The sequence below is a fragment of the Mustela erminea genome, chromosome 12 (genome assembly GCF_009829155.1).
Source record: "Mustela erminea isolate mMusErm1 chromosome 12, mMusErm1.Pri, whole genome shotgun sequence".
Classification (NCBI taxonomy): Eukaryota; Metazoa; Chordata; class Mammalia; order Carnivora; family Mustelidae; genus Mustela; species Mustela erminea.
The window spans coordinates 34,769,263-34,913,441 of record NC_045625.1 but is presented as its reverse complement, the minus strand read 5'-3'; the positions used below and the strand labels follow the sequence as shown (position 1 = coordinate 34,913,441).

General features: G+C 40.2%; 1 protein-coding gene and 1 pseudogene across 1 annotated transcript; both read left to right on the top strand.

Annotated features, from left to right (window-relative positions):
- Nucleotides 1-31,359: 31,359 nt before the first annotated feature.
- MELK (maternal embryonic leucine zipper kinase) lies at nucleotides 31,360-121,350 on the top strand. Its single transcript, XM_032308332.1, is given in 19 exon segments — nucleotides 31,360-31,505; nucleotides 40,059-40,154; nucleotides 41,859-41,944; nucleotides 45,272-45,388; nucleotides 48,020-48,163; nucleotides 50,015-50,083; nucleotides 51,830-51,922; nucleotides 58,549-58,647; nucleotides 77,775-77,843; nucleotides 79,801-79,818; nucleotides 79,821-79,901; nucleotides 88,298-88,384; nucleotides 96,465-96,596; nucleotides 101,577-101,699; nucleotides 106,279-106,510; nucleotides 110,246-110,342; nucleotides 111,338-111,506; nucleotides 118,769-118,872; nucleotides 120,824-121,350. Coding segments are annotated over 18 exon segments (1,956 nt in total). The 5' UTR covers nucleotides 31,360-31,505; nucleotides 40,059-40,096; the 3' UTR covers nucleotides 121,002-121,350.
- Nucleotides 49,006-49,824, top strand: LOC116570838 (annotated as a pseudogene).
- Nucleotides 121,351-144,179: the final 22,829 nt, after the last annotated feature.

Below are 144,179 nucleotides of genomic sequence, written 5' to 3'. Positions count from 1 at the left end.
GCTCAACCAACTTAGCTGCCAGGCACCCCAGGATTTTTAATTTTGAAGTAATCTCTACATCCACATGGGGCTCAAACTCACAAACCTGAGATCAAGAGTTACACACTCTACCAACTGAGCCAGTTGGGCACACACCTAGTTTTGTCTCTCTTTGAGCCTCATATAATTGGAATACACCATATGCATTCTGTGTCATATTTCTTTCACTTGACTTTGAGATTCATCTGTGTTCTTGTGTGCATGAATCATTTGTTCCTTTTTCTTGTTGAGTAGCATTCCATTGTATGAACGTATCACAGTTCATTTACTCATTTCCCTGTTGATGGACATTGGAGTTATTTGCAGTTTTTAACTATGATGACTAAAGCTACTAAGAACATTCTTGAACATTCCTAGTGGACATTTTTTTTTTATTTCCTAGGAGTGGAACTGCTGGGTCATTGAACAAGTGAATATTTAACTTTATAAGAAACTGTTAAATGGTTTATCTAAGAAGTTGTGCCATTTCATGCTCCCACCAGCAGTGTATGAGAGTTCCAGTTGCTCTAGCCTTGCCAATATTTGGTATTGTTAGTCTTTTGGAGTTGTCAGTGGGTGTGAAATTGTATCTCATTATGTTTTTAATATGCATTTCCCTGATGACTAAAGATACCGAGAATCTTTCATGTGCTTATTCATATCTTTTCTTTTGTGAAGTGTCTGTTCAAGTCTTTTGCTATATTTTTTCAAGATTTTATTTATTTGACAGAGAGAGAGACAGCAAAAGAGGGAACACAAGCAGGGGGAGTGGGAGAGGGAGAAGCAGCTTTCCCAGTGGAGCAGGGAGCCAGATGTGGGTCTCGATCCCAAGACCCTGGGATCGTGACCTGAGCTGAAGGCAGCTGCTTAACAACAGAGCCACCCAGGTGTCCCTATTTCTTTTTTTTCTTTTGTCTTTTTTTTTTTTTTTAAGATTTTATTTTTTTATTTATTTAACAGACAGAGATCACAAGTAGGCAGAGAGGCAGGCAGAGAGAGAGGAGGAAGCAGGATCCCTGCTGAGCAGAGAGCCTGATGCGGGGCTCGATCCTAGGAGCCTGGGATCATGACCTGAGCTGAAGGCAGAGGCCTTAACCCACTGAGCCACCCAGGCGCCCCCAGGTGTCCCTATTTCTTAAAATTGATTTGAACCTGCAAAATTCTTTGTTGCCAAGGTTACAGACACAGGATCCAGAAGCCAACCTGGAATTCACCTGGCCCTGGCACACAGGTTCAAGGCCAGGTGTCTATACTCAAAGCATCTGAATGTACTCTGGAGTTAAGCTACATAGGATTATGCAAGTGTTGCAAATTGTGTCATTTGGCTTTGGATATGAGACGGTGCACCTGGACAAAGAGCAGAAATTCTGAATATTATACTACAGTGGTGGTTCTCAATCATGGATACAAATTATAATCACCTAGGGAATTCTCATTCCTCAGAGATTCTGATTTAACTGGCAGAGGTGCAGTCTGGGCATTGGGAGTTTTAAAAGCTTTCCAGATGATTCTAACATGCAGCCAGAGTTGAGAATCACTTGTCTAAAATGAAAGACATTCATTCGTTACTGGCATCTGCTATCCTGTTTTTGCTAAACCATCAAGCTAATTTATGAAACATTTTAAACTCCTTTTTCAAATAGCTAAATTGTTTGGAGAAGCTAGAGATTTTAATTCATTTATCAGTATAAAGCATCAAACTGCAGAATACGGATCTTGATCAATTACTCTTCTTTACTGGCTTCGTGATTTTCTCAAACCCTCATCTCAACTATAATAATCATGTTTGAAATAAATGAGGACTTCACCTTCACAATTTGAGATACATTCACTCAGCAGTTAAAATATGTAAGAATTCTCTTTATTTCTTGTCTTAAGCTGATGTGGAGACATCCCATGTATTTGTAACTAATTACCAAGTTCCATCCCCCAAAAAGCCAGACTTCAAATTTGGAAAAGGTTATGCAGAAGTGATAATCTAGGGTACAGGTCAGCAAATTCTGGCCCATAGTCCAAATCCTTCCCACGGCTAAATCCAGTCTACTGATTGTTTTGTAAACAATGTGTAAACTGTGAACATCTTTAAATGATGGAACAAGTTAAAATGAGAATAAAGATTATATGAAATTACAATGAAAAATTATATGAAAATTCAATTTCAGTTTCCATAAGGTTTTACTGGAACAATCACTCTTTCATATGCATAATCATTTACTTACATATTGTTTATATCTGCTTTTGTACTCTAGTGTCAGAATTAAGTAGTTGCAACAGAAACTAAGACCCACAAGCCTAAAACATCTACTATCTGGGCTTTCACAGAAAAGATTAGCTGACTACAGGGCTAGAATAGTAGTACATAATAGAACTTACGATTTGTTTGGGCAATCTGAAGGTAGAGGGTTGACCTCCTTCCAGGTGAGAGCCCCAGAGAGGGGCTGCATGGTAAGTCTAGGTGCCAGGTTCTCAGCCTGGTTCTCAGACCTACAGCATCAGCGTCACCTGGGAGCTTGCCTGAAATGTACATTCTCCAGCCTCACTCCAGACACCCTGAATCAGAAGCTTTGGGAGTGGGGCCCAGCACTTGGCATTTGAGCAATTCCCCCAGGTGGTGCTAAAGCAGGGAGAAGCCAGGCAGGCAGGGCTTCAGACCGCAGCCTGAAGTCCTGTGACTCTGCCTAGCATTGCCGAATGATCCCACACACCTAACAGGGGCACTGAAGTAGCTGGAAGAGAGCTGAGCTCAAAGTCACATGATTGGGATCAAAGGAAGATGTGATAGCAAAGCTTGGAACTAGGCCTGAAGACCAGCTGGGGAGAAGCACGCTTCAGTGATGCTAACACTTAGAAGCCACACAGATGAAAGAGGCAGGATCCCCAAATGAGTGAGATTGTTTTTCGCCATACTACAGAAATAACAGAAGTGAAGGTACAGGAAAAAATAAAGTTTAACTTCTTTTTTCCCCTCAAGCTTAACTGAGGCATAATAGACAACTATAAATTGTAACATTTAAGGTGTACAATGGGATGATCTGATACATGTATATGAACGGTCCCCCAATAATGGGTCCATGATTAAAGGAGCGAGACTGATACAAAGCGAAGGTCAAGCAAAGCTTTATTTCGAGCCAAGCATCAAGAACCAAACTGACCGGCCAGGGCCGTCTCTTCCAAAGAGGCGACCTCTCTCTGCCTTACAGACTAGCTTTTAAGGGCAAAGGCCATGTGGTTGGGCCTGGCCACCATAGGTGGCCAATGAGATTGTAACGCACAGAGAAAGCTGCACAGTCATGCCAGGTCACACATAAGTGACCAATTGAATTACATAATTCACCCTATGGATGTCTGAACTAACCTATCACCTTGGTCAGAATTGGCGCCCAAAAGGTGGGACTCACGCTCCTTGGTAGCTAGGGAGACAGTATGAGCACTCCACTGATTGGATGCCTCCACCTGGCCTGACCCACCCTTGTATTTGGGCTTTGTTACCTGGGGCTAGTTTCCCAGACTTGCTGTTAAGTAAGTTCCCTGAGGGGGGCAGGGTCAGTTTAAGTTTTACTACATAAACAACAAAATCACTGTTTAACCAGATGGAGCCGCTCTGGCTAAATAGGCCCTTAGAGTATACATTGTGAAATGATTACTATAATAAGTTAATGACTATATCCATCACCTCACATAGGAGGTGAGGATATTGTTTTGGCTGTACCAATTTACATTCCCACTAAAAGTAAACAAGTTTTCTCTTTTGTTCACATCCTCACCACATATTGTTTTATTATTATTATTTTTTGGTGAGAACAGTTAAGATTTACTCTCAAAATTTCAAGTGTACACTATAGTATTAGTAAATGTAGTCTGCATGCTGTACCTTAGATCCCCAGAATTTATTCATCTTACAATCCAGTCTATACCTTTTGACCAACACCTCCCTATTTCCCCTCCCCCTAGCCCCTGGCAGCCACCAATATACTCTCTGCTTCTGTGAATTGTATTTCCTAGATTCACATGGGAATGAGGTCATACAGTACTGGTCTTTCTGTTTCTGGTTTATTTCATAAATAAATTGAGCATAAAGTGTGCCAAATTTATCCGTATGTTGAAAATGGAAGGGTTTCCTTTTTCAATGCGTGAATAATATTCCCTTATGCATTTTCTAAACATTTATATATGTACATATATCTCACATTTTCTTTAGCTATGCATCAGTTGACACACACTTAGGTTGTTGCTGTATCTTGCTTATTGTGATTATATAACGCCACAATGAACCTGGGAGTGCAGATACTTCTTCAAGATTCTGATTTGAATTATTTGAATATACACCTACAAGGTAGGATTGTTGGATCATATGGTAGTTCTATTTTTAGGGTTTTTTAAAATATTTTATTTATTTATTTGACAGAGAGAGAGAGAAATCACAAGTAGGCAGAGAGGCAGGCAGAGAGAGGGGGGAAGCAGGCTCCCCACTGAGCAGAGAGCCGGATGCGGGGCTCTATCGCAGGACCTGGGGACCATGACCTGAGCTGAAGACAGAGGCTTAACCCACCAAGTCACCCAGGCACCTCCTATTTTTAGTTTTTAAAGGAATTTCCATATTTTTCTATAATGGCTGTACCAATTTACATTCCCACTAAAAGTAAACAAGTTTTCTCTTTTGTTCACATCCTCACCAGCACTTGTTATTTCGTGACTTTTTGATAATAGCTATCCTAACAGACGTGAAGTGATATGTAATTGTAGTAGGAAATTTGCATTTCCCTGATAATTAGTGATATTGAAACCTTTTTATATACCTGCTAGCCATGTGGATGTCTTCTTTGGAATAAAGTTTCACTTCTTGAAATACGAATATGTGAACTGAGATTTGTGCTTGCTGTATCATTAATAAATGTTGGTTGTTTGTTTTAGGGGAAATGTGGGGATATAGGAACTACTCTAGCAGAAAGTTTGAGATCCTATGCAGCCAGCTGGTGGTTAACTGTTGTGAAAGTATAAAAAGTATAAATGCCTGTTTTATAATGTATAATCATTCCTGGCCCCGTGAAGGCGACCTGGCCTTGGCCACCTCCCAGTAGACTCCCATCATTATACTTTCTGTCCACTCTTGTAGATGTTTCAATTTTTCCAAAATAATAAGTCTTGCTTTTTTTTTAAATTTTATTTATTTATTTGACAGACAGATCACAAGTAGGCAGAGAGGCAGGCAGAGAGAGAGAGGAGGAGGAAGCAGGCTCCCCACTGAGCAGAGAGCCCGATGTGGGGCTCGATCCCAGGACCCTGGGATCATGACCTGAGCCGAAGGCAGAGGCCCCAACCCACTGAGCCACCCAGGTGCCCCAAGTCTTGCTTTTTTAAAAAGGTTTCTTGAAAGAGTAATAATATTTATTTGAAAGAAGTCATGGTTATTTGTCCAATAAAATACTTACAGTCTTTACAAAAACATTTCAGTATTTTGTGGGTGAATAAAATACTAAAACTATTTTTGATGACTGAGATTTTGCTTGCATGATATTTTGTAGTGTGTTGTTATAGAGGGGCTGCTTTCCTCATTGTATTCTTCCTTCTTAGTACAGACAGGTCCCCATATTCATGTCTGTGCATTCATTGGGCCATGAAAATGCCTTTCTAGGGATTCTATCTGTTCATCACCACTGTATGATGGAGAAGGAGAATGGGAGGGAAGGAAGACCTTCCTGGTAGGTACCAGCAAACCACCATTGCAAGCAAGGTAAGGACGACCCAGAATCCTATAAGCAGGATTCTCTCTGTGGTTTCCCAGTTCACACAGTCCTAGCATTATCCACCTTGCACATCCACATAGTTCTCCAAGAATACTTCTTTGTGGGCATCTCTTAGTGATGGATGCCACTTCTCTTTCCAAGCTACTTCTCGGAGCAGTGAAAACTTAGGGGCTCCCCTTCAGGCTATTGGGGTCCTAAATGGTACCTGTGATTTGCAGGGGACTCGGGATTATATTAGGTTTTAGTAAACTTGTTGCAGCTGTGGCTTGATTCCAGTCTCCAGGAAGGCTTGCTGTGAGATGCGTTCTGCACATGGGTGGTCTGGTACGAAGGACAGCCATGGGAGGGGTCAAAAGAATTTCATAAACTAAATAAATGGGCTTGACAGGTCTTTCTTCAGAATTCCTTTTTTTAGATTCATTTCTCCAGCTGGAATGGATATGTTGATAAGGAGTCCAATCTTGGCCCGGAGGCCTGCTGACCAGGGTCTTCTAAATTGCAGTTTGCATGTATATCGTGATCACTGGAAATGGCTCAGCTATATAAGGCGGTCTTGCGGCAAGGTTTACTCAGTCTTTGCTTTACAGTCTACTTGCCAGAATTTTGGGAGTGATGCAGAATATGTGGTTGAAATTTGATGTGTAAGTTTTTATATTCATGTTGGAAAGTTAGTCCTGTAAAATAAGAATCTTGCTCTGAATTGCTAGGTCATGGGTTCTCAACTAGATTACATATTGAGATTGCCGAGGGACCCCAGGCCTGGGTCCATCCCTCACAGATTCTAATTGAATTGACCTGGTGTTTGACCCAGCCATCAGGAATTTTAAAAGTTCCCCAAGTCATTTAAAATTTTTTTTTAATTTTAGATTTTATTTGTTTGTTTGACAGAGAGAGAAAGCATGAGCAGAGGGAAGCAGCAGAGAGAGAGAGGGAGAAGCAGCTTGCTGCTGAGCAGGGAGCCTGATGCTGGGTTCGATCCCAGGACCCCGAGATCATGACCCAGGCCGAAGGCAGATGCTTAACTGAGTAAGCCACCCAGGCATCTCTCCCTAGGTGATTTCAATGTACAAACAAATTCATGAACCACTGATAACCTTTCTCATGCTTCAATCATTTTAGTGCTGAAGTTTCAGGATCCTATGAATGAGATAAATCCAAGGACTGAGATAATTTTCTTTTGAATAAAGTCAGATTTAAAAGCGAGAGCTGCATTGTTTTCCCAGCAGAAGGTCACGAGAGCTCAGAGCGGGCAGTAAAAGTCAGCACAGCCTAACAGGCCCTGTTATAAGGAGAAACTTCTTTTATTGACATATAAAAGACTAAAACCCAGACCAAATTATATAAAAATAAACCGCAAATGCCTAGGCCACATTTTAATTCCCAGAATTATGGTGTAACGGTGGAGAGAGGATGGGTTTTGGAGTTAGAGGTCCAGGTTTGGAGTCTGGTTTTTCCACTTAAGAGCTCTGGGATCTTAGATGAGTCATTTGACCTCTTTGAACTTTGATTGATTCATCTGAAAACTGTAAAAATGGTTACTGTAGTGGCTTTTTTGGGCAAAGATTAAATATGTTGATATGTGCCATACTTTTAATTATAATACATGGCACTTATGATATAATTATGATTGATAAAAAATTAGAAATATTTGCCATCTGAGCAGCAGCCAACTCACCCCAACTGATATTTAAAGAGCATCTTTGATGTAATATTCCTATACATATCAATTTTATTTTCATAATTTCTTTGTTTTTGTAGCAGAAATTGCAAGCATGCACAAAAGCAGAAAGAATCGTGTAATTTGGTGCTTCTCAAGCTTTAGTGTTTCTGTGATTCACCTGGGGAGCTTGTTAAACTGCAGATTCTAACTCAGTAGATCTGCAGTGGGGCCTGAGACTCAGCATTTCTAGAAAAGGTTCCCTGGGACACTCAGGTCTGCAGACCACAAATGCCATACATATGTGTGGCTACGAAGTACCTTGACTGGGTGGCTTAAACAACAGAGATAGATTTCTCACAGTTCTGGAGGCTGGGAAGACTGAGATCTGGGTGCCAGGATGGTCAAGTTCTGGTGAGAGCCCTCTTACTGGCTTGCAGACTCTTCTTTTTTGCTGTATCCTCTCATGGGAGAGAGAGGAAACTCTGGTGTCTCTTTCGTGTTTTAAGGGCACAAATCCAAAGTGGGAGCTCTACCCTCATGATTTCCTCTAAACCTAACTACCTCCCAAAGGTTCCACCTCCTAATACTATGGCCTTAGGAGTTCGGGTTTCAATATAAGAATTTCAGGGAGGCACAAACATACAGTTCGTAACACAAGATATAATGTACTTCTAAGCACTATTATTCAACTTCAATAGTAATTAATTCATGGCCAATTTTGTCTTTGTCTCCTCTTCATCTACCCCTACTCCAGTTATTTTGAAGTAAATCTCAGGTTCCTATCACTCACTACACCTATATTTTAGTATTACTTCTTTAAGAAGAGATGCAGTCGTACCCCGGAGATGTTGAGATTTATTTCCCCACCACTGCAATCAAGTAAATCTTGCAATAAAGTGAGTCGAATGAACCCTTTGGTTTCCCAGTGCATATAAAAGTCATTTTTATACGATACTGCAGTGTATTAAGCTTGCTTCTTCCTCTGCCTGCCACTCCCCCTGCTTGTGTGCTTTCTCTATCTGACAAGTAAATAAAAAAAGAATCTTAAAAAGTTGCTGTAGCTGAGTTCGAAGAGGTTGTAGGGTGTGTTTTCCTCAAGAATTTTGATGGATGGGGCTCCTGGGGGGCTCAGTGGGTTAAAGCCTCTGCCTTCAGTTCAGGTCATGATCTAGGGTCCTGGGATCAAGCCCCGCATCGGGCTCTCTGCTCAGCAGGGAGCCTGCTTCCCTTCCTCTCTCTCTCTCTCTGTCTGCCTCTCTGCCTACTTGTGATTTCTGTCTGTCAAATAAATAAATAAAATCTTAAAAAAAAAAAAAGAATTTTGATGGATTCCTGTCTCACATTTAGGTCTTTCATTCATTTTGTCTATTTTTGTGTATGGTGTAAGAAAATGGTCCAGTTTCATTATTCTGCCATGTGGCTGTCCAATTTTCCCAACATCCATTTGTTGAAGAGACTGTCTTTTTTCCATTGGTCATTCTTTCCTGCTTCATCAATGATTCGTTGACCATAGAGTTAGAGGGTCCATTTCTGGGCTCTCTATTCTGTTCCATTGATCTGAGTGTCTGTTTTTGTGCCAGTACCATACTGTATTGATGATGACAGCTTTGTAATAGGGCTTGAAGTCTGGAATTGTGATGCCGCCAGCTTTGGTTTTCTTTTTCAGTATTCCCCTGGTTATTCAGGGGCTTTTCTGGCTCCATATAAATTTTAGGATTATTTGAGCTGGGGAAAAAGCTGATGATATTTTGATAGGGATTGCATTAAATATTAGATTACTCTAGGTAGCATAGACATTTTCCCAATTTTTGTTCTTCCAATCCATGAGCATGGTATATTTTTCCATCTTTTTGTGTCTTCCTCAGTTTCTTTCATGAGTATTCTATAGTTTTCTGAATACAGATTGTTTGTCCTTTTGGTTAAGTTTATTCCTAGGCATCTTAGGGTTTTGGGTGTAATTGTAAATGGGATCAACTCCTTAATTTCTTTCTTCTGTCTCGTTGTTGATGTATAGAAATGCAACTGATTTCTGTGCATTGATTTTATATTCTGCCACTTTACTGAATTCCTGTGTGAGTTCTAGCAGTTTTGAGGTGGAGTCTTTTGGGTTTTTCAATAAAGTATCATATCATCTGCAAAGAGTGAAACTTTGACTACTTCTTCGCCGATTCAGATGCCTTTTATTTCTTTTTGTTGTCCGATTGCTGAGGCTAAGACTTCTAGTACTATGTTGAACAGCAGTGGTGGTAGTGGACATCCCTGCTGTGTTGCTGATCTTAGGGGAAAGCTCTCAGTTTTTCCTCATTGAGAATGATATTCACTGTGGGTTTTTCATAGATGGCTTTTATGGTTTTGAGGTATGTTCCCTCTATCCCTAGACTGTGAAGAGTTTTGATCAGGAAAGGATGTTGTACTTTGTCAGATGTTTCTGCATCGATTGAGAGGATCACATGGTTGTTGTCCTTTGTTTTATTAATGTTGTGTGTCACATTGATTGATTTGCAAATGTTGAACCAACCTTGCATCCCAGGAATAGATCTTTTTTTTAATTTATTTGACAGAGAGAGTAGGCAGAGAGGCAGACAGAGAGAGAGGAGGAAGCAGGCTTCCCGATGAGCAGAGAACCGGATGCGGGGCTCGATCCCAGGACCCTGGATCATGACCTGAGCTGAAGACAGAGGCTTTAACCCACTGAGCCACCCAGGCACCCCAAGAATAAATCTTTTTAATGTACTGTTGGATCCTACTGGCTAGGACTTCGGTGAAAATTTTTGCATCCATGTTCATCAGGGATATTGGTCTGTCATTCCCTTTTTTGGTGGGGTCTTTGCCTGATTTGGGGATCAAGGTAATGCTGGCCTTATAAAATGAGTTTGGAAGTTTTCCTTCCATTTTTATTTTTTGGGACAGTTTCAGAAGAACAGATATTAACCCTTCTTTAAATGCTTGGTAGAATTCCCCTGTGAAGCCATCTGGCCCTAACTAATTACTAATAAGAAATATATAAGAAATAAGAAATAAGAAATTAATAAGAAAATAACAAACATCTTGTTTGTTGGGAGATTTTTTATGACTACTTCAATTTCCTTGCTGGTTATGCGTCTGTTCAAGTTTTGTATTTTTTCCTGGTTCAGTTTTGATAGTTTGTAGTCTCTAGGAATGTCTCCATTTCTTAGAGCATTTCGTTGCTCATAATATGTTCTTATAACTGTTTGTATTTCTTTGGTGTTGGTAGTGATCACTCCTCTTTCACTCATGATTTATTTATTTATTTTTTAAAAGGTTTTGCTTATTTATTTGACAAAGATCACAAGTAGGCAGAGAGGTAGGCAGAGAGAGAGAGAGAGGAAGGGAAGCAAGCTCCCTGCTGAGCAGAGAGCCCGATTCAGGGCTTGATCCCAGGACCCTGAGACCATGACCTGAGCCGAAGGCAGAGGCTTAACCCACTGAGCCACCCAGACGCCCCATTCACTCATGATTTTTTTTTTTTTTAATTTGAGCCCCTTCACTTTTCTTTTTGCTAAGTCTGGCCAGGGATTTATCAATCTTATTAATTATTTCAAAAAACCAACTCCTGGTTTCATTGATCTGTTCTACTGTTCTTTTGATTTTTATTTCATAGATTTCTGCTCTGTTCTTTATTATTTTTCTTCTCTTGCTGGGTTTAGGCTTTATTTGCTCTTCTTTCTCCAGCTCCTTTAGGTCTAGGGTTATATTAGGTGCAGCGTTAGGTTGTGCATTTGAGACCTTCCTTATTTTTTTTTTTTTAAGATTTTATTTACTTATTTGACAGAGAGAGAGATCACAAGTAGGCAGAGAGGCAGGCAGAGAGAGAGGGGAAACAGGCTTCCCACTGAGCAGAGAACCCGATATAGGGCTCGATTCTAGGACCCTGAGACCATGAACTTAGCCGAAGGCAGAGACTTAACCCACTGAGCACCCAGGCTCCCTAACCTTTCTTATTTCTTGAGAAAGGCCTGTATTGATACTTACTGCCCTCTTAGGACTGCCTATGTTGCATCCCAAAGATTTTGAAGAGTTGTGCTTTCATTTTCATGAATTTTTAAATTCTTCTTTAATTTCCTGGTTGACCCATTCATTCTTTAGTAGGATGCTCTTTAGCCTCCATGTATTTGAGTTCTTTCCAACTTTCCTCTTGTGATTGAGTTCAAGTTTCAAAGCATTGTGGTCTGAAGATATGCAGAGAATGATCCCAATCTTTTGGTACCAGATGAAACCTGATTTGTGACCCAGGATGTGATCTATTCTGGAGAATGTTCCATGTGCACTTGAGAAGAATGTGTATTCTGTTGCTTTGGAATGGAATGTTCTGTATATATCATGAAGTCCATCTGGTCAAGTGTGTCATTTAAATTCCTTCTTTCCTTTTTGATCTTTTGCTTAGATGATCTCTCCATTCAATGAGGGGGTTGTTAAAGTCTCCTACTGTTATTGTATTATTGTATTATTGTTTGACCTTTTTATTAATTGGTTTATATAATTGGCTGCTCCCATGTTAGGGGCATAGATATTTACTATGATCTTCTTGGATAGATAGATCTTCTTGGATAGACCCTTTAAGTATGATATAGTGTCCTTTCTCATCTCTTATTTCAGTCTTTGGTTTAAAATCTAATTTGTCTGATATAAAGATTGCCACACCAGCTTTCTTTTGATGTTCATTAGCATGGTAAATGGATTTCCACCCCCTCACCTTAAATCTGAAGATGTTTTTGGGCCTAAAATGAGTTTCTTGCAGACAGCATATTGATGGATCTTGCTTTTTTATCCAATCCAATACCCTGTGTCTTTTGATTGGGGCATTTAGCCCATTTACATTCATAGTAACTATTGAAAGATATGAATTTAGTTCCTTTATATTGTCTATAAGGTGACTGTTACTGACTGCACTCCTTTCTGGTCTATGTTGCTTTTAGACTCTATGCTTAGAGGACCCCTTTCAATATTTCCTTAGGGCTGGTTTGGTGTTTGCAAATTCTTTTAGTTTGTGTTTGTCTTGTAAGCTTTTTATCTCTCCTATTTTCAGTGCCAGCCTACTTGAATAAAATAGTCTTGGCTGCATATTTTTTTCATTTAGTGCTCTGAATGTATCATGCCAATCTTTTCTGGCCTGTCAGATCTCTGTGGATAGGTCTGCTGCCAATCCAATGTTTCTACCAGTGTAGGTTACAGATCTCTTGTCCCAAGCTGCTTTCAGGATTTTCTCTTTTTCTCTGAGTTTTGTAAGTTTTATTATTAGATGTCAGGGTCTTGACCTATTCTTATTGATTTTGAGGCAGGTTCTCTGTGCCTCCTGGATTTTGGTGCCTAGTTCCTTCCCCAAATGAGGAAATTTCTCTGCTATAATTTGTTCTAATATATCTTCTGCCCCCCTCTCCCTTTCTTCTTCTTCTGGGATTCCAATTACCCAGAAGAAGAAGATCTTCTTTTTATCTATCATTTATCTCTTGAATTCTCCCTTCTGTGATTCTGTAGTTGTTTATATCTCTTTTTCTCAGCTTCTTTATTCTCCATCATTTGGTCTTTTATATCACTAATCCTCTCCCTGCCTCATTTTTGATTTAGGCAGTTAGAACCTCCATTTTTGCTTGCACCTCATTAATAGCCTTTTTGATTTCGACTTGGTTAGATTTTTTTTCTCCAGGAAGGGATACTCTAGTATCTTCTATGCCTTTTTCAAGCCCAGTTAGTATCTTTAAAATTGTTATTCTGAACTCTAGTTCTGACATTTTCCTAATACCCATATCGATTAGGTCCCTGGTAGTCAGTACTGCCTCTTGTTCTTTTTTTTTTTTTTTTCAAGATTTTATTTTATTTTATTTTTTTCAAAGATTTTTTTACTTATTTGACAGACAGATCTCAAGTAGGCAGAGAGGCAGCAGGCAGAGAGAGAGAGGATGAGGAAGCAGGCTCCCCACTGAGTGGAGAGCCCGGCGTGAGGCTCGATCCCAGGACTCTGGGATCATGACCTGAGCCGAAGGCAGAGGCTTTAACCACTGAGCCACCCAGGTGCCCCTCTTGTTCTTTTTTTTGAGGTGAGTTTTTCCATTTTGTAACTTTGTCCAGAGAAGAATAGATGAATGAGAGATCAAAATGCTAAAAGGGTAACAACGACACCAGAAAAATATACACTAAACAAATCAGAAAAGACCCAAAACCAGGGAGAAAGGGGGGGAAAAAAAAGAATATGATCAGGTTGGTGAATAGAACAGAGCCATACACTAGATTTTGGGTGTTTTTGGTCTGCTAGAAGAAACTGCCTCCCCAAATTGTAAAGAAAGAAAAACTTATACAATGAAGGGATGGAACATGAATGTAAAAATGAAAATCAAAAAAGATTTTAAGGGCACCTGGGTGGCTCAGTGGATTAAGCCTCACCCTTCAGCTCAGGTCATGATCTCAGGGTCTGGAATAGATCCTTGCATCCGGCTCTCTGCTCAGTGGAGAGACTGCTTCTCCCCTTCCTCCCGCCTGCCTCTCTGCCTACTTGTAATCTGTCTGTCAAATAAATAAATAAAATCTTTAAAAAGATTTTAAAAAACAAACTGATAAGAAGTTGTTTGAAAAAAGAAAAGAAGAAAAAGAGAGAGAGAGAAAGAATGGGATCAGGTAGATAAATAGAACTGAGCCATACACTAGATTTAGGATATGTTTTGGTCTGTTAGAAGAAACAGCATCCCCAAAATTTAAAGAATGAAAAACTTATATACATATAAAAAATAAGGTTAAATAACTGAAGACATAGAATATGACTGCTCAAAATAAAAATTAAAAAAGATTTTTAAAAAGGAAGTGATACAACAAAGTTAGTGGAAAAGGAAAGAAGAAAAAGTCAAAAAGAGAAAAAAGGAAAGAAAAATTAAAAAATTAAAGTTGAAGGGCTAAAGAATCATGGGGGAAAAGCCATGATTCCTATGTGCTGTATTCCCCTAGCACTGGAGTTTTGCAGTTCTCATTGATCAGTAAACTTGATCTTGTCTGGCTGTTCTTGCTGATCTTCTTGAGCAGGGGCCTGTTGCCCTGATTTTCAAATGTCTTTGCCTGAGGCAGAATTGCGCCACCCTTGCCAGGGGCCAGACTAAGTCATGTGCTCCAATTAGGTTTCTGTACCTTTTGTTCCCTGAATGCTTTCATAGAGTTTTGGAGGAAGGGAATGAAAATGGAGGCCTCCCAATCTCCGGCCCTGGAGGAGCTGAGAGCTCGGGCCCCACTTCTCAGTGAGCCCTCAGAGAAAAGCAGTCAATCACTCTTGTCTCCCTAGTCTTCGGCTGCACTCCATGCTGGCCTAGCCTGTGACCGAGCTCTATCGCTCTATTGTAACCGGTTTCTATCTCCAGCGCACAGCCCCATTTGGAGTCTCCAAACACAGTAGTTTCCTGCTATGTGCTCCTGCGCTGTTCCCCTCAGAGGAGGAAGGAGGGGGTCTCTCCAGATCTGCCACTTGTGGGGTCCCTGCTCAAAGAGCAGTGGTTCAACTGTGCTGGGGATCCCAGTTTAAGGGAACCCTAAGCTGAAAGCCTATTTCTCGGCTCTGTCTCTGCAGCTGGCTTCCCCGCTCCAACACCTGGAAGCTCTGCCACAATCGTGCATCCCCAGCCTCTCTGAGAACCCAGGGTCCTGGGACCACTCTGTCCCAGCAAGCATTCTACCCCCTGCTTAACCACCAGAGCAACATCCCTCACTGGAGCCAATGTCTAAAACTTCTAATTTCAAGCTTCTCTGCTCTATCACTTGCTGTTAAGTGGCTGATTGAGGCTCCCTCCCCTCCCCGCAGTCTGTTTGCTCATATATCACCTCAGATTCCCTCTTCCGCATGTCCTACCTTCCAGAAAGTGGTTACTTTTCGTTCATAGAGGTGCTGCTATTCTTTTCTTCAATCTTCTGTTGAGTTTGTAGATGTTCAGAGTGGTTTGATAGCTATCTAGCTGAACTACTGGGACCAGATGAAATTTAGGTTCACTACTCCTCTGCCATCTTGGGCCTGCCTCTGGCAGTGATTATTAAATAGCATCGATCTCCAGATAGCATCCACATTTCCCCCATTGCCCCCTCAACGCTTTTTTATTGTGACATGTTAATTTGTCTCTTCAGTCTTGTTTAGTCCGAGGAGTCCTCTTCCAGCTTTTTTTTTTTTTTTTTTTTTTTAAGAAGCTAAGGTTTTTGTCTGGTAGAGATTTTCCATACTCTCACTCACTGCTCATAACCTCATGAAGTTGTTTAATGTCTCTTCCTGTATTTTCTTTCTTTCTTTAAAATATTTTATTTATTTATTTGACAGAGAGAGAGAGAGCACAAGTAGGCAGAGTGGCAGGCAGAGGGACATGGAGAAGCAGGCTCTCTGCTGAGCGGGAAGCCTGATGTGGGGCTCAGTCCCAGGAGCCCAGGATCATGACCTGAGCCAAAGGCAGACACTTAAAGGACTGAGCCACCCAGGTGCCCCTCTTCCTCAATTTTCTGTATATTGGTAGTTAGATCCAGAACCTTATTCAAATTCAGGTTTGATTTTTTGGCAAGGCTTCTTCATGGGTGATGCTGTGCATTTCCTCAGGATGTACCTAGCGTCTGCGTCTTTCTACCCATGGTCTTTTAAACGAAATTGTCCCTCCAAACAATGGAATCCATGATTGGGGTATGCTGCCACCGAGTGGTAACAGCACACATAGCCATAGGTTCAAGCAGTAAAAGAAGAGAAGCGTTTTTCCTGTAAGGTGCCAGAAGGCTGGACTTGTTCTTGTCATTGAAACGTTATTAAATTACCACAGTTCTTAAATATGATACTTAAAAGCCTTTTTTAAAATAAATGAATGCTGTGTCTTTATAGTGCTTTTATAGCAACTAACAATAGCTACAATTTATTGAGTCCAGGAACCTTATATCCGTGATCTCATTTAATTCTCACAATACCTGAGAATATTAAATCATTGTGTCCATGGTAAAATAGTGGTGAGGCTGAGATTTGAGGTCTAGGTTTGTTTTCCTAACCATTTCTGCACCTTCCTGCCTTCCCTTTTGATCTGTTTCGGAGTTGCCTGTGCTTGCTGTCCCCTCACCCCTGGGTTACGCCTGTGCTGATTCTTATTTGTTTGTCCTGTTCCCTTCCACACACCAAACCATTGTCCATCCATCTCTGTTCTGGGAAACTGGCTTCTGTGGCTGTCTGACCCAATGCCTTCCAATGGTTTCCAACTGAGTTCAGCCCAATTTATTCTTTGTGTTTCTACCCTACTTTGCAGTGTTTCTCAATGGCTACTTCCCTCATAGCTACAACTTCTGCTCCAGGTGGCCCTCTTCAAAAGCTTCTCACCTAGCTACAGCTAATAAAATTTTCTCTTCTCTCCCTCAGGCCTCAGGGTGTTAACACTTCCCTCTATTCTGTTCCCTGGGGGGTCTCAGCTTCCCTGTGAGTATCCTTCCTCCACCTACCCCAGTCACTAGTACCTTCATTAAGACATCGCAAAAAAAAGTCCCAGCTGAGGGGAACCCTGGGTGGCCCAGTTGATTTAAGCCTCTGACTCTTATTCTCAGCTCAGGTCTTGATCTCAGGGTCGTGAGTTCAAACTCGGCACTGGGCTCCACACTGGGCATGGAGCCTACTTAAAAAAACAAAACCCAAAGAAATAGCAAAAGCAAAGCACTCCCTTATCCTCTCCCTCCTCCCCGGGCTGAGGGCACTGGCTGTTTCATGGGGATTCTCTAATGCTCTTCATTCACTTGCTCCCTCTCATTTTCTCCTCAGTCTACTTCAGTGAGACAAGCACCCTGGCATTTCACTGAAAAGTTACCAGTTTCCACTTTTCCTAGGCAAGGGGTTAACTCTCAGTTCTCACCCTCATCTACTAGTAGCTTTAAAGAAATTTTTTTATTTGAATATAGTTGACACACAATGTTACATTAGTATTGGGTGTAAACATATAGCATAGTGATTGGACAGCCTCATACACATGGTGCTGCAACCCCCACAGGTGTGGCTACCATCTCTCCCCCTGCGAGGATAATACAACATCACCGACTATATTCCCGGTGCTATGCCTTTTATTCTGTAACTTCCTCATTCCATAAGTGGCAGCCTGTACCTCCCACTCCCCTTTCTCCTCTTTGCCCATCCCCCACCGCTCTCCATCAGGTTGTTTTCTGTAGTTAAAGGTCTGATTGTGCAAGAGCCGTTTCTGATGTCCTGGTTGAAGCACTTCCTTCCTAGGCTTTGTTTCAGAATAGTTGACCTTTGTACATTCTCAGCCACTCCTTCTCCTCCTGACCTCTGTTTTGGTGGCATGTTCTAGCATTCACTCTGCAAACCTCTTCTCTTTCTTGACTCTCTTCCTATTCATCTCATCTAGTCCTGGAGCTTAAATGCCACCTCTGCACAGATGACTCCCCAAGTCTCTAGCCCTTACCTACCCCAGAGCTCCAGAATCACACATCTAATCGCCTACCTGCTACCGCAAAATTCCTGATTCTAGACCTCATCCTACCACTCTGATATACTACCTACCACTTAATTGATGGCATCACCATTCACCCACGTGCTCAACTCAAAACCCTAGAGTCATTCTTGACTCCTCTCCTCACTCCCCAAGATACACTCCATCAGCAAGTCCTGTGGGATCTGCCTTCAGAATATATCCAGGATCCCAATAGCTTTTCGCCATTCATCACTGCCACCCATACCCAAGCCACTGTCCTCTACCAGGACAGCAATAGCTTTCTTGACATGTCTTACTACTTAAACTCTTCTCCCTTCCAGTCAGTTCTCCACACAGCTTCAACCAGGACATCAGAAACAACCACTTTCTCAAGGTCCTGGGATCGAGTCCCGCATTGGGTTCTCTGCTCAGCGGGGAGCCTGCTTACTCCTCTCTCTGCCTGCCTCTCTGCCTACTTGTGATCTTTCTCTGTCAAATAAATAAATTCTTTAAAAAAAAATTTTTTTAATAAATAAAAAAATAAAAGACCAGAAGGCAGCTGTGTGGAGAACTCTCTCTCTTTTTTTTTTTTAAGATTTTATTTATTTATTTACCAGAGGGAGAGAGATCACAAGTAGGCAGAGAGACAGGCAGACAGAGAGGGGGAAAGCAGGATCCCTGCTGAGCAGAGAGCCTGACGCACGGCCCGATCCTAGGACCCTGAGACCACGACCCGAGCCGAAGGCAGAGGCCTTAACCCACTGAGCCACCCAGGTGCCCTACAATGCCCTTCTCAAGGGAATGCTGATATCTTGGCCCTGGAGTTGGGGGGTTTAAAGAATTTCCAGTGAGCCTTCTTACGGTGGACACGGCTTGCTCTTAGCTTAAGTCCTCCTGTTTGTCCTTTAGTTCAGTTCTCACAGAGTCCTCTGCCGGCCCTGCCATGGGGTGGCAGAGCTAAGGAAGCTTTGCTACAAGAAGCTCAGGATGGGGGCACCTGGGTGGCTCAGTGGGTTAAAGCGTCTGCCTTCGGCTCAGGGTCCTGGGATCGGGCCCCACGTTGGGCTCTCTGCTCAGCTGGGAGCCTCCTTCTCCCTCTCCCTCTGCATGCCTCTCTGCCTACTTGTGCTCTCTCTCTCTGTCAAATAAATAAACTTTAAAAGAAAGAAAGAAAGAAAGAAACAAACAAACAAACAAACTCAGGGCAAGGAGGGGTCTCCAGCAGGTGTCACAGGTGCCCAACAGAGGCAGAGCAGCCAGGCTCAAAGGTGCCTGATCAGCAATCCACCTGTTTCCAGCATTCTGGCCGAAAACTTTCTGATCTTGAACTTGCTGCCTCACCTTAACTTGGAAACTCCCCTCAAAGTGAACAGGTTGGGCTTTCCATCTCCCAACCCAGCTTCAGGAGTTATGGGAATCCTGGCCAGCATGCATAGCTTCCAAACTGGGAGTGAAAGCTATTTCAAGATGTATTTGTACACAAGGAGGGTGATCTGTGGGCTCCGTTACCATAGACGACATCTTCTAATAGTCGTGGCTCTCGGGCATACACAGTATTGATGAAGTTCTAGAACCTAGGTGAGGTTCGGTGGGGTGAGGTTTGGAGCTGACAGCTAAGAAAGAATTCTTAAGACGTCTCTGGTGCAAAAAGGTGGTTTATTAAAGCAGGGGGACAGGACCCGTGGGCAGACGGAGATGCTGCCCCACCATCCTGAGGAGTGGCTGATCATATTCGCAGGAGTTGGGTAGGTGAGGACAAAGGGGGTGATGTTAGTCTCTAAGGAATTTTGGAAGCAAGATCTCCAGGACCTCAAGGGGCTAGCTATTGCTGGGAAAAAAGTTATTTATTACTAGTAAAAAAATCTTCTCGTGAGACCCTTTGGATGTATATCAGTGGGTCATACGCTTGGGAATGATTGCTGACACTATTTTGGAGGTTCAAGTGCCCTTGTTAGTGAGATTTAGATTTAGAAGAAATTTAACTTTATTTACATTTCCTTCTGCCTCAGCCTCCTTCGGTTTTATGGTGGGGAGGGCAACATTAGGGCTTGGGGAACTGAGTTATTTGCCTCTGGAAATTGGGCTATTGTTAGGACATTTGTAAACCAAGGGAGACTCTTGTTTTGCAGGATTGTGATCTCTGCAAGTTAACTATTTGTTTTTTTGTGTGTTTTTTAAAAATTATTTATTTATTTATTTGACAGACAGAGATCACAAGTAAGCAGAGAGGCAGGCAGAGAGAAAGGAGGAAGCAGGTTCCCTGCTGGGCAGAGAGCCTGATGTGGGGTTCGATCCCAGGACCCTGGGATCATGACCTGAGCTGAAGGCAGAGGCCTTAACCCACTGAGCCACCCAGGCGCCCCAGTTAACCATTTGTTTTTCTTTTAGGGCAGCCAGGGGTGCCTGAGGAATGTCACACATATTACCAAGGGCAGCGGATGGAGAGGGGGTGCAAGGTGGCAGCTTTTGCTTTGTCCTCAGCCAGACTTCTGCTCCCTCATGAATATGGCAGCAGGATTGAAGCCGGGACACGGATGCAAGATAAATTTTTTCTCTGGCAGGTATGAATGCTCATTTGCTCACGTGTCATTAAATGTCATTAAAAATGTATCGAGCTGTTGTGTGCTCTGGAATACCATTTTTTGAGATGTTTAACTGTATTCCTTTCACCATGTGCTTTATCACCCTCCTCTCAATTTATTCCCCTACCCCTCTTCCATTCAAGGGGCTGCCTTTTTGGTCATCTATGTCCCTAGGAAAGGGATGTGATAGAGAGGAAAGAAAAATCAAAGAAGTCTGTCTTGCTTTGGTGTCCAAAAATATAAGTCCTTCCATAAATAGAGAAGACTCCAAGAATAGACAAAATCTGTCTGAGAGCAGGGCTTCCCAAACCCCACCCTCAAACACAGAAGAGGTTTCCCTGCAGCTGGGAAAAAGAAGAGACCAAGGTGGTGGGGATAGAGACCTTGGTGGTAGGTATATGGAGGGACAAGGCCTGCCTTCTGGACAGAGACTCATGAGGCAGAGTTGAAGCTTGGGGAGTCTTTCACTCCGGTGAAGGAGTCTGATTCTCACACTCTCAGATGGCAGAGAAGGGAAGAGAGCTTCCACGCCAGAAGGGTCTTTTTGGCTGTCAGGAATGAGAGAAACAGTGATGGTCACTGGCATGGGCAGATGACTGAAGGTGAGGTCCTCACCTCCATCATCTTAATGAGGTGGAAGAGAAATTGTGGGGTGGACTCCAAAAGCCCGAGATTAGGTTTCTGCTCCTTTGGCAGAAGGTGAATTCAAACTCAAAATTAAGTTAAGCCTTCCCACACAGACACACACACACACACACACACACACACACACACACAGATACACAGACACAGATATGCAGACACACAAGCATGTTCCACTTCAAGAAGAAAGTTTATTGGGTTCCTACTGTGTGCTAGGCTGGCAGAAGCCTCCCAGACATGGTCGCTGGCCTCCAGTACTACTGAGTCTTCCAGCAACTTGGGAAGAGCTGGCTGTAAGCCTTGGTGTTCAGGGGACTACTGAAGTGTGTGGATAAGGCTGCGTGACCACAGAGGCAAAGTGTGCATTTTCCTGGGAGTTATAGCTCAGGCTTTGCACACTCAGAAGACCTCAATTTCAGGGTGCTCACCGTAGTCACTAAACTCTCAGAAGACTACTAGGGAAAACCAGAGCCTGTGGATTCATTCCCACGAGAACAAAAGACCTTCAGGAACTGCTATTCTCCGCTCCCAGAAGGTTGCTTAGAGGATGCAAGCCTCCAGTGAGGCCAGGTGCCTAGATGTTGTTGTGACATGGTTCCCTCCTGCTACCTTTGAAAGGGCTCAGACCTGGGGAATTCTCTGTTCTGCCTTGCTCAGTCTCTCCCTGGTGACAAGCCCTCCATTTATAGGGACTGAATTCAGTGTCCACTTCTTTTCTTTCTTGTTTGCTTGCTTTTTTCTTTTTTCTTTTATTTTTATTTTTATTTTTTAAAGATTTTATTTATTTATTTGACAGAGAGAGGTCACAAGTAGGCAGAGAGGCAGGCAGAGAGAGAGAGGAGGAAGCAGGCTCCCCGCTGAGCAGAGAGTCCGATGTGGGACTCGATCCCAGGGCCCTGAGATCATGACCTGAGCCGAAGGCAGCAGCTTAACCCACTGAGCCACCCAGGCGCCCCTCTTTTTTCTTTTTTTTTTAAGTAATCTTTACACCTGAGATGCTGGGGTGGCTCAGTCAGTTACATGCCTGCTGTCAGCTCAGGTTATGATCACAGAGTCCTGGGACTGTGTCCCGCATCTGGCTCCTTACTCAGTGAGGACCCCGCTTCTCCCTTTGTCTGCCGCTTCCCCTGCTTGTGTTCTCTCTCTCTTTTTCTTTCTCCGTCAAATAAATAAATTTAAAAAAATCTTTAAAAGAAAACTAATCTCTACACCCAACATGGGGCTCAAACCCATGATCACAAGTCACATGGCCCATGGACTGAGCCAGCCAGCCTCCCCTACAGTGTCCATTTCTTAAAAGGAGACCCTTTTTTCTCATTGTTCCATGTAGGTCCCTTTCTTTGCCCACTTCCGTCATCTACTGTTTAGTTTTCTGGGTTATCTTTCCTGCTCTCCCAGTAAAGATTTGCAGAACCATCTTTATTTCTGTCACAACATGCGCATTAGCTCCTGGGGTGGGCAAGATTCCTACATTTTTGTGCATTCTCACTAATTTCATCAAGGAAACACCTCCTATGCATGTCCCCAGGCCTTTGGAAGAGGATTATATAGTTCAGAAATCACAGCATACAGCTTGTTTCATCCAGAAAATCATTTTGTAAATAATTACGTAATTACGTAATAATTACGTAAATAATTACGTAAATAATCGCATGTGTTGCAAAAGTTTAAAAATGCATGTATTACTTTAAAAGCAATTCAGCTTTGAAAAGGTAATAGACAAGTTTGGTATAAAATTCAAAAGGCACTGTCAAATGACAAAACTAAGACAATTTAGTTAACAAGCTTCATGTTCTTTGTGCAAAGGAAAACAATCCACGGATTGGGGGAGTACAGAACCTCACCAGCCGTGAGGATCTGGGCCAAGAGCGGATTTTATAGAGCATTAAAAGCAGCAACACAGAAACAGGGCCATGACTGGCTAGGAGGCTAGGGATTTCGTTGTAAGGCTAACAGGACCCATTTTCCTGGGGAAGGTGAGCTAGCTAAAGCTGAGCTGGAGGACTGGGGTTGCTGTATGTTAGGTTTCCACGATGTGTTTCCTCTAAGTGCAGGCCCATTTAAGCTTAGGTTTGTGATATGGGCCTCACCACGGGGGTGGCCTCCATGCTGTGGGTCCTGACACACAGTACAGATGCACGGATGAAGTGTATCAGTACAGAGCCAAAGTGGTGAAAAAGAAGTCTTCTTTCCTCTAGCCAGTCAGTTTTCCCCAGAGGTAATCTCAGCTCCCAGTTTATTATGTCTATGAATAAGTTGTAAATATTTCCCAGTTTGTGCTTTGCCTTTCTTTATTTGTGTTTTTTTTGTCATGTTGATGTTTTAACATTTTTATGTAGTCTATTATTTTTAGATCTAAAAATTAGTTTAAAAATGCACACAAATGTTCATAACAGCTTTATTTGTAATAGCTTCAGACCAGAATCATCCCAGATGTCTTTCAACATGTGAATGTGTATATACATACATATAAATGTATATACATACAAACACCGTGGAATGCTACTCAGCAATAAAAAGGAACACACTATTGATACATGCAATGGATGTATGTATCCATTGGATGAATTTGTTTTGCAAAATGTTACCATTGGGGATATGGCATAATAAGAAATATAAATTTGCTGTCTGCCTTCCTCTCTCCCCCTTTCCTGGCACACAGCTCCTAAAACCCTTGGAACTCTGAGGTGGTAAGTGTATTTTTATATGTTAATGAGATGACTATTGGCTGGAGTCTCTTGGAAAGCCCCTAAGGATGGAGGGTGTTTTTTTGTTTTGTTTTTTAAAGATTTTGTTTATTTATTTGGCAGAGAGAGAGAGGACGAGAGAGAAAGATCACAAGTAGGCAGAGGGTGGGGGGAGGGGGAAGTGGGCTCTCTACTGAGCAGGGAGCCCGATATGGGGCTCCATCCCAGGAGCCTGGAATCATGACCTGAGCCGAAGGCAGAGGCTTAACCCACTGAGCCATCCAGGTGCCCCGAGGGGTTGGTTTTTGCCAGAGGAACCAACATTGTGATTATAGAGTTGGAACTTTTAGCCCCATCCCCCAACCTCCAGGGAGAGCAGAGAGGCTGGAAGTTGAGTTAATGATCAGTGGCCAGTGATTTAATCAATCATACCCACATAGTGAAGCCCCCATAGAAAACCATAAGGCAAGCATTCAGAGAGCTTCCAGGTCGCTGAACACATCGAAGTGCTAGGAGGGTGACTCGCCTGGAGAGGGCACGGAAGCTCTGAGCCCCTTCCCACATGTCTTGTCCCATGCGCCTCTTCCGTTTGGCTGTTCATAAATTGTATCCATTTAGAAAAAAGCAGTAATGTAGTAAGTAAACTGTTTTCCTGAGTTTCATGATCTGCTCTAGCAAGTTATCAAACCTGACGAGGGGTCATGGGAACTCCCGATTTATAGATAGTTGGTTTGGACTCCAGATGGGCAATTGAAGTGGGTGTAGTTTTGTGGGACTGAACCCTTAACCTGTGTTGTCTAATGCTAACCCCAGGTAGATGGTGTCAGAATTGGATTGAGTTGTGAACATTAAGCTGGTGTCAGAGTACTACTTTAGTGTGAGTAGTAACACAGAAAAAAAGGGTTTTTCCCCTTATTTAGAGGGAAACTGAGCAAAGCATAGTGGGGATCTCCTCTCTCTTATTATTACTGCATGTGAATCTATAATTATCTCAATAAAGATTTCAAATAAAAATATATGCAATATAGCATAGAAAGTAAAAATAATGCCTCCTCTCCATACCCTAATTCCATTTTCTAGAGGGAATGTTAACACTACAACATATATCCTTCCAGACATTGTCCTATACTTACTCATTTTTCTAAACCAAAATGGGGCTGTACTATTTATCTATATAAGTAGCTTATTTTTTTTTACCTAAAAGGCAGACATCCTTCCATGGCATTTAGGGTTGCTAGATATAGCAATTAAAAATAGAAGATGCCCAGTAAAATTTGAATTTTGGATAAATACTAGATAATTTTTAGTATGAATATGTCCTGGGGCACCTGGGTGGCTTGGTGGGTTAAAGCCTTCTGCCTTTGGCCCGGGTCATGATCCCAGGGTCCTGGGATTGAGCCCCTATCAGGTTCTCTGATCAGCCGGGAGCCTGCTCCCCTTCCTCTCTCTCTGCCTGCCTCTCTGCCTACTTGTGATCTCTGTCTGTCATATGAATAAATAAAAATCTTTAAAAAAAATTTAAATATGTCTCTATATGTTGTTTCTTTACCTGGCAATGCTAAGGGCAGTATATTTACCTAATTCTTTTGAAAAATTGGTTGCATAGTACTCCAACATGTACTATTTAGCCTTTGTCTATTGGTGAGGGTGCTGTCTTTGATCAGAGCATTTCATTATTTTTCGTATTAATTCGTAAAGTCTCTTAAATTTATATGTACCTTAGACTTTAATTGTTCAAATGTCTCTCATGTTCAACTCAGCAAACATTAACTAAACTACAGCAGAAAAAGCTTGGGCTTTGAATCCCTGGCTCTGCTTCTTAACAAATAACTAAACTTCTTGAGCCTCAGTTTCCTCATGTGTAAAATGGGAATAGGAATATCTACTCTGCATGATTAGAAATAATGTATCTATAACCCCTAGTACCAAGTCTAGCAGAGAACAGAAACTTAAGAGATAAACTACTATTTATTTATAGCAATGTTAAGATCCTGTGATAGGTGCTAAGGATAAAAAGAGTTAAGAAACGTGGGAACCTGGGTGGCCCACTCAGTTAAGTGTCTGACTCTTGGTTTTGGCTTGCAACCTGATCTCAGGGGTGTGAGCCCATGATGGGCTCCCCAGTTAGTGTGAGTCTGCTTGAGATTCTTTTTTTTTTTTTATAAGCTTTTCTTTATTTATTTGACAGAGAGAGAGACCACAAGTAGGCAGAGAGAGAGAGAGAGAGAGAGAGAGATCACAAGTAGGCAGAGAGGCAAGCAGGTGTGGGGGGGGAGCAGGCTCCCTGCTGAGGAGAGAGCCCGATACAGAGCTCGATCCCAGGACCCTGAGATCAGGACCTGAGTTGAAGGCAGAGGCTTAACCCACTGAACCACCCAGGCACCCCTCTGCTTGAGATTCTGTCTCTCTCTGTCCCTATCTCCCAAAATAAAGAAATAAATCTTTTTTTTTTTTTTTAAAGATTTTATTTATTCATTTGACACAGAGAGATCACCAGTAGGCAGAGAGGCAGGGAGAGAGAGAGAGAGGAGGAAGCAGGCTCCCCGCGGAGCAGAGAACCCAATGCGGGACTCGATCCCAGGACCCTGAGATCATGACCTGAGCCGAAGGCAGCGGCTTAACCCACTGAGCCACCCAGGCGCCCTAAAGAAATAAATCTTAAAAAAAGAAATGTATTCCTGACATTTTTATTTACTTTTTATTTTGATGCAATTTCAAAGTTATTGGAAAGTTGCAAGACTAAAACAGAACAAGGAACTCTCACATACCTTTTACTCGGATTCACTAATTCCACATTTTGTCCTATCATCATTGCCACTTTCTTCATCATCATCATCATCATCATCATCATCATTCTCTCTCCCTCTTTGTTTTCCCCAGAACAAGGACATTGTCTTACATAACTACAGGTTCAATGATCAAAATTAGGAAATATAACAAATTTCCAAAGTAGATTTTGAATTCAGATTTCTCAAGTATTTTTTAAAAAAGATTTATTTGTTTATTTTGAGAGGGAGAGTAGGGGCAGAAGGAGAGAGAGAGAGAGAGAGAATCCCAAGCAGACTTTATGCCAGGTACAGGGTTCAACATGGGGTTTTGATCTCACGACCCATGAGATAATGACCTGAGCTGAAACCGAGAGCTGGACACTTAACCAACAGAGCCATCCAGGTGCCCCTGAAATATTTTCAATAGGCTTTTTTGTTGTTGTTAGAGCTATCCCCTTTTCTAGCAGGACTGTGGCCCAAAACTTGATTTTGTGTGGCTTCGCAATTTCTCTTTGATTGTATATAGGAATCAAGACATGGTTTGTAGCTTGAGGTCGTCTAACCTGGGCTTACTTAACTTACTTACTTGCTGTGAATGGACTGAAGCGTTCGTCTCCCATTCCCACTGATGACTTAGCCTCATGTAGTGTTGACATCCGGGCATCCATTCTGCCAGAGAGGCACAGTTCTTACCCTGCCTTGCTAAGCTCAGATACTCCTATGCTGATAGCGTGGCTGGTTGGTCTTCTCTGAAAGGTACACCTGCTCATCCCCCTCTCCTGGTCAGCGCCCCACCCATCTCTACCCTGGCACACAGGGCCTGATGACGTGAATCTCCACTTCCTTGCCCTTCCTTTCTTGCCACATCCCCTGTCTCCCTGTGCTCTAGCCAGCATGCCTTTCTCTGAAGAGACTTGTATTTTCTTGCCTCTGGGCTTCTGCACACACACCTTGCCCTGTCTGTGGACTGTTCTTCCCTTATCAAATTTTTCTCTTTCATTTTTTTCCCAAGGCGTAACTCCTTACAAAATACTTCAATCCCCTGGTCAGAAATGGTTGCGCCACTCTTTGAGCTCTAATCAGCTTGGCTTTGTGCACTCGTATTTAGTACTTTTGTCTGGCCCTTTATCAGGGTTGGTTGTCTTTGAATCTGAATCGGGCTCTTCTGTCTGTGAGCTTTCTTGGGCAGAAGCCACATATTTTTTCCTTTCTCTGTCATTGCCCTGAACAGGGTCTGACATAGGGTAGGCACTGGTGACTGATGGAAGAATAAATAGCATACATTTCCCTGCATGAGAGGGCAGGCATTTGGTTATAGAGATGATGCATGTAAGTGCACATTAACTGCTCAAATAGTCATAGTGGGTCTTATTATTGCTGCTAATGGTGTAATTATTAGTAGACATATTATATCCCAAACGGTCAGACCCACCCGGTTAGTGACTCATGAAACAGGGAGCAGCACACGTGAAATCCAACCTCCTTATTATCTATATGAAGAAATAGGCTTGCATAGGATCAGACACTTCTTTTTCTTTTTTTTTTTAGGTAACTGAGAGGTTTTCATTTTTATTTATTATTATTATTATTTGGTTTGGATCAGGCACTTCTTTAAAGCCTCACAACCCAGAGCCTGCTTCCTTGCACTGGACTGTTTTGCTATGTGACATAATTACTCTCCTCAATGTAGTAATATCCAACTCTTTTGAATATGTATACTCACAAGAATTTTGAAAAAGAAGACATCTACAGGGGCGCCTGGGTGGCTCAGTGGGTTAAAGCCTCTGCCTTCGGCTTGGGTCATGATCCCAGGGTCCTGGGATCGAGCCCCATGTCAGGCTCTCTGCTCCGCAGGGAGCCTGCTTCCTCCCCTCTCTCTCTCTGCCTGCCTCTCTGCCTACTTGTGATTTCTCTCTCTCTGTCAAATAAATAAAATCTTAAAAAAAAAATAAAATAAAAAAAATAAAAAGCTTGATTATTGTGTACCTCTTAGAATAAAGCTGTAACATCACTCCTTTAAAGTTATCCAATGGGGGCACCTGGGTGGCTCAGTTGTTAAGCATCTGCCTTTGGCTCAGGTCATGATCCCGGGATCCTGGGATCCACCCCACACTGGGCTTCCTGCTCTAAGGGAAGCCTGCTTCTCCCTCTCTCGCTCCCCCTGCTTGTGTTCCCTCTCTTGCTGTCTCTGTTAAATAAATAAAGAAAATCTTAAAAAAAAAAGTTATCCAATGGACTGGAAATACTGAGTGATTTGATATCCATCATCATCCATTAAAAAAAACAAACAAACAGGGGCACCTGAGTGGCTTAGTTGGTTGAGCTTCTGCCTTCTGCTGGGATCTTGATCCTGGGGTCTTGGGATCAAGTCCAGCACCCGGCTCTCTGCTGGGTGGAGCAGGGCGGGATGGGGGTGGGGGGGTGGGGGGGTGGGGGGGTGGAGGGTGGGGGTTGGTGGGGTGTGGTGGGGGGTGGGGCCGGGTGGAGTGCTGCTTCTCCGTTTGCCTGCTGCCCCCCCCCCCCCCCGGCTTATGCTTTCTTTCTCTGACAAATAAATAAATAAAATCTTTAAAAAAATACAAACAAAAATACATAGCTTTTTTTTTTTATTAAAGATTTTATTTATTCGACAGAGAGAGACACAGCAAGAGAGGGAATGCAAACAGGGGGAGTGGGAGAGGTAGAAGCAGGCTTCCTGCTGAGCAGGGACCCCCCCCCCCAATGTGGGACCGATCCTAGGACCCCAGGACCACGACCAAGGCAGACGGTTTAACAACTGAGCCACCCAGGCGCCCCTACAGGTTATTTTTTAACAGTTGTTCATTTCTCTTTTTTTTTCTGACACATATTTCCATTCCACAGAAGGTTACCTTAATGTAATTTTTTCTGCTTGAAAATCCAGGACCCGGGCGCCTGGGTGGCTCAGTGGGTTAAGCCGCTGCCTTCGGCTCAGGTCATGATCTCAGGGTCCGGGGATCGAGTCCCGCATCGGGTTCTCTGCTCCGTGGGGAGCCTGCTTCCTCCTCTCTCTCTCTCTGCCTGCCTCTCTGCCTACTTGTGATCTCTCTGTGTCAAATGAATAAATAAAATCTTTAAAAAAAAAAAAAGAAAAAAAGAAAATCCAGGACCCTATAGTACTTCATTGCAGTATACCTATCTATCATCTATCTAGAGATAGAGATATCTATATCTTATATTGCTTCATGGCTAGGTAGAGCAGAACAGAGAATTTTTAGGGCAGTAACACTACTCTGTATGAACTACAATAACAGATACATGTCATTATACATTTGTCTAAACCATAAAAAGTACACACCAGGAGGGAACTCTGATGTGAACTATTGTCTTTGAGTGATAATACGTCATTGTAGGTTCATCAGTTGTAACATGTGTACCATTTGGTGTTTTGGTGGGGGATATTGATAATGGTGGTGGCTATACATGTGTAGGGGCAGAATTTTTAGGGGTATCTCTGTAGCTTACCCTTAAATTTGCTATGAACCTGAAACTGCTCTAGAAAAGTAATGTCTCTTTTCTTTTATTTTTTGAGGGTGAAAGTGTGCATGCAAGAGCTGTGGGGGAGGGGCAGAGGGAGCACAGTGTGGAGCCCATCCGGGGGCTCCATCTTTTTTTTTTTTTTTTAAAGATTTTATTTATTTATTTGACAGACAAGATCACAAGTAGGCAGAGAGGCAGGCAGAGAGAAAGGGGGAAGCAGGCTCCCGCTGAGCAGAGAGCCCGATGTGGGGCTCGATCCCAGGACCCTGGTGATGAAGTTCTCGAACCTAAGTGAGGTTCGGTGGGGTGAGGGGAGTGGGTGGAGAGGGGGTGCAAGGCGCCAGCCCCTGCTCCGTTCTCAGCCAGCTTCCTACTCCCTCATCACTGGGATCATGACCTGAGCCGAAAGCAGAGGCTTTAACCCACTGAGCCACCCAGGCGTCCCTGGGGGCTCCATCTTATCCTGAGCTGGGCAGAAATCCAGTCGGCTGCTTAACAGACTGAGACACCCAGGTGCCCCAAAAAGTAATTTCTATTTTAAAAATACATATGCAAATTTGTACTTAACGTTTTCGTTCCTGTGACTGTAAATTTTTATTTTTTCTTCCAGATAGTTTACCATTACAACTGTAATTCATACAGAGATGAAAATCACGTAATGGTCAGACAGCGAACTGTGTTGGGTTGGTGTTTATGGTACCTTGAGTTACCTACCTAATGGACAATTAATTTGGCCCCTGGGGGTTTTTATTCCTGGAGGCCGCACATTTTAGTAGTATTTGGCGAGAGGGGAGGTATACTTGTATTGATGGGTGGAAGAAGGGCCATTGGGCAAGGAGAGGACGAATTGAGAACCGTGAACACTAGCAACTTCTCTAGATAAATTTTAGGAAGCAGGGCCTTAGAAGGCTGAATTATGTGCAAACTTTGTACGTCCACGCCCCCTGGAGAACCTTCACATGCCCTTCGTTGAAAGCGTACTCAGGCATAAGACTAAGGCCTTACGTCACCCAGCCCCAGCAACCCCAGGATTACTCCGCGTTCATTCCCTGCCCAGCCCTTCCGGCTGCCGGCCCAAGGGCGATCGCGCGCCCCCGCCTCACCCGGACCCGGCGCGACGCGCGCCCCCGCTTCGCCCCGCCCCTTCCGGCCCGGGAGGTTTGATTTCCTTGGCGGGCGGAAGCGGCTCAAACCCGGAGATCCCAAAACTTTCTAGGGGTTTTGGGCACTTGCTGCTTGGCTCGGGACGGCTGGCCCTCTCCAGTGTGCTTCTGCTCGGCCCCGCCTCGCCCGGCTCCCCGCCCCTCAGGTCAGTGTCTCCCCGGGTAGGGCCGGGGTCACGGCTCTGCGAGACGCGAGGGAGCGGCGCCTCGAGCCCAGCTTGCTCCTGGCTCCCGGGAGACTGGAGAATTTCCCCGAAACCTCACCGTACGAGCCCACTCCCGAATGAGATAGGCTTTCCGACCCCCGGTTTTCTCCTCTGTAAGTGGGGATAATGACGTACCTACGTCAGGGTTATTGGTGAGGGACAGGCGAAAACGTTTGCTACGAAGGAGGCTGCGAGAGGTGTGAATTCCCGTTGCATGTTATGTGTTACCACTCCCTTTTCAGAGTCCAAATCCTTCCTCTTTCTTCACCTTCCTAGGGTAGTGGCTTAAGAGGCTCACACTAAAAGGGATATGCCCCGACTGCCAAAGCAGTAAAAGGAGCAGCATCACCAAGAAACTGGTGGGGAAAAGAGAAACTCCCAAAGGAGAGCATCCCAAGAAAGCGAGCAGACCTGTAGCAGCTAGCATGAGTAATTGTTCTTGCCTCACCTTTGGTATTTCTCTGGTAGTGGAATGGGGGAAGGTGGTGGCGGGTTTCAGAGGTACCTGGACTTATGCTTAGAAGCCAGGGTTTCCTAACTTTTTTGTTCATAATATGGTTTCTGTTTACTACGTTGGGAGAAATCAGAAACTCCTTTTCTGCCCTGCACCATCATGGGCTTCTTTCACCAGCGGATCTGACATTATTGTGTATCTACTGTGGACCAACCAGATGGGCAGATGAGTCCCTTAACGCCTTTAGGAATGAATGCCTCTTTGTTGGTGCTCCCAGAATACTCTGCAAAGGAGCAGGAGAGGATGTTATTAATGTATTAATTACAAGACCACCTTATAAGCCATTCGGTATTCTACTTCTTATTTGAAATATTTTCGGCATCAGTATCTTAACCACATTCATAGATGAGGTGAATGTATTACCCAGCAAATAATAACACAGCCCAGTTAATACCGTTAGTAAGAAATTGTCCCCAATTTGTTTCTTTTCTATAACATTTAATGATAAATCTTATGTTATCTAAGCAGTTCCTTGTTGCCTCAGAGAAGTTCAAGATCCCAAATGTACATGTCAACAATTCTTCTATTTAATCACACTGAGAAGGACATTCAGGTATCTGATTGGGGTCTAGTTTTCTTCTTCATTATTCACAGCTGAGAGGCTGCCTTCCACATTGATCCTGTACCTCCTTTAGACAGCTACAAAGTTGGGTTACTCCAGTCCCATTCTTCCTATATTTTGTATTTCTAAATTCTAGAGGATAAACAGGGCACTTAAGAATATTTAGATGAGGGCGCCTGGGTGGCTCAATGGGTTAAGCCGCTGCCTTCGGCTCAGGTCATGATCTCAGGGTTCTGGGATGGAGTCCCGCATCGGGCTCTCTGCTCAGTAGGGAGCCTGCTTCCTTCTCTCTCTGCCTGCCTCTCTGCCTACTTGTGATCTCTCTCTGTCAAATAAATAAATAAAATCTTTAAAAAAAAAAAAAGAATATTTAGACGAGGGGCGCCCGGGTGGCTCAGTGGGTTAAAGCCTCTGACTTCTGCTCAGGTCATGATCTAGGGTCCTGGGATAGAGCCCTTCATCAGGCTCTCTGCTCAGCAGGGAGCCCCCCCCACGCCCCTCACCCCCGCCTACTTGTGATCTCTGTCCGTCAAATAAATAAATAATATTTTAAAAAAATATTTAGACTAGCTTCACAAAATTTAAAAACCAAGTAAACTCTGCTGTCATTGTAGTACTTTGCAATGCAAGCATTAGTTTTCTTCTATAGTAGCAGAAATGATGTTCCCTGGATTCAGTGGATGTAATTGAGGCCCACATTTATATTATCCAAAAACATGGTATAATTTGAAAGGGTGGATGGTAGATAAAGAAAAAGGAATAAAGAAAGTGAAGGTGATTGGTTTTGTCTAACATTGGCACAAGTTGATCTCTGCTAGTTGACTTGAGGCCATGATCTGGATGTTCAAAACTCATTTGGGAGAAATTTATCAAGTTAATTGTGAATTCTTATATCTCTAATCTGGAGAAGTAAATTCCAACCTCATACAAATGGTTGTCTCCTTTTGAGTATGGCAACAAAGCCCAGTCCTTTGTATGGAATTTAGACAGTAAGGTTGATAATTAGGATTCTTATATTTTGTGAGGTCTTTGTCCATTTCCATCTTACGGTTTCTAAACTTTGAAATGTCTTTTTGTATTTCCTTTTAAGCTCCTGTGTTCTGAATACCCCAATACTGCTTTAGTGGGGCTTTGCTTTCTCACGAACCTGATAGCCTTCTTTTATAGCAGAGAACTTTCTAAACACATTTATAGCCTGACATTCCCCCATTTCTAATCTACTCTTTCTCTTCTTCCTCATCAGGATCCCAAATATTTTCCTTTTTCCCGTTCTTTTAGAGAGAGAGTGTGTGAACAGTGGGGAAGAGTAGGGGGGGAGAGAGAGAATCCTAAGCAGGCTTCACATGCAGCATGGAGCCACATGTGGGCCTTGATCCCATGACCCTGAAATCATGACCTGATCTGAAACCAAGAATTGGATGCTTAACTGATTGAGCCACCCAAGTGCCTCTCCCTCTTAAAGAGATTTTACTTTTAAGTAATCTCTATACCCAATGTGGGGCTTGAACTCACAACCTTGAGATTGAGAGTCACATCTTCCGCTGACCTAGCCAGCTAGGTGCCCCAGAACCCCAAAGATTTCTTGTGTTGATTGTACTTTCACTGCTGTTATTGTCTGTTTTTTTTTTTTTTTTTTTTTAAGATTTTATTTATTTATTTGACAGAGAGAAATCACAAGTAGATGGAGAGGCAGACAGAGAGAGAGAGAGGGAAGCAGGCTCCCTGCTGAGCAGAGAGTGACGCGGGGCTCGATCCCAGGACCCTGAGATCATGACCTGAGCCGAAGGCAGCGGCTTAACCCACTGAGCCACCCAGACGCCCCTGTTATTGTCTGTTTTGAAATTTCTTAGTCTTGTGAACCGTGTCTTTTTGGGGTGTGGTTCTACTGCATTCCTACCTTTGCCCATGACAAATACTCTTTAAAAGATTTCTGAATTAGTACTGCTGTTAAGGATATTTTTAATCCTATGCCTCAGGTGCCAGTGAGAATGAATATGACCTTTGTGATGTCTCCTTGCCTGGAGTAACTTTTGCCATGGCAGTGGAAGCAGAATATTTTATACCCCAACTTCCTGTGACCTGACTTCTCTTCTTCCATTGCCCTATCCCATTCATGCAGGTTCAGCTAGATTAAAAAACGTTCAACCTAGGGGCACCTGGGTGGCTCAGTGGGTTAAGCCTCTGCCTTCGGCTCAGGTCATGATCCCAGGGTCCTGGGATCGAGCCCCACATAGGGCTCTCTGCCCTGCAGGGAGCCTGCTTCCCCACTCTCTCTGCCTGCCTCTCTGCCTACTTGTGACCTCTCTCTGTCAAATAAATAAACAAAATCTTAAAAAAAAAAAAATTCAACCTAATTAAGTTGGTCCACTGCCATCTCTTCCTGGGAAGTGGCTACTGTTTATTGGATCAGAATGTCTTTTGTCCAAGATCTTTATCTTTCTTGCTATAATAGCTTTGACATTGAGATTAAAACTGTTTTTTTTTTTTTTTAAGGCTGATATTTTCCTTGAATTTTAACTTTCCATCCAAAACTTCTGCTCTAGTGTTCTGTTCAGTGACCAAATTTTTGAAGGTTTTTTACTTGCTGACAGTAATTTATCTTTTATCTCGAAGTAAAATGATTTGTGGAATCAGAGTGCTTTAGGTATTTTTATTTATTTATTTTGTATTTTTATTTTTTTACAGAAGACAGATAATTTTTAATATTTAAAGAGACTGTCAGTGAATTGTCACAATTATGAAAAATATTTGTATCCTTAAAAAAAAGAAAAAATCCCTCTATACAAAATAAAACCCAACTGAGTGTTCATACTGAGTGTTCATATATAAATAAATTGTGGTACCTCAATGGAACATTATTCCATCACTAAGAAAATCTGTTTATTTATTTATCGTTATCATATAATGTATTATTTGTCCCAGGGGTACAGGTCTGTGAATTGTCAGGCTTATATATTTCATAGTACTCATGGTAGCACATACCCTCCCCAATGTCCATAATCCAGCCACCTTATCCCTCCCCCACAACCCCCAACAACCCTTAGTTTGTTTCATGAGATTAAGAGTCTCTTATGGTTTGTCTCCCACCCTGGTCCCATCTTGTTTTATTTTTTTCCCTCCCTAGCCTCCACGACCCCCCAAATTCCTCATATTACAGAGATCATATGATAATTGTCTTTCTCTGATTGACTTATTTCCCTTAGCATAATACCCTCTAGTTCCATCCACATGATTGCGAATGGCAAGATTTTGGTTTTTTTTTTTTTGATGGCTGCATAGTATTCCTGTGTGTTTTTGTGTGTGTGTGTGTGTGTTTGTGTACAACATCTTTCTTTATCCATTCATCTGTTGATGGACATCTAGGTTCTTTCCATAGTTTGGCTATTGTGGACTTTGCTGCTATAAACACTCGGGTGCACATGCGCCTTTGGATCACTACATTTGTATGTTTAGGGTAAATGCCCAGTAGTGCAATTGCTGGGTCGTAGGGTAGCCCAATTTTCAACTTTTTGGGGAACCTCCATACTGTATGCCAGAGGGGCTGCACGAGTTTGCATTCCCACCAACAGTGTAGGAGGGTTCTACTTTAAGCATTTTAAAAGGAGATTTAAAAGGATATTTGAAAAAATATCCTTTGTAGTTCTAGGGCTTTTGATTATTTCATTCAATTTTTTCTCTATCTCAGCATAAGAATATGCCCTATCCTCACTGTAGTAAGGATCTTCCCTTTATTCCCCTGTCCCCCTTTTTAAAAAACATTTTATTTATTTGAGAAAGGGAGTGAGAGACAACACAAGCAGGAAGAGGGACAGAGGGAGAAGCAGACTCCCGGCTGAGCAAGGAGCCTGATGTGGGACTCCATCTGAGGACCCTGGGACCATGACCCCAGCCCAAGGCAGATGGTTAACTGTCTGAGCCACACAGGCACCCCATGTACCCCCCTTTTTAAAAATAGACTCACCACACTCTTGAGGTAGAACTCACGTTCTAGATCTTTCAAATTTATAACCATTTTTAAGGCTTAGTAACATGCTCGCCACTCAACTCTGGATGAGAGAGGATGGGGAACAGAGAACATGAAGATAGTGAACATGGTGTTGGCCACTCGTCAATCCCAAACCTTTGGCGGTGTTGCTGGAGCTCTGCCTGTTGGTGAGTGAAGACTATCTGGCTCTAGAAATGAGCATTAATACCAGGTTTCCACTTCTGAGAGACGATCAAGATGGATGATCAAGTGATCAAGAGGCATGAGCTTTGCTGTTTCCAGGTGGAACTTCACTTTCCATATCCCGCTTGGATATGCATGTACTCACTTAATTTTTTGAGATGTTAGAGAAAATGGGGTCTGAGGATCCAGAACCCTGTTCTGCCATAGATAGCCCACTGCTAGGTCACCAAGGGAGATTTGTGCACAGGGGTCAGGCCAGGCAAAGGAGAATTTCATTACTAGCTGGGTATTGGCCTCAAACCCCTCTGTGAACTCTAGAGTCCGGGTATGCTGTGCTGGATTATATGGGAGATTCTTTGTGCCTGACTCAGTGACCTCCACTTCTCTGGGCTTCCTGATTCCTGCTTGGCTTTCTAAGGGGTGTTGGGACATCTCTTCCCAAGACTAAAATCCCAGCCTTGTCCTTCCGTACCAACCTCTGAGAAGGAGAGCCCTTAGAGAAGCCATTTCTGTATAGATTCAGAGGTCTTTCACCCTATGTCTACCCGTAAAGAAATCTCCACTTTGCAGTACTAAGATTCAAGTCCTAGGACTTACCTATATATGAACACTTTTAGAAAATTTTAGAAATCTACTTCCTAGAAACTTTCTGTTACTCATTTTACTTTTTTGTTCCTTCTTGGCTTCCATGAAGATATATTCTTCTAATTCTTACTTTTCTTTTTCCTTTTTGCCTTTTCCCACTCCTAGCAATAGGCCTGGTATGGGTAAGACCTCACCTGAATCCATTTGAAAGATTTGTCTTTCACTTTTAAGTCTTTACACTAACTATAATTGATTTTGTGTGGTATGAGAGATCCAGTGTTCTTTTTTCCCGTGTGGCTAGCCAATTGTCCCAGCTCCAAATCTGCATTTCCATTTGCTGGTACCCCTAAAAGCAGTTTCAGTTCAGTACATATAGACCTCTCCTCCCAGCCCCCCGGGATCTTTGCACCTAAATTGCCTCTTTTTGGCATACTCTTCCTCTCCTTTTTGGGCTCACAACCCTGTTGAGGCCTACTGACCAAAGACCACTAAACACATCTGGAGTAAAAAAATTAGGAAGCTTACCTGATTTGTGTGTGTGTGTGTGTTTTCCATAGGTTTATTGATAATATATTAGTTTACCTGATTTTTGATAAAACAAACAAAAAACATTAGGTTTTCCTTAGCTTGCTGCAGCAAGAGAAACCTTGCTCCCTAGGAACCGAAAAGGGGGTTATAGGATTTTAGCTGTGCTGGTGATTTTAAGAAAGGATTAGGGAAGCAAGGACCAGTTTTAGAATGGATATTGTCAAAGAGCTGTGGCATTTCAGCAGGTGGGTATCTTGTGGAAGCAGGAGGTGGGAGGACAACATCAGGGAGAAAACGGCAGTCAGTCTAAGAAGGGGTCATTATTTCTTTTTTCCCTTTAAAGATTATTTATTTATTTATTTATTTGACAGACAGAGATCACAGGTAGGCAGAGAGGCAGGCAGAGAGAGAGAAGGCGGAAGCAGGCTCCCTGCTGAGCACAGATCCCAACATGGGGCTTGATCCTAGGACACTGAGATCATGACCTGAGCTGAAGGCAGAGGCTCAACCCACTGAGCCACCCAGGCGCCCCTCGTGATTTTCTTAATAACATTTTCTTTTCTCTATCTTACTTGATTGTAAGAATTTAGTATATAATACATATGAAATACAAAAGATGTGTTAATTGGCTTTGTTATTAATAAGGCTTTCTGTCAACAGTAGGCTATAGTAGTCAAGTTTTGGGCGAGTCAAAAGTTGTATGTGAATTTTTGTGCAGGGGAATCTGTGCCCCTAACACCTGTATTTTTCAAGGATCAACTGTATATGTAACACATGTAAATTGTGGAGCATAGTAATAAAATATGTATATCATTATATGTTTCTTAAAATTGTATGTGATTGGGATCTTAATTTGCATTTCCCCTGTGACTAATAAAACTGAACATTTTTTCATATTTTTATTGGTCATTTGTGTTTCTTTATGAAATGCCTTTTTATTTCATTTGCTTCTTTTTTCTTTTGGGTTGTCTTTTTCTATATTGTATATAGTATATTCTGGATAAAAATCCATTGTTTATAAGTGTTAGAAATATTTGCTCACATTTATGGTTTTCTTTCTTTTTTTTTTTTTTTTAAGATTTTTGTTTATTTATTTGATAGAGATTACAAGTAGGCAGAGAGGGAGGCAGAGAGAGAGAGAGAGAAGCAGGCTCCCCACTGAGCAGAGAGCCTGATGGGGAGCTCGATCCCAGAATCCTGGGATCATGACCTGAGCTGAAGGCAGAGGCTTAACCCACTGAGCTACCCAGGCGCCTCTGGTTTTCTTTTTCTTAAGGCTATCTTTAGACATGCAAAAGTTCTGCATTTTAATGTTTAATGTATTATTTGTTTATGATTAGTACTTCCTGTATCTATTTATTTATTATTATTTTTTTTGTTTTGTTTTTTTGAAGATTTTCTTTATTTATTTGCCAGAGAGAGAGAGTGAGAGCGCACAGGCAGGCAGAGTGGCAGCAGAGACAGAGGGAGATGCAGGCTCCCCACAGAGCAAGGAGCCCGATGGGGGACTCGATCCCAGGACGCTGGGATCATGACCTGAGCTGAAGGCAGCCGCTTAACCAACTGAGCCACCCAGGCGTCCCTCCTGTATCTATTTAAAAGATTCTCTTTTGTCCTGAAATCACACGATATTCTTTAAAATTTTTTAAAAGTTTATCCTTCATATATAAATCTTTCCTTGATCTGAAGTTGATTTTTTTTTTTAAAGATTTTATTTATTGGGATGCCTGGGTGGCTCAGTTGGTTGGGCAGCTGCCTTTGGCTCAGGTCATGATCCCAGCATCCTGGGATCGAGTCCCACATCGGCCTCCTTGCTCCGCAGGGAGCCTGCTTCTCCCTCTGTATCTGCCTTCCATTCTGTCTACCTGTGCTCGCTCTCTCTCCCTCTCTCTCTCTGACAAATAAATAAAATCTTAAAAAAAAAAACTAAAAAAAAAAAAAGATTTTATTTATTTATTTGATAGACAGAGATTACAAGTAGGCAAAGAAGCAGTCAGAGAGAGGAGGAAGCAGGCTCCGTCCTGAGCAGAGAGCCCAATGTGGGGCTCGATCCCAGGACTCTGGGATCATGACCTGAGCCAAAGGCAGAGGCTTTAATCCACTGAGCCACCCCGGTGCCCCTGAAGTTGATTTTTATATATGGTATGAGATAAAAATCCAGTTTTGTTTTTCTTTTAAACCATATGGCTAATCAGTTTTTCTGGTATAATTTATTTGCCTATGACGTATTTATATGTGCACTTACAAGAGTGGAGGAGATAATCTCATAGTAGTTCCTGTTTTGATCATGTATTATTTCTGTCTTACAGGTTCTTTTTGTAATTTTATATATACCTCCAGGAGGACTATGAAAGATTATGATGAACTTCTCAAATACTATGAATTATATGAAACTATTGGGACAGGTAATTGTTTTGTTTTTTTCTTTTCCCTTGGAGGCAGAGGACAGATCAACTATTTTTTTTTTCTTAATTTTGTTTTAAAGATTTTATTTATTTATTTGACAGAGATCACAAGTAGGCAGAGAGGCAGGCAGAGAGAGATGGAGGGGGAAGCAGGCTCCCTGCTAAGCAGAGAGCCTGACACAGGGCTCCATCCCACCACCCTGGGATCATGACCTGAGCTGAAGGCAGAGGCTTAACCCACTGAGCCACCCAGGTGCCCTGACTTTTCTTTATAAGGGTCACTCTGCTGCTTAGTTGTGAGAAGCTTGGGCTGGGAAAGGCAGGGCAGGAGCAGAGAGATGTGAGGAGTTTATTGCAATAATTCAGGTGAGTGATGCTAGAGATGATGGTGACTTGAATGAGGGTGAGAGCAGTGAAGGCAGTGAAAGGGTGGGATTCTGTATGTGTGTGTCTGTGTAGTTTAATTTATGGAGAAACAATGCAATAAAATATGCAAAGTACACTAGTCTTGCTGGAGTTTTAGTACACATCCACCTATGTGTTCCCTTTTTAGATCAAGACAAAGTTTCCAGTCAGTACCTGCCTCTTCTCCCCCAGGGTGTTTTGAAGGCAGAGCCAATGGGATTTGTTCATGGGCTGGATATTGAGTATATTGGCCCCCGGGTTTTTGGAAAATGTTGAGTTTTCATTTTCTGAAATTGGGAAGACCATGAGAGGAACCACCAGAAGCTTCTTTTTAGAAGTTATATATTTGCTATTTCTCTCTTTCTTTTTATTTTTTTTTTTAAAGATTTTATTATTTATTTGAGAGAGAGAGTGTAGAAGCGGGGGGAGGGGCTGAGAGAGGGAGAAGCAGGCTCCCCGCTGAGCAGGGAGCCCAATGTGTGACTCAATCTTAGGACCCTGGGATCATGACCTGAGCAGATGCTTAACCGACTGAGCCACCCAGGTGCCCTGAATTGGCAATTTCTTTTAGATACTGATCTGTAGACATTTATCCAGTATTTGATCCAATTTTGGAACATAATATGCTGCTTTTTTTTTTTAATATCCTACCTTTGATCCTGTTTTAAAACTGAGAGGATGTTTCCTGTTGTCTTTTGTTTCAGCAACTTTATATTGTGTCCTTTATTGTTAATTATAACAATATTGTTAGTGTTATAGTATAGTGGATTCTTAGTGTTAATTACAAAGCAAATTTAATTGCTTAATTATAATGTTAATTGCTTAATTATAGTGTTAATTATAAAGCAAATTTCTAAACAGCGAATTCTGTTTCCTATTTTCTTCAACCTAAAGTTAGAGACACTATCATGGGAAAAAAAAATCTTCAGCTAGCATTGGATGAGAAGAGGTTAGGATCATGGCTGGCATTTTGGAAGCTACAGAAAGAAAAAGCCACAAACTTTCAGGAAAAAATGGATTGACAGAGCCTTTTAAAAGCATATGGAGGGGTGCCTGGCTGGCTCAGTTGGAGCGTACAACTCTTGATCTTGGGATTGTGAGTTTGAGTCCCTCACTGGGTATAGAGATTACTTAAAAATAAAATCTTAAAAAAAAAAATTAAAAAAAAGAATAAAATCTTAAAAAAAAATAAAATAAAAGCATGTGGAAAGGTATTTGTGCCTGAATCTTTGGGTTGCTCTGATGATGATTTTAGATTACTCTGGCTTATCTTTTCATAATACTTTTTCCTCTACTTAGGTGGCTTTGCAAAGGTCAAACTTGCCTGCCATATCCTCACTGGAGAAATGGTAGCTATAAAAATCATGGATAAAAATGCACTAGGGGTAAGTTTAAAATTATTTAAAAAATATGTATAAATCAGTTTTGTAAATTAAAATCTGAATTTGCTCAAATGTTCTGGTTACTACTTTTGTCTTTCTATAACTTTTTTTTTTTTAAGTTTTTTTTTTATTTATTTGTTTGACAGATAGAGATCACAAGTAGGCAGAGAGAGAGAGGAGGAAGCAGGCTCCCCGCTGAGCGGAGAGCCCGATGCGGGGCTCGATCTCAGGATCCTGGGATCATGAACTGAGCTGAAGGCAGAGGTGTAACCCACTGAGCCACCCAGGCACCCCTATAACTTTTCTTTTTTTTTGACTTGTTTTTTAAATTGCCAGTTATATATATAAATCTCTGGTTTTAAAAAGTAATCTGGGGGAAGGGCAATTTAATTTTAATGCTGGGCTGTGTTACACATCTGAAGTCTGGAGGATCCATTCTCCTGCAATCTTACATGTGTTTCTGGGTATTAACATCTCCCCATGACACTCTAACTAAATGTCGATCCCTTCTTGCTGTCGGTAGATCTTAGTCCTAGAATTTTATTCAAAGTGACCTTAGAAGTTATCTCATGAAATCATTTTGTAATCAGCCTCTTTATCTTCTACATGGATGCTTCCAGGGTTGAGCTGCTCATTACCTCCTAAAACAGCCCATTCAATCAATATGTGGTCTTGGTTTTAATGCAACTAAAGTTTTTTGTTTTTATATAAAGGAAAGATGTTTCTCTTTTGATGGTCTTTTTGGGCCTGTTATACCCTTTCTAGTGTTTGAAGTCACCCTGAATGGTCTTTTGTTTCTAATTCTTTTTTTTTTTTTTTTTTAAGATTTTATTTATTTATTTGACAGAGAGAGATTACAAGTAGGCAGAGAGGCAGGCAGAGAGAGAGAGGAGGAAGCAGGCTCCCTGCTGAGCAGAGAGCCCGATGCGGGACTCGATCCCAGGACCCTGAGATCATGACCTGAGCTGAAGGCAGCGGCTTAACCCACTGAGCCACCCAGGCGCCCCTTGTTTCTAATTCTTTTACCATCCCTCATACGGTTTTGTTTCTTTGTTTTTCTTTGTTCTGGTCTCCTTCTGTTGGGAATTCACTAGTCCAGTAGTATGGATCTGTGGCCGTTTCTTTTTTTGAAGATGAATTAGAAAACATTAAAAAATTTTTTTCTCTAACCAAAAATCTCTGAGTGTTAAAAACATTTTTTCTTGTGGACTAAGTTAGCATTATAATTATTAGCAATGTATAACAGAGTAAAAGAGCATATTTTGTAAATGTTGATAATTATCAAACATAAAAAATAACAATTTACTGAAAATACATTTTGAAATTAGATACATTGAACTTCTTTTGGTCTCCCTTATTGTTGGAAAGAGAAAGAATTATTACCTTATTTATTTTTCTTTTTTGTAATTTTAAGACTATATGCTAATTAACATACGTAAATAAGTCAGAGGAAATGTGAGGAGTTTTATTAGATCAGTGCCAGTCAGTTCTTTGAATTCCTTCCAAAATAAATGCCAGAATCATACTGTGACCTAATCAGAACCTATTTTTAATAATCTATCAACTAATAATTCAGGTTCTCCTTCAGTATTTTTGTTTTTCATTGTTCAGTACTGTATTTATTAAACTAATAAAAAGACATTAAGAACTATTTTTCTTGGGGTGCCTGGGTGGCTCAGTCATTAAGCGACTGCCTTTGAATCCGGTCTTGATCCTAGGGGCCTGAGATCGAGCCCCGAGTCGGGTTCCCTGCTCAGTGGGAGACTTGCATCCCTTTCCTGCTTTCCCTGCTTGTGTTGCCTCTCTTGCTTTTTCTCTGTCAAATAAACAAATAAAATCTTTAAAAAGCAAAAAACTATTTTTCTTGAGCATTTAAGGTATTGATTACAAATCTGATTAATTTAATTCCCTTAAGCAATTTAAACTTCAGTTATAACATCAGTATACCTTATTCATGTGAACATTACAAATGCTTTAATAGAAACAGAATGTGAACTGTTTGTTACAAAATGTGTTACCACACTGATAACTCAAAATTTATTCTAAAGCATCAATATAGGGGCGCCTGAATGGCTCAGTTCTTAAGCATCTATCTTCGGTCAGGTTGTGATCCCAGGGTCTTGGGATTAAACCCCACGGCAGGCTCCTTGCTCAGTGGGAAGCCTGCTTTTCCCTCTCCCACTCCCCCTGCTTGTGTTCTCTCTCTCGCTGTCTTCTCTCTGTCAAATAAAAAAATAAAATCTTAAAAAAAATAAGGCATCAATATAATGATGTGAATTCATTATTTCTAAACTTGTTTTTGTATTTTTTGTTGTTCTCATGCTTGTTTTAATTACTTCCTAGGACTTTAATAATGTTTTTGTTACCCTAGGGTTTTAGTCAGCAGACTTCCACTCCTCCCAAAAAAGAAAAAAGGATTGTCATTTTGAAGGTTTCTTTGTTTGTTTGTTTGTTTGTTTTTAGATTTGACAGACAGAGATCACAAGTAGGCAGAGAGGCAGGCAGAGAGAGGAGGAAGCAGGCTCTCTGGGGAGCAGAGAGCCCGATGCGGGGCTCGATCCCAGGTCCCTGGGATCATGACCTGAGCCGAAGGCAGAGGCTTAATCCACTGAGCCACCCAGGTGCCCCAGGACTGTCATTTTGAAATAAAGTTACAGTTGATCCTGGTCAAGACCTGACAGGTCAAGACCTGTATGGTCCCACATAATTGGATGTTTAGCCACTGGACATTAAATTGAGCCTCTTTTTACAATAAAGTTTTACTTGATATTTCGTAGATATCTAGATTTCTGTCTTTAATATGGAGTTGGCAATTTTTTCAGCTTAGCTCTTCCTCTTTCCACTAACGTTTTGTTTTGAAAAATTTTAAGCCCATAGAAATGTGGACAATTGAGATAGTGAAGACCTGTGTGTCTTTCACCTACATCACCAGTTTTTAGCTCAACAGGCTTCTTAAGGAACACTACTAAGACTGAAAATGGTAGCACAGGCAGGTCTCTGTTATTTTCCTTGTTCGGAATGCTAACCTTCTAAGGGAGTCTGAGATTGTTTTTATTTTTCTGGATGTTGTACTATTGACCCACATCAAACTAGTCTTTCATAAAACTCTCAATGCTTTGTGTGCGTGTGTGTTTGTGTATGTGTATACATATAAATAATTTTTGTTATATTTTTCTGTGCTTTTGAACAGTTTGTTTTGAGGCTGTTGGTTGCTTTTGCTACTCAGTATTAAAGCTGTTGATTTTTTTTTTTAATACTAAAGCTGTTGATATTAATGCTTGGTGTACTTCCCAAATAGGTTTATTGCTCATGTAATATGTTTTGTCTCAGAATGATTTGCCCCGGGTCAAAACGGAGATTGAGGCCTTGAAGAACCTGAGACATCAGCATATATGTCAACTCTACCATGTGTTAGAGACAGCCAACAAAATATTCATGGTTCTTGAGGTTAGTAGTGTAATCTAGGGACCTAAAGGTATTTGATCACTGTCTTAGTCTGTTTGGGCTGCTGTAACAGACAGCACAGTCTGTTTGTTTCTCAGAGTTCTGGAGGCCGGCAATTCCAAGATCAAGGTGCTGACATGATCAGGTGATGGCCCTCTTCTTGATTCTAGGCTGGTGCCTTCTTACTATGTCCTTAACAGTAGAGGGGCCACGGGATCTCTCTGGAATCTCATTTATAAGAGAATCAATTCCATTCATGAGGGCTCCACTCTCATGTCCTAATCACTTCCCAAAGGCTCATCTCTTAGAACCATCATCTTTTGGGGGTTAGGATTTTGACATACCAATTTTGGAGGGAAATCAAATATTCAGACCATTTTCATTCACTTTATCCATAGTTAAGGGAAAAGTGTGTTTCACCTAAAAGATTAAAATAAATGTTAAGCAGCTTACCTGTTTGAGTTCTGTCTGTAACTATTTATATATTTATTATTTAAAGATTTTAAAAATTTATTTATTTGAGAGAGAGTGAGCAAGAGAGCACAAGCAGGGTGAAGGGCAGAGGGAGAAGCAGACTCCATGCCAAGCAGGGAGCCTGACATGGGACTCTATCCCAGCACTCCGGGATCATGACCTGAGCCAAAGGCAGATGCTTAACCGACTGAGCCACCCAGGTGCCCTGTGTATAACAATTTAGATTAAGTAAACATATATAATAAGTTGGAGATTCATTGTAAATTCACAGTTTCTAATACACTCCTGATGGGGTTAGGATTAATGAATGGAACATGTTAGAATTTGTTTCTAGAGGGAAGGATCCATTTCAGTTTTATATGGCATATTAGTCTAGGGCTGCCAGAGTAAAGTACCACAAAGTTGGTGGTTTAAAATGACAGAAATTTATTGCCTCATAGTTCTAGAAGCTGGAAGTCTGAAATCAAGGTGTGGGTAAGGTCGGTTTCTTCTGGACAATCTGTTCTGTGCTTCTTACCTAGTTTCTGATGGTTACTGACAATCTCTGGCATTCCTCCTTAGCTTGTTCCACTCCAATCTCTGCCTCTGTCTCTAAATGGCGTTTTCTTATCTGTGTGTCTGTGTCTTTGTCCAGATTTCCCTCTACATGTAACAACATAGTCATTGGATTAGGGTTCATCCTGATCTAATAGGACTTCACTGGGACTTGATTACATCTACAAAACTAAGTAAGGTTATGTTTATTGGTACCAGATGTTAGGACTTGCACATATCTTTTTGGGGGACATAGTTCAACTCACAGCCTATAGGTGGATTTCAATACATGTGTCATATGAATCAGACTCAAGTTTTAACTGCCCTTTTGGGCCTGAAATGTCAAGTCTTTAGAACTTCCATCATTCATCTCTTGTTTCATTTTCTTTAATCTCAGCCAAATAATTTGTAACTGCATATCATTTTTATAGATTAGCTCTATTTATAGATTAGCTCATTTTATAGATTAGCTCTATTTAAGCACATTTTGTTTTTGTTTTAAAGATTTTATTTATTCATTTGACACAGAGAGATCACAATAGGCATAGAGGCAGGCAGAGAGAAGGGGGGAAGCAGCTCCCCACCGAGCCCAATGCAGGGCTTGATCCCAGGACCCCGAGATCATGACCTGAGCCAGAGGCAAAGGCTTTAACCCACTGAGCCACCCAGGTGCCCCTCAAAAGCACATTTTTTTTTTTTAAGATTTTATTTATTTACTTGACAGACAGAGATCACAAGTAGGCAGAGAGACAGGCAGAGAGAGAGGAGGAAGCAGGCTCCCTGCTAGGCAGAGAGCCTGATGTGGAGCTCGATCCCAGGACCCTGGGATCACGACCTGAGCCAAAGGCAGAGGCTTTAACCCACTGAGCCACCCAGGCTCCCCTCAAAAGCACATTTTAAAATTCATAATGTTGGGGCACTTGGATGGCTTCGTTTATTAAGCAACCGACTCTTGATTTCTGCTCAGGTCATGATCTTGGGGTCCTGGGAGGAGCCCTACATCAAGCTTTGCATTCTGCAGGGAGTCTGCTTAAGGATTCTCTCTCTCTCCCTCTCTGTCCCTCCCTCCGCTTGCAGGCTTTCTCTCTTAAGAAATAAATAAATTTAAAAAGATGAGAATGGGTTTTAGTACTCTACTATAGAAATATAAAGCCCCGAATGGACTTAAAGAATCACAGGCGTTGGGGTGCCTGGGTGTCTCAGTCAGTTGAGTGTCTGATTCTTGGTTTAGGCTCAGGTCATGATATCAGGGTTTTTGGATGGAACCCTGCATTGGGCTCTGCATTTAGTAGGGGAATCTGCTGGAGATTCTCTCTCTTCCACTTTTGTGCTCTCACTCTCTCGAATAAATAAATCTTTAAAAAAAAAAAATCCATGTTCGTTGGTTCTGCTTCTACTTACTGGTCATAAAACTGCTTGAGTCCATTAGCTATTGATCTCTTTCCTGGAGTAATTATTAACTTGTTTGATCCCAGAGGATATTTTTTAATATGCTTCATGCATTTTCCTTCCCTTTAAGTTGAATTTAATAATATCTTTGAGTTAAGTAAAATTTTTTGTTTTAATTCCCCTGAAGTGATTTTTCTAGGTAGTAACAATATCTGTGTGTCTCTGTTGTTACTGAAGTATTGCCCCGGAGGAGAGCTGTTTGACTACATAATTTCCCAGGATCGCCTGTCCGAGGAGGAGACCCGAGTTGTCTTCCGTCAGATAGTTTCTGCGGTCGCTTACGTGCATAGCGAGGGCTATGCTCATAGAGACCTCAAACCAGTAAGTGACTGTCACACATGCTCTCAATGTTGAGAGTTCAACACCATTTACTGGTAGTTACTAGTTGTCCAAGCGTTCTTTCTGTTTATAATCTATCTTGGCTTCTTTTTTTCTTCTACTCATAATGTGAACACTTTTTTTTTTCCTTTTTTTCTTTTTTGTGCTGGTAGGCTTTTTTGGATGTACTTGATTATTTGCATTCTATATATTTGTTTGTTGTGGGCAACATTATGAATATCTTTGTAATCAGCTGGGGAATATAAACCTCAGGATTTTATCTCTCGGAAAGAGGAGTTTTGAGTATTTTCTTCAAGAATATTATCATTGAATATTTTCCCTTCAGTACTCTTTTCCTAACCCCATCTTTTTTTAATTTTAATTCCATTTTGCATCAGAAGGGAACAGTTCAATGGAATGAAGAGACTCTAATTTTCAGAAACAGAATAAAAATGTGAATACTCTTAAGTCTGCAGGCTCTGACTAATATGAACGATGGTGAACGTGGATTTTATGTTACTTGATATTAGGGTCAGGGACCTAGAATTGGCTGGCAAAATACGGCAATGCTACTATCCTTTTCCTCTGTTTATACCCCAGTCCTTTGATTTGAGTTCATTCTTTTGGTTTAGCACACACTCTGTTTGCTTGTAGTTGAACTTCAGAGCACCAAGGAGAAAATGGTTTATGTTAAAGTGTCTTGAGGGGAAGCAGGATCATTATCAACATTCCTCCTCTTTCCCCTTCTATACTTCTTTTCATTTCATTTCATTCTTTTTTAATGATTTTTCATTCTATTGTTCCCAGACTGTTTAATATAAACAATCTTAAATCTTATTTATTGGTTTTACTGCTGCCTGGACAACATCACACAGAACCTCTAGCGGCAGGGTCTGCAGGCAGAAATGTAACTGTGACAAAGGGTTTTAGAAGAAATGCTTATCATATGGAAGCAGAAGTCTGCATTACATTTCCTGAATTTGGAAAAATGCAAAATATGTGTAACTTTCTTATTGAAAAGCTAGGTAGCTCTGCTGTCATCAGCCAACTCCAATTCTGTTATACTCCAAGTTCTGTTGAGAATCTCAGATGGCAAGGCTGTCTTGTTGTGAATGTGTGGTGCAAAGCTCAAGAAATCTATAATCTTGTTGGCCAAACTCATCAAAGAAGAAACAAAAGAATGGGAAGGCTAAATAGATGATCCCCAGTTGTCCAGACTCTCAAGTTCATTAACTGCACAACAAAAAACCACAAGTGCAATAATATATGCTGCTTCAAAATATTTATAACTCTTGAAGTAAAGGGGAAAGAGAAGAAAAAAAAAACTCTGAAGTTCCAGCCAAAATATATTGCATTTGCATCTTTTTGTTTGTTTTTACACTTTTTTTTAAAAAAGATTTTATTTATTCATTTCACAGACAGAGATCACAAGTAGGCAGAGAGAGAGGGGGAAGCAGGCTCCCTGCTGAGCAGAGAGCCCAATGCAGGGCTCGATCTCAGGACCCTGGGATCATGACCCGAGCCAAAGACAGAGGCTTTAACCCACTGAGCCACCCAGGCACCCCCTGTTTTTATACTTTTATAGTGTTTGCTTTTGTCCTGAATATATATACTATAGATATGTAAAGGGTTTCTCCCCCTAAAATCTGTCAGTCCTTGCATAAGTTCCCCTAGAACACCTAAATTTCCTTTCTATTTTTTAAAAGCCTACTATGGGAAATACTCTGGAAATAAATGTCTTATATGTAAAAGAAAAGCACATATATTTAAAAATAGTTTTTAGAAATGGCTAGAGGTAGGATGTGATATAAGGAAGTCAATACACAGTTAACGAAAATATCTTTGTTTTCCCAGGAAAATTTGTTGTTTGATGAATATCATAAAGTAAAGCTGATTGACTTTGGTCTCTGTGCGAAACCCAAGGTAAGTACAGAAATCAAAACACATTTATTTCCTTTGTAAATGCACCTCTTAGTATGTTATCTTGCAGTGACTCCCACTTAGCTTTTATTGAGCCTGGTAGCATCCATTAAGAACGTTAAATTTCATCCCTTTTAGAAGTTCTCTAGATGATTCTTGTATGTAGCCAAGATTGAGAACCACCGCTCTAGGTGTGGGGTTGGTCCACTGAAGACCCAGTGGGTATGCTCTGAATTTGTAGTGCCAAGGTGACATGAGGTCATTATAACGTGAATTCTGAATTGATCATGTTTTGCAGTTTGAGTATGTTGCCACTAGATGATGCTTTTGTTCATTTAAATAGGAGTTTTGGGAATTTAGTGCAGGTCTTTTTTTTAAATCCAAGTGGTTTTATAACTAACAGTTACATTTTGAGAGACAGTCCCCTTTTTTAATAAAAGAAGAAGAAAGAAGTCTGTATGCACTTTTAAATTTATCCTGTTATATGTTTCCTTAATTTGCACTCCACAGTTAAATACTGGTGTTCTCCAGTGTATCTTCTCTTTGAGGTGACTTTGAACTTCCCAGCTGTGCTATCTGCAGAGCTCCTGTGTGGCTGCCTGTTGGAGGCTTCCTCCTGAATTCTCTAATGATGGCACTCACGGTCTCTAAAATGAGCTGTCTACACTCATTAAGAATGTTGAAATCGCAGACCTGTCTCAGTCCTTTGCAGTCCCATGATTATTTCTTGCCCCCGTCAAGTCAAAGGGAAGCAGATTTTGCCCCTTCAGCTGAATGTTTGATTCTTTCTGATTTTCCTCTCCTTCCCTTGGCTCTTCAGAGATTGTCAATGGAGCCTTGTGTCTGGGATTCAAATGCTATAAGGCATTTTTTTGATCGGCAGCCATATAAAGATAAAACATACTTTAAGCAGATAAACTGGTTTAAGTCATGTTCTCCACAGGAGGCAGTGGAAAAGGTTTGTGACAGACTCCATTAGCTTTTATTTATGGCTGCCACAGATTCGACCCACACAGACACCATCTAAAAAAAGCAGGCTTGGCTGAGAGAAGATTGCCTCCGCTTTCTGCTGAGGAGTTCACTTCTGGGCATGTTGTTGCAGTTGTAAATGAAATTTCGCAATCTCCCAAGTCGTTTGCAAGTTGTAAGACTATACAAGCATTGGGTGGTTGTATCATTTCCATTCTGTCTTGATATTCTGTGGGAGAGCAGAGGATGTCGGGCAGATCCCTCATTTTCACAGTTCTGGAAGTTCAGGCTGTGATCTGTGTTAAAACTGGGTCTAGAACACAGGCTCCTGAGATGCTGTTTTGTGCAGCAGGTCCCTCCCTCCCCTCTCAGAGAAGCCAAGCTTCTGTATTTGTAAAGATTTGGTATTTGAATTAGGGTCCAGGAAAAAAATAGCCCCTTTTCTTTGAGTACTTGGGGGGTGGGAAGACACTGAGTGCTTGGGTGTCTGGTAAGCCGATTAGTATGTGAGTGGATGTCCAGGAAAGTATGAACCTGACTTAACTGAACTAAGGGGAAAAGGATTTTGTTCATGCTGGGTTGCAGTGATGCTGCAAATCCCAAAAGGAGGGAACTACATGTGTTTGCATGCATATGGGCAGAGTATTGAGTTGGCCGCAGAGTCTCTTCGGGGTAATCCTTCATCTAGCTTCTCTTTGGTTGTGCGAAAAGAATGTTTATCAAGGTTTTGATTTTGTAAGGCCTGTAACTAATGAGTCTTTCATTTTTTCTTATTGGCAGGGTAATAAGGATTACCATTTGCAGACATGCTGTGGGAGTCTTGCTTACGCAGCACCTGAATTAATACAAGGCAAATCCTATCTGGGGTCAGAGGTACTCATTCACTGATTAACTCAGTATTTTTTTTTTTTTTTAAAGATTTTATTTATTTATTTGACAGAGAGAGATCACAAGTAGGCAGAGAGGCAGGCAGAGAGAGGAGGAAGCAGGCTCCCTGCTGAGCAGAGAGCCCAATGAGGGACTCGATCCCAGGACCCTGAGATCATGACCTGAGCCGAAGGCAGCGGCTTAACCCACTGAGCCACCCAGGCGCCCTTAACTCAGTATATAATCAATCAATATATATTTATTGGTGATTTCTAAGTGAGCCAGGCATTGTGCATTGGGGATATTACAATAAGGTAAGAAATAATCTTGTTCTTCAAAGGGTTCAATTTATTCAGAGAGTAAGATATAAAGTAACACATAAAATGAATAACTTGCAATAAATATAATAAGACATAGTATACTTATGAAGCAGGGATACATTTCTGGTGTCCTTGTTGCGGTTGCTTTTGTGTTAAACAGTACCATAGTTTAGAGTGGTTAGTCCAGCCAGGAAGAGCACAGGGCCACAAGAGCAGAGCTACCTAGATGCTGGCTAGCTCTGAGAAAACTTGCACTTTGTTCATAGCCGACTATCTGAGGCCTGCAGTCCTGTGTAGGAGGCCCAGGCTCAAAAGGCCTCGGAATTGCTTTTTACTTACTATTTGCTACTACAAGCTAGTTAGCCCTTTCCAGTGTCTGGAGTACTGATTTTGCTGATATTAATATCATAAGGCAAACAAGGTTTAGGTATCAAAAGCTCAGGAAATGCTCGATTGAACAGTTTTCTTTAGTTCAGGACATTGCCAAATCTTTTATTTTATTTTACTTTATTTATTTATTTTTTTAAATTTTTAAAAATTTTTAAATTTTTTATTTTTTTTTTAAAGATTTTATCTATTTATTTGACAGAGATCAGAAGTAGGCAGAGTGGCAGGCAGAGAGAGAGGGGAAAGCAAGGCTCCCTGCTGAGCAGAGAGCCTGATGCGGGGCTTGATCCCAGGATCCTGGGATCATGACCTGAGCTGAAGGCAGAGGCTTTAACCCACTGAGCCACCCAGGCACCCCTATTTTACTTTATTTTTAAGATTTTATTTTCGAGAAAGACAGCAGAGAGAACAAGTAGGGAGGGGGGAGTGGGCGGAGGGAGAAGCAATGCGGGACCCAATCCCAGGATCCCGGGATCATGACATGAGCCAAAGGCAGATGCTTAACTGACTGAGCCACCCAGAGGCCCCTGGACATCTCCAAATCTTTAATATGTTCTTGTACAATGTTGTGCTTTGGGGAACATCACAGAGAACAGCAGGTCTTGATTTGCCTTGCCTACGGAGTCCCCTTTTTATGTGGAATGTCTTTTGGAGCTAGTGTTATGTCAGAGAAACTTTGACATATGTCCATTAACTTTATTTATAACAAGAGAAGACGGGAACTGACTTGTTTTGGTGACTTTTAGTTGGATATAATTTCACAATTAGGAATAGTTGCAGATAGGGAATGAGGAACTTCTGTATATGTTTAGTTATATTCACAGTTGTTTACATTTTTCCCTATTTGCTTGATCATTCTCTATGTTTGTATATATGTCTATTCTTTTTTGAACCAATTGAGAGTAAGTGTTAGACCTTATACCCTTTTATCATTATGTACTGCATATATTTCCTAAAAGCGAGGACCTTCTCTTTTATACCCATACTTTAGTTCTCAAAATCAGGGAACTTAACATTGATACAACTTATTTAATCCATAATTCACATTTCCATGCTGCTAATCATATCACTAATGTCCTTAGCTATATTTTCCCTCTGGTCCAGGATTGAGTTGAGGATCATGTAATGCATTTAGTTGTTATGTTTCTTTGGTCTTCTTTAACCTGGAAGAGTTCTTTACCCTTTCTCCATCTTTGACCTTGATGTTTTTGAGGAAGCTTGTTATTTTGTAGAAAGTCTCTCAATTTGAGTTTGTGTGAAGCTTAAGGTTAGATTCAAGTTAGCATTTTTGGCAGATACAGCACAAAGGGGATGTTGTGGCTTTCTCAGTGAGTTGTAGGGAAAGGAACAAACTTTCACTGACCATTTAACATGACCATTTAGCATGATTTAGCATTTAACTAACCATTTAGCATGATTTTGGAATCATGCTAGGTCATTTTCTTTTTCAGTTGTGGTAAAAATACATGTAATGTAAAATTTACCATCTTAACTTTTTTTTTCTTAAACCATTTTAACCATTTTTAAGTGTACAGTTGAGTAGTGTTAGGCAGGTTCATATCGTTGTGCAGATAATCTCCAGAGCTCTTTCCATTTTGCAAAATGAAACTCTATATCCATTAAATAATTACTCTCTATTCATCTCTTCTCCCATTGCTGGCAGCCACCCTTTTACTTTCTGTGTGAATTTGACTATTCTAGGTACCTTATAAAGTGGGGGCATACAATATTTGTCTTTTCATGACTGACTTATTTCACTTAGCATAATGTCTTCAAGGCTTATCCATGTTGTAGCATGTGCCAGAATTTTTTCCTTTTTGGGGGGGCCTACGTGTCTCAGTTGGTCCATCCATGGATGAATGAATAAACAAAATGGGGTGTATATACACAATGGTATATTATTCAACCTTAAAAAGGAAAAAAAAATCTTTTTTGGGGGGTCGCCTGGGTGGCTCAGTGGATTAAGCCTCTGCCTTCCGCTTAGGTCATGATCCCAGGGTCCTGGGATTGAGCCCCACATCAGGCTCTCTGCTCAGTAGGGAGCCTTGCTTTCCCCTCTCTCTCTGCCTGCCCCTCTGCTGACTTGTGCTATCTGTCTATCAAATAAATAAATAAAATCTTTAAAAAAAAAAAAAAATCTTTTTTTTTTTTTTTAAAGATTTTATTTTTTTGTTTGAGAGAGAGAGTGAGCGAGCAAAAGAGCAAGAGCAGGGAGTAGAGAAAGGGACAAGCAGACTTCCCTCTGCACGGGGAGCCCACCATGGGACTCAATTCTGAGACCCTGAGATCATGACCTGAGCTGAAGTCAGATGCTTAACTGACCACCCAGATGCCCTAGTAACTCTATTTTTAATTTTTTGAGAAACTGCCATACTGTTTTCCATAGTGGCAGCAACATTTTACATTCCTACAACAGTCTACAGGGTTCCTTATACAAGATATTTTTTATAATTGTCATTTATATCCACAGAGATCCTAGGGCACCTGGGTGGCATAGTCGCTCGAGCTTCCTACTCTTGGTTTGAACTTAGATCATGATCTCTCTGTAGTCTGACCCAACCCTGCATCTGGGCTCTGCACTCAGTGAGGGGTCTACTTCACATTCTTCCTCCCTCTGCCTACCCCACTCTGTTCCTCCCACTCACCTGCAGGGCACTTGTCCTCTTTCTCTCTCAAACAAATAAATACAAAAAATTAAAAATAAATAAATAAATAAATTCTTCATGTCCACAAAAATCCTTTGGAGTGAATACCACTACTCATTTCATTAAGATAAAGAAGTTGAAGAAATTGAGGCTCAGAAATTAAGTGCCTCTTCGGGGTCACATAGTTGGTAACTACAGGTCAACATTTGAACAGAGCGAGGCTTTACTGTGTACCCCTACTTTCTCTTTTTTATTATATAATAATTTTCTTAAAGATTTTATTTTTATTTGAGAGAGAGAGGGAGAGAGAGTGAGCACGAGTCAGGGGCAGAGGCAGAGGGAGTGGGAGAGGGAGAAGCAGATTCCTCACTGAGCAGAGAGCCTTAATTCGGGGCTCGATCCCAGGACCCTGAGATCATGACCTGAGCCAAAGACAGCCGCTTAACCGACTGAGCCACCCAGGCCCTCCATAATAGTTTTTTTGAATAGACTTTTTTTTTTTTTTACATTTTTTAAAAAAGATTTTATTTACTTATTTGAAAGAGATCACAATTAGGCAGAGAGGCAGGCAGAGAAAGAGGGGGAAGCAGGCTCACCACTGAGCAGAGAGCCTAATGCCCTGCTTGATCCCAGGACCCTGATATCATGACCTGAGCCAAAGGCAGAGACTTAACCCTCTGAGCCACCCAAGTGCCCTTTTTTCTACATTTTAAAAAAGTTTTAATTCCAGTATAGTTAACATATGGCGTTATATTAATTTCAGGTGTCCAGTATAGTGACTCAGTAATACATTACTCAGTGCTCATCATGATAAGTGTACTCTTTAACCCCTTCACCTATTTCACCCATCCTTCCACTCACCACCCTGTATTTTTTCCACTGTTCCATCTAGTCTCCTAGGGGGAGCGGTAATTATATGCCTAATGCTCACAAGATTCTTAGAGGACTGGTGGTGAGACCCTGCTGGTTTGAATGCATATGAGATTTTCCTATGGGATCTTCAGGTGTTTTCTTGTCTATTTTAATTTAATTTAATTTAACTTTGGGGAGAGAACGAGGAAAAGCAGATTGGGGGAGGGGCAGAGGGGGAGGTAGAGAGAAAATCTAAAGCAGGCTGCATGTCTGCATGCGAGGCTCATTCTCTCACCTGGAGATTGTGACCTTAGAGGAGAATAGGTCAGTTAACTGACTGAGCTACCCAGGCACCTCTCTTGTTCATTTTAGTTTGACTTTCTATCCTTCTAGGAGAGTGTCCCAAGGAATTGTATGAGGCACTTGTTAAAAAATGTAGAGCTCAGTCCTGTATGCTTAACAGATTTTGATTCAGTTTTCTTTTTTCCTTTTTCTTTTTTTAAAAAAGATTTTATTTATTTATTTGAGAGAGAGAGAATGGGAGAGAGAGAGAGCACGAGATGGGGGAGGGTCAGAGAGAGAAGTCAACTTTGCGTTGAGCAGGGAACCTGCTGTAGGACTGGATCCTGGGACTCCAGGATCATGACCTGAGCCACCCAGGTGCCCTGGTTCTGTTTTCTAAGGCGGGGCTAAAAAAAAGAAAAGAATAAGAAAAAGAATCTTCATTCTAAAATAAGTACGTTAGGTAGTTCTGTTGTTCATGGTCCAGATCATGCTTTAAGGAATGTCCCATATCTCTAATAAATATCTCTAATTGCTTCAGTGATTTCTCACAGGAAATGGTTTCAAACCCCTCCTCCCTCTGATCATCATCATCATTATTATTTTTTTCTTATTCGGCAATTGGTAGCTTATGGATTTACTTGTATTTGCTTTGGCTTATGATTTTACTTGATTAATTTATTCTCATATCCAGTTCAAAACAGTGCAGGAAAGGTGTTTGGATGAGTTAACTGAGGAATACTTTTTCTGTTGTTTTTCTTTCTAGTAGGCTTTGGTAGATTTCTAAGGGGTTGTTGATTTTCTTTATCTTTTTATGTGACCTCAGACATAATCTCTGTTGACCTCTTCTTATAAGATTTGATGAAGCCATGCTAGCCCACTCCTTCCTTTGCAGTCTCTTTGCTTTGAATTTAACACCCTGATCAGGAGTGCTATGCTATCAAGGCTTAATTTATGGATTAATTATTTCACATCTCTGAGGCATAAATTGTTAATTTCTGACCTCTTGCAATTTGGAAGAAGAAATCAGGTGTTTGCCTGAAAGTAAATTATTTACTTGGGACATTTTAATAATTTCATATGATTTGGTGGACAGGACTGGGTTAGATTTGGGTTACTTAGTATGGGCACTACCTAGATGTGATGCTGCTTGAGTTATTTTAACTGTTTCTCTCCTCTGCCCAACACTTCCTGCTTTAAAAAAAAAAATGCTTGGGGTGCCTGGGTGGCTCAGTTGGTTAAGCAACTGCCTTCGGCTCAGGTCATGATCCCCGGGTCCTGGGATTGAGCCCCGCATCGGGTTCCCTGCTCTGTGGGGAGCCTGCTTCTCTCTCTCCCTCTGCTGCTCTGCCTGCTTGTGCTCTCTTGCACTCTCTGTCAAATAAATAAATAAAATTTTTTTTTAAATGCTGCCCTTTTTACCTCTTAAAATTTTCCTAAGGCTCAAGTGAGGGTGGGAGCTGTGACTTGTCCTCAGCCAACAGTGGTGTCATTATTGACTAAGGCCAAATACCGCTTGAGTAAGTAGGTAGTGCTTAGGACTCAGAGGACACACGGATATCTTATGTAAAGGTTAAGCTTCTTTCTGGGATTTTGAGATTTGTAGGGGTGTTTGTGCTGGCAGGCTAATTTCTAGTATCTGTATTTGAGAAGTCAATTACTGAACTTTATTAAGGTTTCTTTACATAGAGAGGACTTTACAGCACAGTTTAGTCACATTTGCAGATTGTTAGAAGTAAATTTTAAGACTTGTTTTGACATCCTCGTGCATGTTTATATAATCCTCACCTGTAATAAGCCCTCAATAGCACTATAGAATTGTCTTCCAGAATCAGAGCCCTGGCTCTGTCTCCTTCCTTATCATGTCCCATCCAGCCCAGCCAACTGGGAATTATTTTCTCTTAAGTGTTAGAATCCAATATTGGAAGAAAGTGCATGAACTGAGTCAGGAGACCCAGCTGGGTGGCCTGCCATTGACTGGGTAACTTCAAACAAGCCTTCCTTTCTGAGCTCTAGCTTCCCTGTCTGTGGAATCAGCAGGCTGAATTGGATGGTCTCCATGCTCTTTTTCAGTTCTCTAAGATTCTGTGATTTTTGCTAAGTGTACTGCTCTAAATGTTTTTTTAAATTATTTTTTTCTCCTCAGGCAGATGTTTGGAGTATGGGCATACTCTTATATGTACTTATGTGTGGCTTTCTACCATTCGATGATGATAATGTCATGGCTTTGTACAAGAAGATTATGGTGAGTATGACAAGGCATAGGATTTCAGTGTAGAAGTTCTGTACTGCATACTATTTGCTTCTATCTATAAAAGTACAAAAACAGGTAAAAGTAATGTGTGCTGTTAGAAGACAAGATGGGGGTTATGGTTTGGAGGAAGGAATGAATGGAAGAGGGGTCAGGGGTTTCTTTTGTGTTTCTTTTCTTTTTAAGATTTTATTTATTTACTTGAGAAAGATCACTAGTAGGCAGAGAGGCAGGCAGAGAGAGAGGGGGAAGCAGGCTCCCCACCGAGCAGAAAGCCCGATGTGGGACTCGATCCCAGGACCCTGAGATCATGACCTGAGCCAAAGGCAGAGGCTTGACCCACTGATCCACCCAGGCACCCCTCTGTTGTGTTTCTTGATCTGGGTGCTGGTTATACTTGTGTATTCAGTTTTTGAAAACTTGTCCAGGTGTGCCCTCATAATATGTATACTGTTCTGTGTGTATATTATACTGCTTCAGTAAGTAGCTCAATGAGACAAAAACAAAAGTAAGATGATTTTTCTGCTAACAGTTTTTATTTTGTATCCCGAAATAATACTTTAGTAATTTACTGGGTTAAATCACATTCTTCTATTGAATTCTGACAAAATAAGAGAAACGGTTTCTTTTTGAAGGTAACATTTGGCTTTAAGGTATAATAGAACTATAGTTAAGAGTACTGTTAGCTTTGTTAAAATCGTTATCTATCAGAGACAGGAGGTAGATTTGTGGTTGTGGGGGTTGTGGATGGAGTAACAGTGGGGGAGTAACTGCTAATGATATAGGGTTTATTTTGGGGGACTGAGAGCATTCTGGAATTACACAGTGGCAATGATCGCATAGCTTTGTGAATATACTAAAAATTATTGAACTGAACACTTTGAAAGGGTGATAAGTTATGTGAATTATATTCAATTAAAAAAATCCTCAAAATCATGTATAGCAAGGAAAACAGTAAAATTCTTTTCAATGATTTCATGTTCAAAGCAAGCTAACACAAGAAGATATGTAAAGAGGAAGAAAGAGCACCATTTTGTGCCCCTAGCAAACCAGGGTTAGACCAGCAGAGCAGCTTCTCTCCACAAAGTTTGAATTCAGTTCTGTTGAACAAGTATTTCCAAAGGTCGTCTTTGTATGAGATATTGGAAGGCATGAACAGGGATCTGTAAAACTTGATCATCGTCCATTTCATTCTTGTTGGAGACAGATACAAGACTATCTAAAAAGAGTGAAGGGTCAGGGATGCCATATTATAACAGAGGTATAAATGAGGCTAATACAGGAATGGGTAAGGCGTGTGGGAGAACATGTTCTAGGAAGTGAGGTCTGAGCAGGGCTTTCAAAAAAGGGTGGAAGTACTTCAGAAAAGGATGTGGGAGAGAGCATGCTGATGGAGTAGACAGTATGAGCAAAGACAGAAGATTGGAGAAGCATGAGGGAAAACTGTCTGACGTTTTCTGTGGCTGGACCACTGGGTTTCCAGCACCCTTTAGGGAGGGAGACTACCAAATCAACTCTCATTCTTTGGATGTGTTACACCAAATGGAAGTGGGAATTCTGGTTGGCTCATTTCTTGCCCTATAGGACAAGTTTAAGGGCACTGAGTTCAATCTTCAATTTTTAAATTTATTTGACTTATTATTTCCTATATCCCATCCTGGAAAAATCTTTAAAATCCATGCCAGAATGACAAAGAATAGTTTTGGGAAGAGATGGAATGGTAGTAGTTCCAACTCTTTGAAGGCTAAGGAGCTCTGATGGATGCTCGGTTCACGGTAGCTGTTAGCACTGCTTTGGGGAATTGTGTGGGCACGTGCTTCTCCTTGGGAAGGGGAGAATGATGGGGCAGTAGCTGGCAGCCGGCTTCCTGGGACTAGTAGCTAACAGCCTGTATCTCCTTCTTTCCCTTCTCCAGAAGCCTTCTTTCGGCTTTATAGGATAGTAGCGGTTGCTTTGGCTCTGGTGGCTCATGGTGGCCACAGTTCCTGATTACATAGAGCCATAGCCTACTCTGCTCCCAGCAGCATACGAGAATAGTGGTTGGATCGCTTTATTGCTTCAGCTTTGCTTAGAACAGAAATGGAGTGGGTTGGAGACTGGTCTTTGGGCAGCTCAGCAACAATTATCTAGCTATGCTTTTAAAAAAAAGAATTAGGTTGGGCTCTTCAATATTCTTTTTTTTTTTTTTTTAAGATTTTATTTATTTATTTGACAGAGAGAGATCACAAGCAGGCAGAGAGGCAGGCAGAGAGAAGGGGGGAAGCAGGCTCCCCACTGAGCAGAAAGCCCGATGCGAGGCTCGATCCCAGGACCCTGAGATCATGAACTGAGCTGAAGGCAGAGGCGTAACCCACTGAGCCACCCAGGCACCCCAATAATTCACTCTTTTTGCTGCTCTTTTCTTTAAAGTAGTAGAGCTATGTTTCTTGTTCTGAAAATAATTTTAGTACTGTAACTACTAGTATATTTTACCTCACTCTTTTTTTTGGAATTCCATGCCAAAGAAACTGACAAACATATTTCTCCTAGATGAACTAGAATTGGATCTATTTGGTGGTATAGCATGAAATCTTATATACCGTTAAAATTCTAGAAAGACAGTGCGGGAACACATAATCCTAGAAAGTCACTGTTGGAAAGGATCTTATAAATTGTGTTTTCTTACTTCTGCTTCTTGTTTCATATTTAAATCTTTTTTTTTTTTTAAAGATTTTATTTATTTATTTGACAGAGAACACAAGTAGGCAGAGAGGCAGGCAGAGAGAGAGGAGGAAGCAGGCTCCCTGCTGAGCAGAGAGCCCGATGCGGGACTCGATCCCAGGACCCTGAGATCATGACCTGAGCCGAAGGCAGCGGCCTAACCCACTGAGCCACCCAGGTGCCCTCATATTTAAATCTTGACTAAAACTTCTTCTGCCTTGGCTATGTCGATGTAATTTCTCTGCATATTAGCATCATTTGGAGTACTTTAAAATATATTGGGTCTGGCCCCCAGAGCAATTAAATCAGAATCTCTATGGTGTTTTTTTTTTTTTTTTTTTTAAGATTTTATTTATTTGACAGAGAGATCACAAGTAGGCAGAGAGGCAGGCAGAGAGAGGGGGAAGGAAGCAGGCTCCCCACAGAGCAGAGAGCCCAACGTGGGGCTTGATCCCAGGACCCTGAGATCAGACCTGAGCCAAAGGCAGAGGCTTAACCCACTGAGCCACCCAGGCACCCCCCCATGGTATTTTTAAAATCCAAGATCTCTGCTTTCTGTCTCTGGACAGAATATGGCAAATTACTGAGCCTTTTTGAGTCTTAGTTTCTTCCTATATAAAATGGATGGAATGATAGTTTTTACAGTCTAGGGTTGTTTGGATTAAATGCATTAAGCTATGCACAGCATTCAGAGTAGTGCTTGATAAATGTTCACCCTTATCCATATACATGTCCAACTTTGGTTTGCCAGTATTTTGTCCAGGACTTAAAATTTGTTCAGATATTAGTATGTACTTTTTTTTCTTAAACTGTTTTATTTGTTTGTTTGTTTTTTGGTTTTAAGATTTTACTAGTCCCATAAAGGTTTTTTTTTTTTAATTTTATTTATTTATTTGACAGAGATCACAAGTAGGCAGAGAGGCAGGGAGAGAGAGAGGAAGGGAAGCAGGCTCCCTGCTGAGCAGAGAGCCCAACGTGGGGCTCGATCCCAGGACCCCGGGATCATGACCAGAGCCGAAGGCAGAGGCTTCAACCCACTGAGCCACCCAGGTGCCCCGACTAGTCCCATAAAGTTAATTGAGGGGTATTTTTCCTATTATTGTTTCGTTAAACTGAACTCCTGATTATCTCAAATGAGTTTCAGTTCAGTTTTGAACACAAAGAATGTGCCCATTTTGTCTAATTTCTCGGAGTTAATTCGTATAAGATTATTTATCAGTGGCAAGGTATATATCAGATTTTTATGTACCTTTTTCAAATTATGCTTGTATAAGGAATTTTATAATTTATCTATTTATGCTATTCCCTTTCCAGTTTTTTCACATGAATGGAATTTCCTGAAGTTAGGGCTATGCTAGGGGCAAAAGCAACTGTCAGTGTAACAGGAGCTAGGATTGACATTGTTTTGTGAAGATGGAGACTTCTGAGGATTATTGACTTCTTGATGATAAGTACAGGAATCATAGTAAGACATTATGCCAGAAAAGATCACTATCATAATTTTATCCAGGGGGCGCCTGGGTGGCTCAGTGGATTAAAGCCTCTGCCTTTGGCTCGGGTCATAGTCCTGGGGTTCTGGGATCAAGCCCTGCATCGGGCTCTCTGCTCAGCAGGGAGCCTGCTTCCCCTCTAGCTCTCTGCCTGCCTCTCTGCCTACTTGTGATCTCTCTCTCTCTCTCTCTGTCAAATAAATAAATAAAAATCTTAAAAAAAAATTTTTTTTATCCAGGAAAAGTTTTGAATATTTACTTTGGCCATGCAAAGGCTCAGTAAAGATGTCTGACTTTGGACAGTCTAATTTCTATATACCCCATGGATATCCACCTAGTAAAACAAAATGAGATACTGTATGCATTTACCAACTATAAACTTTGATTTTAGAATAATTATATCTCTTTTTTATAATGATGATTAGACAGGCTGTAATCTTTGATTTGCAATGTTAAAATGTAATCCACATGTAAGAAGACTGCTTGGCAGATGGGCATGCATTCAGCTATTCCAAGTTATATCAAGGCAGTAGGGACAAGTTAAGCAGAAGGGGTAGATGGACCAAAGATTGAGGTCAGGATATATTGTTGTCTTATCCTATTGGAAATAGTAGTTGATCTATCATGGAATTGTTCCTACCAAGTCTGACTATTGAGTTCGAAGCGTGATGCACAGGTGTGTGAATAGCTCCAAATCTGTGCTGATCTGTGCTGTAGCTTAACTTACTCCTTTCTAGAGTGCCAAAGGCAAAGAAAGGTTGAACTTCAGTCAGTCTTTTTGCCCAGGTATATAGAGGTTGGCAAACTGTGACCTACCAGCCAAATCTGGCCCACCACCTGTTCGTTTAAATAAAATTTTATTGGAATATAGCCATAGCTGTTTGTTTACATATTGTCTGTGGCTGCTTTTGCACAATAGTTGGTGGAATTGAGTAGTTGTGACAGAGATTGTATGGCCCACAAAACCAGAACTATTTACTATCTGTTCCTTTTCAGAAAAAATTTGCTGACTCCTGGCTTAGTGTTTGTGATCTGTAGTAGAATGGTCCTCCCCAGAGCCTGCCTACTCCCTTTCTAGAATATTGGTCTAAAATGCTTAGGCTTGTAGTTTATCAAGAAACTAACATTCCGTTAATTGTTTTTATAATGAAAAACAAAGAATGTATGTTAGGTAAAAAGCTAAAACATTACTAAGGAGTATATATTAAAAAAAACAACTCAAAACAAAAAACTTCCCATTCACTTAGGCCTCTATTTTCTACCACAGAGACAACTATTTAGAGATTTCTTTTATACATTTGTAGGAATTAGCTGTACTTATACAAACCTTTATATATCTGTATATATCCTTTGGGATTGTATAATGACATAGTGAATGGACCTTGCCCCCTTCTCCTTTCTTCCTTTTTGTTTTATTTTTAAATATTTGTTTATTTTAGTGAGAGAGCGAGCAGGGGCAGGCAGAGGGAGAGGGAGAATCTCAAGCAGACTCTGCACCAAGCACGGAGCCTGATGTGGGGCTCGATCAGGATCCATTCAATCCCGAGATCATGACCTGAGATGAAACTAAAAGTCTGATACCTAGATGATTGAACCACCCAGGTGAACCCCCGACTTTTAAAATTTATTTATTTATAAAGATTTTACTTACTTATTTGAGAGAGAGAGAGACACAGATATAGTGAGAGACAGAGAAAGCAGGATCAGAGAGGAGAGGGATACACAGGCTCCTGCTGAGCAAGGAGCCTGACGTGGGACTCAGATTTCAGGACCTTGGGATCATGACCTGAGCTGAAGGCGGATGCTAACTGACTGAGGCACACAGATGCCCCTCCTTTTTAAATTTAACGCTTTACTTTGAAGATTGTTTCATATTTGTACTATGTATAGGTTTTCATTGTTTTTTTAATGGCTGTGTAGTATTCATTATGAAATTTCTTTGATTCTAAGTTTAGGTACATCATTTTTAAAAATTAATTTTTACACAATTACATAAGCAGTGCATAAAAATATTTTCTGTATAAAGAATTAAAACATTACAGATAACTGAAGTTCTCTTGACCTCTCACATAGGTAATTACTATTATCACTTTGGTTGTTTTGGAACTTTAATTTGTATTTCTAGTATTTTGTATTTTTTCTTAACATAAATGGTACCATACTAATATAATCCTGTATTTGTCTTTATTCAACAGTATGTACCATTGTACATATAACATTAACTCAGTTTTACAAATAGTTTGTCTAGCCATTTTCTTATTGAATATTTTAGGTCATTTTCTAATTACTACCATTCATTGAGTATTTACTATGAGCCAAGTGTTGTCTATGCATTCTACATGGATTAACTCATGTAATCCACACGATAGTCCACTGAGGTAGGTACTGTTATCATACCCTTTTTAAAGATGGGGAAAGTGAAGCAGAGAGCAGGAAAATAGTTGCTTGAAGCTATTCGACCAGTTATTGATAGAACTGGGATTTGAATTCAGGTGGTCTGCATCCAGAGGCTGTATTCCTCTGGATGCCAGGTATATCCTATGACATGGTTATTCCATCTCATAGAGCATCCCAAGGAAATTAACTTTTGTCTTGTGTGTTAAAATATGTATATTTTAGGATTTTTTTTTAAGATTTTATTTATTTAAAAAAAAAAGATTTTATTAATTTGTCAGACAGAGAGAGCACAGCAGTGGGGGAGGGGAAGAGGGAGAAGCAGGCTCCCCACTGAGTAAGGAACCTAATGTGGGACTTGATCCCAGGATGCTGGGATCATGACCTGAGCTGAAGGCAGCTGCTTAATCAACTGAGACACCAGATATCCCTATATATTTTAGTTTTTTTCTTCATGCTTTTTTCTAGTATCATTAGCTTTTTTTATTTTGGGGGGAAGGTGGAGATATTATTAAGTAACCTACACCCAACATGGGGCTCGAATTCACAGCCCCAAGTGTGAAGAGTTGCACATTCCACCGATGAGCCAGGTTGGCCCCTAATAATTTTAAATTTTTTAAATACTAATTTTTTGGTCTACCAGAAATTAATATTGGTGTAAGAAGTAATAGAGACTCAGTTTTTTTCTTTTTCAGCCCAATTTTAAAAAAATATTTTATTTGTTTATTTGACAGATCACAAGTAGGCAGAGAGGCAGGCAGAGAGAGCAGGGGAAGCAGACTTCCTGCCGAGCAGAGAGCCTGATGGCGGGGCTCGATCCCAGGACCCTGAGATCATGACCTGAGCTGAAGGCAGAGGCAACCCACTGAGCCACCCAGGCGCCCCTTCAGCCTAATTTTTATTTTAAAATAGTTTTAGATATACAGGAAATTTGCAGAGACAGTACAACATTCCCATGTATCCCTCACTCAGTTTTTCCTATTATTAACATCTTGTTACAACTAAAGAACCAGCATTGGTACATTAATATTAACTGAATTCTGTACTTTGGTCCAGTTTCATTAGTTTTTCTCTAATGTCCTTTTTCTATTCTAAGATTCTGCCGGGGTACTATGTTATATTTAGTTGTCATATCTTCTTAGCCCTCTCTGATCTGTGATAGTTTCTAGGGATCTTTTATTTTTAAATAAATTATTACTTACTTATTCTAAAATAAGTAATTGGTTGTCCCAGGACTGCTTATTGAATAATTCATCATTTTCCCATTGATTTGAAAGGATGGGGTTTTATTATGTATTAAATTTCTACATTTACGCATTTCTTTTTCTGGAGTTTTTATTTTATTGTACTTTTTGTCTATTCATCTGATACATAATTGTTTTAGTTGCTGTATCTTTATTATACAATTTATTTTATGTCTGGTAGAATTAGCCTTTCCTTATTATTCTGTTTTTCCTCTAGAATTTTTCCGGCTATTCTACTATGACTTTTTTCCTGGCGTACTGTTTAAATGGAATGTTTGGAAAGCTAATGTGTCCATAATTTGATGTAATAAGGTCTATTCCATTTTAAAAAGGGATGACTTGGTAACATATCTGTGCTATTAATAATGGAAAATGAATGAGCCAGGATTGCTGACCTGGCCTTGGGTGCTCTTTCAGTTGTATGAAATTCCAGTCCTTTCAGAGGGTCTTTATGTTCATAGCCTAGAAACACACTTATTTATTGCTTGTCCATGTTTTTATTTCTTAATTTTTTGTGTTTGTGAGCGTTAATAGTGCTTCTTTTTCTTTTGAAAAACACTGCTATTAAATTACTGTACTTCTTTAAAATAGAATGTTCTATCGCCATACAAATAAACGAGGAAGCTTTTTACTGTTTTGACTGATACCCAAGATAGATCGTTGTGGGGAAAAGCAAGGTTAGGATAGTATGTATACTGTACTGTTATTTTTGTAAAAATGAAGGAAAGGGAGGCATAGTTGTGTTATTTACTCATACATAGAAGGGGACACAAGTTGTTGTAGTTGCTGTTTTTTTTTTTTTTTTTAGATTTTATTTATTTGACAGACAGATTACAAGTAGGCAGAGCGGCAGACAGAGAGAGGGGGGGGGAAGCAGGCTCCTTGCTGAGCAGAGAGCCTGATGCGGGGCTCGATCCCAGGACCCTGAGATCATGACATGAGCCGAAGGCAAAGGCTTAACCCTCTGAGCCACCCAGGCGCCCCTGCTGTTCTTTTTCGAGAGAAAAATTGGGAGAGAGGAACGAAGGGAAGACTTTTCATTCTATGCTCTTTTAAATTTTGAATCATGTAAGGTTTTTACTTCTTTTTTTTTTTTTTTAAAGATTTTTTTTATTCATTTGACAGCCAGAGATCACAACTAGGCAGAGAGGCAGGCAGAGAGAGAGGAGGAAGCAGGCTCCCCGCTGAGCAGAGAGCCTAATGTGGGACTCGATCCCAGGACCCTGGGATCATGACCTGAGCCGAAGGCAGAGACTTTAACTCACTGAGCCACCCAGGTGCCCAGGTTTTTATTTCTTGCCTAATAGTTCTGACTAGGACTTCTAGTACTGTGTTGAGTGGAAGTGGTGAGAGTGGCCATCCTTGTCTTGTTCCTGGTCTTGCAGGAAAAGCTTTCAGTCTTTCCCCACTGAGTGTGATACTAGCTATGGATTTTTCATTTATAACTTTTGTTATTTTGAGGTAGTTGCCTCTTTATTTCTAGTTTATTGAATGTTTTTATCATGAAAGGGTTTGATTTCTGTCAAATGACTTTTCTGCATCAGCTGACATGTATTTTTTTTCTCTCCTTCATTCTGTTAATGTGATGTATAATGTGTATTCATTTGTGTATGTTGAACCTTCCTTGCATTCCAGGGTTTAAATAAATCTGACTTGGTATTGGTGTATAATTCTTTTAGTAGGCTGTTGAATTTGGTTTTCTAGTAATAAATTTTTAAAAAGTAGAAGGATGGTGGCTCAGGGGGTGAAAGCCTCTGTCTTTGGCTCTGGTCACGATCACCAGGTTCTGGGATCGAGCCCCACATCGGGCTCTCTGCTTGGCAGGAAGCCTGCTTTCCCTTCTCTCTCTCTCTGCCTGCCTCTCTGCCTACTTGTGATCTCTGTCAAATAATTAAATAAAATCTTAAATAGAAAAAAAGTAGAATGATGGGCGCCGAGGCAGCTCAGAGGGTTAAGCCTCTGCCTTTGGCTCAGGTCATGATCTCACGGTCCTGGGATCGAGGCCCGCATCAGGCTCTCTGCTCAGTGTGGAGCCTGCTACCCCCTTTCTCTCTGCCTGCCTCTCTGCCTACTTGTGATCTTTCTCCCTCTGTCAAATAAATAAATAAAATCTTTTTTAAAAAAAAAAAAAAGAAAGAAAAAAAAGAAAATTGAAAAAAAAAAAAGTAGACTGATGAAGTTCTGTGTGAGTTTTGAAACCCTAAAACTGATGTGAGAAGTGGAGGAGATGCCTTCTCCGGTGAAGTCTGAGTCTGTCTACAGCAGTGGAGTTGTATGTTTGCTTGAGTTGTGATGAAGTCTCTGCTGCGTAGAGCATCCGCATCAATTTTTTTATTGTTGATTTTTTTTTAAAAGATTTTGTTTTTCAGGTAATCTTTATCCGCAATGTGGAGTTTGAACTCACAATCCTGAGATCGAGTCACATGCTCCACTGACTGAGACAGCCAGGCACACCTTGTTGTTGATTTTTGTGCTTTATTCCTCTACTCCTTTTTTTTTTCCTTCCAAGGGGAGAGAGCATTCTGAAGTGTGTATGTTTTGTATTTTCATGACACTTTCATGTGGATTCTTAGGAAAAATAAAATGTTTGCTGGCATGGATATTCTTATTCTCTTGTTATAAAAGTAGTACTTAATATTCATGAGCTTCTCTTGTCATTCTCTAAGTGGCCTAGTTACTATTACTCTACTCCTCTTATAGATGAGGAAACTAAGGGGCAGAGACTTTAAATAACTTACTCAGAGTCTTTTGGCTGATAAGTGGCAGAGAGGTTTGAACTCAGCTTGTCAAGCTCCAAGCTAGTTCTCTTAACCATCCTGAAATACTGTTTCTCAACTTTGTAGTTACTAGTCTCCAGAGAATCATAGACTCCTAGGTGGGAAAGTGACCCCAATACCGAACTTCTTTTTGTGTCCATTCACTTGGGAATAGTATCAAACACCCCAACTTGTCAGATTTACCAAGACTACCAGTTAATTCTCCTAATTCATATTATTGTGCATCAGCTTTTTAACTCACTTTCGGTGTCACTGCTGGTGGAGCAATTTAGGTGGGTCCTTGTTTTCTTTATCAGTAGTGTTAGAGCCTTGCAGTCAGATCAGTCATTTCAAGGTCCGTTCTAGCTCTGAGTAGCTGTAAGTTGTCTGACTTTTCTTTGTTTCCATTTGTGTTCCTTTGTTTGTTTCAGCCTGGGATTTCTGTTGAAATTTTAAATCTTCATTCTGCCCTCATTAATCAGTATCACTTGTCTCTGCCAGCATTGTACCCCTTCGCACGTTTCTTAAATAGCTCTAATCCAAGTTGTCAATTAAAAAACTGAATAGGGGCGCCTGGGTGGCTCAGTGGGTTAAGCCGCTGCCTTCAGCTCGGGTCATGATCTCAGGGTCCTGGGATCGAGTCCCACGTCCGGCTCTCTGCTCAGCGGGGAGCCTCCTTCCCTCTCTCTCTCTCTCTCTGCCTGCCTCTCCGACTACTTGTGATCTCTCTCTGTCAAATAAATAAGTAAAATCTTAAAAAAAAAAAAAAAAACTGAATAGAGGGGGCGCCTGGGTGGCTCAGTGGTTAAGCCTCTGCCTTCACCTCGGATCATGATCTCAGGGTCCTGGGATCAAGTCCCACGTCGGGCTCTCTGCTCAGCGGAGAACCTGCTTCCTCCTCTCTCTCTCTCTCTCTCTCTCTGCCTACTTGTGATCTCTGTCAAATAAATAAATAAAATATTCTTTAAAAAAAAAAAACAACTGAATAGAATAGGTATTTAGAGAATTGGGTTTTGGTCCCTATAAAGTACAGTTAACCAAAGTTTTGTGGTCTTATCCACAAAGATGAGCTGAGTGACCATTAGTGCCTTACAGAAATTGAACTACATTAGATCCATGGTGTTTCTCATTTACTGACTTAACTCTAAGCTTTGTTTTTCTTTTCTTTTCTTTTTTTTTTTTTTTTTTTCAACGTATCTGGACCTAAGTTTCCATACTGTCTATTTGCTTTCACTTGCTGCTACTTCAGGTTCACATTCATATGGCAGCCATGGAATCAATGCCCTTGGTTATTAATGTATTATTTCTCCAGCGCATGGGGAATGTACCAACATACAGTCTTCAGTGTTCTCTACATTTGTTTGTTTGTTTGTTTGTTTGTTTGTTTTAATCCTTTGAGGGATATTCTGATATTTTTGGTAAATCAGATATTTATGCATTGGAATGAATATGGTAGAAAATATCTAATTCTTGTTCAGTAGAGATTTAACCTTCCTAATTAATATTATTTACTGATAACTGTATATTCTTTGTTTCTCCTACTCTGAATTCCATTTTTTAGTTTTTCATGTATTTGCAAGTTGAAAATTGATTCAAATTAGGACTTTTATGCATTATTGTGGAATTTAATTTCACACATTATAGATTTTGAAATTTATTGTAATCTTGGCTCAGAACTATTGTTCCGAGGCGCAGTGTAATACAGTCTGCTGGTTGAATCTAATTAAGGTGTCGTATCACTTGCATGCAGTATGTATCTTTGCCTAGAATGTTCTAAAATTCCTCACTTGGGAATAACACTTCCTTCAGTTCTTTTTGGTCTGATTGGAAAACCCAGCAATATTTGACACACTATATGTAACTCTTGTTTAAGAGGCAGACTGTGTTTATCTTTTGCATTTGTTGACTGTTTTAACCAAAATGCTCAACAGCAGTTTCTAGTATGATTACCAGCAGATTGGGTATTAATCTTATTAATGTCACCTATATTCATTTACCATTACTGCATTCAGAGACAAGCATGACTGGGTGCTTGGGTGGTTTAGTTGGTTGGACGGCTGCCTTCGGCTCAGGTCATGATCCCGGAGTCCCAGGATCGAGTCCCACATCACGCTCCCAGCTCCATGGGGAGTCTGCTTCTCCCTCTGACCTTCTCCCCTCTCATGCTCTCTCTCACTCTCTCTCTCAAATAAATAAATAAAATCTTAAAAAAAAAATGAGAGAGACAAGCATGACTGTACTCTAGTTCTGGGTACACAAATATTAAAGAAGTATAAATAATTTAGTAAATGAAAGTTGAATAGCTTGCAAGTAAAATTGCTTTCTAACAAGTATAATTTATAATTTTAAAGAAAATGGGCACATTATCTTTTTATGAGATTATATTTTACAATTATTGAGTTGACTATATACTGTAATTATGTGTTAGAAAGATTGCCTGCCTTTCTTAGAACCATGTGAAAAATGAACAATTTCAAGCTCTCTAGAATTCTCAGGATTATCTTGCATAGCCCACAGGGTGTCATACCCCCCCCCCCCAACTGCCGCTTGGTTTCTCTATTACCCATTTCTTGCTCTCATTTGCAAGGTAATCGTCCTTTAAATAAACAAGAATTCTCTAAAGACTGAGCAGAAACGAGGGTTAAGTTGCACAGCCCTGGTTGACAGAGGGCCTTTTATGGAGATATTCTTCCCCAATAGAATTGCTCATCTCAAGGTCTTTACCATTAGATCTTTGGGTATACTTCCAATATTGAAATAAGGAGCCTTTCTTCCTTTTACCTCTAGGCTTTCTTAGACTTTCCAGCATAGTACAACAGAAAAAGTACCGTATGTCTCTTTTAGTTCCATGTCCACCCCTGTTTTGCTCTGTACAATGTTTTTCAATTTCAACACTATTGACAATTTGGACTAGATAATTCTATGTTATGGGGGCTGTCCTATGCATTGTAGGATGTTTAGCAGCATCCCTGGCCTGTACCCACTAGATGCCAGTAGTAGCTCCCAAGTCATGACACTAGAAGTCTCTAGTTGCTAAGAGAGTAGATCTTAAAAGTTTTTATCACAAGAAAAACACTAGGCAAACAAAACTTGTAAATATATGTGGTGATAGATATGAATTAAACTTATGGTGGTAATCATTTCATAATATATACATATATTATATCATTATGTTGCACACATAAAAAGGTCTCCAGATGCTGTTAGATGTCTTTTGGGGAACAAAATCACCCACAGCTGAGAACAAGTGCTTTATAATATTGAACAAGTGCTTGATTTCCCTGGTTGAGACTTAGTATTCTCATCTGTGTAATGTGGTTAATAATCCTTGCTTACTGCACAGGATAAAATATATATGCAAGTGTTTTGTGTGTTTTAAAGTGTTAAGTACAATTAAGAGGCTGGGTTAAGCCTGGCAGTAGAACTCGGCTCTGAATTCTATTACTGTCAGTATCTCAGTGCAAAGAATGAAGCTGAAGATGTTGGGTGTTGGTGATGGGTCACAGGCCTCATGACTTACCGTAGATGGTACTCTCCATAGCTCTTCTGTCCCAAAAGGGAAAGTGGGTGGGTATACTTCAAGATGTAATGGGAGCAGGGCTTGACTAGATGATGCATTCCTTACCAGGCAGTCCTGAGGCAGCTGCAGTGGGGCATAGCTCTGTTGGGAGGACATGTGGCATTCCCCAGAATGACTGTAGCCTTTCTTACAGTACTGAGTATTTAGCACTCTGGCAGGCATGGTTTTGGCTAACATACCCATCTCTGGTCTGTTACTATTTTGGGCATCCCTCTCTCCCTCCTGTTTCTTTCAGATTCAACAAACATTTATTGTCTCTTACGTGCAGGGCATTGTGTTGAGTGCTTTCACATATTCTTTTTTATTCCTTTTAGAATCCTGTGGGTGGAATTACTTGTTTTACAGATAGTAACAATAGTAGTAGTAATAGTAGCCTTAGTTGTAGAGGTGACAGTAGTAGAACTAACATATGTGGTGTTCTTACTGTGTGCCTGGCACTCTGTTCGGTGCTTCGTATGTATTGAATCACTGAATCCTAGCAACAGTTTTTGGAGTAGGTACTATTATTTTGCTTCTTTGTACAGATGAGGAAACTGAGGCACAGCATGATTCAATAGCTGATCCACATGACTAGGAAGTGGTAGATTCTGGATTTGAATCTAGGAAATTCATCTCCAAAGACTACTGTCTTAGGAAATAGGTCCAGAGAGATTAAATAACATGTACAAGTTCATGGAGCTACTGAGAGGCAGGCTGGGATTCACGTGTAATGTTGACTCCAGCCCCTTACTGTTTCCTGTGTTCCAAGCACCACGCTTTTCATTGACCCATTCTTGCCTCTTTCTGGCTAGGATAGCTTTGGTGGTGCTAACTTAGTGGGGGACTTGGGATAGCACAGTAGGGGGAATCTGTATGAAGATTCGTCATGAATTCAAGATGGGATGATAAAAGGGGTGATAAAATGAGGCAAAGAGGAACTTGGAATCAATCTAGTGGAGATTTTCTTCCTCAGTACTTCATTCTGAATGTTTCTTTTTACATCTGGTTTCTGTAGAATACTGCTGATTTTAGTTAAGAGTATTTTTGTTTTGGGTGGTACTTTCTGAATTTAAAGGCGTAACATTTCTTCTATGTTGATAGATCTGGTGATGGGCCTATTATCTGTGTTGGAGCAGACCACAAAGGGCTAGAACCTAGGATCAGACCTTTCCTTGGGGTGGGCATGCGCTGATGGGAGAGAGGTATGTGTAGACCCTTATAGATGGTGTATAATTTCCTGGTGTTATTATAACAAAGTACTACAAGGCAGTGCCTTAAAACAACAAAAACTCATTCTTTCACGTTTCTGGAGTCTAGAAGTTCAAGTCCAAGGTGTCAGTAGGGCCATGTTCTCTCTGAAGGCTCTAGGGGAGAATCCTTCTTTGCCTCTTTCTAGATTCTGGTGTTTGCTGGCAAACCTTGGAAAGCATTGAATTGTAGATGCATCACTCCAGTCTCTGCCTCTGTCTTCACATGGCCTACTTCCCTGTGTTTGTGTGTGTCCCAATTTCCCTCCTTTTATAAGGACACCAGTCATATTGGATTTAGGGCCCACCCCTACTCAATGCATTTACACATTCTGGGTGGACATGTGTTTGGGACTGCACCCAGTGTAGGCGGTGTCCAGAGAGTAAACAGCTAAAGGCTCCACTGTCAGCATGAGAGGAGACCCCCAGATTTCATGGGGGTTCTGACCAGTGAATGAAACATGACAGAGGGCACCATAGGAATAGGTTGTGATCGGAGATTTAGGTAGGTCATAACCATTTGATCAGTGTAAGCAGATAGAGTCCTTACCCCAGGCTGGTCTCTGCTTTCTGTGAGACTCTGGCAAGAGCAAGCCCGACTGAGAGGACAGACAAATGGTCAGGTTGCTAAGAAAGAAAACAAATTAAGACACCCAGGATTTGAATCATGCGAGGGCTTGATCTTAGGAGTTAGGAGCTCAGATAGGAGGGTGGGACCAACTGGTTCAGAGCCAGTCGAACAGCAGCTGTGACTTACTGCTCAGTCCCAGAGAGTTGGCTGAAGCATCTAAAAATGCCCTCTTGCCAGGGATAGGCCTGCACGGAGGAGCAAGGAGAAGTGAATTAAAGACTTTATCACTGTAATTCAATTTCCAGCACTGGCTAGTGTTAAGGTGCACTGGCAAGGTGTAAATAAGAATGGGCTCTCTGGATGATATTGAGTGCTCTGGATAAAGGAGATTGAAAAATTTAATAACATTAAATGTCATTTGTAAATGAAAGAAAGCTCTTGCCTTTTCTGGGGAACACTTTGTAGGCCAGCCCCTCTGCTCTCATCAGAGAGGCTGAGTCAAAGATGGAGTTGTTTTGACATTGACACCTTTTCATTTGAAATTTATTGCTTGATAACGCTTCTTTGGAACTTTGCTTGTTTCTTGAACATAATCAAAATCTAACCTGCCATGTAAGTCTAGGACTCTGAGTGACCCATACGTTTCTGTTTCTCCCGTGGCCTTGGAGCTGGGCTGATTTTTGTGAGGATGATGTCCTGGACAGTTTATAAGAGCAGAGAACCTGGGATGCCTGGGTAGCTCCGTCGGTTAAGTGGCTGCCTTGGGCTCAAATTGTGACCCCAGGGTCCGGGCATCGAGTCCTGCATCAGGCTCCTAGCTCAGCAGGGAGCCTACTTTTCTCTCTGCCTCTGCCTGCCACTCTGCCTTCTTGTGCTCTCTCTCTGACAAATAAATAAATAAAATCTTTAAAAGAAAAAAAAAAGGGCAGAGAACCGCAATGCTTGGGCTAGTCGATAGATTCTCCATCTACCTATCTCCACCCTTCTAGTCTTCTTTAACTGCTGTAGGGTTTGTGTGTACACACATGTGTTCCTGTGTGCATGTGTGCTTGCCCTTGTCTCCCTGGACCTGTATTATATTTCTGGCTCAGGAGCCTTATTCAGTGCTTTTTGTCTTCTCTCATTAGTTTGGGGGACCCTCAGGAATTTACCAGCAGATTAGTTCCAAAGTTATCACAAACAATTCTGTGATGAATGTTACTGTTCATGTATTTTATATGCCAAATTATTTGCTTAGGATAAATTTGGGAGTGAAATTGCTGGATCAAGGATATGCGATTTTGAGTGTTTTTATGTGTATTTCTAAATTATTTTCCAGGAAAGCTTACATTCTCTAGCTATATATATAAGTACTCTTTTTTAAAAAAATTTTTTATTTCTTTTCAGCGTAACAGTATTCATTGTTTTTGCACCACACCCAGTGCTCCATGCAATCCGTGCCCTCCCTAATACCCACCACCTGGTTCCCCCACCTCCCACCCCTGCCCCTTCAAAACCCTCAGACTCTTGTCCCTGAACTCTTATTAACACTGGATAATGTTTTTCTTTTTTTTTTTTTAAAGATTGGCTTAACCGACTGAGCCACCCAGGCATCCCTGGATAGTGCTTTTCTTAAGTTTGTCAGTTTGATAGACAACAGATGTTGTCTTTTTGTTTAAATTAATTACTTTTTTATTAAATTATTACTTTTTTATTACTTTTTAATTACTATTTTATTTATTTGGACATATTTTCATGTTTGTTGGCCATTTAAAAGTTCTTGTTTTGGATATTATCCATGAATATTCTTTGTTCATTTTCTCTTGGAATTTTTGCTTTTCATCCCATTCACTTATTTACTAAAAAAATATTAATTGAATACCTTCTATATGCTAGAGCCAGACACTGTTATTTGAGAACAGTACTGACAAAATCCCTGTCTTTAAGGAGCTTACGTTCTATTGTAGTAAGGCAGAAAATAAATAAGTAAATATGTAATATGATGAGAGGGGATAAGGACTGAAGAAAAAGTATGTATGAAAGGGGGTAGAGAATGATTGTCAACTGTTAATCTTTATAGTTGGGTTTGCTGTCATGTTTAGAAAAATTCTGAAAATTGCCTCTTCTTTACTTAAGTACTCTGTGGTTATGTATTTCTATTCCTTCTTTAATCTGGATGAAATTAATTTTGGTATAAACTGTGAATTAAAGTTCAATCTTAATTTTTTTCAAATAATTAACCTTTTATCCTAACATCATTAAACAATTTGTCCTTTGCTAAGAGAAATGATTCTGTTGTTTCTTCTGAATTGTGAGAGGGGTATATGGCAGGTTGTATAAATAGATGTGCTATTACCTATTAGTGTTTTGCAAGCCCCTGGTCTTTTCTTTGGTTGATGAATTGGTGACTGTAATTTTTGAGTATTCTAGATTGTAAACATTTGTCTCCTGAGCGTCTTCCATTCCCAAAACATGCACTTGACTTAGAAAATGGTTTGCATCAGTTTCCCTCAATGATTATGAATTCTGTCCTATGGATGATATGAGACCTTTTTTTTTTTTTTTAAGATTTTATTTATTTATTTGATGGAGAGACTCAGGGAGAGAGGAAACACAAGCAGGGGGAGTGGGAGAGGGAGAAGCAGGCTTCCGCTAACCCTAAACCCTGGGATCGTGACCTGAGCTGAAGTCAGACGCTTAACTACCTGGGCCACCCAGGTGTTCCTATGTGACCTGTTTTTAACCACAGGCCTATGTCCTGCCACCAATATTTTCTGTTACTTCATTTTGTCAACTGATAATTTTTCTGAGATTATAAACTGAAATTTGCTTTAGCAATACGAAAATTGACTACAATGTGTGCTGGCTGTCCATTTAATCACATTACAGATCCCAAAGCCCTCCACATTTATGTTTTCCAGTTACATTCTCCGTGCTCTAGGCCTTCTCTGATATGCGGACAATGTAGAGGTGACAATATATAATTTGTTGGATTTTCTTCTTTAGGGCAAGAAAAAAAAAAAAAGAAATATGTTTCTTATGTTGTTAAAATGTTTACCAAATCTTATATTTGGGTTAAGTCTTCAAGCTTGGAAGTATACCTACAGTACTTTGTCATCTTAGAAATTGATGTCAAGGCTAATTAACCTAAATCTTTTAAATGTGTCTTTGTTTTTTGTAGAGAGGGAAATATGAGGTTCCTAAGTGGCTCTCATCCAGTAGCATTCTGCTTCTTCAACAAATGCTGCAGGTAAGCTTTGTTATTTATTATTTATTTTTATTTTTTTATTTCTACTTTTATTTTTTATTATTTTTAAAAAAATTTATTTATTTATATATTTTAAATAATAGAAGTCTACTGCAGTTGTTTGATCCAACTGTAACATATCTGTAGTGCTGGGGCACCTGGGTGGCTCAGTGGGTTAAAGCTTCTGCCTTCGGCTCAGGTCCATGATCCCCAGGGTCCTGGGATCGAGCCCCCAAATCGGGCTCTCTGCTCATTGAGGAGCCTGCTTCCTTCCCCCTCTCTCTCTGCCTGCCTCTCTGCCTACTTGTGATCTGTCTGTCAAATAAATAAACAAAATCTTAAAAAAAAAAAAAGGTACCTGTAGTGCTGCTACGTTTGGAGGACAGTGCTGTTTCTCTATTAGCTTAACAAATTCCATTCATTATATCTACTGCCCTCCTCTAGATGCTTTCTTTTTTTTTTTTTTTTTTTTTTTTAAAGATTTTATTTATTTATTTGAAAGAGAGATCACAAGTCGGCGGAGAGTCAGGCAGAGAGAGAGAGAGAGAAGCAGGCTCCCGCTGAGCAAAGAGCCCGATGCGGGGCTCGATTCCAGGACACTGAGATCATGACCTGAGCCGAAGGCAGCGGCTTAATCCACTGAGCCACCCAGGCGCCCCTCTAGATGCTTTGTTAATTGTGTTGCGAATGCATTTTCTTTCAGATCTCTACCATATGTCTTTGCTGATATGGTTTTCCTTCCTTTTTCTTGAGCATTGTCTGTGTTCTCTGACTGGCTCTTGCTCTACTGTCTTCCCCTTTCTTGCTCCTAGTCTTGCACATTAGGTGTATAGTAGACAGGGAGTACAAGCTTCAATGAACAATGGACAATTGAAGGGGACCCCATGGACCTTGTGCAGTGGTTCTCAAACTTTAGCATGTATCAAGATTGCCAGATGGGCATGTTAAAACACAGACTGCTCGGTGCCACCCCAAGAATGTCCGAGTCAAGAGATCTGGGGCAGGACTAGGAATCTGCCTTTCTAACAAGCTTCCAGATGTTGCTTATGCTCCAGGTCTTGGAACCACACTTTGAGAACCCTGAGTATAGGGGGAAATGGCTTCTTAAAGGGCTTAAGGTAGGAGTGCTAAAATCTAGGTATCTACTCTGCCATTCACTAGGCATTCCACCTAACTGGGTTATGATCTGTCAGATGGGGTTTTGAACCTGGCCTCATGTCTGTGTTATGAGGATAAAATGGGATTAATAGGCAAACACTTTTGAAAATATGAGTATCTTATTGTGCAATATTTTTTCATTATTATGTATTCAGAATATCGTTTCCTCGTTTTTCGATCTATTAAGCCATCTCCACTTTTTATTCAAAATTTACCTTAGGCTCACCACCTTGATTAAGTAGAGCCAGACCACCAAATCTCCATAATGAGATTGAAAACACCTCATCCTTTCTTCTAAACTCCAAAAAACTTAATCTTTGTTGATTAATTTTCCTCTCCTCACATTCGAAAATTACAAATGGAAAAGAAAGGTGTGCTTTTCAACTTGTTCTATGTGATTGTAAGCTCATTGGAGGTAGAGATTGCATATTCACTATGAATGCCCTGCATTGTGGCTGCTTGAATATTAAATTGGTGAATATTTCCTGTGAATAGATTTTCCAGCAAAGACTATTACATCATACAATAGATTGACTGAACTTCATGAATAATGTCCATTACCAATGAAGTTCATGTTTTGTTAAACATTTATCTCCTAAGCGTGTTGGTTGCTATAGTTTTCTTGCCTCTATTGCCTTTTTATAGAATTTATTCCAAGGCCATTTTAAGGTCTTTGACAGCATTTTTTGTGATGATAAAGTTTACATCTGTTCTGAATGAATTTTGAGTTCTTCAGGAGGAAAGGATTTTTGTGTTCCCCATTCAAAATGTTAATCTCTAGCTACTTCTCAACGACCACTAGGTGGACCCAAAGAAAACGGATTTCTGGTGAAAAATCTGTTGAACCATCCTGGATCATGCGTGATTACAACTTGTCCTGTTGAGTGGCAAAGCAAGAATTCTGTAAGTAAAATGAAGTCTGGTAGAATTTTTCAAAAAAAACTTTGTTTGATCTTTGTGTGGATTCAAGGACCTATAGTGATGTAGTTTAAATAAAGAAGAAAATGTATTTTGTAAACCTTGTTTATCAGTTTGGTGTTTATGAGGCTTGTAACCTAATTATACATTTGTCCTGTTAATCTCTAGGAACAGTGGCTCTTAATTTAGGCTGTACATGAGAATCACTGGGACCCTATAAAAAAAATGTGCCCATCTAGTTAATTTTAAAAGCTTTGGGTATATTTCTTACATGTAGTCAGGATTGTGAACAGTGCTCTAGAAATCGCAGGCACGTCACTTAACTTTGCCAAATCTGTTTGTCTGTAAAAAGTAGTTTAACAGTTCAGTCTTACTTCTTAGAGGAGTAATGAGGTTATAGTGGTTGCCACACTTTTTTAAGTCTGAGGACTCTTGTACACTCTAAATATTTATTGATTGATTCATTTAAAAGTAACAGTAGTAAAACCTATTACATTTTATGTCCAAGTTAATTTTTTCATGAAAAATAACTTAAAAAAATAAATTTAATGAGAGAAGTAGCATCTTTGCAAATTTCTTTAAAGTCTAGCTTGACAGAAGACACAAGGATCTCATCTGCTTCTATATTCTGTCTTTTTTTTTTTTTTTTTTTTTTAAGATTTTATTTATTTGACAGAGATCACAAGTAGGCACAGAGGCAGGCAGAGAGAGAGAGGAAGGGAAGCAGGCACCCCCCGGAGCAGAGAGCCTGATGTGGGGCTCGATCCCAGGACCCTGATATCATGACTCGAGCCGATGGCAGAGGCCTTAACCCACTGAGCCACCTAGGCGCCCCTATTCTGTCTGTTTTGATATGTTGTTTTGATTGAAGCATATGAAGAAAAAGCAGCCTCACACAGATATGTACTGGGAAAATGGTTTAACACTTTAAAAGCTTTTTCAGATAAGTAGGGATATTCTGTGTTAGTTCATTAAGCTTTCTTTTTTTAATTTAATTTATTTATTTGACAGACAGAGATCACAAGTAGGCAGAGAGGCAGGCAGAGAGAGAGGAGGAAGCAGGCTCCCTGCTGAGCAGAAAGCCACATGCAGAGCTTGATCCTAGGACTTGGGATCATGACCCGAGCCAAAGGCAGAAGCTTTAACCCACTGAGCCACCCAGGCGCCCCTTACATTTAGGTCTTTAATCCATTTTGAATTTATTTTTGTGTATGGTGTAAGAAAATGGTCTGGTTTATTCTTTTGCATATTGCTGTCCAGATTTCCCAACACCATTTGTTGAAGAGACATTCTTTTTCCCTTTGGATATTCTTTACTGCTTTGCTGAAGATTGACTGTATAATTGTAGATTCATTTCTGGGTTTTCTATTCTGTTTTTATTGATTTTATGTGTCCTATTTTTGTGCCAGTACAATACTGTTTTGATTAGTACAGCTCTGTGATATAACTTGAAGTCCAAAATCATGGTGCCTTCCAGCTTTGTTTTCCCTTTTTCAAGGTTGCTTTGGCTATGTGGCGTCTTTTGTGGTTCCATGCAAATATTTGGGGATTGTTATTCTAGCTCTGTGAAAAATGCTGTTAGGTATTTTAATAGGGAATTGCATTGAATGTGTAGATTGCTTAGAAGGTATAGACATTTAAACAGTATTTGTTTTCCAATCCATGAACATGGAGTGTCTTCCATTTCTTTGTGTCATCTTTGATTTCTTTCGTCAGTGTTTTAGTTTCAGAGTATAAGTCTGTTACCTCTTTGGTTAGGTTTATTCGTAGTTATCTTACTGTTTTAGGTACAATTGTAAATGGGATTAATTCCTTAATTTCTCACTCTCTTCTCTCGTCTCTCTCTCTTCTCTCTCTTTTTGAGATTTATTTATTTATTTATTTATTTATTTGACAGAGATCACAAGTAGACAGAGAGGCAGGCAGGCAGGAGCGGGGGTGTGGGGGTGAGGGAAGCAGGCTCCCCACAGAGCAGAGAGCCCGATGTGGGGCTTGATCCCAGGACCCTGGGATCATGATCAGAGCCAAAGGCAGAGGCTTCAACCCACTGAGCAACCGAGGCGCCCCTCTCTTTCTCTTTTTAATGATTTTATTTATTTATTTGAGAGAGAGCAAGAGAGCTACAAGCAGGGGGAGCGGGAGAGGGAGAAGCAGGCTTCCTGCTCAAGTAGGGAGCCCTATGTGGGGCTTGATCCCAGCACCCTGGAATGATGACCTGAGCAGAATGCGGACTCTCAACCGACTGAGCCACCCAGGCATTCCTTAATTTCTCTTTCTGCTGCTTCATTATTAATGAATAGAAATGCAGCAGATTTCTGTATACTGAAGTTATATCCTGTGACTTTACTGAATTTGTTCTAGCAGTTTTTTGGTGGAGTCTTTTGGGTTTTCCACATGGAATATCATGTTATTTGCAAATAGTGAAAGTTTTACTTCTTTCTTGACAATTTGGATGCCTTTTATTTCTTTTTGGTTGTCCGATTATTGTGCCTAAGACTTCTCGTATTATGTTGAGTAAGTGATGAGAGTCTACATCCCTATCTTGTTCCTGATCATAGAGGAAAAGCTCTAAGTTTTTCCCCATTTAGGATGATATTACCTGTGTATTTTTCATATATGGGCTTTAATATGTTGAAGTATGTTCTCTCAAAAACTTTGTTGAGGGTTTTTATCATGCATGGATATTGTACTTTGTCAAAATGCTTTTTCTGGATCTATTGAAATGATCATTGATCATATGGTTCTTATCTTTTCTTTTAGTGACTATGATGTAGCATGTTGATTGAATTTGCAAATATTGAACCAGCCTTGCAATCCAGGAATAAATCCTACATGATTGTGGTGAATGACTTTTTTTTTTTCAATATATTGTTGGATTTTGGTTTGCTAGTGTTTTATTGAGGATTTTTGCATCTATGTTCGTTAGGGATGTTGGCCTGTAGTTCTTTTCTAGTGATGTCTTTCTGGTTTTGGTATCAGGTAATGCTGACCTCATAGAATGACTTTGGAAGTTTTCCTTCCTTCTCTTATTTTTTGAAATAGTTTGAGAACAGGTATTAACTCTTCTCTTTTTTTCTTTAAAGTAGGCTCCACACCCAGCATGGAGCCCAACACATGGCTTGAACTCATGACCCTAAGACCAGGACCTGAGTTGAGATCAAGAGTTATATGCTTAAACTGACTGAGCCACCCAGGCACTGTGACACTTCTTTAAATGTTTGGTAGAATTTGCCTGTGAAGCCATCTGATCCTGGACTTCTGTTTGTTGGAAGTTTTTTGATTACTGATTCAATTTTTTTCCTGGTTATCGGTCTATTCAAGTTTTCTAATTCTTCTTGTTTCAGTTTGGGAAGTTTATATGTTTCAAGGAATTTATCCATTTCTTCTAGTTGTGTGTCCAGTTTTGTTGGCATATAGTTTTTCATAATTATCTCTTATAATTACTTGCATTTCTGTGTTTTTGGTTATTTCTCCTTTCTTATTTGTGATTTTATTATTTGGGTCCTTTCTCTTTCTTTTTGATAAGTCTGGCTAGAGGTTTATCATTTTATTAGTTGTTTTCAAAGAAACCAGCCCCTGGGTTTCATTGATCTGGTTCTATTGTTTGTGGTTTGTTTGTTTCTATATCATTTATTTCTGTTCTAATCTTTATTATTTCCTTCTTCCTGATGGATTTAGGCTGCCCTTCTTGTTCTTTTTCTAGCTATTTTAGCTGTAAGGGTAGGTTGTTGAGCTACAGCTTCATTCAAGCAACTGTCAGTACTAAGCCTCAGAATAGCAGAGTGTACAGGTGTGTGAGCAGTGCACTAACAGGGCCAGGCAAGCGGGGATGTGTCCCCTGTGAGGGTGAGGGAGTGGGTGGTGCAAATGTCTGTGTTCAGCCATTGGGGGTCATCATTTCTCCATGTGTGGGAGGGCTTGGCGTGTCTTCTCAGCCATGATCCTCATAGCATAAGATACACCACTGCTTGTGGGAGAACAGATGCCAACATGAAGAAAGTCTCTGATTTCACCAACACAAAAATTATTTTAAATTTGGGTGCAGTATAAAGTAAAATATATAGTTCTGAGTGTTCAAAAAAAGTATGTAATTTTCCTTATATTTTAGTATAATAATTGCTAATATTTACTGAATACATACTATATTTGAGTAGTGTGCTATTATGTAAGAACTCTCTATATATTATACTAGAGTATAGTATAGATCCCTTAGGATATTACCTTTTTTAAAAAAATTATTTTTTTAAATTTATTTATTTGACAGACAGAGATCACAAGTAGGCAGAGAGAAAGGAAGGGAAGCAGGCTCCCTGCTGAGCAGAGAACCTGATGCGGAGCTTGATCCCAGGACTCTGTGATCGTGACCCAAGCCAAAGGCAGAGGCTTTAACCCACTGAGCTACCCAGGCACCCCAGGATATTACCTTTAAGAGTCAAGTGCAGAACAATGTTATTACTTTAAATTATACAGAGCAGTTGAATTTTTAAAAATATTTAAAATTATTTAAATATTTACGTATTTTTTTTTTTTTTTAAAAATAGGGTTTTGTGTTTTTAATTTTCACTCATTTTATCCTCTGAAGTAGATACTATTATTGTCTCCATTGTGTAGATGAGGCAATTGAGACACAGAATCACAAAGAAACTTCCCCAAGATCAAACAGTAAGTGTAGAACCAGGATTTAAACCTAGACATAAGGGCTCCAGAATGTGATGGATCTGGCAGGTCAAATCATTCAAATCTGGGGCCTGCATCCTGCGTAGCTGTGGCCTTTGTGACAAGGGTTGCTTGTCTGGTCTCTGTTAAAATAGCTCATGGAGCAGAGTTTTGGAGAGGTGGCGTAGTGGTTCTATAGAACAGACTCTGGACTAGGAACAAAAAATGCCAGTCCTGGGGCCGCCTGTGGCTCAATTGGTTAAGCAACTGCCTTTGGCTCAGGTCATGATCCCGGAGTCCCGGGATTGAGTCCCGCATCGGGCTCCCAGCTCCATGGGGAGTCTGTTTCTCCCTCTGACCTTCTCCCCTCTCATTCTCTCTCCCACTCTCTCTCTCAAATAAATAAATAAAATCTTAAAAAAAAAAAGCCAGTCCTGGGAATATTCCAGGAATCAGAAATCTGAGTCTTCATTTTCTTCCTCCAGTATGAGTTTTCTGATGTCAGCCTCTTATGTATGTTTGGGTTATGTTTTGTCATTTATAGAGTGCCTTTACATGTTATGTCATACATCTGTCTTGCCTGCCTTATACTATTGCTTCAGGGATCAAATGAGTAATATACAGGGGAAGTAGAAGCGATGATTATTGCTTTTCAAAGTATTTGCTTTTCTCCCCTCAGTTTTCTGTTTCTTCAAGAGTGAATTATAAAAAATAATTCAGATTTACTTGGATATTTAACATATAGGTGCTATTCTATAACTCTATGCATGATCTCCTTCTATCACTTTCACACATAGTTCTAGTACCCAAGTATTGTATCAAATAGAAGTTATATTCAGTTCTATTTTCTGCCCTACTGAACAGGAAATGTAGTAGGCACGGATAATCCAAAATAATTAGCCAGCTTTTGGTATTCAGTTTTGTACTTAATTTAACTTGAGTATGTGTGGCTGAGAATTCAGAGTACAGATCTTCCTTGACTTAAGGGGTTACATATAAACCCATCATAAGTTGAAAATATATAAATAATAAATATATATATAATATACAATATTATTATATATTATATATACTATAAAATATATATATATATATATATATGACATAAACCCATTTTAAGTCAAAAATATTGTAAGTCGAAGATGCATTTAATGCATCTAACCTACTGAATGGCATAGCCCAGCCTGGCCTCCCTCAAACATGCTCTGGACACTTACATTAGCCTGCAGTTGGGCAAACTCATTGAATGCAAAGCCCATTTTATAATAAAGTGTTGAATATCTCGTGTAACTTGCTGATTACTGTACTACAGTGAAAAATGGAATGATCGTGTAGGTACAGAATGGCTGTAAATGTATTGGGTTTTTCTTCTCACGATCACTGGCTGATGGGGAACTGCAGCTTGTTGCCCTGCCCAGCATCACAAGAGTGTATCATACCTTATATCGTTAGGGACAAGATCAGAATTCAAAGTGTGAAGTACAGTTTTTACTGAACGTGTATCACTTTTGCACCATGGTCAAGTTGGTAAATTTTATGTTGAACCGTCGTAAGTCTGGGACCATCTATGCTTAAAGTATTGAGTCTCTTTGGAAAACCCAAAGTTTCTCTTTGGAGTTTGGAGTCTCTTTGGAAAACTTGAGATAAGTCATATGTTTCAGACTTTGGAGTCTTGTCCACCCTACTCTTTAACCTCTCCAGTTCAGGAGTCCAACAAAGAAGCTAACACCTTTCTACCCTTCCCTCCTCTCCCACACACACCTTGTGGTAAAAGCAGGAGGCTAGGAGAGAGAGAAAGGTTTTTTTGTTTGTTTTTAAGAGACTGTTTTTTGAGAAAAAATGAGCAAGAGAGAGCCGGTCAGGGGAAGAGCAGAGGGAGAGGGTGAGAGTGAGAATCTTAAGCAGGTTCTACAAGTATGGAGCCTGACGTGGGGCTTGTTCATGTCCCTGAGATCATTACCCAGCCGAAATCAAGAGTCAAACGCTTAACTGACTGAGCCACCCAGGCACCACAGTTTTTAAGAGAGTAACATTAAGATTATGGGGGGAATCCCAGAAATCTTCTCCTTGAGCAGTAGTCACATCAACTGGTGTCAAAGAAGATGCCCAACTGGTGGTAAAGTGTCTGAGCTTCTGAAGTTGGGACCTTCCTAAAGGGGGTATCTACAGTAGGGGGACCTGCTAAGGTCAAAGCAACACAGTGGAAACTTATCTTAGCATTTGGAACTTTCATATAGTATCGTAAGTATGAGCTTCTGTGGTCTTCACGTTCTCCGTAACCCATGAGGTTGTGCTTATACCAGCCAGTGATGCCGGTCATTGTTTCTAGTGTTCCTCTATTTTCATGATGGCAGCATGATTTTCTCTTGAATCCATTATTACAAGTGTGGTGTCCAGAACAAGGGAATGTTCAGGATATTGCTCTGCTTAGTGGTGGGCAGACCTTTCCTGGTATATTATGTTTGATTCTGAACACTTCACGCTGAGGGTCAGGGACAACCTAGAATGTGCGATCTAAACAAATGTCCAGGATGGCAAGGGGTGGCAATCATTAACATGTTGGTTAAGGGAACTAGAAAAGAGAAAACTTCTCTATACTAGGAATATTCAAATTTCTGAAAAGCTCTTACACCAAGGAGGAAGTAAAATTATGACTGTTAGTAAAAACAGTTAATCATTTTTTGAGGGTCTACTCTGTTTAGATGTACTAGGCTCTCCACATATGTTACATGTATTGCAAGGCAGCTTCTGTTTCTGCTTTATAGATGGTGGAACTGAGGCTCTGAGACGAATAATAACCTACTCAAGGTCATACAGTTATTTAGTGATTTCACAACCCAAATCTAGGTCTTCCTAATTCCAAAGTCCATTAGCTGTCAGATTGTAGTGATGCTGCATGGAGATCATAGGCAGACAGATTTTAGGGGATAGGGCAGAAGCTAGCCATCCCAGCTGTTCTGATTCTCAGGAACGGAGAATTTAGGGCAGAAAGTGAAAGATCACTTATTGGGGTTGTTGTGAAGAGAATTCGTACATGGCAGAGATGACTTTAAAATCACATTCCTTTTGAATCTCTTCCACTGTGATCTTCTGAACTCCTGTTCAAGGTCCAGGCTAGGCCCCTTCAGCCTTTTGGTTCTCAGTTTTTCAGATTTAGTTCTCAGAACCTATTTCTGGCCCTTCATAGATAGATCTGAGTACTTGGATAATTTCTTTCCTTAAGCAAAATAAAGCTTATCTAGAAACTATCTCACTTTTTGAAGTTGTGCTTCACTAGGTCCCTTAACATCATGAGGGCTTCTTGGATTGGTGCTAAACCCAAATGTAGCTTGAGGTGCACTGTGCTACAAGTCCAAGCCACTCTTTTCTCCAGCCTGTTGGAGAGCCACTGATCTTAGTGCCCAGATGACTGTTCCTTGATGAAAATGCCATGCAGGTCTTACAGTGGGGAAGGAGGATGGAGTGCCTTGGCTACATAACATAATTTTAAGAATTAATCAGCAGATGATGGGATGTGAAGGGCGAGGCAAGGGTTTTTCTTTGTGGACTGCTTATTGTCACCTGCTGATACCTTTACAAATTATGGAAAGTGTTTATTCCTACTTAAGAATTTGATGAACTCCTGTTGTTTTGATATTACAAAGTAATTATGCTAGCTTTAAGATTTGAAAACAATAAATAGGTTGGTAATTTTTTGTTAATAAAGTTTATAATTTTTTTTGTAGCTTATTCACCTCGATGAAGATTGTGTAACAGAACTTTCTGTACATCACAGAAATAACAGGCAGACTATGGAGGATTTAATTTCATTGGTAAGAAGTACAGCGTGAATTCGAGAATAACATCTTTTGTTTTATTGTTTATTGATAAAATAAATGTACCAATAAAGTACATTAAAAAGAGTAGAACATTTTTCAGACCTAGGATTTTATCTTGGGTATAAATAATATATTTGTGTATGATTTTCACTCAATTCTTTTCTCATGCCCGCTGGATATCCTCTTTTTTAAAAATTTAATTTAATTTTTTTGGTGTGTGTTCCAAAATTCATTGTTTATGCTGGATATCCTTTTAAAAATAACATTGATTAAAGAAAATTATAGTGGGGAAAAAATAAAGAAACAGAAAATACTAGTCCACAGAGAATTGACAGAATTCTGATTTTACTCCTTGAAATTCTCTAACATGGAACTATGATTCTGCTGTAGGAATAGGTACATGCGAAGCACTTTTCTTCTTACTTAAAAGCAACCTTGTAGCATCACATCACCCCGAAGCTTATGAACCAAATACCATGAAATCATTATCATGATTTCTGGGTTGGATTATTTTAGCTCTTTCAGATGCTCAGTCTCTAGATTTTTTCCTAAAGATGGAAGTACTCACTGCTGACTCTGAGTATAATCTAACCTGAAGCAGGGATTGTGCCTAACTTTGCTCCTGATTTAATACTGTGTCTTTCATCATCTATGATTTGTATTTTTTCTCTTTTTTAATTTGCAAGGTAAAGGTTTTTTTTTTCTTTTTTTTTTCTTTAAGCAAAAATTTTTTTTTTTTTACTAAACAAAGCTTTGCTAAGTCACAGTTCTTTTCAGTGAGAAGGTATAAAGGATTTCTTTTGAATGATATAATAAGCAAAGGTTCTGGAATGTGTGTAGAAAACAGAATGATAATTTAGTTTTTCATGGATAATGCCTTTATTTTATTTTTAAAGATTTTGTTTGAGAGAAAGAGAAAGAGAGCATGAGTGAGGGGGGAGGGGCAGAGGGAGAGGGAGAAGCAACTCCCCACTGAGCAGGGAGCCCAACACGGCTAGATCCTGACCCGAGATCATGACCCGAGCCAAAGGCAGATGCTTAGCCAACTGAGCCATGCAGACACCCTGGATAATGCCTTTATTTTTTAAAGATTTTATTTATTTGACTGAGAGACACAGTGAGAGAGGGAACATAGCAGAGTCAGTGGGAGTGGGAGAGGCAGGCTTCCTGCAGAGCAGGGAGCCAGATGCAGGGGCTTGATCCCAGGACCCTGGGGTCATGACCTGAGCCAAAGGCAGATGCTTAACGACTGAGCCACCTAGGTGCTCCCTGGATAATGCCTTTAAAGGAATGTCAAGAATTGGGAATTATTGCAAGGTCTTTTATAATGAAAATTTGAAGTTTCCATTGAAGTAACTTTTTAAAATAAAAAGTATGACTTTTTCTTTAGGATGATCTTTAATACAAGACTGTATTTCAGATACATATGGTTTCTTTTAAAATTTTTGTTTTACAAGTTTTCAAACACCTACAAAAGTAGAATAGAATCGTTTAACAGTGATCTTCCATGTAATCATCATCTAGTTTCAACAGTTAATGACACTTTGCCAGTTTTATCTGTATCCCAGCACCCTCTCCCATTTGTCCTTTCTAACTAGGATATTTCAGTTAGTCCCACACATCCTGTCATTTTATTGAGAAAAAATTTGGTTTGAGATTAATAGACTTAAAATCTGAATCTTAAAGCTAATATACTTAGTAGAGTGCTTGGATGGCTTGATTGGGTGTCCAGCTCTTGTTCTCAGCTCAGGTCTTGATCTTGGGATCGTGAGTTCGAGCCCCATGTTGGAATTTCAAGAACTATTGAAAAAAGTTCTTAAAATAGGATCCTTTATGTGGTTTTTACATATATAGTTTTCAAACTTAAAAGTGAAATGGAAATAGGAATTATTTACTTCTGTTACAGAAAAAGTAGATAATGAAGCATGATGGAGATTGTTTTCTGGTGTTACTCTCTCTAAAGATCTCCATGATTCTAAAAGCTAGACTTGAACAACATCAAGAATGCTGTGAAGAAAGTAATAGTTTTTCTTCTTTTGTACTCTTCCCTCACTCTAAAATGCTTTTTTATACTTATTTTCCAGTCCTAGGGATGAGTAGGATAGGCTATGCATTCTAAATGTGAGATTGTCAACTTTATCGGAGCACTAGAGTCTCCTGGGTACTTTAAACTAATCCCAGTGCCTAGGTCCCACCCCCAGAGATTATGATTTCATTGGTTTGGTGTGTGGCCTAAACATCAGAATTTTTAATAGCTTCCCAAATGGCAAAAATTTAGAGTAATACTTCTCAACTCCTACCAATATAAATTTTTGCCATTCAGAGTATGTTCTGATCGGCAGCATTAGCATCTCTTGGTGCTTGTCAGAAATGCAGACTCTCAGGCCCCACTTCAGACCTACTGAATCAGAATAATCTGCATCTTAGTAAAATCCCTGAGTGATTCCTATGTACATAAAAGCTTGAGAAGCATTGGTGTAAGTCAGTGGTTTTCAACTGGGAGTGATTTTGCCTCTCAGGGGACATTTTTGGTTGTCGCAACATGGGTACGTATACATGCTAATGGAATCTAGTGGTTAGAGGCTGGGATTCTGCTAAATATCTCACAATGCTCAGAATAGCCCTCATAAGAGAGAATTATGCAGGCCAAAGGCCAATAATGTTGAGGCTGAGAAATCTTGGTTTAGGTAGTCTAAGAGAATTCACATTGGTCCTAGTACTTTCCAGTTTAAATAGCTTCAGGGAATCCAGATTTGAGGTCCTCTGTGGTCTGTTATACTTTTTCTGGCACTTTGGGAGCCTTGCCTTTATTTTGGGGGCTGGTTAGACAGGACAGGGAGAAACCAGTTTAGTGACATCCATGCTGGTATGGTGCTGCTGATCTTTGTGCAGAGAGAGAAGCAATATTATTCTCAAATGTTTGACTCCTTGAACTCCCACTTTTATATCATTTATATGAGCTCTGTCTCTTTTTTTAAAAGATCTTATTTAGGGGCACTTGGGTGGCTCAGTTCTTGGGCGTCTGCCTTCGGCTCAGGTCATGGTCCCAGGGTCCTGGGATCGAGCCCCACGTGGGGTTTCCTGCTCAGTGGGAAGTCTGCTTCTCCCTCTCCCACTCCTTCTGCTTATGTTCCCTTTCTCATTGTATCTCTCTCTGTGTCAAATAAATAAATAAGGTCTTTATTTATGATCTCAGGGTTAAATAAATAAGACCTTATTTATTTATTTGAGACAGAGACAAATTTAGAGCAAGAGCTGGGACAGAGAGAGAAGGAGAAGCAGATTCCCACTGAGTGTGGAGCCTGACATGGGGCCAGATGAAGGGCTGGATCCCAGAACGCTGAGATCATGACCTGAGCCAAAGTCAGACACTTAACTGACAGAGCCACCCAGGTGCCCCATACATGAGTCCTCTAAACTGCTTTTTATATGCAGAAGTTAGAGTTTCATATGTGTTATGATTTTGAACTATCTCACCATGGCCCTCTTGAGACTCACAGTAGTGGTACTAGAGCTTCCTTCCACCTGACTGCATTCCTTACTTTTCCCCTCTCCTTCCAGCTGTGAGTGACTGTGAATTGTGGGAGCAGTCAGTCATCTGGTAGGGGGACTTCACTAGGGTTACACATGCCTATGAGAACCTATTCAGATCAGTCTCTTCCCCCACCCCTGCAGTGCAAATCGCCCTGTATTCTGGTGGCAAAAGTTTAAAGATTGAGGACCTCACAGCCAAGCTCAGGAAGGACAGTGAGCTATTCCTCAATTTCTCAAATGCTCTGTTCCAGTAACTGCCTGTCCTCAGCCCAAGGGCTTGGGCAGTTCTCTAACATGTAGTCTGTGTGAACAAGAACTGGGGATTTTAGAATGTTTCATTTTTTTAGGAATGGAGCCTTCTTTATGATAGATAGACCTGTTGTTTTACTTTCAGACATTTGACTTTCAAAACAGGGAGCTGCTGGAGACATGGGTTGTGTTAGACTTGTGGACTGATGTCACCTGAAAGTGTAGCTAGTGTGCCAATTCATCTGTTATTGAACACACAACTCCTCCATGTGTCTAATCGTAATGAGTAGTGTGCAGTGGCTATGGCAAAAAAGTTATTAAAAGGATGCCTTTTTGCTTCGGGATAAAGAGGGCTTAGAGTTGTAAAACTCCCAGGCAGGCTGAGAGGACTCCATCTAAAACTGTCCAGGTATTGTGTACAATCTAAGGAGGTGGCAACTTGTTTCTGAGCCATTGTCTGTAATCCGTGTATGGTATCTCTTTTACAAAGGTAGGACTCTCATACTGGAGAGTGATTGTGATTGTATAGTTTTTATCCACTTCCCAAGTACCTTCTCTATGAAACTTTTTCTGTCCTTCCTTCCAACCCATCCTGTCTGGATTAAAGGCAGCATTCTTTGATAATTTATCACAGAATTTTATACTTCCTCCACTAGATTGATAGGTCCATTATATAGATTTCAAAGATACATGCTGATTGTGGCTATCTAAAATATTAACTGATAAAATTTATTAGTGATAAGTTTTTATTTACATCTTTTTGGTAGTAGGCCTTTTTGGATCATGTGCCTTGTGAGGAGATACATGCATTAAATATTATTTAATTTATTAAAATTTAACACTCCTGTAGGGTAGAGTCACCTAGTTTTATGAGTCCATTATTTAGAAACTTCTAGTTATACATAGTGGATTGAACAGGTGTGTTTACATACAACACTTCTCTAAAACCTCACTAAAATAATAATAAAGAGATAAAAAGAAAAAATTCACAAGGATGTTGAGGATAAAAGAGGAGACAAAAAGTTACGTCAATAAAATTTGGGGAGGGGCGCCTGGGTGGCTCAGTGGGTTAAGCCGCTGCCTTCGGCTCAGGTCATGATCTCAGGGTCCTGGGATCGAGGCCCGCATCGGGCTCTCTGCTCAGCAGGGAGCCTGCTTCCCTCTCTTTCTCTCTGCCTGCCTCTCTCCATCTACTTGTGATTTCTCTCTGTCAAATAAATAAATAAAATCTTTAAAAAAAAAATAAAAAAAATAAAATTTGGGGAGTTATAAAATAGAGAAGCGGCATCTGACATAGCATTTTAGAAAAAAGCTGAAAGTTAAGTGTCTGCAGTGGGAAAGAAAAGAATATAAGCAAATTGATTAGAGCCTTAGGCTCCAGAAAGACTTAGGAATTAGAGGTACTAGGAGCCTCTGAAGTTGGGAAATAAGTAGGGTGGAAAATAGGAAGATCAGTTGAAAATCTGTACTAGAAGCAGTTGGACCCCAGGTCTCTTTCTCTACCTTGTGCTGCATGACATCCACCTCCTCCTTACCCCAGCAGGAAATGGGAGACAGTGAACAAGAGGAACTCATCTACCATACACAGCTTGGGTGGGGGTGATGAGCCATTCTGAAACGGACGCATAGCTACATGCAGTCTTCATATTCATGAGTGAACTGCTATCTCTAACCACCTTCCCTATTCAAGCCTGAGAATGTTGGAACCAAGATTTTATCCTGTTTGCAGTGGGGGTGGGGAAAATATTGGAAGATTCAATTCTAGGGAAAAGCCAAAGAGAGGACCTACTATACTAATGGTTGGGAGTTCAGATTCCTGTCTGTTCACCATAGAGAGAAGCCCCCAAGGTGATGAGCAGCCTCAGACTATACTGAGAGCCTTTAATTAACTGTGCTTTGTAATTCTTCATCTTTCAGTAGAGATAGGCGGCCAAAGCTTATCACACATTTGAGGAAAGCCTCTAACATGAAAATCAGAGATCAAAACAAATGGTGGGGGTGGTGAGGTGGGGGAGAAAGAAGAAAAGTAAAGATACTGAGAAATAAAAGATAAGCAGGGAATGGAAGAAAATGGCTTGAAGTGATAATTAATATTCCCAGAGATAAGAAAGGCTATTTCTTCTTTGAAATAGGAATAAGATGACTAAAAAGGAACATTTCAAGAGATAGCTCTTGAAAATTTAAGATATGACCACAGAAATGAAAAGCTTAGTAGAAATGATTGAAAGTAAAATTAAAGGAAAACCTCTTAAAAATAGAATCTAAGAACAAAGAGATAAATGAACAAATAGAAGAGAATGGGTAAGAAAGGTCCAACATACAAATAATAGAAGTTGCAGGAAGATAAAACAGAAGAAAGAAGGGAAGAAAACATAAAAAAATAATAATAATACAAGAAGAAATATTCCAGAACTGATGGTTTCTAAGTTAGTAAAACTGAGTTTTTTTTAAGCAGGAAGGGGTTTAGCCAGGTTTTGGAAATATGAATGAAAATAGATGAACACAAAGTGAATTTTCAGAAAACTGGGGAAAAGAGAATATTCAAAAAGTTTCCAGAGACCCCCCCCCCCCCAAAAAAAAGTCTCCAAAAGATCATAAAGAAAGGCCTGGAGTCAGAAAGACCTTGGATTTTTCAGTATCTGTACTAGAAATGAGAGGAGCATGGAACAATTTTTTCAAAACTGTGAAAATAATTGTCATCCTATAATTCTGTACTCAGCCCAACCAGAATCAAGTGTGAGCAGGGAATGCAGTCATTTGTCATAAATTCAGAGTCGCACAAGATTTACCTCCCATTCATCCACCCTCAGGGAATTACTGGAGGATGTATTCCACCCAGACAAGAAAGTATCCAAGAAAGAGGAATATTTAGGATCTGGGAAACTGGCGATACATTGTAGAATAGATGTGAAGGGAATCCCTAGACCAACAGTTGAGTTGCAGGTTGAGAAAGAAGCCAGACAAGAGTGGAGCATGGAGTGCTGACAGCAGGTGGAATGTCTCCAAAGGGGCAATGTTGGAGGAACGGATTAGCTGGTGTGTGTGGACTTGTCGAGGGGAGATGAAGAGGGCTGGGGAGTGTGGAGTTGAGTTAGTAAGACGAGCAGCTGCCCCTTTTTTATTTTGAACTTAAGGAAAAACCAAGATACAAAAGAAGGAAATACAAGGGTAGTACCCCCTGTGGTTTAGCTGCAGTTCCATATTGGTTGTTAGGATATTAGAATATTTATCTACTCATTAGTAAAGAATTTCTACTTGGAATGCCCTCCCCGTTGTCCACCACATCCCTCAGGTCCCCTGGGCACCTCCCTCCCGTCTCCCCTGGGACCCAGTGTTTAAAAGTTTCATGATTGGGACACCTGGGTGGCTCAGTTGGTTAAGCAGCTTCCTTCGGCTCAGGTCATGATCCCAGCATCCCGGGATCGAGTCCCACATCTGGCTCCTTGCTCCGCAGGGAGCCTGCTTCTCCCTCTGACTCTGCCTTCCACTCTGTCTGCTTGTGCTTGCTCTCGCTCTCTTTTTGACAAATAAATAAATAAAATCTTTAAAAAAATAAAAAATAAAAGTTTCATGATCTTCATGGCAGGGTGCCCCAGGACCCTACTCCCCTCTCAGCCTCTGTTCTAATTGCATAGAGTCAGGGTACCAATGAAATATTGTGAACATTACCCCTATTCAGTTGTTAATACTAGTTTACATAATCATGATAGTATAAATATTGATTTAACTAAAAATTGTGATAAAATTATAGTACGAGGATGCAAGGAAGCAGAATGTATGGGGCAGGAAGGGGTTGTAGTAGATCTAAATCCTTATTTCCCATACTAGGAAATTCATAGATAATATCTGAAGCTGAAAAAAAATTAAAGCTGTATAAGCAACAGAGAAACATAGAAGAAATAGCTATAAGTATTTAAAAGTGGTTCCCTGGGGCTCCTGGGTGGCTCAGTGGGTTAAAGCCTCTGCCTTCGGCTCAGATCATGATCTCAGGGTCCTGGGATCGAGCCCCACATCAGGCTCTCTGCTTGCAGGAGCCTGCTTCCCCCTATCTCTCTGCCTGCCTGCCTCTCTGTCCACTTCTGGTCTCTATCTGTCAAATAAATAAATAAAATCTTTAAAAAAAAAAAAGGAGGGGGTTCCCTCTGAGGAGTAGAAACTGTGTGTGAGAGAAAAAGAGTTGGTATAGGGGATTGCTTTTTTTCCTGAATGGAAAAAAAAATAATGTAAAATAAATCATTATTTCTGAAAACTAACTTTACTATTCTAAACAACTTGATTTTCTTTTTTCCAGTGGCAGTATGATCACCTCACCGCTACCTATCTTCTTCTTCTGGCCAAGAAGGCTCGGGGAAGACCAGTTCGTTTAAGGCTTCCTTCTTTTTCCTGTGGACTAGCCAATATCACCCCACTCACAAACATCAAGGTAAATGTTAGAACCTTTTTTTTTTTTTTTTAAGATTTTATTTATTTAGGGGCACCTGGGTGGCTCAATGGGTTAAAGCCTCTGCCTTTGGCTCAGGTCATGATCCCAGAGTCCTGGGATTGAGCCCCACATCAGGCTCTCTGCTCTGCGGGGAGCCTGCTTCTCCCTCTCTCTCTGCCTGGCTCTCTGCCTCCTTGTGATCTCTGTCTGTCAAATAAATAAATAAAATCTTTAAAAAAAAAAAGGGATTTTATTTATTTATTTGATAGCACAAGCAGGGGCAGCTTCAGGCAGAGGGAGAGAAATGCAGAAATGATAGAACTTTTTGAGTGAACACCGACTACTCTCTTTTTTTTTCTTTTTTTAACAGAGAGAGAGGGAGAATCTTTTTTAAAATTCATTTATTTATTTATTATATATATATAGAGAGAGAGAGAGCGCGCGCGCGCACGAGCGAGCACGTGTGCATGCGCACATAGTGGGAGGGGCACAGGGAGAGACTCTTCAAGCAGACTCCCTGCTGAGCTCGGCGTCCAACTCAGGACTCCATCTCACCACCCATGAGATCATGGTCATGAGATCATGACCTGAGCTGAAACCAAGAGTCATAGGCTAAATGGATTGAGCCTCGTTCAGCAGCCTTGTGCTTGCTCCATTCATGAGTGGATATACCACTGGTGTCAGGGAGCCAGAGGAAAGACGTTTTATGATTTAAATATTTTTGGTGGGGGGGGGGATAAAATTTAAATAAGTAAGTAAATAAATAAATAAATATTTTTGGTGAAGAAAATGGGAAATTCTGAACTTGAACCCTAAAAATCTGAATGTTAACATGGCACTGAAATAATCCTCTCCTCCCCTCTGTTTTTCACAAAAGTAATTTCTTTCTTTCTTTCTTTCTTTTTTAAAGATTTTTTTTTTTTAAGTTATTTATTTATTTATTTATTTTTTATTTTTTAAAGATTTTATTTATTTGACACAGAGAGAGACCACAAGTAGGCAGAGAGGCAGGCAGAGAGAGAGGAGGAAGCAGGTTCCCTGCTGAGCAGAGACCCTCTGATGCGGGGCTCGATCCCAGGACCCTGAGATCATGACCTGAGCCGAAAGCAGAGGCTTAAGCCACTGAGCCACCCAGGCATCCCACAAAAGTAATTTCTGATTGTTGCAGAAAAATTTTAAGCCACAGATAAGCCAAAGGAAAATAGAACTTATCTATGAACCTACTACCTATAGGTTTTATTTGACTGCATCTTTCCAGTCTTTTTTAGTATGCTTATTTACATAATTTATGTATATGCAAGTGCTTTTAAAAGATACTGTATCTTGGGTTGTGGATAAAAATTTTAAATATTGTTGGGACTAAGATTTCTGGAAAAGGATATATTATACTTTATATTATAGACATGAAATATTTTAATGAATATTTTGATAGTCCTTTATGTTGATTGTTTAGGTTTGTTTTGAGCAGTAGTTATAGCTTATGTAATTCAAATTCCTTGTATGAGTTTGTTGTGACCATATAAGTTTTTTTATTTTTGTCTTCTTTGTCTCATTTTTCTTTGTCATGAGCATTTAGAATGGTAGAGAAGCTTTACAGTTTTGGAAGCACCTGGATCATTCCTAAGCGTTCACATGAGTCTCTGTCTTTTGTCTGATTCTTTGTTACCTAAGTTCTGCCTTTCACATCATTTGCTGGCTGGGTGTGGTTCTTTGTAATATAATAAGTCTTCCCTTCAGTTAATTTAGGTTGCAACTTAAGTTATTCTAGCACTAGCAAATTGTACTTTTATTATTCTCAGAGAGAGGTGGTTATCTCTCTTAATGGAATCCAGTATACCCTAAATGACTACGTAGGTGAGGTGATTTTATTTCTTTAGGTCTCAAAACTCTGTTAAAAAAAAAAAAAGCCACCTTTTTCATGATCTTGTGTTGAGTCTTCCTCTGACCCGCCTGAATTCCTTTAATGCTTCATTTAACTCTCTTTTTGGCACTTGTCAATCATGTGTTGCAGATATAAGGGATTTTATGTTCTTCCCAAATCCTGCCAGTCCCTTCTTCCCTTCCTAGTTGATATCTTGATCAAACTAAACACGAAAAGTGTCAGTAGCTGTTATGTAAGGGAATCTTGGGAGTGAGATATGTCATTCCTCGGTTGGTTTTCTGGTTTGTTCTTGGAGAGCTTTACTGGATTGGTGAATACCCCGTGCGCAGACAGATCTTTCATGCATGGACTTCATGAGTTGTCCTGTCACTCCTCCTGCCCACATTGCCAGACCCTTGAAACTCTCAGACTGAAGTGAATCCCTTTAGGTTCAGGAGGACACAAAACCATGAACTCTGTTTCTGATCAAGGTAGTTTCAGAAAGGAAGTAGATAAGTCTGTACTTATAATAAATTCTAATTTCATCTTAAATTATATATAAATCATGCATATTAAATTATAATAAACTTTATTAATAAACTTTAGCTAAATTTTTACATTTATGACACCATAGTTAACAGGCCTGAGACATTTTCCTAAGCCTTTGAATTTTCTTACATCTGGATTGGCCTGATAACAATTTATCTGCTTATAACATTTATGAAGTATTCAAGTGGAAAAGATCTGGGAAGATACTTATTCTTCTCTTTCAACTAATGAGCTTTGACCCTAATCATGTAATTACTTGGGCATTTATGTTATTTAATCAATTTTTATGATAGGTAGACATTTTAATGACAAAAAAATGGAGCAGAAATCAAATTTTGGGTTTTCTGATTTTATGCAAATCACTGAAGCTTGAAACAAGGTTCCTTTGTACTCTTCTTGATAGAATCATCCCTTTTCTCTGGGGTGTTGTTTATAAAAAGCAGGTAATCCTGAACTATTAATCAATAGATGGCATTTTCAGTGAAAGCATAATATAGTCAAGAATCATAAAGAATCATAAAAGACTACATCATCAACATATCATTAGCATTTTCAGCCCCATGCTTGCTCTATAACAGTTCAGTTGAGGCAAGACATACATAAAGATAGCACTATGCTGGAATAATAGATGTTGGGTGCCAATAAGGGGCTAGAGGTGTGCTCTAGTGGGTTTAGGAAGGTTTAGGAAGGGAGTGATCACCATAGATGACCCAAACTGGATCCATAGTCAAGTCTAGAAAAAATGGAAAAGCAGGAACACAGTATTCACTAATGAATTAGCAAAATCTCAGGCACCTAAATGTGCTTTATATATTCTGTTTGCAGTCACTAGACTTTGGTTGAGATGGAGGGATCAAGTAGGGGCAAAGTGAGAGGAAGAGAAGGAGGAGGTGAGCTGCGAGAATAGGAGAGATCTAGATTGTAGAGAACCTTGAAATGCCATATCAGAAGGGTTAAGTTAGACTTTATGCTATAGATAATGGGAGCCATTGATTTTTGAACAAGATAGAATAAGTCACTAGCATGACAGTAATTTAGAAATATTTATCCACACTTGTTCAGTTAAGAATGTGTATGTTGTTACTCCCTTCTACAGCCCCCATGACAGCCATCATTCATTCAACACTGCTTTCTCCTCACTGAACTTAGATTTAGCTTTAGTATTTTTCTCCACCTAGCACTCCATGTAGCTAGTTCTAGTTCATGATAATTGGAGATCTCTGTCATTTCTGGCTGAGAGGGTGGAAACATTGGTGGCACAGACCATACCGCCTATTTGAATAGTTCATGTCTGAGATGTGTCCATGAATTGGAGCAATGGCAGTGAAACTGGGAAGTACATGATGAGGTGTGAAGAACTCAAGTAAAATTGTTTGGCCAGCTAAACTTGATGTTGAAGGGAAGGAGAGAGAAATAAAAAATCCAATTATAGGGGCACCTGGGTGGCTCAGTGGGTTAAGTCTCTGCCTTCGGCTTAGGTCATGATCTCAGGGTCCTGGGATCAAGCCCCGCCTTGGGCTCTCTGCTCATTGGGGATCCTGCTCCCCACCCCCACCTGCCTCTCTGCCTACTTGTGATCTCTGTCTCTCAAATAAATAAATAAAATCTTTAAAAAAAAATCCGATTATACTTCATAGTCTTAGGATTTAGAGTATGTCTAGTATACCCTTAATTTGTAGAGGGGGAAGAATGAGGGAAAATAAATGACTCTAGTGGTATTGTTAGCACAGGATCCCAAATATTCTGTCCCCAGGAGATGTTTCATGGAGCTAGTTTATTCCTAGGAGAAATTACTGCATACTCTGTATGTACTAACAACAAAGAACCTAAGTCATTTCCCTTCTGTTTACTATTTTGTTGGAGCCTTTTTTTTTTTTTTTTAAGATTTATTTATTTATTTGAAGTGGGGGGCAGAGGAAAAGGGAGAGAGAGAATCCTGGAGCAGATGCCCCCTGATTGTGGAGCAAGTCTTAATCCTAGGATTCAGAGATCAGGATTTGAGCTGAAATCAAGAGTCAGATGCTTCACTGACTGAGCCACCCAGGTGCCCCTTTAGACCTTTTTATGTTATTTGTGTGCTGTTACAGTGATTATCTGATGATAATAAGCAAAATAGTATGGCATATAATGTAAAAATGTTCCAAGACATGTTATTTGAGAGTCCAAGATTCTCTTACATAATAATTTGTATTAGAGCTTTTTGACTTTTTATTTTCTGTCCTAGATGGTGAGCTCCTTCAGATACTGTCTTCTTTGTTTCTGCTTCCAGGGCCTTGCCCTGTGCCTTGAACATACTCTTTTTTTTTTTTTTTTAATTTTTTATTTCTTTTCAGCGTAACAGTGTTCATTGTTTTTGCACCACACCCAATGCTCCATGCAATCCGTGCCCTAATACCCACGACCTGGTTCCCCCAACCTCCCACCCTCTGCCCCTTCAAAACCCTCAGATTGTTTTTCAGAGTCCTTAGTCTCTCGTGGTTCACCTCCCCTTCCAATTTCCCTCAACTCCCTTCTCTTTTAAAAATTGAATCACGTTGGTGTTGTCTCTAAGTTTTTCTGGTTTTCAATAGCCAAAGAATCTGAGTCTAGAAGATATGACGACAAGTGATGAAAACCATGTACCTGGATTGATGGACTATGACTGGTGTAGAGACAGTCCATCAGCAGGTGTGGCCACTCCTCAAACACCACAGGTTAGTTGTTTGTATTACTATTCAAAGCGGTGTATGTCTTAGTTATGAAAACATCTAGACTCTCATTGGGTGTGTGTAGTAGTTCCTTGTAATATGCAGTATTGTGTATGTGCTTGGAAATTTAATGAATTCCTAAGCCATTGAAAACATTAATGAGAGATTGTTGGAATATGTATGAAAGGGAAGCCAGTTATTTCCAAGTTGAAGAAAGCCAAGATCCCATTTTGGAGCACTTTACTGCTTCTCGTTTTGCTTTTTTCTCCCCTTCTTTCCCTTCCCCTCTTTCGCCTCCCTTTCTTTCATCTCCCCTCTCCCATTCCAAAAATGAGGTCTAGCTTACATGTGGTTAATTATTCACCATTTCAGTCTACAATTCTCTGTGTTTTGACAAATGCATACAGTCATGTAACCACCATCAAAATCAAGAACTGTTCTGTTTCTCCCCGAAATGCCCTCATGCTTCTTCGTCGTCAACTCCATATTCCCCCCCAACTCAGAGAAGCAACTGATCTGTTCTTTTTTCCTTTTGATAATATATATATATATTTTTTTAATCTTACTGGTGAAAAATCTTATTGGTGTTCGTTGAACTTATGGGATGTACAATGAATGTTATTCCTCCGCTGTCTTTGAGGGGCCACACGGAGCACGCTCCTTCCTCCAGCGGTGAAATACAGGAGTAGGGATGCTTGTTTCTGCTCGGGAGTCCCACTAGACACTTAAATCCAGGGCTTTTTTTTTTTTTTTTTTTTAAATATTTATTTATTTGAGAGCCAGAGAGAAACAATGAAAGAGAGAGAGCATGAGAGAAGAGAAGTCAGTGGGAGAAGCAGACTTCTGCTGAGCAGGAAGCCCGATGCGGGACTCGATCCCGGAATTCCAGGATCATGACCTGAGCCGAAGGCAGTCACTTAACCAACTGAGCCACCTAGGCTCCCCAAATCCAGGGCTTTTACTGGGGCCTGGTTACACAGGCTCTTTGTCAGTGCTATCAGTCATAATCACATAAATTCTAGACTACTAGAAGGAAAGCTGATATTCATCATAAATCACACTGCTTGTAGTCTGTACAACCTGGTACGGCAGGGTTCGGTGCCCCAGCTATACAAACAGGTACAAACAGACTTGTGTTCGGAACTTTCTAAAAGCTCACTTCCCAGATTCCAGCCAGGACCTACTATGCTAACTCTTGTGCACAGCAAGGCCCTTGTTATATATGTGTAAGAGTCCTACTGTGTGTAGGGCGCCTGGGTGGCTCAGTGGGTTAAGCCGCTGCCTTCGGCTCAGGTCATGATCTCAGGGTCCTGGGATCGAGTCCCGCATCGGGCTCTCTGCTCAGCAGGGAGCCTGCTTCCTCCTCTCTCTCTGCCTGCCTCTCTGCCTACTTGTGTTCTCTGTCCAATAAATAAATAAAATCTTTAAAAAAAAAAAAAAGAGTCCTACTGTGTGTATACTTGGGAGAGGAATGAGTATCTTCAACCTTACCAGCCACTTTTCCCTCCAAGTGGTTGTATTAATTATACTTCAACCAGCAGTAGAAGCATGTTGCCATTGCTCCACATATTTAAATATCTGATGAGTATAAAGTTATATCTCCACTGTTGAAAAGTCCATTCTTCCACCACTGGATCTACAGTGGTATTTCAGTCATATATCAAGTTGTTGGAGTGTGTTTATTTATGGGTTATATTTTTGTTTTATTGGTTTATTTTCACTAATACTAGACTTCTTAATTACTTTAATTTTATAATTGTTCTTCTATCTAGTTGGCCAGTTTCCTCCCATCTTATTCTTCTTTAGGAAGTCTTAGCTATTCTTGTCCCTATGCATTTCCGTATACATTATAGAATCATTTTGACAAATTTCACATATACTCAAATGTTGAAATTGCATTGAATTTAAGATTCAATTTGGGAAAAATTGAAATCTGGACCCTCAAATCCCCCTATCCATAAACACAGTACATCTCTTAATTTATTAGGTTTTAGATAATGGCTTTCAATAAACTTTTACAAATATCCCCCAAAAAAGTTTATATTTTTTTTATTAGATTTATTCCTAAGTACTCTTTTTTTTTTTTCCTGCTGTTGGGATGGTAGGTGTTTTAAAATCATATTTTCTATTACTGGTGTAGGGATATGAAATTGATTTTTATGTATTGATCTTATATTCAACAACTTTCCTAAACTCTTAAATTCTTGTAATGTGTTGTTTGTTTGATTTTTTGAGAGAGAGTGAGTGTGTGAGCTGGGGGTGGGATTTGGGGAAGGGGCAGCAGGAGAGAATCTTGAACAGACTCTATGCTGAGTGGGGAGCCCAGTGCAAGGCTCGATCTCACAACCTTGAGATCACAAACCTGAGCCAAAACCAGGAGTCGGAGGCTTAACCATCTGAGCCACCCAGCCTCCCCTGTCTGTATATTTTTTGAGTGTTCTGTGTAAAAAAGTATATCATCTGTGTATGGCAATTTTGTTTCTTCCTTTCTAATTCTTATGCCTTTAATATCCTCTCTTTTATTACTATACTTAGTAGGCCTAGCAATATAGCAGACAGTCTGTGTTCTTCCCAATCATAAAAATAAATAAACAAACAAATAAATAAATAAAGTTGCTTTTTATCATTAACTATGTTTGTTCTCTCTTTCTTTCTCTCTCTCTCCCTCTTTTACCTTCCCCCTCCCCCTCTCCCTCACTCTCTTTCTCCCCGTCCTTGTCATTCTTCCTCTCTTCACTGCACCTCCCGCCTCTTACTTATCAGGTTAAGACATGTTCTTCATTTAGTCCCATTTTGCTAAGGTTAGTTTAAAAATCATGAATCTCTGTTGCAGTAAACAAATTAGGTAAACTTTACTTACTAAGATAATCATCTGTTTTTGTTCCTTTCATTAATGGAGTATGTTACATGTTATATGAATACTTTAAAAAAATTTTTTTAAAAGATTTTATTTATTTGATAGAGATCACAAGTAGTCAGAGAGGCTGGCAGGGAGAGAGGAGGAAGCAGGCTCCTCGCCGAGCAGAGAGCCCGATGTGGGGCTTGATCCCAGGACCCCGAGACCACAACCTGAGCCGAAGGCAGAGGCTTTAACCCACTGAGCCACCCAGGTGCCCCATCAATACTTTTGATATTAAACCAGTCTTGTATTCTTTATATAAGCCCAGTTTACTATTTTTTTAATACATTGCTGGGTTTAGTTTGCTAAAATTTGTTTAGAATTTTTGCTTCTATGTTCTTAAATGAAATTGGCCTATAACTTTTTTCTTCTGAAAATTTTATTTTTATTATTACAGAAGTAATATATGGATATATTCATCCTGCAAAACATTCAAACAATATAGAACAATGTCAAATAATGAGTGAAAGGCTTTTTTTCTCCTTTTCTTGCTTTCCATCCCATTCTGTATTAATCTTATCTGATTTGGGTATTATGATTATATTAGTTTTCTAAAATGAATTGGAATGTGTTCCTTTCCTTTTTAATTCTCTGGAATGGTTTAAGAACTAGGTATTATATTATCCTTGAATGCAGGTAGGACCATGCAGGTAGTATGAATTCGGTTCCCAAACCTATGCGAAATTACAGATTATTAAAGGAGACTTTTGGGGATGCCTGGGTGGCTCAGTCGGTTAAGCTGCTGCCTTCAGCTCTGGTCATGATCTCAGGGTCCTGGGATCGAGTCCCACATTGGGCTCTTTGCTCAGTGCGGAGCCTGCTCTTTCTGCCTCTGCCTGCCTCTCTGCCTGCTTGTGCTCCCCACCCCCAGACAAATAAATAAATAAATAAAATCTTTTAAAAAAAAAATAAATAAAGGAGACTTTTGCTTTACATAAACCCAGAGTCAAGGCCAGGACAGACACATTTTTGCACAAAACTCCTTTCCAGGGCAGAATTATATTTAATTCTTCCTTTCATTTTAGTTACAGCCCCTTTTGGTTTTTCTTGAGAGCTTTAGTTCTAGGTCTAAGGCTTCCATGCTGTTAAAACCCATTCTGTCATTTATCTGACATAGTAGGTAGTTACCCTTAGAGCAGTGGACAGTTAGTTTCAGCCTTGATTACTTCTCTGGATTCATGCTCCTCTTTTTAGTTTGCCCTCTGAGGATTTTCCTTACTTTTGTGGCAAGCTCAACCATAAATTCAGAAGGATTAAAAAGTATTTTGTATCCAACATTTCTGTTAGAGTATTTTCACATGGTTTTTCTGCTCTAATCATTGACTAAACTTTCATTTTTTGATACGTGTTAGAGACAGACCATGGCAATCTAGGCATGGGAAACAATTCTTAGGGATTTATTTGTGGCCTCTCTCAGTATTGCCTAGATCTGGGTATGTTTAACATTTGACCTGAAACATGTTGAAATGATCCGTCAATAGAACAGACTAAAGTGATCTACATGTACTGAAGAGAACTGAATATTACATTTTCAAATTTCCTGATATTGCCAATAATGTCCTTTTGAGAGTATTTCATTTTAATAAAAATGGTGCAAGGTAATTTGCAAATGATTAAGGCATGTTGTAGAGAAATTGACTTTTCTTCTTCATCAGTGTGCTTTATCCAGGAACTTTTTTTTTCCAGTTTGCCAAGCATTGGACAGAATCAAATGGTCTGGAATCTAAATCATTAACTCCAGTATTATGCAGAGCATCTGCCAATAAGTTAAAGAACAAAGAGAATGTACCTACGCCTAAGTCTGCTGTAAAGGATGATGACTGCTTTGTATTTCCTGAGCCGAAGACTCCAGTTAATAAGAACCAGTATAACAGAGAAATACTCTCCACACCAAATCATTGCACTACACCCTCAAAAGGTATTTGTATGTGGACTAATCAGGGGTACAATACTTTAAATTCCATTCTGCTTACCATCTAAATAAACCTGTAACAGGTCAAAAATGACTAGCATTGCTCTCAGGAATTTCTGCTTTTTTATCATACGTTATTTGCATTGGTTGAAATGAAAGCATTTTAGTCAACTTCTAATTTTTCTTAAGTGATTTTTTTTTTCTTTTTCACTTATATGGAGTTGAATTATAGCATCATAGAATATCAAAGCCAAAAAGCAAGTTGGAGCTCATCTCATTCACCTGCATTTTTCACAGCCAAAGAACCTGAGACTCAGAGGAGTGATTTGCCCAAGGTTATATATCCATGTTTAGACTTTGCTTTCTCCTTTGCCCCCACTTATCATGGCTAAAGCTAAAGTCTCTGCTGAGCCCTTCTTACTCATGTGGATCTCCAGTTCTGGTATCTGATCCTGTTCGTGCCCCTATCCCAACAGACAGGAGAGACCTGTGATGTCCTTCTAGGTATCTAGATCTGTGTCCCGATATTACAACTTTCTCATTGCCCTTGGTTTCCTCGTCAGCTCAGTCATCACCAATTATGTAAGCTGTTTCCTTTATGACACCTCAGTGTTTTCTTACTGGCTTCATTTGAGCACATTCTATTTTGTTAATGTACCTCTTAAGACACAATGCTTAGAACTGAGCGCAGTTTCCTAGTACTGGGTCTCATATGGGTAAGACCGTAAGTGTCATAAGAGTAGAATTCTGTCTGCCATGTCCATTGCAGCATGGTATAGTATGTAGTGGGGGCCATGTTTATTGTCTGGTACATAGTAGGTGCCCAGTTCCTGGTATATGGTAGAACCATATCTGATGAATGAAGGAATAAATAAATTAAAGCCTGAGAGGTTTTACTTACCATGTCTATGTCACTTTTTAAAATGACCCCTAGTGCTCGCTTCGGCAGCACATATACTAAAATAAAATGACCCCTAAACATTTTTGGCCTTTTTTTCAGCAATTGTGACATACTCTTTTTTTTTTTTTTTTTTTTAAAGAGAGAGAGAGAGAAAGTGAGTACATGTGTGAGTGGGGAGAGGCAGAGGGAGAAGGAGAAAGAAAATTTCAAGCAGAGGGTGGGGTTTGATCTCATGACCCTGAGAACATGACTTGGGGTGAAATCAAGAGTCAGAGGCTTAACTTACTGAGCCACCTGGGAGCCCCTGATTTACTCTTGTTTTATGTTAAGAGCCTCATGAACCCAAATTCTGAAACACTGCCATGAGAACTGCTGCTAAATCACATCCCGCCATTGTGCTTTCAGTTTACTAGTGGGGCTGAGAGTCAGCTCCAGAGCTCTATTTCTTATAAAGATAGTATAATATTCTGTCAGAATATTTACTGTAAGTTCTATTATTATGTTAATGGCATTTTCTCATTCATCAACTCAAACAATACTTTCCCCAGAATTGTGAGGCTGGTTTGTTATGATAACCTTTTGTGGCTGCTTGGGGTTGTTATGAGGGCTTAGTGAGATAACATCTGGATATAGTGGGACCTTAGTAGGAGCATCTGTTGCATTTTTTCTTGTTTTTAAAAGATTTATTTATTTATTTATTTGATAGAGAGAGAGAGAGAGAGAGATCACAAGTAGGCAGAGAGGCAGGCAGAGAGAGAGGAAGAAGCAGGCTCCCTGCCAAGCAGAGAGCCCGATGCCGGGCTCAATCCCAGGACTCTGGGACCATGACCTGAGCCGAAGGCAGAGGCTTTAACCCACTGAGCCACCCAGGCGCCCCTGTTGCATTTTTTCTTAATGGGGGTTGTTTCTCTTGGTATTTGTTAATAATATAGCTACAACATTCTTTGTGAGTCAGGGAGTTGGGTAAGGAGATAAAATGGACTTTAGCTCACTGAGGGCTTTTTTTTTTTTTTTTTTTTTAAAGACTTTGATGTTTACAGTCCCTTCTGTAACTCTGTGTGTGTGTGTGTGTGTGTGTGTGTGTTTTAAGATTTTATTTATTTATTTGACAGACAGAGACCACAAGTAGGCAGAGAGGCAGGCAGAGAGAGAGAGGAGGAAGCAGGCTCCCTGCTGAGCAGAGAGCCCGATGTGGGGCTCAATCCCAGGACCCTAGGATCATGACCTGAGCAGAAGGTAGAGGCTTTAACCCACTGAGCCACCCAGGCGCCTCCAGTGTGTGTGTTTTAACTTTAGTTTTTATTGTTTTTAAGATTTACTTGTTTATTTTATTAAGAGAGAGTGCGCATGCATGTGTGTGAATGTGTTGGGGGAAGGGGCAGAGGAAGGGAGAGAATCCTCAATAGATTTTCTGCTGAGCACGGAGTCCATCATGGGGCTCAATTCCAGGACCCCTAAATCATGACCTAAGCCAAAATCAAGTCGGCTGCCCAACCAACTGAGCCACCTAGGTGCCCCTGTGTTTTTTAACTATTTATGTAATTCTGAAGGTTTTGACATATGCATAGTTTGGAATTTTTAGTGTTAAAGTGTCATCAGTTTGTCTCTCTTATCCCTGTGTGAAAAATTCTCTCAGTCAAAATGAATTATTGGCCATTTTTCTTTATTTTATTTTTTAAAGATTTTAATTATTCAAGAGAGTGAGAGCATGAACAGGGGGAAGGACAGAGGGAGAAGCAGACTCCCCACTGAGCAGGGAGCAGGGTGTGGGGCTTGATCCCAGGACTCTGGGATCATGACCCGTGCCCAAGGTAAACGCTTAACCCACTGAGCCACCCACGTAGCCCTGGTTATTTTTCTTTAAACATAAGAGCCACCTACAGAAGCTAGTGGCTAAAACCCCGATTGATAGCTTACATAGTGCTTTGCATTTGACTTTGACTCTGAGTCATTTCTGATATTAGCAGTAATCACTTTACTGAATTTTGTACAATCCACTTAGTGACAATTTGTCAAAGAGTAACTGTGTATAGTAGTAGATACTCTTTGTGTACAAAGATGAAAACTCTTTTCAGAGATACCCATGAGTGATCTTATTTTCTTATTCTTGTGGAACCAGTGAAAAACAGTGCTGAATAGTCATAAACAAAAGCTCTAATGTCTTTTTAAAAACTCGATATCTTATACTTATTATAAAGTGTTATTACTTCTAAAGTGTATGTAAGTTTTAGATCATGAACAAAAACTTAACTAATCACTGGTAGCCGAATTTATTAGTGCGAATTTGTCACAAGCTGGTTACAAACACCCTCTTAGAATCAAACACAAAATTCTCTAATAGGAATATAAAAATAACCAAAGCTCACAGCTGTTTAATAACTTTGTCAAGACTTCATAAGACTGTTTTCTTTGCCTAACAGGAGTTGAGTAGGACTAGGAATTGAATTAACACCTCTCTACTGTTTCACTTAAAAACATAAATTGGATCCTTGTATAAATACAGATTGACTTATTTATAGATGGGAAAATCAGTAGCCATAAAATCTTTGTGTATATGATCTATTTAAATTTATCATATAATATTTATAGTATAATTTTAAGCATGGCCTCAGTTTTGCAAAGAAGGAAAAGAGGAGCCACACGTGCAAAGCAAAATGATATTGTTTTTGTTATAAATCACATGGAAACATTTCTTTAAATAATTAGAAACTTAATAGCTCTGGCCGAGTGTTTATAGTATTTCTGAATCACTGAATCAGCGATGTATGTGTTATTGAAAGAAGTTTTGAAACCATAATATGTCACCTGCACATGGTTTGTGTTTCTTGTTTTTCTAATAGTCAGACACCAGTGCCCGAAAGAAACCCCAATTAAAACACCAGCAGATTCAGCAGGAATAGAGAAGTTAATGACAGGTGTCATTAGCCCTGAGAGGCGGTAAGTGTTCTGTTCTTTAGATTCTTTAATCTTCAGTATATGTAACTAGATTCTTTTTTTCATGTATGATAAACCTGATTAAGGTGTCAAACCATTGTATAAATTATGCTGGAGACTATGGAAATGTCTAGCTGAATGACAGTGGTCTGTGGCCATTCCTGGAGCTGTTGCTGCTGCCTTCCTCATGGAAGACAAGGGTGGAATTCTGAAACTCCTCAGGAGTAAGACTAGCACTTCACCATATGGCAGGCTGGGAAGACAGTGGCCCTGGCCCTGGCCCCAGCCAGGTGGTACTTTTCTGAGGCCCATCTCTTCATACGCTTCTGCCGTATATAGACATCCACTGACAGCAGTTTCTCAGATAGTAAAGATACCAATGGATGATTCAGAGAAAACTCATTCCTCTTGTGGGGACAGCTCTGCAGCATTCATGACCCTTCCTTGTCTTTTATAGCTATTTTTTTAAGCCACATCCATTTTGAGGACAATTGGGGAAATTAGACCATGAACTAGATATTAGATAGTACTATAGCATTATTATTAATTTTTTGATGTCCTGTTGGTATTTTGTTTATGTAGAAGAGGTCCTTATTCATTGGCTATGTGTGCTGAAGTGTTTCAGGGTGAAGTCTCAGGATATCTTCAGGCAGGTTACTTTCAGATTGGTCAGCAAAGATGCACATACATTTAATATATTTATTTATGTATATATGTAGAGAAAGCAAATGTGGCAAAATACTAACAACTTTTGAATCTAAGAGTATATATGTGTGTTCGCTGTACTATTCACTCAACTTTTCTGTATATTGACTTTTTAAAAAAAGCTAGGGGAGAAATAGTTTTGTCAAGTGGCAGTTGGCCGAGGGGAGGAGTGTGACTGCATTTCCAGTGGGGGATGGCTTTTGTGCTTCCTGGAGAGTGAGCATGCTCGAGTGGGCTGTGAGGGCCCCAGCTGCCAGGACGCCCAGCTTTACTCATGGTTTTTTATTCTTAAGATGTCGCTCAGTGGAACTGGATCTCAACCAAGCACATGTAGAGGATACTCCAAAGAGAAAAGGAACCAAAGTGTTTGGGAGCCTTGAAAGGGGATTGGATAGGGTTATCACTGTGCTTACCAGGAGCAAAAGGAAGGGCTCTGCCAAAGATGGGCCAAGAAGGCTAAAGGTAAGTGTACTGGAATTCTTTAATATGGTTTTCTGAAGCTGACTGCTAACTGGATTTTTTATTTTTTCATTTTTTTATTTCATGCATTTTGATGCAATGGGCTTTGAGAATGCAGAGGTTAATTATATATACTTGCTCCTTTCAAGGAGCAAATCACTGTAGTTAAAATACTCAGCAGTTAATCACAGAGGCAACATGGAGGTGGGGAAACACAGGGCATATATGAGGAATTGAGAGCTGCCTCGAGATGGGGACTAGAGCTTAATTGTCATATCTCTGGCATGTGGGAAATTCCCTGACACATGGATACCTTTGTAGGCCCTCACAAAGTATTTGAATGCATTGGAAGTGAATTTGAACTTTGAGTGTGTTGTATGTGAAGAAAATAGCAGCAGACTGGGAAGGTAGGCTGAGAGGTCCGCACAGGCCCAAGGGGTTTAGACCTTATTTGATAGTCCTGTTATTCCTTAAAAGGCTTAATGTGTCAGTGGTGTGGATAATATGTTCAACTGGTAAAAGAAAGGAAAAATAAGTTATTTTGGATATAAAATACTTCTTTACTCTCTTGGATTCTCTCAGCCTTCCTTCAGACATCTAATGAATAACATATTTGTTTGGGGGAAGTAAGAGGTAAAGGTATGAAAAGATACAGCCCATGTCACTAAGGATCTCATAGAGTGGCAGTGAAGCCAGCCAGGGATGGTGTTCTGTGCTGTGGTAAAAACGTGTTCCAAGACGTGTGGGGCGTGAAGGAGGGGAGAGAAGATGGCAATGTTCCCTGTGGTTTGGGGAGTGGGTCTGTGTTTAGTTTTTGCACTGAGACTCTTTGGGGCAAATCTGGACAGGTTTGGGGAAGGAAAATGATGAGCTGTTGGGCAGAAGTGTGCTTCAGGGGAGAATATTTGTTTATGTCCTGTTTTAAAGTGGAAGAAGATAGGACTTCTCCATTAATATTTGTTGCCTTGTTGAACTTGTATAATGCACCGAGAAGTTTTGCACATCTCTGTTCCTTAAGTATAGTTTGTCCTTTTGTTCTAAGATTTCTCTAGATGGAGACAGTTCTGAAATATTTTAAATCCTGACATTGGGATTAAGAAAACCATAGTGTCATTTCCCTGAAAAACAGATGAAATTAAGGAAACATGCCCAATCATATACATTATTGAGAGGCCAAGTGTTTTTCAGATACTGATGGATAATATGCTGAAAGTGTTCACCTGTGTAAATTGTTTGGAACCTGAATGCATTTTCCAAGAAGAACTGCTGTGTTAGTTGACTTTCCAGGTATTCTCTAATACTTCCAAGATATAGTTTGGGAATGAGAAGACCTGAGTTCTAGCCTTAGCTTTGTACTGTGTAGCTTGGATAAGCCATTTTATCCTTGACTGCTTCAGTTTTCTTATTTGTAAAAATTGGAGATCATCTCTACCCCAGCAACTTCACAGAGCTGGGATGTGTAAACAAAACTGTCTCTGTGAGATGCACATGAAATGTTCTATTTTATCAGGTGTTCCAGTGTTGAGTAGCATTGTTTCTATTCATGTTGAACATTTTAACCCCAATGGAGCAGAAACACAGTCCTAATTAGCACACACCTAACATTGGAAACTTGACCTTACTTTGGATCTTTAACCCTTTATAATGCTTTAAGTTTTGCAGAACTGCAGAGCTTGCTTTAGGAAATTAGTTTCATTTTTTTTCCCTCCCTACTTCTTATATTAAAAGATTATAAATTTACAGAAAATTTAAAAGGTTGCTACAAAGAACACCTTACATTGTTAAGATAGCAAATCATGTAGTTAAGCCCTCTTGTAGGAAGCCATCTGTAAAAATCTGAAACTTAAACAAATTAGGGTTAATTCTTTATTTTACAAAAGGTATCACTAAAATTGTGATTTGAAAGTGTTCTGCTTATTTTCTTGACAAAGCCAATTTAGTTTGGCGAAATAGCCCCGGATGGGAACCCAGCAGACAAAAGGTCCTGCATTAGCTTTCATAACCTGAAGCTGGGTTCCTAAACTCCGGTCATTTAACTCACCTTCATAGTGGCATATCATCTGCCCTGTTATTTATCTGGCATTTTCTTTATATTGACTCTTTAAAAGAAAACCCAAATTTACAGAGGTATAATTGACATAAGTAAACTGTACTTACTAAAAATGCATGATTCGGGGCACCTGATTGGCTCAGTGGGTTAAGGCCTCTGCCTTCAGCTCAGGTCATGATCTCAGTGTCCTGGGATGGAGCCCCGCATCAGGCTCTCTGTTCAGCCGGGAGCCTGCTTTCTGCTCTCTCTGCCTGTTTCTCTGCCTACTTGTGATCTGTCTGTCAAATAAATAAATAAAATCTTTAAAAAAAATTTATAAAAAATAAATGCATGATTAATATACTTTGGCATTATATAATATAAACACCTGTGAAATTAATACCACAATTAAGATGGCTAACTTTTTAAAAACTTGAGTTTATTTTTTTATTGTTTTTTAAAGATTTATTTATTGTAAGGAGAGAACATGTGTGCGAATTTGGGAAGCACAGGGAGAGAGAAAAGTGAAGATTTTCAAGCAAATTCCCCACTGAGCGCATAAGAGCATGACCTGAGCCAAAATCAAGAGTTGATGCTCAACCGACTAAGCCACTCAGGCATCCCTTGAATTTATTTTTAAAGAAACTGTATATTATTAGTTTTTGCTAATTATGTTTTTCCAAATCAGATTAGAACAAATATGTAAATACTAAAATAAAACTATAGTTGACCCTTTGAACAACATGGGTTTGAACTGTGTGAGTCACTTATATGTATATTTTTTTCAACAAATATATTGGGCAGATTTGGGGGGGGATTTGCAGCAATTTGGAAAAACTCAGAAACCACAAAGCCTAGAAATATCAAAAAAATTAAGAAACAGTTATGTCATGAATGCACAAGATATATGTAGATATTAGTCTATTTTATTTAAAAACATAAGATATAAACATATATTATAAAAAGTTAAAATTTATCAAAACTTATGCACACAAACATACTGTGTATGGCACCATTCACAGTTGAGAGAAATGTGAACAAACTTAAAGGTGCAGTTATTAAATCATAACTGCATAAAATCAACTGTAATACATGTCGTACTACTATAATGATTTCATAGCTACCTTCTGTTGCTCTTGTGGTGAGCTTATGTAGCAAGTATCTTCTTAAATATGCTGTGTGATGTGGGGTGCCTGGGTGGCTCAGTGTGTTAAATGTCCATCTCTTGATTTCAGCTTCGGTCATGATCTCGGGGTCCTGGGATTGAGCCCCGCATTGGGCTCCCTGCTCAGGTGGAGTCTGATTGTCCTCTGCCTCTCACCCTGCTTGTGCTCTCTCTCAGATAAATAATAATAATAATAATAATAATAAAAAGAAAAGATAAAGTTAAATAAAATCCCATGAAAAACACTGTGTGATGCTAATCATTTCCATGTGAGCAGTTCGTCTCTTCAGTAAATTGTGTATTACAGTAAAAAATGATCGCTGGCTGTTCCTGCATATTCTTTAATCATTTTAGGGCAATGCCTTAGACCTTGAATAATGCTAGGGGACCCATAGGAAGTGCTACTAGTGATGCTGGAAGTACCCCCAAGAAGCACAGAAAAGTCATGACATTACAAGAAAAAGTTGAATTGCTTGATATATACCATAGATTGGGGTCTGTAGCTATGGCCACCCACCATTTCAAGATAAATAAATCCAGTAAAAGGACCATTGTTTAAAAAAAAATGGTAGGGGAGGATTTGTGAAGCCTTGCTGCAGTTATGCCAACAGGCACAAAAACCTTGCACTTTTTGCAAAATGCTGTTTTTTAAAATCTCATGTTGAAAATGAAGCTTTTATGTGGGTGCAGGATTGAAAGGCAGATAAAAAGGCGTACCTATAAACTTTAATATGATTTGAGAAAAGATGAAGTCATGTTATGAGAACTTAAAGCAAAAGGAAGGTGAAGTATCTAAAGTTGGATAATTTAATGCTAGCAAAGGATGGTTTGATAATTTTAGAAAGAGGTTTGGTTTAAAAAAGTTCAAGGTCACAAGAAAAACAACTTCTGACCAAGAAGCAGGAGATACTGGTTCCCAGATGCCATTAAGAAAATCGTTGAGGAAAAAGGATTTCTTCCTGAACAGGTTGTTTTTTTGTTTTTGTTTTTATTTTTGAACAAGTTTTTAATGCAGACAAAAATACTCTATTCTGGGGGTGGGGACAGTGCCACAAAAGACATTTATTAGTAAAAAAGGAGAAGGAGCACCAACATTTAAGGCAGGGAGGGATGGTCTAACTCTGTTGTTTCATGCAGTACAGTCGGGGTTATGACTAGCACTGTCCTTGTTTATATAGCTGCTAGCTCCCAAGTCTTGAAGGGAAAACATGCCCACCAGCTGCCAGTCTTTTGTTTGTACAAGAAGGTCTAGATGAGAACACTTTTTCTGGATTGATTCTATCAGTGCTTTGTCCCTGAAGTCAAGAAGTACCTTGCCCATAAAGGATTACCTATTAAAGTTCTTTTGATATTGGGCAAAGCTGCTGGGTCACCCAGAACCCCCTGAGTTCAACACTGAAGTGTCAAAGTGGTCTGCTTGTCCCCAAACACAATGTCTCTAATTCAGCCTCAAGAAAAGGGGGTCATAAGGACCTTTAAGGCTCATTACACCCAATACTCTCTGGAAAGGATTGTCAGTGTTATGGAAGAGAATGTCATTCAAAGTCTAGAAGGATTACATCATTGAAGATGCCATTGTTGTAACAGAAAAAGTCATGAAAGCCATCAAGCCGGAAACGACGAATTTCTGTTGGAGAAAACTGTCCACATGTTGTGCATGACTTCACAGGATTTATGACAGAGCCAAGCAAGAAAATCATGAAGGAGTTCGTAGATATGGCAAAAAAAAAAAAGAAAGAAAGAAAAAAAAAAAAGGTGTGTGTGGGAGGTTTCAAGATACGGGTCTTGGAGAAATTCAAGAACCAATAGACACCACACCCGAAGAATGAGCAGAAAATGAATTGATGGAGGTAAGTGCTTCTGAAACAGTGACAGATAATGAGGAAGAAGACATAGAAGAAGCAGTACCAGAAAGCACATTGACATTAGACAGTCTGGCTGAAAGGTTTCCATTATTCAGGACTGCTTTTGATTCCTTTTATGACATGGATCCTTTTATGATATGAGCACCGAAACTAAAGCAAACAGCAGAAGGAGGATTGGTACCGTACAGAAACATTTTCAATGAAATGAAAAAGCATGAAGTCAGGGACGCCTGGGTGGCTCAGTTGGTTGGACGACTGCCTTCGGCTCAGGTCAGGGTCCTGGAGTCCCGGGATCGAGTCCCGCATCGGGCTCCCAGCTCCATGGGGAGTCTGCTTCTCTCTCTGACCTTCTCCTCGTTCATGCTCTCTCTCACTGTCTCTCTCTCAAGTAAATAAATAAAATCTTAAAAAAAAAAAGAAAAAGCATGAAGTCAGACAGAAATTACGATGTACTTCCATAAAGTTTCACCAAGTGTGCCTGCCCCTCCTGCCTCCCCTTCTATGTCTTCCACCTCTGCCACCCCTGAGACAGCAAGACCAACCCTTCCTCTTCCTCCTCCTTCTCAGCCTGCTCAACATGAAGATGGGGATGAAGGCTTTTATGCTGATCCATTTTCACTTAATGAACGGTAAACCATCATCATGCCATACAGTTAGTAAACTTATCTATGCGTATGTGTGTCTTTGTGTGAGTATCTCATAGCAGTACAAGAATCATATGAGACATTTTTGTGTCATCATCATTTGCCTAAGTATTCATTGTATAGAACATTGTGTGCAGGACTCACAGAAGTGGATTTAGTTAGACATAAAGTGAGTGGTATTTACTATAAAATCAGTAATGTGTTAGTTTTCTTACTGTTCTATAACTTTGCTTTCAAAGAATTATGTTACTGTACAGTATGCTTCTCGTGATTGGAGAAACTGCGTCTCAGCCTATCATTACCAGCAAGTGGTTTTTTAAAAAATGTTTCTAATACTGTATTATGAGTATGACTGTATTACTGTATCCCATAAAAATTTTATAATCATTTGTTCATTAGTGTATGAAGCGAATCATTTGTTCATTACTGTGAAGCGATCATGTTGATTACACTAGGCTATCACGAAGCAATCCAATTGTTGCTTCCTTGTTCTCAGTGCGTGAATCACTACACCTGTAAATAAATACAACTTTCTTTTTCATATTATCTTTTCATTTTTGATATCTAGTATCAGTAATACATGTAATATCTATGGTGTTTTGTGTCATGTAAGACTATTGATGTAGGTTTCTAACAGATGATTCATCTTGTAAACAATGTAAACTTACAGTATTGATAAATTCAGTACAGTACTGTAAAAATATTTTCTTTCCTTAGTATTTTCTTAATAACATTTTCATTTCTCTAGATTGCTTTATCATAAGGGTATAGTGTATAATATATATATATAGGGGTGCCTGTGTGGCTCAATTGGTTAAGTGTCCAACTCTTGATTTTGGCTCAGGTCATGATCTCAGGGTTGTAAGATCAAGCCCGTGTCAGGCTTCATGCTGCACCTGCCAGGGATTCTCTCTCTCTCTCCCTTTGCCCTTCTCCCCCCAAGCCCCTGCTCACATGCTCTATCTCTCTCTAGAAAACAAAAACAAAATAACAAAAAAAAATACATATACAGAATATGTGTTAATTGACTACTACATAAGGCTTTCGGTCAACAAAATGCTTTTAAGTTTTGGGGGAGTCTAAAGTTATATGTCGATTTTTTACTTTGTAGGGGGTCAGTGTCCCTAACCCCTGTGTTGTTCAAGGGTCAACTGTATATTCAAACAACGTTTCCTAGGGCATTTGTTTCATTTCTGACAGTTTACATTTTAGGACTGTTACTATCTCTAGCATAGCATGGGAAGAGAGAAACAAGTGAAGTTCAAATAGACATGTTAATTATTATTTATGCATTTCTTTAAAATGATTGGAAGGAGAGGAGGATGAAAGGTTAAAAAGGATGATATGGATGTAGTTACAAGTGAACATGATTTCTCCAAGCTCTTCAGTGCCATCTTACTTTAGCTTATTACCAAGAGTTGGTTGTAAATTGTTTCTGTATTTCTCTGGAATGTTTCCCTTTGAACTGGTACTAAAATGAGTTTGGGATCTCTCAGTTAGGCAGGATGGTCTTTGTGTTGATGTAAAGATTTACTTCTTACCCCTTGTTTTTCTTTTTTAAGCTTCACTATAATGTGACTACAACCCGATTAGTGAATCCAGATCAACTCTTGAATGAAATAATGTCTATTCTTCCAAAGAAGCACGTTGACTTTGTACAAAAGGGGTAAGAAGCACTCTTAGAGGTTGTTGCATTTATTGCTTGCTGTCTATTGAACTTTGAGAAGACGTGTATTGATTCTTCTCTTCTCTTTTTTAAAAAATATTTCTCCCACCTCGTTTTCATCAAAAAAGCTTTTATGCTAGTGTCATTGTTCATAATTTAGTCTTGGTGTTATATGAGCTAGTGCCATATTGTCACCACTTTCAAAATAGGACCCTTCAGAATAGGAATAGACTTTTCAAAGTAGGAAAAATCCGAACTTCTTCCAGTTTTCTTTTCAGTCCTCTATTTTCCTCTGGTGTTCTGCTTTTTAATAATATTTATTAACTGCAATCTAAATTTAGAGACACCTCAAACCAATTAGGGATTTATATGGAACCCTTTCCTTTATGGCTTGCTGTTGGACAGGACTGGGTTTTTAGTACTTTATTAAATTATTTCACCTGAACTCTCTTTTACTGTTGAGTGAGCTGCCAGCAAAGCCTCCATGGCTGTGATCTCATGGTCTGAATGGCCAGACCTCTTCTCATTACCTAAGGTGTTCATATTTCTTCTTTTTTTTTTTTTTTAAAGATTTTTATTTATTTGACAGACAGATCACAAGTAGGCAGAGAGAGAGAGAGAGAGGAGGAGGCAGGCTCCCTGCCGAGCAGAGAGCCTGATGTGAGGCTCGATCCCAGGACCCTGGGATCATGACCTGAGCCGAAGGCAGAGGCTTTAACCACTGAGCCACCCAGGCGCCCCGGTGTTCATATTTCTAAGCATTTCCAGTTATGTCTCTAAAATTTCATTATTGAGGCAGATAAAAAGAGCCACTAATAGATGTAACAAAATATTTAACTAGAATATTCAATGTAGAGAGATTTTAAGAAACAATCTTTTGCAAAATAATTTTATTTTTCATTATCTGTAAATGTTGGCAAGCATTCCTTACCTGAACCCTTGCTTTCTTCTTTAGGTATGATCAGAACAAACATAACTCACTCTTGCTTCGTGCTTGGGCTGTATCGATGGTTCTGGAACCTCTAGCCAAATCTATATCAGAAAGCTTTCAATAATCTTTCCTTCAGCATATGATCTCTCTTTTCGATCACCAACTAGGTGGAACCCTGCCTAATCATCTGCCCCTAAATGTTTAGGGAACTGAAATTTAAAATGGATTCTATTGCTAATTATTTATTGGAGATTAGTAAGACAAACTAAAATATGCAAACAAATTTAAAAATTCACATGAATTCAATTTATCTAACTTTGCTGGAACATACCTATTTCTTAAGACATGTTTAAGGCTTCATTTGGACTGGACCCTTCCATCATCAGAGCTGTTATGTTGCAGTTCTAGTTACATTCACCATGTGTTTCAACCATGGGAATATACCGTCTCCATGGGCTTTCTGTTATAACTCTGCCATAAAGTGTAACCATCCTAACCTCTTATTACTATTAGAAAAACCTCAAAAACATTTGCCCTTCTGACAGGTTGGTAGCTTCAGCTTTATTTATATGAAAGAATTTTCTGATGAGGTGCACACACACAAAAAACTCTTAATCTTCCCTGCACTTTCCTTTGTTGTGAACATTGTGGAAATGGCCTAATGCTCACAGCTTACACTGTTGAAAGAGATACGTAAAGAAAACCAGAAGATCTCTTGAGCATGAATGGCATGGGCGGCTCCAAAAGAAGGGCTTTTCTTTGGACAAGGGAAAATTCTGATAAAGCCTTTCATCTTTATTCTTTCCTAAGATCCTAGTTCAACTTCTGGGAAAACACCAGTCATGCTCCATGACTAAGGTATAGCTAAATCATTTGGAAAGTGTAAGCAGTAATAGATTGCTTAATGTGAAATAATGGTTCATTTTCCCCACCGGCCTCCTGGAGGCTTAGAAATCTCTTATATTCTACAGAATATTCATGGTGTTCCTACTAACTGGTTTCTTATCTTGTTTTTCGTAGCTATACACTGAAGTGTCAAACACAGTCAGATTTTGGTAAAGTGACAATGCAGTTTGAACTAGAAGTGTGCCAGCTTCAAAAACCCGATGTGGTGGGTATCAGGAGGCAGCGGCTTAAGGGTGATGCCTGGGTTTACAAGAGATTAGTGGAAGACATACTGTCTAGCTGCAAGGTATAATTGCTGGCTGGTTCCCCCCTCTGCTGGATGAATATGGGTGTGATACAGCCTATGTGGAGACTGGTATGACTGGTTTTATCTTTAAAGTTCTTTGGAACTACAGACTTGTTTCTCAAGAGCTGTGTTAAGGACCAGTATCTTTTTGTTCTTAAACAAAAGATATTTTGCCAATGAATCTAAGGCGTGCGCATCTGTCATTATCTATTACTGTCTTTTTTAATCATGTGGCCTTGTATATTAATAACTGTTGACTTTCCTAGATTCACTTCCATATGTGAATGTAAGCTCTTAACTATGTCTCCTTTTAAATGTGTAATTTCTTTTTGAAATAAAATCATTTGTGAATATAGCATGCTTCTCCTCTTCTTTGTATTTGATTTTGATCCAAACAAAACCTCAAATGGCTTCCTGACTATTAAGTAGAGACTATTTGGAGATGTTTTATCTGTTATCAAATATGCCTTGGGCAGAAAAACAGATAAGAATTCATTTGCATAATTTTTTCCTGTCTCTGATTTAAGTAGGATTTATTGAGATCGTTAACTAAGTCACAGCTGTGGTTACCAGAGTTAAACAGCACATTTAATATGTTGAATAAAAGACTATTGACTTCAGTAAGTGTGTTTGGTCAACAATGATAAGTATCTGAACTATGAACCCCCATGAAATGTTACTTTATGGTAATTTTCCTTAAGTCTCAATGTTGGCCCAAAATTTGTATTTTTATTTCATTTTATTGGTCTCTAAAGGCTAGCACTCAAGTTTTATTTGTATGGATTTTACCAATTAAACTAGTTGGAGAAAAATAGCACTACCTCTAGTCAGTAGTGAGAGGAGTATTTTGTCACTCATTTATTCAGTAAACATTTACTAAGTACTTACAAACATTAGGCTTGGGCTGAAGATGGTATTTTCTAGTTAACTCAAGGAGCTCAGAATCTATTAGGGGCAGATGCAAAAATTAGTGTTTATAGTATAGAGGGGATGACCAACTTCAGAGGGTTAAGGGATGATTTCTTGGAGGAAACAGTATTCTTAAAGGATATATAGGTGTTGTTCAGAAAGAGAAGAGGGAATATAACATTCCTGGCAGCAAGAAGAGTATATGCAAAGGCACGGAACTATAAAATGGCATACCTTATTTAGGGTAGAGGCAGTGTTGGGTCCATGGTCCACGGGGCGAGACTGATTCAAAGCGAAGGTCAAGCAAAGCTTTATTTCGCGCCAAGCATCAAGAACCAAACCGACCGGCCAGGGCTGTCTCTTGCAAAGAGGTGACCTTTCTCTGCCTTACAGACTAACTTTTAAGGGTAAAGGCCATGTGGTTGGGCCTGGCCACGCACAGGTGACCAATGAGATTGTAACACAGAGAAAGCTGCACAGTCCTGCTAGGTCACACATCAGTGACCAATTGAATTACAATTTACCCTATAGTAGATTTTTTTTTTAAGATTTTATTTATTTATTTGACAGAGAGAGATCACAAGTAGGCAAAGAGGCAGGCAGAGAGAGAGAGAGAGGAGGAAGCAGGCTCCTGCTGAGCAGAGAGCCCGACGTGGGACTCGGATTCCAGGACCGCGAGATCATGACCTGAGCCGAAGGCAGCGGCTTAACCCACTGAGCCACCCAGGCACCCTCTATAGTAGATATTTGAACTAGCCTATCACCTTGGTCAGAATTGGCACCCAAAGGGCGGGGCCCATACTCCTTGGTAGCTAGGGAGACCGTATGCGCCCCCACCAATTGGATAGCTCCACCTGGCCTGACCCACCCTTGTATTTGGGCTTTGTTACCTGGGACTGGTTTCCCGGTCTTGTTTTGTTTTGTTTTTTTAAAGATTTTATTTATTTGACAGACAGATCACAAGTAGGTAGAGAGGCAGGTGGGGGGGGCAGGCTTCCTGCTGAGCAGAGAGCCCGATTCCGGGCTCCATTCCAGGACCCTGAGATCATGACCTGAGCTGAAGGCAGAGGCTTAACCCACTGAGCCACCCAGGCGCCCCCGGGACTTGTTTTTAAGTAAGTTCCCTGAAGGGGTTGGGGGCAGGGTCAGGATGGAGCTGTTCTGGCTAAATAGGCCCTTACTGCAGAAGGTGGTGCAAAGAGGAAATAGCCAGACTTGAGGGTAAAACATTTAGCTGGAAATAAGGGACAGAAGAACTGGGAGGAACTCGAATGTTCCACTAAACTGTTTTGGCAAAGGGAAGCTGTCAGAGGGTTTTAAAATTTATTAGAACAGCTTAGTGAAATATAATAAACATACCATAAAATTTCACCTCTTTAAAATGTATAATTCAGTGGGTTTTATTATATTCACGTTTGAGCAGCTCTTACTGCAATCTAATTTTAGAACATTTTCATCACCTCAGAGGGCAACCCTACATCCGTCAGTGGTCACTCCCCATTCCCCCACCCCACAGCCCCTGGCTCCTACTAATCTACTTCCTGTGTCTGCATCTGAGTATTCTGGACATTTCATGTACATGGGCTCATACAGTATGTGGCCTGTTGGGTCTGGTTTCTTTCACTTAAATAATGTTTTCAAGATTCATTTTGTTGTAGCTTGTGTCAGCACTTCATTCCATGTTACAGCTGAATAATAGTCCATTGAATGGCTATATCACATTTTATCTACCCATTTATCAGTTGATAGACATTCAGGTTGTTTACACTTCTTGGTTATTATAAATAACGTTGCTATGAGCAGTTGTGTACAAATTTTTGCGTGGACATGTTTTCAGTTGTTTATATATACCTTGGGGTAGAATTGCGGAGTCATTTAACATTTTGAGGAACTGACAAACTACTTCCAGTTTTATGGTCCCACCAGTGATATATGAGGGTTCTAATATTTCTGCATTTGCTGTAACATTTGTTATTGTCCATCTTTTTTATTTTAGCTCTGTGCAGTAGTATCTCATTATGGTTATGATTCGCTTTTCCCTAATGACTAATGATGTTGAGCATCTTTTCATGTGCTTATTAGTCATATATCTTTTTGGAGAAATATCTGTTCACACCCTTTGCCCATATTGAATCTGTTTGTTTATCTTTTTATTGTTAAGTTGCAAGAATTCTATAGTTCTTGCTGTAAGCCTTTTACCAAATATGTGATGCAAATATTTTCTGTAATTCTGTAGGTAGTCTTTTTACTTCCTTGTTAGTGTCTTTTGAAAAACAAAAGTTTTATATTTTCTAAAATCCAATTCAGCTATTTTTATAAAACATAAGAGAAGAATCACCCTTGTATTCCTGTGGCAGATGGCACAGTCTGGAGCAAAAACTTTTGACCACGAGCCACAATAAGAAGTCCATTTTACTTTGGGATGCATCACACATAAATGTCAAATACTGCTTAGCTTTTCTATAAATATGATACTATTTTCTAATGTAAACATCTAGTCCGACAACCACAGTCTTTACACTGGAGTTTTAGTATATTTACTTTAAAAATTAAAAATTTTAAATATCTTTTTTGGGGATTAATTCAGCCTAGAAATGCTGTCATTGGCTCTACTACCCCTCGGCCTGGATCAAGTAAAAATAGGTAACTTCATTGCTATTTGGGCTAAGTCTTGCTTTTCTTTAAGGAAATAAATGTTAATGGTTGCCATAGCATCTAAAGTCTATCACTTAGCTCTACATCTTTAGAGCCATTTGGAAAATTAAAGGAGTATAGCTGGGAGTAAATGAGGGTGGGTTAAATCCTAAAAGGCAAATATGGTTTAGATTGTTGACACTGAACTAAACCTGCTTAGTTTTAAGTTGGCTTCCCTTTCCATTGCACAGCCATACCTGGACTTCCTTGGAGGGTGTGTGTGAATTTTATGTCCAGAGGAAGGCAACCTCAAATACCTGAACGTCTGTCATGAGGGGAAAACAGGAGACTTGTTTTGGTGATAGTAGCAGGCAAAGTAAGTCCAGTGAGAAGTTGGAGGTAGAGGTCATATCTTATTCGCCTTTGTGTTCCAAGCATTTAGTAGTACCTGGGCTGCGGCAGGGACTCAGCATAAACTTACAAAGCTGAACAGTATTGAAGTTAAGCTCACAATAAAGAGCTTTCAGAAAAATTCCAAGGTACCTGACAGAAGACTGTGCCTGGGAATATAGTGTTTTCCCTGTCACTGGATGTGTGCAGACATGTTGGACAGCCATTCATAGGAAAGGTCATAGGAGGGATTTTAGTTCTGAACTGAAACCAGTGGTCATAAGCTCCTATCTGCCGTAGTATCCATGGTCCATTAGCAGTGTGGAAGATAATGAATCAATTATTTGGATATTGGGGGTAGAGTGACTGCAGAAGCTTTGGCAGCAGCATTTTAGGTCATTTTGAGTATTTTGCAAATTGAGGATGATAGAATGGTGAATGAGTTGCAGGAGTGATAAAAGGTTGTGTTTGCTGGCTGTGATAAGGAGAAATAAAGTAATGATCCTAGTATAACTACCTAAGATTGAATACCCACTATGTGCCAGACTCTTCACTGCATGATTTATATCCAGCATCAGCAAACTGGTCTGTGGGCCACCCTGTAGCCTTTTTTGATAATTTCATTGGAACACAGCTGTGCTCATATTATCTATGACTGCTTTTGTGTTAGAGTGGCAGAGTTGAGTGAATTTGACAGAGACTGTATGACCTGCAAAGCACAAAGTATTTACTGTCATAAGGTATTTACAAAAAAAGTTTACTGATCCCAGATTTAAATAAATGTTTTTAAATCACATACATATTAACTCATTTAGTTTTTGCACTAACTCTGCAAGACTAGGGGTATCCCTTTTTACAGAAGGGAAGGCTGAGGATCAGACAGGCAAAGTAATAACTCTCTCAAGGTCATAAAACTTGGAAGTGTATTGGATTTGATTCAGGCACGACAGGCTCCAAAGTGCATGTTCTTTCCTGTGCTAGAAATAAGTGTAATACCTCTCCTGAAATTGTCCCCTATAGGAAAGCATGATTATATATTATATGTATCAAAAGATTGCCGTTTTTAAAGCAGCAGTCTTACACAAACTGGTTATGATGTAGGAAAACTTCACTAATTCAGTGTAATTTACTACAATTGAGTTTGTTTTGTGAATCTTAGTGAAAGTAAGAAATTCTAAATGTCTTCCTCTGCATAAGAAGAATATAGTCTACTAAGAAAACAAGAATTGAAAGACTTTCAGCTTCTTGGTTCCACAGTGATTTTGTACATTTTAAAGAGCTTATTTTTATGTCTGATTATTATGTAATATAGGCCTATAGAGTTATATTTTTAAAAGTCTTTCTGTAGGCTCTGAGTTAGGATCTATGTCCTTGCATTTTCTAACTTCCGGAGGCTACCCACATTTCTCAGCTTTTGACCCTCTTCCTTCCATCTTCAGACAAAGGCAAATTAAGTCCTTTTCACATTGTATTACTCTTTTGCACGATCACATTTCCCCTGACTCTAAACTCTTCTCCCTCCCTCTTCCACTTTTAGAGACCGTAATGGTTACATCGGGCCTGCTCGTGTCTTGCAGGAGTAGTTCCCTGTCTTAGAGTTAGCTGTTTGGCAACTTTAATTCCGTAATTCCGTTTGTACACTTGATTCTCCTTTGACATGTAGCATACTATATTCATCGATTCCAGGAATTAGGATGTGATGTCTGGTGTGGGGGGATTCTTCTGCCCATCGCAGTGGTCAACTGATTTTTGACGAAGATACCAGAACGTTTCAGTTGGGGAAAGAATAGTCTTTTTAATTAATGGCGTTCAGGGCTGCCTGGCTAGCTCAGTAGGTAAAGCATGCGGCTTTTCATCTTAGAATTATGAGTTTGAGCGCCACATTGGGTGTAGAGATTGCTTAAAAATAAAATCTTAAAAAAATAAAAGCAAATGATATTCAGATAATTGGATGTTCACATGCAAAAATGAAGTTGGACTCCTCCCTTACTCCATGTAAAAAATTAACTTAAAATGGATCAGAACCATGGGACACCTGGTGGCTCAGTTGGTTAAGTGTCTCCCTTCAGCTCTGCATGATCCCAGGGTTTGGGGATCGAGCCCATATCAGGTTCACTGCTCAGCAGAAAGTCTACTTCTCCCTCGCCCTCTGCTTTCTACCCCCTGCTCATGCTCTGTCTCTGCCTCTCACTCTTTCTGTAAAATAAACAAATAAATGTTAAAAAAAGAAAAAATAGGATCAGAACCTAAATATAAAAATGAAAATGATAAAAATTCATTAAAAATATGTGGGAGTAAATACAATCTTGGATTAGGTAATGGTTACTTAGACATAACATGAAAAGTATAAGCAACAAGTGAAAATATAGATACATTGGACTTTACCAAAGTTAAGAACTTCAGAGGACACCATCAAAAAAAAAAAAGAAAAGACAGTCTACAGAATGGAAGAAAATATGTGCTAAATACATCTGATAAATGACTTGTATCAAAATATAAAAGAATTCTTAAAATTCAACCAGAAAAAGACAACACAATTTTAAAAAGGGGGCAAATGATCTGAACACATACTTCACCCAAGAAGATACACATATGGCAAATCAAGGTATGACAAGATGCTCAACATCATTTGTCATTAGAGAATTTCAAATTAAAACAAGATACCACGACACACCTATTAGAATGGCTAAAATCCAAGAAACTGACAATACCAAATCCTGACAAAGATGTAGAGCAACAGGATCTCTCATGCATTGCTGATAGAAATGCAAAATAGCACAGCCACTTTGGATGCCTGTTTGATAGTTTCTTAGAAAGCTAAACATACTCTCCCCATATAATTGTGTTCCTACATCTTTGTCCAGTGGATTTGAAAACTGAGGTCCACACAAAGACTTATTCATAATTGCCAAAAATTTGAAGCAACAAAAATATTCTTCAGTATGTGAATGGCTAAACAAACTGTGGTATACCCATACATTTTTTCAACAATAAAAAGAAATGAGCTATCAAAGCCAGGAGAACACCTGGAGGCTCATTAGCTGCATATTACTAAGTGAAAGAAGCCAGTCTGCAGTCTGCCCGCTGTATGATTAGAATTATATGGCCTTCTCGAAGGGGCAAAACTAAAGAGACATTGAAAAAATTGGTGGTTGCCACTGGGATGGGAAGGAGTGTTGAGTAAGTGGAGCACAGGAATTTTTAGGGTGGCAAAACTAGTCTGTATGATACAGTAATGGTGGGCACATAATATTACGCATCTGTGAAAGCCTATAGAACTTTACAGCACAAAGTGTAAACTCTAGTTGTCTGAATCTGTTCAGGCCACGATAGCAAAGTACCACAGACTGGGTGGTTTAAATAGCACTTATTTCTCACAGTTCCAAAGGCTGAGAACTCCCCAGGATCAAGGTACTGGCAGATGCCTGCTTCCTGGTTTGGGCAGCTGCCTTCTCCCTGTGACTTAATGTGGTGGAAGAAGAGAAGGGAGCTCTGGAGTCTCTTTTGAAAGGGCACGAATCCCATTCATGAGGGCTCCGTCCCTCCGCTTGATGACCTCCCAAAGCCCCACCTTCAAATACCATCACCTTGGAGATTAGGTTTCAACATATGATTTGGGGGTGGGGGAGTCCACACATTCAGTGTGCAGTATTATTGTACGTGAATTAAATCATTTAAGAAGCTGGGATATCTCAGGGAGGGATATATTCTGTAACAAGAGAAACTAGCTATTAAAAAATGTATGAGGGGTGCCTAGGTGGCTCAGTGGGTTAAAGCCTCTGCCTTCTGCTCAGGTCATGATCTCAGTGTCCTGGGATTGAGCCCCACATTGGGCTCTCTGATCCGTGGGGAGCCTGCTTCTCCCTCTCTCTCTCTCTGCCTGCCTCTCTGCCTACTTGTGATCTCTGTCAAATAAATAAATAAATTTCTTTAAAAAAAATGTATGAAATAACCTCACTGGTGGGGGTGGGGGAAAAGTTGCCTATCTGAGTACCTTTGGAAATGAAGAGAGTTTGTAAAACTCAAGACAGAAGGAACCACACGTACTCTAAATACTAAAATTGTTTCCCATGAGAGGACAAGTTAACAGTTCTGGTACTTGTATACTGGAACTAAAGTAAATAGATGGTAGATGGTGGAAGCTAGATTTCTAACTGTTGAAGTGGGAATTTACAGGTAAGGGAAAGAGGCTAGAATGATCCATGTCTGTGTGGTGATGGATTAGGGAAGGAGACATGAGTAAGAACGCATTTACCTTTTTTTTTTTTTTTTTTTTTTTTTTTAAAGAGAGGGAGAGTGGGGGAGGGACAGAGGGAGAAGGAGAGAGAGAATCTTAAGTAGAGTCCATGTCCATCGTGGAGCCCAACATAGGGCTTAATCGCACAACTCTGAGATTATGACCTGAGCTGAAATCAAGAATTAGACCCTTTGACAGAGCCACCCGGGTTTCCCAGATCTCATTTACCTTAATATAGACACAGATGGTTATATACAGTATGGAGTTTCCTCAAGATGTTAAGAGTAGAGATGTTAAAATGTTAAGAGTAGAGCTACCCTATGACCCAGCAATTGCACTACTAGATATTTGCCCCAAAGATACAGATGTAGTGAAAAGAAGGAGCACATGCACTACAATGTTCACAGCGGCAATGTCCACAATAGCCCAACTATGGAAGGAGTTGAGATGCCCTTCAACAGACGAATGGAAAAAGAAGATGTGGTACATATACACAGTGGAATATTATTCAGCCATCAGAAACAATACCCACCATTTGCATCAACATGGATGGGACTGGAGGGGATTATGTTAAGTGAAGTAAGTCAAGCAGAGAAAGACAATTATCACGGTTTCACTCATATGTGGAATATAAGCAATGGCACGGAGGACCATAGGGGAAGGGAGGGAAATCTAAAAGGGGAGAAATCAGAGAGGGAGATGAACCATGAGAGACTATGGATCCAAGAAACAATCTGGGGGTCTCAGAGGGGAGGAGAGTTGGGGGGGGTAAAAGGGTGATGGGTATTAAGGAGGTCACGTGCTATGATGACCACTGGGTGTTATACTTAACTAATGAATCACTGAACACTAACTCAAAAACTAATTGTACTATATAGGGGCCAAATGAATATAAAATGTATATTTAAACAGAAAAAAATGTTTATAGACCTGTGTATATATACAACTTAGTATCAGCACATGTATTTCTTTGTTTTGTCAGCTGAGGTCTGAAAGACACCTTGGTAGTAACCAGCAGACCTAGTGCCTAGATCTTGTTTCTAATATCATTCTCCAATTAAAGGAATCAGGACTGCTTGGAGAAACAGCTGATTTTATCTAGGACTGGGGCAGGAAATAATGAAAGATGAGTCTGAAACATAGTGCCAGGAAGTAAGGAAGTGCTAACAACAGCAACACTCACATTGATGGGCATATGTCATCAGGCGGAGAGAACTTGGAGTTGTTAGCAGATTTTTAAGATGTTTGAAATGGCAGTTATTGTTAAAAGCTCTGTTATGTCTGAGCAGAGAGATTTTGGGCACTTGGCTTGGCCTTTGAGAGCTTCAGGTTCTCGGCTGTTAAACAACAGTGCCCTCTTCAGGAGGCAGTTGTAAGATGGTCAGAGTATGTGTGCACTCAGAATACAGGGTCTGTCTAAAGTCAGCCCAGAAGATGAGATTCACAGAATCCTTCCAAGTGGACTCTGTGTCGAGTGGTCTTGTCAAGATGCAAATCTTATATGTATGCCCAGTCCTTCCACTGATAAACCTAAGGCCCCCAAATGATTAGCCAATTGACGCAAGGCCATTTGTTGAATATATGGTCATTCTTGACTTACTTTTAACATCACTTCGTTCAGTTACTCAGTCAATATCTGTTGAATTTGAACTTCAAGTTGGTGGTAGGTGAGTTATGGGAAAGAATACATGTATTTTCCTGCCATCAGGGTGCTCAGGGTCTCAATGAGAAATCCGTTGGGCAGCAACAAGATGCATTGAAGTTCACACATGGGGTTTGCAGGGGTCACCTTTCCATGTGACCTTCCAAGCCAACTTTCCAAGAGGCAACTGTTTCTAATAGCATATGAGAAGAAGGGTCTGGGGTATAACCTCTTATTCCTACTTTAATGCATTGTGAAGACTTCTCTGAGACCAGCTGTAGCTTTTTGTATCACTATCAACAAGTCTGTGCACTTGAGCAGGAAGAGTGCTGGATTCTGGTACTCAGGTCTATGGACTCCTGAGCTGATTCTGTTTATAACCTTGGATAAGTTACTGGCCATCTCTGGGTTTGTTTCTATAAACATGACACATACATGCAAACATATACAAACCTCTTTCAGGGTCTGTCCTAGCTGATACCACACATGACGTCAAGGTTTGAGTGTAATTAGGAGAGATAGTTTCAAGTTTCGGCTAAGATAAGTAGCTCCAACAGAGTAGCTATGAACACCTCACCATGTGCCATAGTATATGCTTAAAATACAACACTCCTTACAAAGAACACTCTGACCTGGACAGCACACTTCCTCTATGTTTAGGTGTTCATTTTGCTGATCTGCTTGGTGTTCTGAATTCCCAGTCTGGTTTATACACTCTGAGAAGACTCAGGCATTCACTTGATGGAGAGAAATAACTTGCTCAGAAAAATATTTAGAATTACCAAGCACAGAGTTATATAGCAGAAAGATTTAATTCCAAGGGAGGCTTTCAACGAAATTTGGTGGTTCATGGGAAGTTTCTTGCGTTTGTCCTGAAAGACCTAAACCATCCGGAAGGCCAGGGTGTTCTTGGAGGTGAGAGTGATCCACTTTGATATTTTAGTGTCAGAGGTGCCAAAAAACTGACTTTTGTGGGGGGATATCTCTCACGATTTAATATTTTTATTTTTATATTTTAATGTATTTTTAATGTTAAATTTGATTCTGTTTGGACTAGATATTAGAATGAGGAAATATTGATTTATACAATTTCAGAGCTGAAAATAGCCCTTGAGATAAAAGACTACTGCCCTTTTCTCTACCGCACCCTGTCCCTGCCATGTCCTTAGCTGAGAGGAGGATCTTTTTTTAGAGAAAGAGATAGAAAGAAATCATAGGGGACAACTCCAGGGTGACAAGATCCACCATCCATCATGGCTCCTGACCACGAACAGTTGGAGCCTTTCTCTTTACTCTGTGGTTTTTTTTTTAATTAACCTTTTTTCATTTTTCCTACTTTAGAATTTCACATTATAGTCCTTTGTTCATTCTCCTCTTTTCTCTCGATAATGAAAATGGATATAATATGAACTTAAACTCACTTGCCCTGGGTCATTGCCAGTGCTTAATAAAAGTGTATTAGTATTTGTAGTAATGATAATAACCCGCAGATAATGATGTCGCTAAAGACCAAAGGGTCCCCTTGCATGAGAAGCCCCCCCTTCCAGTCTCCTAGCTTTGCTGGATTTAACGGAGACCTTGACTGCTTCAGATAGTCATTGTCCCTTTTAAATTATCAAGGTTTCATGGAGACAAGCATTCTTCACTTAAGGGTTTTCCAGACTGTCTGATGTGCTGGGCTCTGGATAACCTTGTTCCTATGTCATCATATGTCATGCTGCCTCTCAGAAATTGTTCCCTGATGTTTGCAAAAATGAACTACTTAAAGGAAAACCAGAAGAAATTCCCTTTGTTCACTTACACACACACACACACACACACACACACACACACTTCACTATTGGAAATGGTTACACCTGGATAAGTGAGTCAGGGTCATGAGGAGATTTTAAGTTGTTGTATGATGTGAGGAACAGTAGGAGGAGATGAGACTTTACAGAGGTGAGACTGAGGAGGGCATGTGACAGGCATCTTCACAAATCTGAAGATACATGGAAGAGGGATTTGAACTTTTCTGGGTACACCTGTCGGGTACAAAGAAGACCAAATGCATGGGTATAATAAGTTGGATTTGGTTTGATACAAGGTAGGCTTTTCTTCTTAGTTGTCTAAGAAGGAAACACACTTGCCCAGAAAGTGGCTAATCCCCTATCCCGGAGTGCTCCTGCTGGAGCAACAGTGGAGTTCCCCCAACTGGGACTGTTGAGGAGGAGTTGTAAAGACTAAGTGACGACTGAAATGAATCACTTGAGGCTCCTTTCTAACCCCAAGGGGCAATAATTCTATGAGGTTCTTGATATGAGAATCCTTGATCCCATTTCTACATGGTAAAGTGGGAGTCCAAGGGGTTTCTTGATAGAAAGCTCAAGTCTAGGGTCCGGCTTTAGGAAAGGGAAAATGGCTTTGTCCAATGGACCAGCATCTCCTCTCGCCCTAGGGTTATATGAGTGGATCTAAGCCTGAGGCAAACTGCACCATTGTCAACTACACATCTGAGGAATAGGTGAAGTAGTTGAAGAGAGACAGGAGAGGAAACAAGTCATCAAAGTTAAGAGAGGAGGCCTTTGAAGGAGGCATAGACACCAGCCCTGAAAGCTGCTGAGAGGACTAGGAGGCTAGGGAATGAGAGGGGGCATTGGATCTGTCAAGCAGGAACACAAGAGTGTGCTGGGACAGAAGACTGACCTCAGGAACACGAGAGAGTTGCTGAGAAGTAGACGCAAAAAGTTCAGATTCCATGCTCATGGATTTGGCTGCAAGAATGATGGGATGGAGGCTAGACAGGTAAGACCTATGAAGATGAAGGTTGAAGGCGGCGGGGGGATGAAGCTGAGGAGAAATAGCTGACTTTGGAGGAAGAAAGGATATTGGGTAAGGGAGAGAGAGAGAAAGAGTGTGCATCTCTGTTTCTCAGATCCACAAATAGATTCCATGCATATGAGACTAGGTTTAAAGAGAAGGTGAGAAATCCTTTGGTTTATAGGGGATATTGAATTGTGGCTGTAGAGGGAACTGACCAGAGGTCAAGTCTCTGAGGGCACGATTGTCATGCTTGTAGCTGAACCCAGCGACTGTGTTAGCTCTTCTTGGCCCCTGACACTGTTACCCATTTCCTCCACTTGGAAGTCTCTCTGCTTTTGATTTTATTTCCTTATGATTTTCAACCATGCCTCAGCTTCTTCCTCTGTCTGCTCTCTAGGTGTTAATTCCAGGCTTCTGACTCTGGCCCACTTCTCTTCTTACTTTTCACATTTCTCTAGATGTTTTCATCTGTCCTGTGGCTTATGATGGCTCCCAAATCTGCATCTCTGGCTCAGGCCTTTCTCCTCAACTCTGAGTCCTTCTACTCAGTCTGCCTTCACTGTGCAGCTCTGTTGAGATGTCCCATAGGCACCCAAAAGGCAACATTTCTAGACCCAAGCTTATACACTGCAGATTCTGTTTTTTTTTCCCCCACTGTCTCCATCTTCAGGGTGACCATACATCCTTTGTTGCTGAAATAGTTTAAGTCTCAGACTTAAACCTAAATTATCCGGGATTATTATTAATAATCCATCTTTTCCTCTCAGAAACGTTCTGGTTTGAATGATACATTAGAAGATCACTTTATCCATTTTGAACAATGGCATGACCAGTCACTTAAATGCCCATCCAGAAACTTCGTATTTATCCTAAACTTGCATCAATTTGCTTAATTCCTGCAGACAGAGCCCCTGGACAGCGGGGACAGTGTCTTATCCTCTGTGATATTCCAGTGCCAAACACAGAACATGGCCTGTGGAGAGCTCAATAAATGTCAAGTAAAGGACATGAAAATAGAGTTAAGGGATGGAATTAGAAGCCATTGAATATTAGAGCTGGAAAGGGTGGGCCCTTAGGCCTATCCTCTCATTTTATAGATAAGGAAATCGAGGCCCAGTGTGGTGAATGGGCTTGACCAAAGTCATATGACCAGTTAGTGACAGGGTCAGTACTGGACCCCAGATCTACGAGAACCTATCAAAGGCTCTTTTCTAGGAGTTTTGTATTTTTTAAAAAAGATTTTATTTATTTATTTGACAGACAGAGATCACAAGTAGGCAGAGAGGCAGGCAGAGAGAGAGAGGAAGGGAAGCAGGCTCCCTGCTGAGCAGATGAGCAGAGAGCCCAATGCGGGACTCGATCCCAGGACCCTAAGACCATGACCTGAGCCGAAGGCAGAGGCTTAACCCACTGAGCCACCCAGGCGCCCCTCTTTTCTAGGAGTTTTAAATCTTCTTCATTAGAGGGACAGCTTAGCAGTCTGCCTTCATCAGACCCTTAGAGAGAGAGAGAGAGAGAGAGAGTGTGTGTGTGTGTGTGTGTGTGTGTGTACGGAGGGTTTGGGAATGTGGTATGGAGGGAAAGAATAGATATTCTTGCTTCCAACAGTGTTCAAAGGAACTGAGGAGACCCGTCAAGGCTTATTTGAGAGGCATTATATCACTTTTCTCTTGGAGACATTTTCACCTTCTTAGCATTGCCAGACCCGGTTAAAATTAAATCTGATCTGACAGTAGCTCAGGTGGTGTCTTTTGTTATTGTTTTTAAGCTGAGAATCAGATGCTGTGAAACAGCCTCAGTAAGGTGGGTAATGGGAAGCTATCATGTCATTTACTGCTTGATCTGACAACTTGTTGGTGGACATGGGGTTCTGAAAAAGAGGCGGCCTGCCTGCCTTCAGTGTAGTCTTTCCCCCCTTCTTTTAGTTCACCTCCAATTCTGTTTTTAGCCTGGTCTTGGTGAATCAGTCCTTTGATTTGAGAAAATGATCCCCTTTTCTCAACTTCATGTTCCTTATTTGTAAAATGAGTGGGCTGGACTCGAGATTCTCATCACTGTGTCTAGCCCTGAGTCCCATCATGTCAAGGCTCCTCTGCCCATTGCTTGGAGCAGACTTGGACATTCATGTCTATCACAGGTATTTCTAATATACATATATTTAAACTATCAAAATCCAGGTCTCCGCTTTGTTCTTGGCCAGACTGACTCTCTCTTATACATGATACTTAAATTCATCATTCCTTAAATGTCCAGTTCTCTTTCTTTTTAAAACACTCTAATATGCTTATTATTTCAACCATTTATATTTAACATTAAAGTTTAATCATGAAGTTGTTAACCATAGAAAATTATTAAATAAGTGAGTTTGGAATGAGCATGGAACAGCTGAAAAAAATGAGTGAGTATTTCAGAATGAGCACTTTGGAAAAGAAATTTATGCATAGAAAACAATGGAGAATTACAATTAAGAGCTCTGGGGATCTCAAACTGATTTGTCCAGCTATTACATAGTCATTTCAATTTAAATTAAAATTGTAACTATTTTCTAGTCTACTAAAAATATGAGGTGTCACATTAAGAGTTTTAATGGTGCGTTCTCTGGGGAATGCAAAAATGTGAGATTGTAGCACATAAATAACTATATAGTGAAGAGTGAATAAATTCTCTGCCAAAAATGAATATGATAAAAACAGAAATGACAGTGGATTATTTTATTCCCTCTAGTGAAGCGCAGCTCACACATTAGAGCAAAGAAACAGTTCACAGGGTGTCTAATTCCATATCACTTTGTCAGAGCTGATGAAAAGAACAACACAAAAAATTTTAACTGGTTGATGAACTCAGGCATAAATGAGGCCATATATTTTGTTCCCAAAGTAAAAAATAAAAAATTTTAGCCACAGAAAGTAGGTTGATATTAATATTTGATAGCCCTGATTCATAGAAAATTGGATTAGTCAAGGTTTTAACCACTGTAGAACATGTTTAAGGCAATCAAAAACTTCTGGAGGGGAAAAAAAGATTAAAGTCAAAAGCAGGAAATGTAGCTTCCTGGAGTAGGCTAAATCCTGGTGTGTGTGTGTGTGTGTGTGTGTGTGTGTGTGTGTGTTTTCATGTGTGGTCACGTATGACAGAGTGGTTAGTCAGAGTGGGTGGAAGGTCTGATGATAAAACAGAAGATTTGGGATTTTATTGTAATACATGTGAATTATTGATAAGACAAGTGGTATCTGAACATCTGGATAATGGAGAGAGTTAACTGAAGTAAGAACCAGGTGCAAGAGAGTTAATATAACTAATTTTGGTTGAGCTTCCAGGTAGCCGGGATAAAAAGGAAGTTGGTGGGTTTCATACATCTTGTTGTATCAATGTCCTCCTATTCCTACTTTCTTGGACGTATTTGTTGTTTGGAGCAGTATTTTTCAAATGTAAGTACACTTAAGAATCATCTGGCCTCAGGAGATTCTGTTTAATTTGTCTAGGATGGGACATGTGCACCAATTTTTTTTTTTAAGTTCCTCAGGTGGATTTGATGCACAACCAGGCTTGTGGGTTAGTGATGTAGAACCTTACAGACAAAAATGACTCACCGCGATTGGGCAGAAGATGCAGAAACTCTTTATACAACCACTTATCATTTTGATTCTTAATACAAGAGGAGTATTGATTTGTAGTTCAGTGAAGGTATTTCTAAACAGTTCAAATCCAGTTTTCTTGCCACATAAAATTACAGGCATCTGTACTTTGAGTAATCCATTCCTGAAAAATCAGGGATTTTGCATACACATGCTAGCTGGGAGCCAATTTTTGTTATTTTAAAACAGGAAAAAATTTCAATGTGTTAAATGCAACCCAAATCTCTCAACTAAATTTTACTGAGATAGTCAAATTACTTTATAAATTTGAGTTACAAATTACCACATTAGGATGTAAAAAGGCATACAACATTCCTTCTTGTCATTAAATGATACATAGGTTTTTAATGGTCGTTTGTGTGCAGTGACAAAGCTGCTTTTAAGATCAGTCCCTTCTGAGACACACTTCCTTTTTATGGTTTCCTGATGCACTGTTCAAAATTTTGTGCGATTCAGATGGTCTACCAATTATGGCTGGAAGAAACTTGAGGCTTTTCTTAAACACAATGTCACAGTTTTTGTGATATATTTCTTAATGAATGAAAAATTTTTTCCTTTATGAATATTGGCTTAAGTATTATATTGAAAGATATGTATATTCTATGATATTTGGTCATTCCTGTTCTGAGGGATAATCTATCTGGAAAATGCTAAACAGGGAGATACTCCATTTAGAATGCATTTAGGGGGTGCCTGGGTGGCTCAGTTGGTTAAGCAACTGTCTTTGGCTCCAGTCATGATCCTGGAATCTCAGGATCAAGCCCTGCATTGGGCTCCCTGCTCAGCGAGGAGTCTGCTTCTCTCTCTGACTCTCCCCCACTCATGCTCTCTCTCCTTCTCTCTCTCTCTCAAATAAGTAAAATCATTAAAAAGAATTAAAAATTAATTAATGCATTTAAGGGCACCTGGGTAGCTCAGTTGGTTAAGAATCCAACTCTTCATTTTGGTTCAGATCATGATCTGGCATTTGTGGGATCAAGCCCCCTGTCAGGCTCTGCACTCAGTGCAGAGTCTGCTTCAGATTCTTTTGCCATCTCTCTCTGCCCCTCTTTTGCTCACTCTCTCAAATAAAATATTTAAAAAAGAATAAAAATTAAAATGCATTATAAAAGTCCAAGGTGGAATAACCAGTCTCGAGAATTGAATTAGTAAGGATTTTATTTGGCTGCAAGTAACACAATACCCTCCCTCATTAAAGTGGGTATTCGTGGCAAGAAGTCCAGAGATGGATGGTCACAGAGCTGGCCCAGCAGCATAATGTTGCAATGAAGATCTGTAGCTATTCCCTCCTGCTTGATACTTTACTTAACTCATGATGTTGGTGATGTCTCCCTCATGGTCACAAGATGACTGCCACAGCCCAAATAGCATGCCTTCTGTCAACAGAGTCCAGAAGTAGGAAGGGATGGCAGAGAGAGAACTCATCTTACTCAGACTCTATATCAGGAGCAAAGTCCTTCTCACAAGCTTTCAAGCAGAATTCTAATATCTCATTAACAGAAATGGGCTATATGGCCATCCATAGCTATAAAGGAGGCTGGGAGAATGGTTATCTTGCATCTACAACCTCCATCATGCAGGAAGAAAGGCTGATGGGAAGGTCAATAGAGTCCAGATTCTATCATTAATGAGCTGTGTGTCCTTGGACAGGTCTCTTACCCTCCATAAATTGATAGGGTTTTCTGACAGAGCACTTCTGCTTGCATGTTAAGATGTTACTTATAAAGGTTTGTCTTGATTGGAAAAGAGAATGTCTTTGAAGATTGCCAGGGCACCTTGGTATTTATAAATTGCTAATAAGTTCTGCAGCAAAGAGAACATAGAGCACAGATAGTTTAACTATCCAACCCAGTGTTCCCAAGATGTATTTGACCACAGAACCTTTTATATAAACCAGGAACTTGTGCATCCAGTGTTCTGTGGAACTTTCCAGGAAACACTGCCCTGTTAGATTGAAGTTTCTTAAATAGAGGGTCTTCATCTTTAAATTTCTGAGTACTCAGCAGGTTTCCAGATACCCACTGCTTATCCTTCAGTCAAGGCTTTAACCTCACTTCCTCAGGGAAGACATCTCATCCATCCAAACTAGGTCAGAATATACACATGTATATTTCTAACCTATTTTGGCATGTATCCTGTGTAAATATATCCTATGCTCCTTATTTATAGACCCCTCAGTTGCAAAAACTTACAGTTTGTTATCATTAGTACTTACGATCTGTCTTGCCAATGAACCGTAAGGTCCCTGAGAGCTGGGGTAGTGTCTTGTTTACTGCCTTGTTCCAGTGCCTACCACAGTGGCTAGCATGTACTAGGTGCTCAATACATATTTTCGAATTAATGCCTTGCACATGGTGGGCTATGGAGGTATTTGTGTAATGGACACTTCGTGTTTTGTTTTCCAACACTGATGCCCCAATCAGTTTCTTTCAGGATTGACCCTTCCCACTCCATTCCATCCATATGGTTTTTCCTACTGGTGATTGGCTCAGGGGGTGCATACCTGGGCCAGTAAGCCTCCTCCTGGGGTTTATAAAATTTGGGATAGAGGGGCCAGATTTGGGTCTTCCCAGTGGTTAAAAATGTAATGGTAAAACTCAGGAAATTTTGACCACTGTATTTCCTTCTGTTTGAACCAGAGAATTGGAGAATACTGATCAGGGAGATAGATAGATAGATAGATAGATAGATAGATAGATAGATAATACAGAGATAGAGGCAGAGAGAGAGAGAAACAGAGAGAAGTCATAGATACCCAGCCAGATAGGGGAGATGAAGACTGTGCTGAGCAGGACTGAGCTTCTAAGATTTGCACCTGGGACCCTGCCATATTCCCATTCTTGGGTTTCATGAGATCCTTTTTAATCCTTCCTCTTTTTCATATAAGCTTATTTAAGTTGGTTTTTTGCTTCTTGCAAATCCTAACTAGTATAATTTGCCAACTGAATGAATAATTGAGCATGGAAAAAGAAAGGAGGTATAGGACATTTGGGTTCATGGGTGTATATAAAACAGTAAGCAGAGGGACTAAGTTGAATTCAAACTTGGTGAACTAGGACACAAGCAGAGCAGGCCAAATTCAGGAGAAGGAAACATTCAATCTATTTATGTACAAGGTGGTTTCGAGGATCAAATGAGTCAGGAGGCGTAAATGTGCTTTAAAACTGAAATAGGAGGAATCTTTTCAATCAACCCCAAATATGCAGTTGGGGATGGGGGGAGGTAAAAGCCTACAAAGAACCCAAACCACAGGCATTACCATGAAACCTGACGGCCATCATTCTGCAGCCGTCATCTTCCCCTCCAATGCCCAGACCTCTCCTGCCTTCTCTGCAAAGAGCACTCAGCCCCACGCTGCCACAGCACCTGGCTCATCTGCGCTCTGCAGGTGTGTTCAAAGTCATTTTGCTTCTTGTTCCTTGTCTGCCCTACCTGGAAACACTCTCAGACTGTATGAAGGACACCATCAGGGCCACTGTAGGGTGACTCTGGTGACTGAATAATGCATGAAACCAGCAGTGGCCAAGGGGGAGCCTCCCCAAATGGGTGGTGGGTTGAGGACAGGGTCTGGTCTCCATCTGTGGGGACCCGACTTTCCTATCCATGGGGTCTTTCAGATTGATGGCTCAGTCCATATGGATGAGGTTCCTTTAGTAGGTTTCCTACTAGCTGTGCTGGAAACAGGTATGGACTGACAAATTAGACAACAGTGCTTAATGGTTTACAGAGGATGCCCATGTCCTTCCCATTCATTTCACTGGGGCCTCACAGATGCTCTGGGTGGTGGAGGGGTTAAGGGTTGTTATCTATCATCTATTGACAGGGAAACTGAGACCCCAAGAAAGCATGATTTGCCCAAGAGAGGATCAGTCTTTCGGAGTGAATTTTTTTTTTTTAATGTTCCTAGATTAACTGAATTCCAATGTTTTTCTGTCCTTAAGGCAAATTGAAACGTTTTGTCTGCTCTCCTATTCCTATTTAAAATAAAAACATGGAGCACCTGGGTGGCTCAGTTGGTTAAACCTCTGCCTTCAGCTCCAATCATGATTCCGGGGTCCTGGGATTGAGCCCTGCACTGGGCTCCGTGCTCAGTGGGGAGACTGCTTCTCCTTCTTCCTCTGCCATTCCGCCTGCTTGTGCTCTCTCTTGCTCTCTTTCTCTCTGTCAAATAAATAAATAAGCTTTTAAAAATAAAATAAAACCATAATAGATTTATCATCCTAACCATATTTATCTTTATGATTCAGTAGCCTTAAGTACATTCACAATGCTGTACAACCATCACTTCTATCTCATTCCAGAACTTTTTCATCATCCCACACAGAAACCCTATACATTAAACATTAACTCCCCAACCTCCTCTCCCCTCAGCCCCTGGCAGCCATCATTCTACTTTCTTTTTCTATGAATTTTCCCATTTTAGGTGCCTCATAAAAGAAGAATCATACAATATTTATCTGTTTGTATCTGGCTTATTTCACTTAGCATCATGTTCTCAAGGTCCATCCATGTTACAGCACATATCAGGATATCCTTCCTTTTTAAGGCTGAATAATATTCCATTGTCCATAAACGCCACATTTTGTTTATCCATTCAGTTATTGATGCACCGTTGGGTTGCTTCCATCTTTTGGCTGCTGTGAGTAAGACTGCTGTGAATATGTATACGTGCTGTTGAGAGTCCCAGCTTGCAGTTCTTTTGGGAATATACCTAGGAGTGGACTTACTGGATCGTGTGCTAATTCTATGTAAATTTTGGAGGACCCGCCATACTGTTTCCCTAGTGGCTGTTCCATTTTACATTCCCATCATCCTTTTCTATTTTTAAGCGGAAATTCATCCTCTGCCTCCAGCATCTCCCATTCATCTTCACTCCCCAAACCTCCACCCTGTGTACAAAGCGGATGTGCCTGTCCCACTTATTAGAGAAAAAAAAAAAAAAGTTGCATTAATAGTTAAAAGTGTGGTATTAGGCCGGGTCTGGCAGTAGGTGATTGATGGCCTCCATTACACCCCATTAGATATTTTATTCTTGTTAAATGAAGAGCAGCCAACTTTGTCAAGTATTTTTAGTTCCCTCTGGTCTTATTGGTCCGATCTATTCTTCAGGACGGCCTGTAAATGGCCACATATGGCTGAGTGTCTGCAGGACGGATGGCCGTGCAGCTGGCGTTCATTGGCCACCAATTTACCCCGGCCCCCTTCATTGTGAGCCTGACAGCGCCGGGGAGCCTTGTAGATCTAACCAAATATATCTATTTTCTAATTGTCTATTTATCACCTTCTGGGGATTTGTGGGCCTCCTATCTGAAGGCAAAGGGGGGATGGCCTTGAACAATGATCCTTGTCAAGGCTCTCGCTCGCTCTAAATTAGGGCCTAGTTGCTAAATAACTAATTTAGTCCTGCTATCAAGCTGAAAAAGTGGGTATTCAGCGCAAAGTGCCAGCTGGGGAATTGATTATGTCTTCTCTCAGCGAGTGTGATAAACCTGCCGCCGAGCCACTGTGGAAGGCTGGAGATGGCTCCCCCGGGGCAGCGGCATTTCATCATGGAGAATTGGCAGGGGTGCCAGGTCCACTGCCCGCGTGGCAGCTGAAGTCTGGGGCACAGGACCTGCCCCGCCACGGCGCCCGCGGGGAGTCTGGCCAGCATGGCACCCTCCTGCTCCATGGCTTCTGCTTGGAGCCATGGGGATGGTTGCATCTGTCAGAGACGGGACCAAGGTGAGAACTGGGGAGGGGACAGGAAAGTCATCCTGACAGTCCCAATTCCAATTAGAGTGAGATTATGGAAGGAAGCCCGGCCTGGGGTGGGGGAGGTGTCAGGGAATAAATGGGAATAGGAGGTTCTTAGGAAAATGTATTACTAACAACTGCCAGGTTTGGAATGGAGAAGGGGGCCAGGCAGCTGACAACAGAGAGGTACAGTTTACTGCCTGAGAAATCTGAGGACGACAAGAACAACCGCAATCAGCTGCTCAGCCCTCCCCTGTGCCAGGCACTGTGCTCCAAGTCTTGGGATCTTTGATCCCTTCGACTCTTCTTAGTATCCAGGCAGGTCAGGGTTCCTACCCCAGTTGGTACTTGGAGAAAAGGAATTTCAGAAATGTTACCTAATCAACTTGTTGAAGGCTGAACTCTGCCCATAAATTTCTCCCCGACCCAAATGTTTTGTTTTGTTTTGTTTTTCCCCACAATGCCCAGAATGCCTCTAGCATTGCTTTACTCAGGGGGTCTGGGTGCCGGAGGTAGAGCAGAGATTCAGTCAGACCAGATCCTGCCTTCATGGAGCTGATCTGTCCAAGGAGGAGTCAATGGGGGAGACTCATTCTCAATACAGTCAGACCCAAAGGTCCCTTTGTAACTCAAATCTTTTGAATGGCTCCTTTATCATCCTGAAATTAAATTCACAGATAATACATTACACTTATTTGCATAACTTAAAAAATCAGTATAGAATTTTCACTGTAATTTAATGGAGAAATGAAAGTAATTGTAATAAAATAATAGGTACTTCATTATTCAAATGTTTGGTCATAAGGACACAGGGAAGCATCATGAAACATTCAGATGCTTATACGAATGTTTGAGTTTAAGGTAAAAGAGATAATGTCCAACGGAATGTCGATGACTTTTTCTCTTTCTTGTTGACAATTTGAAATAGGGCTAAAAAAAAGATTTTGGCCAATATACTTAGAATTGCTTGGAATGTGAAAGCTCCAAGTGCAGACTAAGACAAGACTTAGATACCATGAAGGGTGCCACCATGGGTGACATCATTTTCTTAAATGAGGAAACTCCAAATTGAAGAAAGTAAAATAATCTTTGTGTTTCAATAGTGGTTGCGTTCCTGGGAAAGTCAGTATAAATTAAAACAAGCATGCTGTCCTTTGTGCTTGTGGGTAAGATGGAGTTTGAGTCTAGATTCAGAGAAC